This window comes from Silurus aristotelis, assembly GCF_946808225.1.
Source record: "Silurus aristotelis genome assembly, chromosome: 7".
In the NCBI taxonomy this organism is placed as follows: Eukaryota; Metazoa; Chordata; class Actinopteri; order Siluriformes; family Siluridae; genus Silurus; species Silurus aristotelis.
This window is the reverse complement of record NC_139580.1, coordinates 18,761,703-18,905,881: the sequence shown is the minus strand read 5'-3', so window position 1 is coordinate 18,905,881 and position 144,179 is coordinate 18,761,703.

Genomic DNA, 144,179 nt, shown 5'->3' with positions numbered 1-144,179 from the left:
GGGCTTGAACCCACAACCTTGTGGGGACCTGCTGACCAGTAAACCTATGCTTAACCCACTGAGCTATTAGATCTGTCTTGTGCAAGCAGTCAATAAGCCTAATGAACCAGCATGGCTTGTTTTCCATACTTCAACACTATGTAACTCATATTAAAAGTGGGCCAAACAAGTAAAAAAAAAAAAAAAGACAAATAAATGAAGCAATCTTTTAAACAGGTCTCTCTAATTAACAAATCGATTTACAGTTTAATATCACAAAGTAGACAAACTATTATATAAATAAAATAAAAAAAAATTAAATAAATAAAACTACCAAGCAACAGCTGGGGCTTGAACCCACAACCTTGTGGGGACCTGCTGACCAGTAAACCTATGCTTTACCCACTAAGCTATTAGATCTGTCGTGTGCAAGCAGTCAATAAGACTAATGAACCAGCATGGCTTGTTTTCCATACTTCAACACTATGTAACTTATATTAAAAGTAGGCCAAACAAGTTTTAAAAAAGACAAATAAATGAAGCAATCTTTTAAACAGGTCTCTCTAATTAACAAATCGATTTACAGTTTAATATCACAAAGTAGACAAACTATTATATAAAAAAAAAATAAATAAATAAAAAGAAAATACTACCAAGCAAAAGTTGGGGCTTGAACCCACAACCTTGTGGGGACCTGCTGACCAGTAAACCTATGCTTAACCAACTGAGCTATTAGATCTGTCTTGTGCAAGCAGTCAATAAGCCTAATGAACCAGCATGGCTGTTTTCCATACTTCAACACTATGTAACTCATATTAAAAGTGGGCCAAACAAGTTTAAAAAAAGACAAATAAATGAAGCAATCTTTTAAACAGGTCTCTCTTATTAACAAATTGATTTACAGTTTAATATCACAAAGTAGACAAACTATTATATTTATAAAAAAAAAAATCCTACCATGCCAAAGCTGGGGCTTGAACCCACAACCTTGTGGGGACCTGCCGACCAGTAAACCTATGCTTTACCCACTGAGCTATTAGATCTGTCTTGTGCAAGCAGTCAAGAAGCCTAATGAACCAGCATGGCTTCTTTTCCAACTTCAACACTATGTAACTTATATTAAAAGTAGGCCAAACAAGTTTAAATAAAGAACAAAAAAATGAAGCAATCTTTTAAACAGGTCTCTCTAAAAAACAAATCGATTTACAGTTTAATAGCACAAAGTAGACAAACTATTAAATAAAAAAAAAATAAGAAGAAGAATACCATGCCAAAGCTGGGGCTTGAACCCATAACCTTGTGGGGACCTGCTGACCAGTAAACCTATGCTTTACCCACTGAGCTATTAGATCTGTCTTGTGCAAGCAGTCAATAAGCCTAATGAACCAGCATGGCTTGTTTTCCATACTTCAACACTATGTAACTCATATTAAAAGTGGGCCAAACAATTTTAAAAAAGGACAAATAAATGAAGCAATCTTTTAAACAGGTCTCTCTAATTAACAAATTGATTTACAGTTTAATATCACAAAGTAGACAAACTATTATATTAAAAAAAAAAAAAAAGAAAAAGAAAATACTACCAAGCAAAAGTTGGGGCTTGAACCCACAACCTTGTGGGGCCTGCTGACCAGTAAAGCTATGCTTAACCCACTGAGCTACTAGATCTGTCATATGCAAGCAATCAATAAGCCTAATGAACCAGCATTGCTTGTTTTCCATACTTTAACACTATGTAACTCATATTAAAAGTGGGCCAAAAAAGTTTAAAAAAAAAAGACAAATAAATTAAGCAATCTTTTAAACAGGTCTCTCTAATTAACAAATCGGTTTACAGTTTAATAGCACAAAGTAGACAAACTATTATATTAAAAAAATAAAAAATAAAAATACTACCAAGCAAAAGTTGGGGCTTGAACCCACAACCTTGTGGGGACCTGCTGACCAGTAAACCTATGCTTAACCCACTGAGCTATTAGATCTGTCTTGTGCAAGCAGTCAATAAGCCTAATGAACCAGCATGGCTTGTTTTCCATACTTCAACACTATGTAACTCATATTAAAAGTGGGCCAAACAAGTAAAAAAAAAAAAAAAGACAAATAAATGAAGCAATCTTTTAAACAGGTCTCTCTAATTAACAAATCGATTTACAGTTTAATATCACAAAGTAGACAAACTATTATATTAAAAAAAAATAAAAAAAAGAAAAAGAAAATACTACCAAGCAAAAGTTGGGGCTTGAACCCACAACCTTGTGGGGACCTGCTGACAAGTAAACCTATGCTTAACCAACTGAGCTATTAGATCTGTCTTGGGCAATAAGTCAAAAAAAAAAATGATAAATGATAACCAGCATGGCTGTTTTCCATACTTCAACACTATGTAACTCATATTAAAAGTGGGCCAAACAAGTTTAAAAAAAGACAAATAAATGAAGCAATCTTTTAAACAGGTCTCTCTAATTAACAAATCGATTTACAGTTTAATAGCACAAAGTAGACAAACTATTATATAAAAAAAAATAATAATAATAATACCATGTCAAAGCTGGGGCTTAAACCCATAACCTTGTGGGGACCTGCTGACCAGTAAACCTATGCTTTACCCACGGAGCTATTAGATCTGTCTTGTGCAAGCAGTCAATAAGCCTAATGAACCAGCATAGCTTCTTTTCCATACTTCAACACTATGTAACTCATATTAAAAGTGGGCCAAACAAGTAAAAAAAAAAAAAAAAGACAAATAAATGCAGCAATCTTTTAAACAGGTCTCTCTAATTAACAAATCGATTTACAGTTTAATAGCACAAAGTAGACAAACTATTATATTAAAAAAAAAAAAAAAAAATAAATACTACCAAGCAAAAGCTGGGGCTTGAACCCGCAACCTTGTGGGGACCTGCTGCCCAGTAAACCTATGCTTAACCCACTGGGCTATTAGATCTGTCTTGTGCAAGCAGTCAATAAGCCTAATGAACCAGCATGGCTTCTTTTCCATACTTCAACACTATGTAACTCATATTAAAAGTGGGCCAAACAAGTTTAAAAAAAAGACAAATAAATGAAGCAATCTTTTAAACAGGTCTCTCTTATTAACAAATTGATTTACAGTTTAATATCACAAAGTAGACAAACTATTATATTTATAAAAAAAAAAATCCTACCATGCCAAAGCTGGGGCTTGAACCCACAACCTTGTGGGGACCTGCCGACCAGTAAACCTATGCTTTACCCACTGAGCTATTAGATCTGTCTTGTGCAAGCAGTCAAGAAGCCTAATGAACCAGCATGGCTTCTTTTCCAACTTCAACACTATGTAACTTATATTAAAAGTAGGCCAAACAAGTTTAAATAAAGAACAAAAAAATGAAGCAATCTTTTAAACAGGTCTCTCTAAAAAACAAATCGATTTACAGTTTAATTGCACAAAGTAGACAAACTATTAAATAAAAAAAAAATGATAATAAGAATACCATGCCAAAGCTGGGGCTTGAACCCATAACCTTGTGGGGACCTGCTGACCAGTAAACCTATGCTTTACCCACTGAGCTATTAGATCTGTCTTGTGCAAGCAGTCAATAAGCCTAATGAACCAGCATGGCTTGTTTTCCATACTTCAACACTATGTAACTCATATTAAAAGTGGGCCAAACAATTTTAAAAAAGGACAAATAAATGAAGCAATCTTTTAAACAGGTCTCTCTAATTAACAAATTGATTTACAGTTTAATATCACAAAGTAGACAAACTATTATATTAAAAAAAAAAAAAAAAGAAAAAGAAAATACTACCAAGCAAAAGTTGGGGCTTGAACCCACAACCTTGTGGGGTCCTGCTGACCAGTAAAGCTATGCTTAACCCACTGAGCTACTAGATCTGTCATATGCAAGCAATCAATAAGCCTAATGAACCAGCATTGCTTGTTTTCCATACTTTAACACTATGTAACTCATATTAAAAGTGGGCCAAAAAAGTTTAAAAAAAAAAGACAAATAAATTAAGCAATCTTTTAAACAGGTCTCTCTAATTAACAAATCGGTTTACAGTTTAATAGCACAAAGTAGACAAACTATTATATTAAAAAAATAAAAAATAAAAATACTACCAAGCAAAAGTTGGGGCTTGAACCCACAACCTTGTGGGGACCTGCTGACCAGTAAACCTATGCTTAACCCACTGAGCTATTAGATCTGTCTTGTGCAAGCAGTCAATAAGCCTAATGAACCAGCATGGCTTGTTTTCCATACTTCAACACTATGTAACTCATATTAAAAGTGGGCCAAACAAGTAAAAAAAAAAAAAAAGACAAATAAATGAAGCAATCTTTTAAACAGGTCTCTCTAATTAACAAATCGATTTACAGTTTAATATCACAAAGTAGACAAACTATTATATTAAAAAAAAATAAAAAAAAGAAAAAGAAAATACTACCAAGCAAAAGTTGGGGCTTGAACCCACAACCTTGTGGGGACCTGCTGACAAGTAAACCTATGCTTAACCAACTGAGCTATTAGATCTGTCTTGTGCAATAAGTCAATAAGCCTAATGAACCAGCATGGCTTCTTTTCCATACTTCAACACTATGTAACTCATATTAAAAGTGGGCCAAACAAGTAAAAAAAAAAAAAAAAGACAAATAAATGCAGCAATCTTTTAAACAGGTCTCTCTAATTAACAAATCGATTTACAGTTTAATAGCACAAAGTAGACAAACTATTATATTAAAAAATAAAAAATAAATAAATACTACCAAGCAAAAGCTGGTGCTTGAACCCACAACCTTGTGGGGACCTGCTGACCAGTAAACCTATGCTTAACCCACTGAGCTATTAGATCTGTCTTGTGCAAGCAGTCAATAAGCCTAATGAACCAGCATGGCTGTTTTCCATACTTCAACACTATGTAACTCATATTAAAAGTGGGCCAAACAAGTTTAAAAAAAGACAAATAAATGAAGCAATCTTTTAAACAGGTCTCTCTTATTAACAAATTGATTTACAGTTTAATATCACAAAGTAGACAAACTATTATATTTATAAAAAAAAAAATCCTACCATGCCAAAGCTGGGGCTTGAACCCACAACCTTGTGGGGACCTGCCGACCAGTAAACCTATGCTTTACCCACTGAGCTATTAGATCTGTCTTGTGCAAGCAGTCAAGAAGCCTAATGAACCAGCATGGCTTCTTTTCCAACTTCAACACTATGTAACTTATATTAAAAGTAGGCCAAACAAGTTTAAATAAAGAACAAAAAAATGAAGCAATCTTTTAAACAGGTCTCTCTAAAAAACAAATCGATTTACAGTTTAATAGCACAAAGTAGACAAACTATTAAATAAAAAAAAAATAAGAAGAAGAATACCATGCCAAAGCTGGTGCTTGAACCCATAACCTTGTGGGGACCTGCTGACCAGTAAACCTATGCTTTACCCACTGAGCTATTAGATCTGTCTTGTGCAAGCAGTCAATAAGCCTAATGAACCAGCATGGCTTGTTTTCCATACTTCAACACTATGTAACTCATATTAAAAGTGGGCCAAACAATTTTAAAAAAGGACAAATAAATGAAGCAATCTTTTAAACAGGTCTCTCTAATTAACAAATTGATTTACAGTTTAATATCACAAAGTAGACAAACTATTATATTAAAAAAAAAAAAAAAAGAAAAAGAAAATACTACCAAGCAAAAGTTGGGGCTTGAACCCACAACCTTGTGGGGTCCTGCTGACCAGTAAAGCTATGCTTAACCCACTGAGCTACTAGATCTGTCATATGCAAGCAATCAATAAGCCTAATGAACCAGCATTGCTTGTTTTCCATACTTTAACACTATGTAACTCATATTAAAAGTGGGCCAAACAATTTTAAAAAAGGACAAATAAATGAAGCAATCTTTTAAACAGGTCTCTCTAATTAACAAATCGATTTACAGTTTAATAGCACAAAGTAGACAAACTATTATATAAAAAAAAATAATAATAATAATACCATGTCAAAGCTGGGGCTTAAACCCATAACCTTGTGGGGACCTGCTGACCAGTAAACCTATGCTTTACCCACGGAGCTATTAGATCTGTCTTGTGCAAGCAGTCAATAAGCCTAATGAACCAGCATAGCTTCTTTTCCATACTTCAACACTATGTAACTCATATTAAAAGTGGGCCAAACAAGTAAAAAAAAAAAAAAAAGACAAATAAATGCAGCAATCTTTTAAACAGGTCTCTCTAATTAACAAATCGATTTACAGTTTAATAGCACAAAGTAGACAAACTATTATATTAAAAAATAAAAAATAAATAAATACTACCAAGCAAAAGCTGGGGCTTGAACCCGCAACCTTGTGGGGACCTGCTGACCAGTAAACCTATGCTTAACCCACTGAGCTATTAGATCTGTCTTGTGCAAGCAGTCAATAAGCCTAATAAACCAGCATGGCTTCTTTTCCATACTTCAACACTATGTAACATATTAAAAGTAGGCCAAACAAGTTTTAAAAAAAGACAAATAAATGAAGCAATCTTTTAAACAGGTCTCTCTAATTAACAAATCGATTTACAGTTTAATTGCACAAAGTAGACAAACTATTATATTAAAAAAAAAATAAATAAATAAATACTACCAAGCAAAAGCTGGGGCTTGAACTCACAACCTTGTGGGGACCTGCTGACAAGTAAACCTATGCTTAACCAACTGAGCTATTAGATCTGTCTTGTGCAAGAAGTCAATAAGCCTAATGAACCAGCATGGCTTCTTTTCCATACTTCAACACTATGTAACTCATATTAAAAGTGGGCCAAACAAGTAAAAAAAAAAAAAAAAGACAAATCAATGCAGCAATCTTTTAAACAGGTCTCTCTAATTAACAAATCGATTTACAGTTTAATAGCACAAAGTAGACAAACTATTATATTAAAAAATAAAAAATAAATAAATACTACCAAGCAAAAGCTGGGGCTTGAACCCACAACCTTGTGGGGACCTGCTGACCAGTAAACGTATGCTTAACCCACTGGGCTATTAGATCTGTCTTGTGCAAGCAGTCAATAAGCCTAATGAACCAGCATGGCTGTTTTCCATACTTCAACACTATGTAACTCATATTAAAAGTGGGCCAAACAAGTTTAAAAAAAGACAAATAAATGAAGCAATCTTTTAAACAGGTCTCTCTTATTAACAAATTGATTTACAGTTTAATATCACAAAGTAGACAAACTATTATATTTATAAAAAAAAAAATCCTACCATGCCAAAGCTGGGGCTTGAACCCACAACCTTGTGGGGACCTGCCGACCAGTAAACCTATGCTTTACCCACTGAGCTATTAGATCTGTCTTGTGCAAGCAGTCAAGAAGCCTAATGAACCAGCATGGCTTCTTTTCCAACTTCAACACTATGTAACTTATATTAAAAGTAGGCCAAACAAGTTTAAATAAAGAACAAAAAAATGAAGCAATCTTTTAAACAGGTCTCTCTAAAAAACAAATCGATTTACAGTTTAATTGCACAAAGTAGACAAACTATTAAATAAAAAAAAAATGATAATAAGAATACCATGCCAAAGCTGGGGCTTGAACCCATAACCTTGTGGGGACCTGCTGACCAGTAAACCTATGCTTTACCCACTGAGCTATTAGATCTGTCTTGTGCAAGCAGTCAATAAGCCTAATGAACCAGCATAGCTTCTTTTCCATACTTCAACACTATGTAACATATTAAAAGTAGGCCAAACAAGTTTAAAAAAAAAGACAAATAAATTAAGCAATCTTTTAAACAGGTCTCTCTAATTAACAAATCGGTTTACAGTTTAATAGCACAAAGTAGACAAACTATTATATTAAAAAAATAAAAAATAAAAATACTACCAAGCAAAAGTTGGGGCTTGAACCCACAACCTTGTGGGGACCTGCTGACCAGTAAACCTATGCTTAACCCACTGAGCTATTAGATCTGTCTTGTGCAAGCAGTCAATAAGCCTAATGAACCAGCATGGCTTGTTTTCCATACTTCAACACTATGTAACTCATATTAAAAGTGGGCCAAACAAGTAAAAAAAAAAAAAAAGACAAATAAATGAAGCAATCTTTTAAACAGGTCTCTCTAATTAACAAATCGATTTACAGTTTAATATCACAAAGTAGACAAACTATTATATTAAAAAAAAATAAAAAAAAGAAAAAGAAAATACTACCAAGCAAAAGTTGGGGCTTGAACCCACAACCTTGTGGGGACCTGCTGACAAGTAAACCTATGCTTAACCAACTGAGCTATTAGATCTGTCTTGTGCAATAAGTCAATAAGCCTAATGAACCAGCATGGCTTCTTTTCCATACTTCAACACTATGTAACTCATATTAAAAGTGGGCCAAACAAGTAAAAAAAAAAAAAAAAGACAAATAAATGCAGCAATCTTTTAAACAGGTCTCTCTAATTAACAAATCGATTTACAGTTTAATAGCACAAAGTAGACAAACTATTATATTAAAAAATAAAAAATAAATAAATACTACCAAGCAAAAGCTGGATCTTGAACCCACAACCTTGTGGGGACCTGCTGACCAGTAAACCTATGCTTAACCCACTGAGCTATTAGATCTGTCTTGTGCAAGCAGTCAATAAGCCTAATGAACCAGCATGGCTGTTTTCCATACTTCAACACTATGTAACTCATATTAAAAGTGGGCCAAACAAGTTTAAAAAAAGACAAATAAATGAAGCAATCTTTTAAACAGGTCTCTCTAATTAACAAATTGATTTACAGTTTAAAATCACAAAGTAGACAAACTATTATAAAAAAAAAAAAAAAAAAAATCCTACCATGCCAAAGCTGGGGCTTGAACCCACAACCTTGAGGGGACCTGCTGACCAGTAAAACTATGCTTTACCCACTGAGCTATTAGATCTGTCTTGTGCACGCAGTCAATAAGCCTAATGAACCAGCATGGCTTGTTTTCCATACTTCAACACTATGTAACTTATATTAAAAGTAGGCCAAACAAGTTTTAAAAAAAAGACAAATAAATGAAGCAATCTTTTAAACAGGTCTCTCTTATTAACAAATTGATTTACAGTTTAATATCACAAAGTAGACAAACTATTATATTTATAAAAAAAAAAATCCTACCATGCCAAAGCTGGGGCTTGAACCCACAACCTTGTGGGGACCTGCCGACCAGTAAACCTATGCTTTACCCACTGAGCTATTAGATCTGTCTTGTGCAAGCAGTCAAGAAGCCTAATGAACCAGCATGGCTTCTTTTCCAAGTTCAACACTATGTAACTTATATTAAAAGTAGGCCAAACAAGTTTAAATAAAGAACAAAAAAATGAAGCAATCTTTTAAACAGGTCTCTCTAAATAACAAATCGATTTACAGTTTAATAGCACAAAGTAGACAAACTATTATATAAAAAAAATAATAATAATAAGAATACCATGCCAAAGCTGGGGCTTGAACCCATAACCTTGTGGGGACCTGCTGACCAGTAAACCTATGCTTTACCCACTGAGCTATTAGATCTGTCTTGTGCAAGCAGTCAATAAGCCTAATGAACCAGCATAGCTTCTTTTACATACTTCAACACTATGTAACATATTAAAAGTAGGCCAAACAAGTTTAAAAAAAAAGACAAATAAATTAAGCAATCTTTTAAACAGGTCTCTCTAATTAACAAATCGGTTTACAGTTTAATAGCACAAAGTAGACAAACTATTATATTAAAAAAAAAAAATTAAAAAAAAAAATACTACCAAGCAAAAGTTGGGGCTTGAACCCACAACCTTGTGGGGACCTGCTGACCAGTAAACCTATGCTTAACCCACTGAGCTATTAGATCTGTCTTGTGCAAGCAGTCAATAAGCCTAATGAACCAGCATGGCTTGTTTTCCATACTTCAACACTATGTAACTCATATTAAAAGTGGGCCAAACAAGTAAAAAAAAAAAAAAAGACAAATAAATGAAGCAATCTTTTAAACAGGTCTCTCTAATTAACAAATCGATTTACAGTTTAATATCACAAAGTAGACAAACTATTATATAAATAAAATAAAAAAAAATTAAATAAATAAAACTACCAAGCAACAGCTGGGGCTTGAACCCACAACCTTGTGGGGACCTGCTGACCAGTAAACCTATGCTTTACCCACTAAGCTATTAGATCTGTCGTGTGCAAGCAGTCAATAAGACTAATGAACCAGCATGGCTTGTTTTCCATACTTCAACACTATGTAACTTATATTAAAAGTAGGCCAAACAAGTTTTAAAAAAGACAAATAAATGAAGCAATCTTTTAAACAGGTCTCTCTAATTAACAAATCGATTTACAGTTTAATATCACAAAGTAGACAAACTATTATATAAAAAAAAAATAAATAAATAAAAAGAAAATACTACCAAGCAAAAGTTGGGGCTTGAACCCACAACCTTGTGGGGACCTGCTGACCAGTAAACCTATGCTTAACCAACTGAGCTATTAGATCTGTCTTGTGCAAGCAGTCAATAAGCCTAATGAACCAGCATGGCTTGTTTTCCATACTTCAACACTATGTAACATATTAAAAGTAGGACAAACAAGTTTAAAAAAAGGACAAATAAATGAAGCAATCTTTTAAACAGGTCTCTCTAATTAACAAATCGATTTACAGTTTAATATCACAAAGTAGACAAACTATTATATAAAAAAATAAAAAATAAAAAGAAAATACTACCAAGCAAACGTTGGGGCTTGAACCCACAACCTTGTGGGGTCCTACTGACCAGTAAACCTATGCTTAACCCACTGAGCTACTAGATCTGTCATGTGCAAGCAGTCAATAAGCCTAATGAACCAGCATTGCTTGTTTTCAATACTTTAACACTATGTAACTCATATTAAAAGTAGGCCAAAAAAGTAAAAAAAAAAAAAAAAGACAAATAAATGAAGCAATCTTTTAAACAGGTCTCTCTAATTAACAAATCGATTTACAGATTAATAGCACAAAGTAGACAAACTATTATATAAAAAAAAATAATAATAATAATACCATGTCAAAGCTGAGGCTTGAACCCATAACCTTGTGGGGACCTGCTGACCAGTAAACCTATGCTTTACCCACTGAGCTATTAGATCTGTCTTGTGCAAGCAGTCAATAAGCCTAATAAACCAGCATAGCTTCTTTTCCATACTTCAACACTATGTAACATATTAAAAGTAGGCCAAACAAGTTTTAAAAAAAGACAAATAAATGAAGCAATCTTTTAAACAGGTCTCTCTAATTAACAAATCGATTTACAGTTTAATAGCACAAAGTAGACAAACTATTATATTAAAAAAAAAAAATAAAATAAAAAAATACTACCAAGCAAAAGTTGGGGCTTGAACCCACAACTTTGTGGGGACCTGCTGACCAGTAAACCTATGCTTAACCCACTGAGCTATTAGATCTGTCTTGTGCAAGCAGTCAATAAGCCTAATGAACCAGCATGGCTTGTTTTCCATACTTCAACACTATGTAACTCATATTAAAAGTGGGCCAAACAAGTAAAAAAAAAAAAAAAAGACAAATAAATGAAGCAATCTTTTAAACAGGTCTCTCTAATTAACAAATCGATTTACAGTTTAATATCACAAAGTAGACAAACTATTATATAAATAAAATAAAAAAAAATTAAATAAAAAGAAAATACTACCAAGCAAAAGTTGGGGCTTGAACCCACAACCTTGTGGGGACCTGCTGACCAGTAAACCTATGCTTTACCCACTAAGCTATTAGATCTGTCGTGTGCAAGCAGTCAATAAGACTAATGAACCAGCATGGCTTGTTTTCCATACTTCAACACTATGTAACTTATATTAAAAGTAGGCCAAACAAGTTTTAAAAAAGACAAATAAATGAAGCAATCTTTTAAACAGGTCTCTCTAATTAACAAATCGATTTACAGTTTAATATCACAAAGTAGACAAACTATTATATAAAAAAAAAATAAATAAATAAAAAGAAAATACTACCAAGCAAAAGTTGGGGCTTGAACCCACAACCTTGTGGGGACCTGCTGACCAGTAAACCTATGCTTAACCAACTGAGCTATTAGATCTGTCTTGTGCAAGCAGTCAATAAGCCTAATGAACCAGCATGGCTTGTTTTCCATACTTCAACACTATGTAACATATTAAAAGTAGGACAAACAAGTTTAAAAAAAGGACAAATAAATGAAGCAATCTTTTAAACAGGTCTCTCTAATTAACAAATCGATTTACAGTTTAATATCACAAAGTAGACAAACTATTATATAAAAAAAAAATAAATAAATAAAAAGAAAATACTACCAAGCAAAAGTTGGGGCTTGAACCCACAACCTTGCGGGGTCCTACTGACCAGTAAACCTATGCTTAACCCACTGAGCTACTAGATCTGTCATGTGCAAGCAGTCAATAAGCCTAATGAACCAGCATTGCTTGTTTTCAATACAAAAAAGTAAAAAAAAAAAAAAAAGACAAATAAATGAAGCAATCTTTTAAACAGGTCTCTCTAATTAACAAATCGATTTACAGTTTAATATCACAAAGTAGACAAACTATTGTTTTCAATACAAAAAAGTAAAAAAAAAAAAAAAAGTATAAAAAAAAAAAATAATAATAATAATACCATGTCAAAGCTGAGGCTTGAACCCATAACCTTGTGGGGACCTGCTGACCAGTAAACCTATGCTTTACCCACTGAGCTATTAGATCTGTCTTGTGCAAGCAGTCAATAAGCCTAATAAACCAGCATAGCTTCTTTTCCATACTTCAACACTATGTAACATATTAAAAGTAGGCCAAACAAGTTTTAAAAAAAGACAAATAAATGAAGCAATCTTTTAAACAGGTCTCTCTAATTAACAAATCGATTTACAGTTTAATAGCACAAAGTAGACAAACTATTATATTAAAAATAAAAAAATAAATAAATACTACCAAGCAAAAGCTGGGGCTTGAACCCACAACCTTGTGGGGACCTGCTGACCAGTAAACCTATGCTTAACCCACTGGGCTATTAGATCTGTCTTGTGCAAGCAGTCAATAAGCCTAATGAACCAGCATGGCTGTTTTCCATACTTCAACACTATGTAACTCATATTAAAAGTGGGCCAAACAAGTTTAAAAAAAGACAAATAAATGAAGCAATCTTTTAAACAGGTCTCTCTAATTAACAAATTGATTTACAGTTTAATATCACAAAGTAGACAAACTATTATATATAAAAAAAAAAAAAATCCTACCATGCCAAAGCTGGGGCTTGAACCCACAACCTTGTGGGGACCTGCTGACCAGTAAACCTATGCTTTACCCACTGAGCTATTAGATCTGTCTAGTGCAAGCAGTCAATAAGCCTAATGAACCAGCATGGCTTGTTTTCCATACTTCAACACTATGTAACTTATATTAAAAGTAGGCCAAACAAGTTTAAAAAAAAAGACAAATAAATGAAGCAATCTTTTAAACAGGTCTCTCTTATTAACAAATTGATTTACAGTTTAATATCACAAAGTAGACAAAATATTATATTTATAAAAAAAAAAATCCTACCATGCCAAAGCTGGGGCTTGAACCCACAACCTTGTGGGGACCTGCCGACCAGTAAACCTATGCTTTACCCACTGAGCTATTAGATCTGTCTTGTGCAAGCAGTCAAGAAGCCTAATGAACCAGCATGGCTTCTTTTCCAACTTCAACACTATGTAACTTATATTAAAAGTAGGCCAAACAAGTTTAAATAAAGAACAAAAAAATGAAGCAATCTTTTAAACAGGTCTCTCTAAATAACAAATCGATTTACAGTTTAATAGCACAAAGTAGACAAACTATTATATAAAAAAAATAATAATAATGCCATGCCAAAGCTGGGGCTTGAACCCATAACCTTGTGGGGACCTGCTGACCAGTAAACCTATGCTTTACCCACTGAGCTATTAGATCTGTCTTGTGCAAGCAGTCAATAAGCCTAATGAACCAGCATAGCTTCTTTTCCATACTTCAACACTATGTAACATCTTAAAAGTAGGCCAAACAAGTTTTAAAAAAAAGACAAATAAATTAAGCAATCTTTTAAACAGGTCTCTCTAATTAACAAATCGGTTTACAGTTTAATAGCACAAAGTAGACAAACTATTATATTAAAAAAAAAAAATTAAAAAAAAAAATACTACCAAGCAAAAGTTGGGGCTTGAACCCACAACCTTGTGGGGACCTGCTGACCAGTAAACCTATGCTTAACCCACTGAGCTATTAGATCTGTCTTGTGCAAGCAGTCAATAAGCCTAATGAACCAGCATGGCTTGTTTTCCATACTTCAACACTATGTAACTCATATTAAAAGTGGGCCAAACAAGTAAAAAAAAAAAAAAAAGACAAATAAATGAAGCAATCTTTTAAACAGGTCTCTCTAATTAACAAATCGATTTACAGTTTAATATCACAAAGTAGACAAACTATTATATAAATAAAATAAAAAAAAATTAAATAAATAAAACTACCAAGCAACAGCTGGGGCTTGAACCCACAACCTTGTGGGGACCTGCTGACCAGTAAACCTATGCTTTACCCACTAAGCTATTAGATCTGTCGTGTGCAAGCAGTCAATAGGACTAATGAACCAGCATGGCTTGTTTTCCATACTTCAACACTATGTAACTTATATTAAAAGTAGGCCAAACAAGTTTTAAAAAAGACAAATAAATGAAGCAATCTTTTAAACAGGTCTCTCTAATTAACAAATCGATTTACAGTTTAATATCACAAAGTAGACAAACTATTATATAAAAAAAAAAAAAATAAATAAAAAGAAAATACTACCAAGCAAAAGTTGGGGCTTGAACCCACAACCTTGTGGGGACCTGCTGACCAGTAAACCTATGCTTAACCAACTGAGCTATTAGATCTGTCTTGTGCAAGCAGTCAATAAGCCTAATGAACCAGCATGGCTTGTTTTCCATACTTCAACACTATGTAACATATTAAAAGTAGGACAAACAAGTTTAAAAAAAGGACAAATAAATGAAGCAATCTTTTAAACAGGTCTCTCTAATTAACAAATCGATTTACAGTTTAATATCACAAAGTAGACAAACTATTATATAAAAAAAAAAATAATAAATAAAAAGAAAATACTACCAAGCAAAAGTTGGGGCTTGAACCCACAACCTTGTGGGGTCCTACTGACCAGTAAACCTATGCTTAACCCACTGAGCTATTAGATCTGTCTTGTGCAAGCAGTCAATAAGCCTAATGAACCAGCATGGCTTGTTTTCCATACTTCAACACTATGTAACTCATATTAAAAGTGGGCCAAACAAGTAAAAAAAAAAAAAAAAGACAAATAAATGAAGCAATCTTTTAAACAGGTCTCTCTAATTAACAAATCGATTTACAGTTTAATATCACAAAGTAGACAAACTATTATATAAATAAAATAAAAAAAAAATAAATAAATAAAACTACCAAGCAACAGCTGGGGCTTGAACCCACAACCTTGTGGGGACCTGCTGACCAGTAAACCTATGCTTTACCCACTAAGCTATTAGATCTGTCGTGTGCAAGCAGTCAATAAGACTAATGAACCAGCATGGCTTGTTTTCCATACTTCAACACTATGTAACTTATATTAAAAGTAGGCCAAACAAGTTTTAAAAAAGACAAATAAATGAAGCAATCTTTTAAACAGGTCTCTCTAATTAACAAATCGATTTACAGTTTAATATCACAAAGTAGACAAACTATTATATAAAAAAAAAATAAATAAATAAAAAGAAAATACTACCAAGCAAAAGTTGGGGCTTGAACCCACAACCTTGTGGGGACCTGCTGACCAGTAAACCTATGCTTAACCAACTGAGCTATTAGATCTGTCTTGTGCAAGCAGTCAATAAGCCTAATGAACCAGCATGGCTTGTTTTCCATACTTCAACACTATGTAACATATTAAAAGTAGGACAAACAAGTTTAAAAAAGGACAAATAAATGAAGCAATCTTTTAAACAGGTCTCTCTAATTAACAAATCGATTTACAGTTTAATATCACAAAGTAGACAAACTATTATATATAAAAAAAAAAAAATAAATAAAAAGAAAATACTACCAAGCAAAAGTTGGGGCTTGAACCCACAACCTTGTGGGGTCCTACTGACCAGTAAACCTATGCTTAACCCACTGAGCTACTAGATCTGTCATGTGCAAGCAGTCAATAAGCCTAATGAACCAGCATTGCTTGTTTTCAATACTTTAACACTATGTAACTCATATTAAAAGTAGGCCAAAAAAGTAAAAAAAAAAAAAAAAGACAAATAAATGAAGCAATCTTTTAAACAGGTCTCTCTAATTAACAAATCGATTTACAGATTAATAGCACAAAGTAGACAAACTATTATATAAAAAAAAAAAATAATAATAATACCATGTCAAAGCTGAGGCTTGAACCCATAACCTTGTGGGGACCTGCTGACCAGTAAACCTATGCTTTACCCACTGAGCTATTAGATCTGTCTTGTGCAAGCAGTCAATAAGCCTAATAAACCAGCATAGCTTCTTTTCCATACTTCAACACTATGTAACATATTAAAAGTAGGCCAAACAAGTTTTAAAAAAAGACAAATAAATGAAGCAATCTTTTAAACAGGTCTCTCTAATTAACAAATCGATTTACAGTTTAATAGCACAAAGTAGACAAACTATTATATTAAAAAATAAAAAATAAATAAATACTACCAAGCAAAAGCTGGGGCTTGAACCCACAACCTTGTGGGGACCTGCTGACAAGTAAACCTATGCTTAACCAACTGAGCTATTAGATCTGTCTTGTGCAAGAAGTCAATAAGCCTAATGAACCAGCATGGCTTCTTTTCCATACTTCAACACTATGTAACTCATATTAAAAGTGGGCCAAACAAGTAAAAAAAAAAAAAAAAGACAAATAAATGCAGCAATCTTTTAAACAGGTCTCTCTCTAATTAACAAATCGATTTACAGTTTAATAGCACAAAGTAGACAAACTATTATATTAAAAAATAAAAAATAAATAAATACTAACAAGCAAAAGCTGGGGCTTGAACCCACAACCTTGTGGGGACCTGCTGACCAGTAAACCTATGCTTAACCCACTGAGCTATTAGATCTGTCTTGTACAAGCAGTCAATAAGCCTAATGAACCAGCATGGCTTGTTTTCCATACTTCAACACTATGTAACATATTAAAAGTAGGCCAAACAAGTTTAAAAAAAAAAGACAAATAAATGAAGCAATCTTTTAAACAGGTCTCTCTAATTAACTAATCGATTTACAGTTTAATAGCACAAAGTAGACAAACTATTATATTAAAAAATAAAAAATAAATAAATACTAACAAGCAAAAGCTGGGGCTTGAACCCACAACCTTGTGGGGACCTGCTGACAAGTAAACCTATGCTTAACCAACTGAGCTATTAGATCTGTCTTGTGCAAGCAGTCAATAAGCCTAATGAACCAGCATGACTGTTTTCCATACTTCAACACTATGTAACTCATATTAAAAGTGGGCCAAACAAGTTTAAAAAAAGACAAATAAATGAAGCAATCTTTTAAACAGGTCTCTCTTATTAACAAATTGATTTACAGTTTAATATCACAAAGTAGACAAACTATTATATTTATATAAAAAAAAATCCTACCATGCCAAAGCTGGGGCTTGTACCCACAACCTTGTGGGGACCTGCCGACCAGTAAACCTATGCTTTACCCACTGAGCTATTAGATCTGTCTTGTGCAAGCAGTCAAGAAGCCTAATGAACCAGCATGGCTTCTTTTCCAACTTCAACACTATGTAACTTATATTAAAAGTAGGCCAAACAAGTTTAAATAAAGAACAAAAAAATGAAGCAATCTTTTAAACAGGTCTCTCTAAAAAACAAATCGATTTACAGTTTAATAGCACAAAGTAGACAAACTATTAAATAAAAAAAAAATAATAAGAAGAATACCATGCCAAAGCTGGGGCTTGAACCCATAACCTTGTGGGGACCTGCTGACCAGTAAACCTATGCTTTACCCACTGAGCTATTAGATCTGTCTTGTGCAAGCAGTCAATAAGCCTAATGAACCAGCATAGCTTCTTTTCCATACTTCAACACTATGTAACATATTAAAAGTAGGCCAAACAAGTTTAAAAAAAAAAGAGAAATAAATTAAGCAATCTTTTAAACAGGTCTCTCTAATTAACAAATCGATTTACAGTTTAATATCACAAAGTAGACAAACTATTATATATATAAAAAATAAATAAATAAAAAGAAAATACAACCAAGCAAAAGTTGGGGCTTGAACCCACAACCTTGTGGGGTCCTGCTGACCAGTAAACCTATGCTTAACCCACTGAGCTACTAGATATGTCATGTGCAAGCAGTCAATAAGCCTAATGAACCAGCATTGCTTGTTTTCCATACTTTAACACTATGTAACTCATATTAAAAGTGGGCCAAAAAAGTAAAAAAAAAAAAAAAAAAAGACAAATAAATGAAGCAATCTTTTAAACAGGTCTCTCTAATTAACAAATTGATTTACAGTTTAATATCACAAAGTAGACAAACTATTATATTTAAAAAAATAATAATCTTACCATGCCAATGCTTGAACCCACAACCTTGTGGGGACCTGCTGACCAGTAAACCTATGCTTTACCCACTAAGCTATTAGATCTGTCGTGTGCAAGCAGTCAATAAGCCTAATGAACCAGCATGGCTTGTTTTCCATACTTCAACACTATGTAACTTATATTAAAAGTAGGGCAAACAAGTTTTAAAAAAGACAAATAAATGAAGCAATCTTTTAAACAGGTCTCTCTAATTAACAAATCGATTTACAGTTTAATATCACAAAGTAGACAAACTATTATATATATAAAAAATAAATAAATAAAAAGAAAATACAACCAAGCAAAAGTTGGGGCTTGAACCCACAACCTTGTGGGGTCCTGCTGACCAGTAAACCTATGCTTAACCCACTGAGCTACTAGATATGTCATGTGCAAGCAGTCAATAAGCCTAATGAACCAGCATTGCTTGTTTTCCATACTTTAACACTATGTAACTCATATTAAAAGTGGGCCAAAAAAGTAAAAAAAAAAAAAAAAAAAGACAAATAAATGAAGCAATCTTTTAAACAGGTCTCTCTAATTAACAAATTGATTTACAGTTTAATATCACAAAGTAGACAAACTATTATATTTAAAAAAATAATAATCTTACCATGCCAATGCTTGAACCCACAACCTTGTGGGGACCTGCTGACCAGTAAACCTATGCTTTACCCACTAAGCTATTAGATCTGTCGTGTGCAAGCAGTCAATAAGCCTAATGAACCAGCATGGCTTGTTTTCCATACTTCAACACTATGAAGCTTATATTAAAAGTAGGGCAAACAAGTTTTAAAAAAGACAAATAAATGAAGCAATCTTTTAAACAGGTCTCTCTAATTAACAAATCAATTTACAGTTTAATATCACAAAGTAGACAAACTATTATATTAAAAAAAAAAATAATAATAAAAAGAAAATACTACCAAGCAAAAGTTGGGGCTTGAACCCACAACCTTGTGGGGTCCTGCTGACCAGTAAACCTATGCTTAACCCACTGAGCTATTAGATCTGTCTTGTGCAAGCAGTCAATAAGCCTAATGAACCAGCATGGCTTGTTTTCCATACTTCAACACTATGTAACTCATATTAAAAGTGGGCCAAACAATTTTAAAAAAGGACAAATAAATGAAGCAATCTTTTAAACAGGTCTCTCTAATTAACAAATTGATTTACAGTTTAATATCACAAAGTAGACAAACTATTATATTAAAAAAAAAAAAAAGAAAAAGAAAATACTACCAAGCAAAAGTTGGGGCTTGAACCCACAACCTTGTGGGGTCCTGCTGACCAGTAAAGCTATGCTTAACCAACTGAGCTATTAGATCTGTCTTGTGCAAGAAGTCAATAAGCCTAATGAACCAGCATGGCTTCTTTTCCATCCTTCAACACTATGTAACTCATATTAAAAGTGGGCCAAACAAGTAAAAAAAAAAAAAAAAGACAAATAAATGCAGCAATCTTTTAAACAGGTCTCTCTAATTAACAAAGCGATTTACAGTTTAATAGCACAAAGTAGACAAACTATTATATTAAAAAATAAATAAATACTAACAAGCAAAAGCTGGGGCTTGAAGCCACAACCTTGTGGGGACCTGCTGACCAGTAAACCTATGCTTAACCCACTGGGCTATTAGATCTGTCTTGTGCAAGCAGTCAATAAGCCTAATGAACCAGCATGGCTGTTTTCCATACTTCAACACTATGTAACTCATATTAAAAGTGGGCCAAACAAGTTTAAAAAAAGACAAATAAATGAAGCAATCTTTTAAACAGGTCTCTCTTATTAACAAATTGATTTACAGTTTAATATCACAAAGTAGACAAACTATTATATTTATAAAAAAAAAAATCCTACCATGCCAAAGCTGGGGCTTGAACCCACAACCTTGTGGGGACCTGCCGACCAGTAAACCTATGCTTTACCCACTGAGCTATTAGATCTGTCTTGTGCAAGCAGTCAAGAAGCCTAATGAACCAGCATGGCTTCTTTTCCAACTTCAACACTATGTAACTTATATTAAAAGTAGGCCAAACAAGTTTAAATAAAGAACAAAAAAATGAAGCAATCTTTTAAACAGGTCTCTCTAAAAAACAAATCGATTTACAGTTTAATTGCACAAAGTAGACAAACTATTAAATAAAAAAAAAATGATAATAAGAATACCATGCCAAAGCTGGGGCTTGAACCCATAACCTTGTGGGGACCTGCTGACCAGTAAACCTATGCTTTACCCACTGAGCTATTAGATCTGTCTTGTGCAAGCAGTCAATAAGCCTAATGAACCAGCATAGCTTCTTTTCCATACTTCAACACTATGTAACATATTAAAAGTAGGCCAAACAAGTTTAAAAAAAAAGACAAATAAATTAAGCAATCTTTTAAACAGGTCTCTCTAATTAACAAATCGGTTTACAGTTTAATAGCACAAAGTAGACAAACTATTATATTAAAAAAATAAAAAATAAAAATACTACCAAGCAAAAGTTGGGGCTTGAACCCACAACCTTGTGGGGACCTGCTGACCAGTAAACCTATGCTTAACCCACTGAGCTATTAGATCTGTCTTGTGCAAGCAGTCAATAAGCCTAATGAACCAGCATGGCTTGTTTTCCATACTTCAACACTATGTAACTCATATTAAAAGTGGGCCAAACAAGTAAAAAAAAAAAAAAAGACAAATAAATGAAGCAATCTTTTAAACAGGTCTCTCTAATTAACAAATCGATTTACAGTTTAATATCACAAAGTAGACAAACTATTATATTAAAAAAAAATAAAAAAAAGAAAAAGAAAATACTACCAAGCAAAAGTTGGGGCTTGAACCCACAACCTTGTGGGGACCTGCTGACAAGTAAACCTATGCTTAACCAACTGAGCTATTAGATCTGTCTTGTGCAATAAGTCAATAAGCCTAATGAACCAGCATGGCTTCTTTTCCATACTTCAACACTATGTAACTCATATTAAAAGTGGGCCAAACAAGTAAAAAAAAAAAAAAAAGACAAATAAATGCAGCAATCTTTTAAACAGGTCTCTCTAATTAACAAATCGATTTACAGTTTAATAGCACAAAGTAGACAAACTATTATATTAAAAAATAAAAAATAAATAAATACTACCAAGCAAAAGCTGGATCTTGAACCCACAACCTTGTGGGGACCTGCTGACCAGTAAACCTATGCTTAACCCACTGAGCTATTAGATCTGTCTTGTGCAAGCAGTCAATAAGCCTAATGAACCAGCATGGCTGTTTTCCATACTTCAACACTATGTAACTCATATTAAAAGTGGGCCAAACAAGTTTAAAAAAAGACAAATAAATGAAGCAATCTTTTAAACAGGTCTCTCTAATTAACAAATTGATTTACAGTTTAAAATCACAAAGTAGACAAACTATTATAAAAAAAAAAAAAAAAAAAATCCTACCATGCCAAAGCTGGGGCTTGAACCCACAACCTTGAGGGGACCTGCTGACCAGTAAAACTATGCTTTACCCACTGAGCTATTAGATCTGTCTTGTGCACGCAGTCAATAAGCCTAATGAACCAGCATGGCTTGTTTTCCATACTTCAACACTATGTAACTTATATTAAAAGTAGGCCAAACAAGTTTTAAAAAAAAGACAAATAAATGAAGCAATCTTTTAAACAGGTCTCTCTTATTAACAAATTGATTTACAGTTTAATATCACAAAGTAGACAAACTATTATATTTATAAAAAAAAAAATCCTACCATGCCAAAGCTGGGGCTTGAACCCACAACCTTGTGGGGACCTGCCGACCAGTAAACCTATGCTTTACCCACTGAGCTATTAGATCTGTCTTGTGCAAGCAGTCAAGAAGCCTAATGAACCAGCATGGCTTCTTTTCCAAGTTCAACACTATGTAACTTATATTAAAAGTAGGCCAAACAAGTTTAAATAAAGAACAAAAAAATGAAGCAATCTTTTAAACAGGTCTCTCTAAATAACAAATCGATTTACAGTTTAATAGCACAAAGTAGACAAACTATTATATAAAAAAAATAATAATAATAAGAATACCATGCCAAAGCTGGGGCTTGAACCCATAACCTTGTGGGGACCTGCTGACCAGTAAACCTATGCTTTACCCACTGAGCTATTAGATCTGTCTTGTGCAAGCAGTCAATAAGCCTAATGAACCAGCATAGCTTCTTTTACATACTTCAACACTATGTAACATATTAAAAGTAGGCCAAACAAGTTTAAAAAAAAAGACAAATAAATTAAGCAATCTTTTAAACAGGTCTCTCTAATTAACAAATCGGTTTACAGTTTAATAGCACAAAGTAGACAAACTATTATATTAAAAAAAAAAAATTAAAAAAAAAAATACTACCAAGCAAAAGTTGGGGCTTGAACCCACAACCTTGTGGGGACCTGCTGACCAGTAAACCTATGCTTAACCCACTGAGCTATTAGATCTGTCTTGTGCAAGCAGTCAATAAGCCTAATGAACCAGCATGGCTTGTTTTCCATACTTCAACACTATGTAACTCATATTAAAAGTGGGCCAAACAAGTAAAAAAAAAAAAAAAGACAAATAAATGAAGCAATCTTTTAAACAGGTCTCTCTAATTAACAAATCGATTTACAGTTTAATATCACAAAGTAGACAAACTATTATATAAATAAAATAAAAAAAAAATAAATAAATAAAACTACCAAGCAACAGCTGGGGCTTGAACCCACAACCTTGTGGGGACCTGCTGACCAGTAAACCTATGCTTTACCCACTAAGCTATTAGATCTGTCGTGTGCAAGCAGTCAATAAGACTAATGAACCAGCATGGCTTGTTTTCCATACTTCAACACTATGTAACTTATATTAAAAGTAGGCCAAACAAGTTTTAAAAAAGACAAATAAATGAAGCAATCTTTTAAACAGGTCTCTCTAATTAACAAATCGATTTACAGTTTAATATCACAAAGTAGACAAACTATTATATAAAAAAAAAATAAATAAATAAAAAGAAAATACTACCAAGCAAAAGTTGGGGCTTGAACCCACAACCTTGTGGGGACCTGCTGACCAGTAAACCTATGCTTAACCAACTGAGCTATTAGATCTGTCTTGTGCAAGCAGTCAATAAGCCTAATGAACCAGCATGGCTTGTTTTCCATACTTCAACACTATGTAACATATTAAAAGTAGGACAAACAAGTTTAAAAAAAGGACAAATAAATGAAGCAATCTTTTAAACAGGTCTCTCTAATTAACAAATCGATTTACAGTTTAATATCACAAAGTAGACAAACTATTATATAAAAAAATAAAAAATAAAAAGAAAATACTACCAAGCAAACGTTGGGGCTTGAACCCACAACCTTGTGGGGTCCTACTGACCAGTAAACCTATGCTTAACCCACTGAGCTACTAGATCTGTCATGTGCAAGCAGTCAATAAGCCTAATGAACCAGCATTGCTTGTTTTCAATACTTTAACACTATGTAACTCATATTAAAAGTAGGCCAAAAAAGTAAAAAAAAAAAAAAAAGACAAATAAATGAAGCAATCTTTTAAACAGGTCTCTCTAATTAACAAATCGATTTACAGATTAATAGCACAAAGTAGACAAACTATTATATAAAAAAAAATAATAATAATAATACCATGTCAAAGCTGAGGCTTGAACCCATAACCTTGTGGGGACCTGCTGACCAGTAAACCTATGCTTTACCCACTGAGCTATTAGATCTGTCTTGTGCAAGCAGTCAATAAGCCTAATAAACCAGCATAGCTTCTTTTCCATACTTCAACACTATGTAACATATTAAAAGTAGGCCAAACAAGTTTTAAAAAAAGACAAATAAATGAAGCAATCTTTTAAACAGGTCTCTCTAATTAACAAATCGATTTACAGTTTAATAGCACAAAGTAGACAAACTATTATATTAAAAAAAAAAAATAAAATAAAAAAATACTACCAAGCAAAAGTTGGGGCTTGAACCCACAACTTTGTGGGGACCTGCTGACCAGTAAACCTATGCTTAACCCACTGAGCTATTAGATCTGTCTTGTGCAAGCAGTCAATAAGCCTAATGAACCAGCATGGCTTGTTTTCCATACTTCAACACTATGTAACTCATATTAAAAGTGGGCCAAACAAGTAAAAAAAAAAAAAAAAGACAAATAAATGAAGCAATCTTTTAAACAGGTCTCTCTAATTAACAAATCGATTTACAGTTTAATATCACAAAGTAGACAAACTATTATATAAATAAAATAAAAAAAAATTAAATAAAAAGAAAATACTACCAAGCAAAAGTTGGGGCTTGAACCCACAACCTTGTGGGGACCTGCTGACCAGTAAACCTATGCTTTACCCACTAAGCTATTAGATCTGTCGTGTGCAAGCAGTCAATAAGACTAATGAACCAGCATGGCTTGTTTTCCATACTTCAACACTATGTAACTTATATTAAAAGTAGGCCAAACAAGTTTTAAAAAAGACAAATAAATGAAGCAATCTTTTAAACAGGTCTCTCTAATTAACAAATCGATTTACAGTTTAATATCACAAAGTAGACAAACTATTATATAAAAAAAAAATAAATAAATAAAAAGAAAATACTACCAAGCAAAAGTTGGGGCTTGAACCCACAACCTTGTGGGGACCTGCTGACCAGTAAACCTATGCTTAACCAACTGAGCTATTAGATCTGTCTTGTGCAAGCAGTCAATAAGCCTAATGAACCAGCATGGCTTGTTTTCCATACTTCAACACTATGTAACATATTAAAAGTAGGACAAACAAGTTTAAAAAAAGGACAAATAAATGAAGCAATCTTTTAAACAGGTCTCTCTAATTAACAAATCGATTTACAGTTTAATATCACAAAGTAGACAAACTATTATATAAAAAAAAAATAAATAAATAAAAAGAAAATACTACCAAGCAAAAGTTGGGGCTTGAACCCACAACCTTGCGGGGTCCTACTGACCAGTAAACCTATGCTTAACCCACTGAGCTACTAGATCTGTCATGTGCAAGCAGTCAATAAGCCTAATGAACCAGCATTGCTTGTTTTCAATACAAAAAAGTAAAAAAAAAAAAAAAAGACAAATAAATGAAGCAATCTTTTAAACAGGTCTCTCTAATTAACAAATCGATTTACAGTTTAATATCACAAAGTAGACAAACTATTGTTTTCAATACAAAAAAGTAAAAAAAAAAAAAAAAGTATAAAAAAAAAAAATAATAATAATAATACCATGTCAAAGCTGAGGCTTGAACCCATAACCTTGTGGGGACCTGCTGACCAGTAAACCTATGCTTTACCCACTGAGCTATTAGATCTGTCTTGTGCAAGCAGTCAATAAGCCTAATAAACCAGCATAGCTTCTTTTCCATACTTCAACACTATGTAACATATTAAAAGTAGGCCAAACAAGTTTTAAAAAAAGACAAATAAATGAAGCAATCTTTTAAACAGGTCTCTCTAATTAACAAATCGATTTACAGTTTAATAGCACAAAGTAGACAAACTATTATATTAAAAATAAAAAAATAAATAAATACTACCAAGCAAAAGCTGGGGCTTGAACCCACAACCTTGTGGGGACCTGCTGACCAGTAAACCTATGCTTAACCCACTGGGCTATTAGATCTGTCTTGTGCAAGCAGTCAATAAGCCTAATGAACCAGCATGGCTGTTTTCCATACTTCAACACTATGTAACTCATATTAAAAGTGGGCCAAACAAGTTTAAAAAAAGACAAATAAATGAAGCAATCTTTTAAACAGGTCTCTCTAATTAACAAATTGATTTACAGTTTAATATCACAAAGTAGACAAACTATTATATATAAAAAAAAAAAAAATCCTACCATGCCAAAGCTGGGGCTTGAACCCACAACCTTGTGGGGACCTGCTGACCAGTAAACCTATGCTTTACCCACTGAGCTATTAGATCTGTCTAGTGCAAGCAGTCAATAAGCCTAATGAACCAGCATGGCTTGTTTTCCATACTTCAACACTATGTAACTTATATTAAAAGTAGGCCAAACAAGTTTAAAAAAAAAGACAAATAAATGAAGCAATCTTTTAAACAGGTCTCTCTTATTAACAAATTGATTTACAGTTTAATATCACAAAGTAGACAAAATATTATATTTATAAAAAAAAAAATCCTACCATGCCAAAGCTGGGGCTTGAACCCACAACCTTGTGGGGACCTGCCGACCAGTAAACCTATGCTTTACCCACTGAGCTATTAGATCTGTCTTGTGCAAGCAGTCAAGAAGCCTAATGAACCAGCATGGCTTCTTTTCCAACTTCAACACTATGTAACTTATATTAAAAGTAGGCCAAACAAGTTTAAATAAAGAACAAAAAAATGAAGCAATCTTTTAAACAGGTCTCTCTAAATAACAAATCGATTTACAGTTTAATAGCACAAAGTAGACAAACTATTATATAAAAAAAATAATAATAATGCCATGCCAAAGCTGGGGCTTGAACCCATAACCTTGTGGGGACCTGCTGACCAGTAAACCTATGCTTTACCCACTGAGCTATTAGATCTGTCTTGTGCAAGCAGTCAATAAGCCTAATGAACCAGCATAGCTTCTTTTCCATACTTCAACACTATGTAACATCTTAAAAGTAGGCCAAACAAGTTTTAAAAAAAAGACAAATAAATTAAGCAATCTTTTAAACAGGTCTCTCTAATTAACAAATCGGTTTACAGTTTAATAGCACAAAGTAGACAAACTATTATATTAAAAAAAAAAAATTAAAAAAAAAAATACTACCAAGCAAAAGTTGGGGCTTGAACCCACAACCTTGTGGGGACCTGCTGACCAGTAAACCTATGCTTAACCCACTGAGCTATTAGATCTGTCTTGTGCAAGCAGTCAATAAGCCTAATGAACCAGCATGGCTTGTTTTCCATACTTCAACACTATGTAACTCATATTAAAAGTGGGCCAAACAAGTAAAAAAAAAAAAAAAAGACAAATAAATGAAGCAATCTTTTAAACAGGTCTCTCTAATTAACAAATCGATTTACAGTTTAATATCACAAAGTAGACAAACTATTATATAAATAAAATAAAAAAAAATTAAATAAATAAAACTACCAAGCAACAGCTGGGGCTTGAACCCACAACCTTGTGGGGACCTGCTGACCAGTAAACCTATGCTTTACCCACTAAGCTATTAGATCTGTCGTGTGCAAGCAGTCAATAGGACTAATGAACCAGCATGGCTTGTTTTCCATACTTCAACACTATGTAACTTATATTAAAAGTAGGCCAAACAAGTTTTAAAAAAGACAAATAAATGAAGCAATCTTTTAAACAGGTCTCTCTAATTAACAAATCGATTTACAGTTTAATATCACAAAGTAGACAAACTATTATATAAAAAAAAAAAAAATAAATAAAAAGAAAATACTACCAAGCAAAAGTTGGGGCTTGAACCCACAACCTTGTGGGGACCTGCTGACCAGTAAACCTATGCTTAACCAACTGAGCTATTAGATCTGTCTTGTGCAAGCAGTCAATAAGCCTAATGAACCAGCATGGCTTGTTTTCCATACTTCAACACTATGTAACATATTAAAAGTAGGACAAACAAGTTTAAAAAAAGGACAAATAAATGAAGCAATCTTTTAAACAGGTCTCTCTAATTAACAAATCGATTTACAGTTTAATATCACAAAGTAGACAAACTATTATATAAAAAAAAAAATAATAAATAAAAAGAAAATACTACCAAGCAAAAGTTGGGGCTTGAACCCACAACCTTGTGGGGTCCTACTGACCAGTAAACCTATGCTTAACCCACTGAGCTATTAGATCTGTCTTGTGCAAGCAGTCAATAAGCCTAATGAACCAGCATGGCTTGTTTTCCATACTTCAACACTATGTAACTCATATTAAAAGTGGGCCAAACAAGTAAAAAAAAAAAAAAAAGACAAATAAATGAAGCAATCTTTTAAACAGGTCTCTCTAATTAACAAATCGATTTACAGTTTAATATCACAAAGTAGACAAACTATTATATAAATAAAATAAAAAAAAAATAAATAAATAAAACTACCAAGCAACAGCTGGGGCTTGAACCCACAACCTTGTGGGGACCTGCTGACCAGTAAACCTATGCTTTACCCACTAAGCTATTAGATCTGTCGTGTGCAAGCAGTCAATAAGACTAATGAACCAGCATGGCTTGTTTTCCATACTTCAACACTATGTAACTTATATTAAAAGTAGGCCAAACAAGTTTTAAAAAAGACAAATAAATGAAGCAATCTTTTAAACAGGTCTCTCTAATTAACAAATCGATTTACAGTTTAATATCACAAAGTAGACAAACTATTATATAAAAAAAAAATAAATAAATAAAAAGAAAATACTACCAAGCAAAAGTTGGGGCTTGAACCCACAACCTTGTGGGGACCTGCTGACCAGTAAACCTATGCTTAACCAACTGAGCTATTAGATCTGTCTTGTGCAAGCAGTCAATAAGCCTAATGAACCAGCATGGCTTGTTTTCCATACTTCAACACTATGTAACATATTAAAAGTAGGACAAACAAGTTTAAAAAAGGACAAATAAATGAAGCAATCTTTTAAACAGGTCTCTCTAATTAACAAATCGATTTACAGTTTAATATCACAAAGTAGACAAACTATTATATATAAAAAAAAAAAAATAAATAAAAAGAAAATACTACCAAGCAAAAGTTGGGGCTTGAACCCACAACCTTGTGGGGTCCTACTGACCAGTAAACCTATGCTTAACCCACTGAGCTACTAGATCTGTCATGTGCAAGCAGTCAATAAGCCTAATGAACCAGCATTGCTTGTTTTCAATACTTTAACACTATGTAACTCATATTAAAAGTAGGCCAAAAAAGTAAAAAAAAAAAAAAAAGACAAATAAATGAAGCAATCTTTTAAACAGGTCTCTCTAATTAACAAATCGATTTACAGATTAATAGCACAAAGTAGACAAACTATTATATAAAAAAAAAAAATAATAATAATACCATGTCAAAGCTGAGGCTTGAACCCATAACCTTGTGGGGACCTGCTGACCAGTAAACCTATGCTTTACCCACTGAGCTATTAGATCTGTCTTGTGCAAGCAGTCAATAAGCCTAATAAACCAGCATAGCTTCTTTTCCATACTTCAACACTATGTAACATATTAAAAGTAGGCCAAACAAGTTTTAAAAAAAGACAAATAAATGAAGCAATCTTTTAAACAGGTCTCTCTAATTAACAAATCGATTTACAGTTTAATAGCACAAAGTAGACAAACTATTATATTAAAAAATAAAAAATAAATAAATACTACCAAGCAAAAGCTGGGGCTTGAACCCACAACCTTGTGGGGACCTGCTGACAAGTAAACCTATGCTTAACCAACTGAGCTATTAGATCTGTCTTGTGCAAGAAGTCAATAAGCCTAATGAACCAGCATGGCTTCTTTTCCATACTTCAACACTATGTAACTCATATTAAAAGTGGGCCAAACAAGTAAAAAAAAAAAAAAAAGACAAATAAATGCAGCAATCTTTTAAACAGGTCTCTCTCTAATTAACAAATCGATTTACAGTTTAATAGCACAAAGTAGACAAACTATTATATTAAAAAATAAAAAATAAATAAATACTAACAAGCAAAAGCTGGGGCTTGAACCCACAACCTTGTGGGGACCTGCTGACCAGTAAACCTATGCTTAACCCACTGAGCTATTAGATCTGTCTTGTACAAGCAGTCAATAAGCCTAATGAACCAGCATGGCTTGTTTTCCATACTTCAACACTATGTAACATATTAAAAGTAGGCCAAACAAGTTTAAAAAAAAAAGACAAATAAATGAAGCAATCTTTTAAACAGGTCTCTCTAATTAACTAATCGATTTACAGTTTAATAGCACAAAGTAGACAAACTATTATATTAAAAAATAAAAAATAAATAAATACTAACAAGCAAAAGCTGGGGCTTGAACCCACAACCTTGTGGGGACCTGCTGACAAGTAAACCTATGCTTAACCAACTGAGCTATTAGATCTGTCTTGTGCAAGCAGTCAATAAGCCTAATGAACCAGCATGACTGTTTTCCATACTTCAACACTATGTAACTCATATTAAAAGTGGGCCAAACAAGTTTAAAAAAAGACAAATAAATGAAGCAATCTTTTAAACAGGTCTCTCTTATTAACAAATTGATTTACAGTTTAATATCACAAAGTAGACAAACTATTATATTTATATAAAAAAAAAATCCTACCATGCCAAAGCTGGGGCTTGTACCCACAACCTTGTGGGGACCTGCCGACCAGTAAACCTATGCTTTACCCACTGAGCTATTAGATCTGTCTTGTGCAAGCAGTCAAGAAGCCTAATGAACCAGCATGGCTTCTTTTCCAACTTCAACACTATGTAACTTATATTAAAAGTAGGCCAAACAAGTTTAAATAAAGAACAAAAAAATGAAGCAATCTTTTAAACAGGTCTCTCTAAAAAACAAATCGATTTACAGTTTAATAGCACAAAGTAGACAAACTATTAAATAAAAAAAAAATAATAAGAAGAATACCATGCCAAAGCTGGGGCTTGAACCCATAACCTTGTGGGGACCTGCTGACCAGTAAACCTATGCTTTACCCACTGAGCTATTAGATCTGTCTTGTGCAAGCAGTCAATAAGCCTAATGAACCAGCATAGCTTCTTTTCCATACTTCAACACTATGTAACATATTAAAAGTAGGCCAAACAAGTTTAAAAAAAAAAGAGAAATAAATTAAGCAATCTTTTAAACAGGTCTCTCTAATTAACAAATCGATTTACAGTTTAATATCACAAAGTAGACAAACTATTATATATATAAAAAATAAATAAATAAAAAGAAAATACAACCAAGCAAAAGTTGGGGCTTGAACCCACAACCTTGTGGGGTCCTGCTGACCAGTAAACCTATGCTTAACCCACTGAGCTACTAGATATGTCATGTGCAAGCAGTCAATAAGCCTAATGAACCAGCATTGCTTGTTTTCCATACTTTAACACTATGTAACTCATATTAAAAGTGGGCCAAAAAAGTAAAAAAAAAAAAAAAAAAAGACAAATAAATGAAGCAATCTTTTAAACAGGTCTCTCTAATTAACAAATTGATTTACAGTTTAATATCACAAAGTAGACAAACTATTATATTTAAAAAAATAATAATCTTACCATGCCAATGCTTGAACCCACAACCTTGTGGGGACCTGCTGACCAGTAAACCTATGCTTTACCCACTAAGCTATTAGATCTGTCGTGTGCAAGCAGTCAATAAGCCTAATGAACCAGCATGGCTTGTTTTCCATACTTCAACACTATGTAACTTATATTAAAAGTAGGGCAAACAAGTTTTAAAAAAGACAAATAAATGAAGCAATCTTTTAAACAGGTCTCTCTAATTAACAAATCGATTTACAGTTTAATATCACAAAGTAGACAAACTATTATATATATAAAAAATAAATAAATAAAAAGAAAATACAACCAAGCAAAAGTTGGGGCTTGAACCCACAACCTTGTGGGGTCCTGCTGACCAGTAAACCTATGCTTAACCCACTGAGCTACTAGATATGTCATGTGCAAGCAGTCAATAAGCCTAATGAACCAGCATTGCTTGTTTTCCATACTTTAACACTATGTAACTCATATTAAAAGTGGGCCAAAAAAGTAAAAAAAAAAAAAAAAAAAGACAAATAAATGAAGCAATCTTTTAAACAGGTCTCTCTAATTAACAAATTGATTTACAGTTTAATATCACAAAGTAGACAAACTATTATATTTAAAAAAATAATAATCTTACCATGCCAATGCTTGAACCCACAACCTTGTGGGGACCTGCTGACCAGTAAACCTATGCTTTACCCACTAAGCTATTAGATCTGTCGTGTGCAAGCAGTCAATAAGCCTAATGAACCAGCATGGCTTGTTTTCCATACTTCAACACTATGAAGCTTATATTAAAAGTAGGGCAAACAAGTTTTAAAAAAGACAAATAAATGAAGCAATCTTTTAAACAGGTCTCTCTAATTAACAAATCAATTTACAGTTTAATATCACAAAGTAGACAAACTATTATATTAAAAAAAAAAATAATAATAAAAAGAAAATACTACCAAGCAAAAGTTGGGGCTTGAACCCACAACCTTGTGGGGTCCTGCTGACCAGTAAACCTATGCTTAACCCACTGAGCTATTAGATCTGTCTTGTGCAAGCAGTCAATAAGCCTAATGAACCAGCATGGCTTGTTTTCCATACTTCAACACTATGTAACTCATATTAAAAGTGGGCCAAACAATTTTAAAAAAGGACAAATAAATGAAGCAATCTTTTAAACAGGTCTCTCTAATTAACAAATTGATTTACAGTTTAATATCACAAAGTAGACAAACTATTATATTAAAAAAAAAAAAAAGAAAAAGAAAATACTACCAAGCAAAAGTTGGGGCTTGAACCCACAACCTTGTGGGGTCCTGCTGACCAGTAAAGCTATGCTTAACCAACTGAGCTATTAGATCTGTCTTGTGCAAGAAGTCAATAAGCCTAATGAACCAGCATGGCTTCTTTTCCATCCTTCAACACTATGTAACTCATATTAAAAGTGGGCCAAACAAGTAAAAAAAAAAAAAAAAGACAAATAAATGCAGCAATCTTTTAAACAGGTCTCTCTAATTAACAAAGCGATTTACAGTTTAATAGCACAAAGTAGACAAACTATTATATTAAAAAATAAATAAATACTAACAAGCAAAAGCTGGGGCTTGAAGCCACAACCTTGTGGGGACCTGCTGACCAGTAAACCTATGCTTAACCCACTGGGCTATTAGATCTGTCTTGTGGAAGCAGTCAATAAGCCTAATAAACCAGCATAGCTTCTTTTCCATACTTCAACACTATGTAACATAATAAAAGTAGGCCAAACAAGTTTTAAAAAAAGACAAATAAATGAAGCAATCTTTTAAACAGGTCTCTCTAATTAACAAATCGATTTACAGTTTAATTGCACAAAGTAGACAAACTATTATATTAAAAAAAAAAATAAATAAATAAATACTACCAAGCAAAAGCTGGGGCTTGAACCCACAACCTTGTGGGGACCTGCTGACCAGTAAACCTATGCTTTACCCACTGAGCTATTAGATCTGTCTTGTGCAAGCAGTCAAGAAGCCTAATGAACCAGCATGGCTTCTTTTCCAACTTCAACACTATGTAACTTATATTAAAAGTAGGCCAAACAAGTTTAAATAAAGATCAAAAAAATGAAGCAATCTTTTAAACAGGTCTCTCTAAATAACAAATCGATTTACAGTTTAATAGCACAAAGTAGACAAACTATTATATAAAAAAAATAATAATAATAAGAATACCATGCCAAAGCTGGGGCTTGAACCCATAACCTTGTGGGGACCTGCTGACCAGTAAACCTATGCTTTACCCACTGAGCTATTAGATCTGTCTTGTGCAAGCAGTCAATAAGCCTAATGAACCAGCATAGCTTCTTTTCCATACTTCAACACTATGTAACATATTAAAAGTAGGCCAAACAAGTTTAAAAAAAAAGACAAATAAATTAAGCAATCTTTTAAACAGGTCTCTCTAATTAACAAATCGGTTTACAGTTTAATAGCACAAAGTAGACAAACTATTATATAAAAAAAAAAAAATTAAAAAAAAAAATACTACCAAGCAAAAGTTGGGGCTTGAACCCACAACCTTGTGGGGACCTGCTGACCAGTAAACTTATGCTTAACCCACTGAGCTATTAGATCTGTCTTGTACAAGCAGTCAATAAGCCTAATGAACCAGCATGGCTTGTTTTCCATACTTCAACACTATGTAACTCATATTAAAAGTGGGCCAAACAAGTAAAAAAAAAAAAAAAAGACAAATAAATGAAGCAATCTTTTAAACAGGTCTCTCTAATTAACAAATCGATTTACAGTTTAATATCACAAAGTAGACAAACTATTATATAAATAAAATAAAAAAAAATTAAATAAATAAAACTACCAAGCAACAGCTGGGGCTTGAACCCACAACCTTGTGGGGACCTGCTGACCAGTAAACCTATGCTTTACCCACTAAGCTATTAGATCTGTCGTGTGCAAGCAGTCAATAAGACTAATGAACCAGCATGGCTTGTTTTCCATACTTCAACACTATGTAACTTATATTAAAAGTAGGCCAAACAAGTTTTAAAAAAGACAAATAAATGAAGCAATCTTTTAAACAGGTCTCTCTAATTAACAAATCGATTTACAGTTTAATATCACAAAGTAGACAAACTATTATATAAAAAAAAAAAAAATAAATAAAAAGAAAATACTACCAAGCAAAAGTTGGGGCTTGAACCCACAACCTTGTGGGGACCTGCTGACCAGTAAACCTATGCTTAACCAACTGAGCTATTAGATCTGTCTTGTGCAAGCAGTCAATAAGCCTAATGAACCAGCATGGCTTGTTTTCCATACTTCAACACTATGTAACTTATATTAAAAGTAGGCCAAACAAGTTTAAAAAAGACAAATAAATGAAGCAATCTTTTAAACAGGTCTCTCTAATTAACAAATCGATTTACAGATTAATAGCACAAAGTAGACAAACTATTATATAAAAAAAAAAAATAATAATAATACCATGTCAAAGCTGAGGCTTGAACCCATAACCTTGTGGGGACCTGCTGACCAGTAAACCTATGCTTTACCCACTGAGCTATTAGATCTGTCTTGTGCAAGCAGTCAATAAGCCTAATGAACCAGCATGGCTTGTTTTCCATACTTCAACACTATGTAACTCATATTAAAAGTGGGCCAAACAATTTTAAAAAAGGACAAATAAATGAAGCAATCTTTTAAACAGGTCTCTCTAATTAACAAATTGATTTACAGTTTAATATCACAAAGTAGACAAACTATTATATTAAAAAAAAAAAAAAAAAAAAAAAAAAGAAAATACTACCAAGCAAAAGTTGGGGCTTGAACCCACAGCCTTGTGGGGTCCTGCTTACCAGTAAACCTATGATTAACACACTGAGCTACTAGATCTGTCATGTGCAAGCAGTCAATAAGTCTAATGAACCAGCATTGCTTGTTTTCCATACTTTAACACTATGAAACTCATATTAAAAGTGGGCCAAAAAAGTAAAAAAAAAAAAAAAAAGACAAATAAATGAAGCAATCTTTTAAACAGGTCTCTCTAATTAACAAATCGATTTACAGTTTAATAGCACAAAGTAGACAAACTATTATATTAAAAAATAAAAAATAAATAAATACTAACAAGCAAAAGCTGGGGCTTGAACCCACAACCTTGTGGGGACCTGCTGACTAGTAAACCTATGCTTAACCCACTGAGCTATTAGATCTGTCTTGTGCAAGCAGTCAATAAGCCTAATGAACCAGCATGGCTTGTTTTCCATACTTCAACACTATGTAACATATTAAAAGTAGGCCAAACAAGTTTAAAAAAAAAAGACAAATAAATGAAGCAATCTTTTAAACAGGTCTCTCTAATTAACAAATCGATTTACAGTTTAATAGCACAAAGTAGACAAACTATTATATAAAAAAAAAAAATAAAATACTACCAAGCAAAAGCTGGGGCTTGAACCCACAACCTTGTGGGGACCTGCTGACAAGTAAACCTATGCTTAACCAACTGAGCTATTAGATCTGTGTTGTGCAAGCAGTCGATAAGCCTAATGAACCAGCATGGCTTCTTTTCCATACTTCAACACTATGTAACTCATATTAAAAGTGGGCCAAACAAGTAAAACAAACAAAAAAAAAAGACAAATAAATGCAGCAATCTTTTAAACAGGTCTCTCTAATTAACAAATCGATTTACAGTTTAATAGCACAAAGTAGACAAACTATTATATTAAAAAATAAAAAATAAATAAATACTACCAAGCAAAAGCTGGGGCTTGAACCCACAACCTTGTGGGGACCTGCTGACCAGTAAACCTATGCTTAACCCATTAAGTTATTAGATCTGTCTTGTGCAAGCAGTCAATAAGCCTAATAAACCAGCATGGCTTGTTTTCCATACTTCAACACTATGTAACTCATATTAAAAGTGGGCCAAACATGTAAAAAAAAAAAAAAAAAAGACAAATAAATGAAGCAATCTTTTAAACAGGTCTCTCTAATTAACAAATCGATTTACAGTTTAATAGCACAAAGTAGACAAACTATTATATAAAAAAAAAAAAAAAATACTACCAAGCAAAAGCTGGGGCTTGAACCCACAACCTTGTGGGGACCTGCTGACAAGTAAACCTATGCTTAACCAACTGAGCTATTAGATCTGTCTTGTGCAAGCAGTCGATAAGCCTAATGAACCAGCATGGCTTCTTTTCCATACTTCAACACTATGTAACTCATATTAAAAGTGGGCCAAACAAGTAAAACAAACAAAAAAAAAAGACAAATAAATGCAGCAATCTTTTAAACAGGTCTCTTTAATTAACAAATCGATTTACAGTTTAATAGCACAAAGTAGACAAACTATTATATTAAAAAATAAAAAATAAATAAATACTACCAAGCAAAAGCTGGGGCTTGAACCCACAACCTTGTGGGGACCTGCTGACCAGTAAACCTATGCTTAACCCATTAAGTTATTAGATCTGTCTTGTGCAAGCAGTCAATAAGCCTAATAAACCAGCATGGCTTCTTTTCCATACTTCAACACTATGTAACTCATATTAAAAGTGGGCCAAACATGTAAAAAAAAAAAAAAAAAAAGACACATAAATGAAGCAATCTTTTAAACAGGTCTCTCTAATTAACAAATCGATTTACAGTTTAATAGCACAAAGTAGACAAACTATTATATTTAAAAAAATAAATAAATAAATACGACCAAGCAAAAGCTGGGGCTTGAACCCACAACCTTGTGGGGACCTGCTGACCAGTAAACCTATGCTTTACCCACTGAGCTATAAGATCTGTCTTGTGCAAGCAGTCAATAAGCCTAATGAACCAGCATGGCTTCTTTTCCATACTTCAACACTATGAAACATATTAAAAGTAGGACAAACAAGTTTAAAAAAAGGACAAATAAATGAAGCAATCTTTTAAACAGGTCTCTCTAATTAACAAATCGATTTACAGTTTAATATCACAAAGTAGACAAACTATTATATTAAAAAAAATAAATAAATAAAAAGAAAATACTACCAAGCAAAAGTTGGGGCTTGAACCCACAACCTTGTGGGGTCCTACTGACCAGTAAACCTATGCTTAACCCACTAAGCTACTAGATCTGTCATGTGCAAGCAGTCAATAAGCCTAATGAACAAGCATTGCTTGTTTTCAATACTTTAACACTATGTAACTCATATTAAAAGTAGGCCAAAAAAGTAAAAAAAAAAAAAAAAAGACAAATAAATGAAGCAATCTTTTAAACAGGTCTCTCTAATTAACAAATTGATTTACAGTTTAATATCACAAAGTAGACAAACTATTATATTTAAAAAAAAAATAATCTTACCATGCCAATGCTTGAACCCACAACCTTGTGGGGACCTGCTGACCAGTAAACCTATGCTTTACCCACTAAGCTATTAGATCTGTCGTGTGCAAGCAGTCAATAAGCCTAATGAACCAGCATGGCTTGTTTTCCATACTTCAACACTATGTAACTTATATTAAAAGTAGGGCAAACAAGTTAAAAAAAAAAGACAAATAAATGAAGCAATCTTTTAAACAGGTCTCTCTAATTAACAAATCAATTTACAGTTTAATATCACAAAGTAGACAAACTATTATATTAAAAAAAAAAAAAAAAAATAAAAAGAAAATACTACCAAGCAAAAGTTGGGGCTTGAACCCACAACCTTGTGGGGTCCTGCTGACCAGTAAACCTATGCTTAACCCACTGAGCTATTAGATCTGTCTTGTGCAAGCAGTCAATAAGCCTAATGAACCAGCATGGCTTGTTTTCCATACTTCAACACTATGTAACATATTAAAAGTAGGCCAAACAAGTTTAAAAAAAAAAGACAAATAAATGAAGCAATCTTTTAAACAGGTCTCTCTAATTAACAAATCGATTTACAGTTTAATAGCACAAAGTAGACAAACTATTATATTAAAAAAAAAAAAAGAAAAAGAAAATACTTCCAAGCAAAAGTTGGGGCTTGAACCCACAACCTTGTGGGGTCCTGCTGACCAGTAAAGCTATGCTTAACCCACTGAGCTACTAGATCTGTCATGTGCAAGCAGTCAATAAGCCTAATGAACCAGCATTGCTTGTTTTCCATACTTTAACACTATGTAACTCATAATAAAAGTGGGCCAAACAAGTTTAAAAAAGGACAAAGAAATGCAGCAATCTTTTAAACAGGTCTCTCTAATTAACAAATTGATTTACAGTTTAATATCACAAAGTAGACAAACTATTATATTAAAAAATAAATAAATACTACCAAGCAAAAGCTGGGGCTTGAACCCACAACCTTGTGGGGACCTGCTGACCAGTAAATCTATGCTTAACCCACTGAGCTTTTAGATCTGTCTTGTGCAAGCAGTCAATAAGCCTAATGAACCAGCACGGCTTGTTTTCCATACTTCAACACTATGTAACTCATATTAAAAGTGGGCCAAACAAGTTTAAAAAAGAACAAATAAATGAAGCAATCTTTTAAACAGGTCTCTCTAATTAACAAATTGATTTACAGTTTAATATCACAAAGTAGACAAACTATTATATTAAAAAAAAAAAAAAAAAAAAAAAAAAAAGAAAATACTACCAAGCAAAAGTTGGGGCTTGAACCCACAACCTTGTGGGGTCCTGCTTACCAGTAAACCTATGATTAACACACTGAGCTACTACATCTGTCATGTGCAAGCAGTCAATAAGTCTAATGAACCAGCATTGCTTGTTTTCCATACTTTAACACTATGAAACTCATATTAAAAGTGGGCCAAAAAAGTAAAAAAAAAAAAAAAAAGACAAATAAATGAAGCAATCTTTTAAACAGGTCTCTCTAATTAACAAATCGATTTACAGTTTAATAGCACAAAGTAGACAAACTATTATATTAAAAAATAAAAAATAAATAAATACTAACAAGCAAAAGCTGGGGCTTGAACCCACAACCTTGTGGGGACCTGCTGACTAGTAAACCTATGCTTAACCCACTGAGCTATTAGATCTGTCTTGTGCAAGCAGTCAATAAGCCTAATGAACCAGCATGGCTTGTTTTCCATACTTCAACACTATGTAACATTAAAAGTAGGCCAAACAAGTTTAAAAAAAAAAGACAAATAAATGAAGCAATCTTTTAAACAGGTCTCTCTAATTAACAAATCGATTTACAGTTTAATAGCACAAAGTAGACAAACTATTATAAAAAAAAAAAAAAAAAAATACTACCAAGCAAAAGCTGGGGCTTGAACCCACAACCTTGTGGGGACCTGCTGACAAGTAAACCTATGCTTAACCAACTGAGCTATTAGATCTGTGTTGTGCAAGCAGTCGATAAGCCTAATGAACCAGCATGGCTTCTTTTCCATACTTTAACACTATGTAACTCATATTAAAAGTGGGCCAAACAAGTAAAACAAACAAAAAAAAAAGACAAATAAATGCAGCAATCTTTTAAACAGGTCTCTCTAATTAACAAATCGATTTACAGTTTAATAGCACAAAGTAGACAAACTATTATATTAAAAAATAAAAAATAAATAAATACTACCAAGCAAAAGCTGGGGCTTGAACCCACAACCTTGTGGGGACCTGCTGACCAGTAAACCTATGCTTAACCCATTAAGTTATTAGATCTGTCTTGTGCAAGCAGTCAATAAGCCTAATAAACCAGCATGGCTTGTTTTCCATACTTCAACACTATGTAACTCATATTAAAAGTGGGCCAAACATGTAAAAAAAAAAAAAAAAAGACAAATAAATGAAGCAATCTTTTAAACAGGTCTCTCTAATTAACAAATCGATTTACAGTTTAATAGCACAAAGTAGACAAACTATTATATAAAAATAAAAATAAAAAATACTACCAAGCAAAAGCTGGGGCTTGAACCCACAACCTTGTGGGGACCTGCTGACAAGTAAACCTATGCTTAACCAACTGAGCTATTAGATCTGTCTTGTGCAAGCAGTCGATAAGCCTAATGAACCAGCATGGCTTCTTTTCCATACTTCAACACTATGTAACTCATATTAAAAGTGGGCCAAACAAGTAAAACAAACAAAAAAAAAAGACAAATAAATGCAGCAATCTTTTAAACAGGTCTCTTTAATTAACAAATCGATTTACAGTTTAATAGCACAAAGTAGACAAACTATTATATTAAAAAATAAAAAATAAATAAATACTACCAAGCAAAAGCTGGGGCTTGAACCCACAACCTTGTGGGGACCTGCTGACCAGTAAACCTATGCTTAACCCATTAAGTTATTAGATCTGTCTTGTGCAAGCAGTCAATAAGCCTAATAAACCAGCATGGCTTCTTTTCCATACTTCAACACTATGTAACTCATATTAAAAGTGGGCCAAACATGTAAAAAAAAAAAAAAAAAAAGACAAATAAATGAAGCAATCTTTTAAACAGGTCTCTCTAATTAACAAATCGATTTACAGTTTAATAGCACAAAGTAGACAAACTATTATATTTAAAAAAATAAATAAATAAATACGACCAAGCAAAAGCTGGGGCTTGAACCCACAACCTTGTGGGGACCTGCTGACCAGTAAACCTATGCTTTACCCACTGAGCTATAAGATCTGTCTTGTGCAAGCAGTCAATAAGCCTAATGAACCAGCATGGCTTCTTTTCCATACTTCAACACTATGAAACATATTAAAAGTAGGACAAACAAGTTTAAAAAAAGGACAAATAAATGAAGCAATCTTTTAAACAGGTCTCTCTAATTAACAAATCGATTTACAGTTTAATATCACAAAGTAGACAAACTATTATATTAAAAAAAATAAATAAATAAAAAGAAAATACTACCAAGCAAAAGTTGGGGCTTGAACCCACAACCTTGTGGGGTCCTACTGACCAGTAAACCTATGCTTAACCCACTGAGCTACTAGATCTGTCATGTGCAAGCAGTCAATAAGCCTAATGAACAAGCATTGCTTGTTTTCAATACTTTAACACTATGTAACTCATATTAAAAGTAGGCCAAAAAAGTAAAAAAAAAAAAAAAAGACAAATAAATGAAGCAATCTTTTAAACAGGTCTCTCTAATTAACAAATCGATTTACAGATTAATAGCACAAAGTAGACAAACTATTATATAAAAAAAAAATAATAATAATAATACCATGTCAAAGCTGGGGCTTGAACCCATAACCTTGTGGGGACCTGCTGACCAGTAAACCTATGCTTTACCCACTGAGCTATTAGATCTGTCTTGTGCAAGCAGTCAATAAGCCTAATAAACCAGCATAGCTTCTTTTCCATACTTCAACACTATGTAACATATTAAAAGTAGGCCAAACAAGTTTTAAAAAAAGACAAATAAATGAAGCAATTTTTTAAACAGGTCTCTCTAATTAACAAATCGATTTACAGTTTAATTGCACAAAGTAGACAAACTATTATATAAAAAAATAAATAAATAAATAAATAAATACTACCAAGCAAAAGCTGGGGCTTGAACCCACAACCTTGTGGGGACCTGCTGACAAGTAAACCTATGCTTAACCAACTGAGCTATTAGATCTGTCTTGTGCAAGAAGTCAATAAGCCTAATGAACCAGCATGGCTTCTTTTCCATACTTCAACACTATGTAACTCATATTAAAAGTGGGCCAAACAAGTTTAAAAAAAGACAAATAAATGAAGCAATCTTTTAAACAGGTCTCTCTAATTAACAAATTGATTTACAGTTTAATATCACAAAGTAGACAAACTATTATATTTATAAAAAAAAAAATCCTACCATGCCAAAGCTGGGGCTTGAACCCACAACCTTGTGGGGACCTGCTGACAAGTAAACCTATGCTTAACCCACTGAGCTATTAGATCTGTCTTGTGCAAGCAGTCAATAAGCCTAATGAACCAGCATGGCTTGTTTTCCATACTTCAACACTATGTAACATATTAAAAGTAGGCCAAACAAGTTTTAAAAAAAAAGACAAATAAATGAAGCAATCTTTTAAACAGGTCTCTCTAATTAACAAATCAATTTACAGTTTAATAGCACAAAGTAGACAAACTATTATATAAAAAAAAAAAGAAAAAGAAAATACTACCAAGCAAAAGTTGGGGCTTGAACCCACAACCTTGTGGGGTCCTGCTGACAAGTAAAGCTATGCTTAACCCACTGAGCTACTAGATCTGTCATGTGCAAGCAGTCAATAAGCCTAATGAACCAGCATTGCTTGTTTTCCATACTTTAACACTATGTAACTCATATTAAAAGTGGGCCAAACAATTTTAAAAAAGGACAAATAAATGAAGCAATCTTTTAAACAGGTCTCTCTAATTAACAAATTGATTTACAGTTTAATATCACAAAGTAGACAAACTATTATATTAAAAAAAAAAAAAGAAAAAGAAAATACTACCAAGCAAAAGTTGGGGCTTGAACCCACAACCTTGTGGGGTCCTGCTGACCAGTAAAGCTATGCTTAACCCACTGAGCTACTAGATCTGTCATATGCAAGCAATCAATAAGCCTAATGAACCAGCATTGCTTGTTTTCCATACTTTAACTCTATGTAACTCATATTAAAATGGGCCAAAAAAGTAAAAAAAAAAAAAAAAAAAGACAAATAAATGAAGCAATCTTTTAAACAGGTCTCTCTAATTAACAAATTGATTTACAGTTTAATATCACAAAGTAGACAAACTATTATATTTAAAAAAAAATAATCTTACCATGCCAATGCTTGAACCCACAACCTTGTGGGGACCTGCTGACCAGTAAACCTATGCTTAACCCAGTGAGCTATTAGATCTGTCTTGTGCAAGCAGTCAATAAGCCTAATGAACCAGCATGGCTTGTTTTCCATACTTCAACACTATGTAACTCATATTAAAAGTGGGCCAAACAAGTTTAAAAAAGGACAAATAAATGAAGCAATCTTTTAAACAGGTCTCTCTAATTAACAAATTGATTTACAGTTTAATATCACAAAGTAGACAAACTATTATATTAAAAAAAAAAAAGAAAATACTACCAAGCAAAAGTTGGGGCTTGAACCCACAACCTTGTGGGGTCCTGCAGACCAGTAAAGCTATGCTTAACCCACTGAGCTACTAGATCTGTCATGTGCAAGCAGTCAATAAGCCTAATGAACCAGCATTGCTTGTTTTCCATACTTTAACACTATGTAACTCATATTAAAAGTGGGCCAAAAAAGTAAAAAAAAAAAAAAAGAGACTTATAAATGAAGCAATCTTTTAAACAGGTCTCTCTAATTAACAAATCGATTTACAGTTTAATAGCACAAAGTAGACAAACTATTATATTAAAAAATAAATAAATACTACCAAGCAAAAGCTGGGGCTTGAACCCACAACCTTGTGGGGACCTGCTGACAAGTAAACCTATGCTTAACCAACTGAGCTATTAGATCTGTCTTGTGCAAGAAGTCAATAAGCCTAATGAACCAGCAGGGCTTCTTTTCCATACTTCAACACTATGTAACTCATATTAAAAGTGGGCCAAACAAGTAAAAAAAAAAAAAAAAAGACAAATTAATGCAGCAATCTTTTAAACAGGTCTCTCTAATTAACAAATCGATTTACAGTTTAATAGCACAAAGTAGACAAACTATTATATTAAAAAATAAAAAATAAATAAATACTAACAAGCAAAAGCTGGGGCTTGAACCCACAACCTTGTGGGGACCTGCTGACCAGTAAACCTATGCTTAACCCACTGAGCTATTAGATCTGTCTTGTGCAAGCAGTCAATAAGCCTAATGAACCAGCATGGCTTGTTTTCCATACTTCAACACTATGTAACATATTAAAAGTAGGCCAAACAAGTTTAAAAAAAAAAGACAAATAAATGAAGCAATCTTTTAAACAGGTCTCTCTAATTAACAAATCGATTTACAGTTTAATAGCACAAAGTAGACAAACTATTATATAAAAAAAAAAAAAAAATACTACCAAGCAAAAGCTGGGGCTTGAACCCACAACCTTGTGGGGACCTGCTGACAAGTAAACCTATGCTTAACCCACTGAGCTATTAGATCTGTCTTGTGCAAGCAGTCAATAAGCCTAATGAACCAGCATGGCTTGTTTTCCATACTTCAACACTATGTAACATATTAAAAGTAGGCCAAACAAGTTTAAAAAAAAAAGACAAATAAATGAAGCAATCTTTTAAACAGGTCTCTCTAATTAACAAATCAATTTACAGTTTAATAGCACAAAGTAGACAAACTATTATATAAAAAAAAAAAGAAAAAGAAAATACTACCAAGCAAAAGTTGGGGCTTGAACCCACAACCTTGTGGGGTCCTGCTGACAAGTAAAGCTATGCTTAACCCACTGAGCTACTAGATCTGTCATGTGCAAGCAGTCAATAAGCCTAATGAACCAGCATTGCTTGTTTTCCATACTTTAACACTATGTAACTCATATTAAAAGTGGGCCAAACAAGTTTAAAAAAGGACAAATAAATGAAGCAATCTTTTAAACAGGTCTCTCTAATTAACAAATTGATTTACAGTTTAATATCACAAAGTAGACAAACTATTATATTAAAAAATAAATAAATACTACCAAGCAAAAGCTGGGGCTTGAACCCACAACCTTGTGGGGACCTGCTGACCAGTAAACCTATGCTCAACCCACTGAGCTATTAGATCTGTCTTGTGCAAGCAGTCAATAAGCCTAATGAACCAGCATGGCTTGTTTTCCATACTTCAACACTATGTAACTCATATTAAAAGTAGGCCAAACAAGTTTAAAAAAGGACAAATAAATGAAGCAATCTTTTAAACAGGTCTCTCGAATTAACAAATCGATTAACAGTTTAATATCACAAAGTAGACAAACTATTATATAAAATAAAAATATATAAATAAATAAATAATACTACCAAGCATCAGCTGGGGCTTGAACCCACAACCTTGTGGGGACCTGCTGACCAGTAAACCTACGCTTAACCCACTGAGCTATTAGATCTGTCTTGTGCAAGCAGTCAATAAGCCTGATGAACCAGCATGGCTTCTTTTCCATACTTCAACACTATGTAACTTATATTAAAAATAGGCCAAACAAGTTTAAATAAAAAGACAAATAAATGAAGCAATCTTTTAAACAGGTCTCTCTAATTAACAAATCGATTTACAGTTTAATAGCACAAAGTAGACAAACTATTATATAAAAAAAAATATATTAATAATAATACTACCAAGCAAAAGCTGGGGCTTGAACCCACAACCTTGTGGGGACCTGCTGACCAGTAAACCTATGCTTAACCAACTGAGCTATTAGATCTGTCTTGTGCAAGCAGTCAATAAGCCTAATGAACCAGCATGGATTCTTTTCCATACTTCAACACTATGTAACTCATATTAAAAGTGGGCCAAACAAGTAAAAAAAAAAAAAAAGACAAATAAATGCAGCAATCTTTTAAACAGGTCTCTCTAATTAACAAATCGATTTACAGTTTAATAGCACAAAGTAGACAAACTATTATATTAAAAAATAAAAAATAAAAAATACTACCAACCAAAAGCTGGGGCTTGAACCCACAACCTTGTGGGGACCTGCTGACCAGTAAACCTATGCTTAACCCACTGAGCTATTAGATCTGTCTTGTGCAAGCAGTCAATAAGCCTAATGAACCAGCATGGCTTGTTTTCCATACTTCAACACTATGTAACTCATATTAAAAGTAGGCCAAACAAGTTTAAAAAAGGACAAATAAATGAAGCAATCTTTTAAACAGGTCTCTCTTATTAACAAATCGATTTACAGTTTAATATCACAAAGTAGACAAACTATTATATTAAAAAAAATAAATAAATAAAAAGAAAATACTACCAAGCAAAAGTTGGGGCTTGAACCCACAACCTTGTGGGGTCCTACTGACCAGTAAAACTATGCTTAACCCACTGAGCTACTAGATCTGTCATGTGCAAGCAGTCAATAAGCCTAATGAACCAGCATGGCTTGTTTTCCATACTTTAACACTATGTAACTCATATTAAAAGTGGGCCAAAAAAGTAAAAAAAAAAAAAAAAGACAAATAAATGAAGCAATCTTTTAAACAGGTCTCTCTAATTAACAAATCGATTTACAGTTTAATAGCACAAAGTAGACAAACTATTATATTTAAAAAAATAAATAAATAAATACGACCAAGCAAAAGCTGGGGCTTGAACCCACAACCTTGTGGGGACCTGCTGACCAGTAAACCTACGCTTAACCCACTGAGCTATTAGATCTGTCTTGTGCAAGCAGTCAATAAGCCTGATGAACCAGCATGGCTTCTTTTCCATACTTCAACACTATGTAACTTATATTAAAAATAGGCCAAACAAGTTTAAAAAAAGACAAATAAATGAAGCAATCTTTTAAACAGGTCTCTCTAATTAACAAATCGATTTACAGTTTAATAGCACAAAGTAGACAAACTATTATATAAAAAAAAAAAATATTAATAATAATACTACCAAGCAAAATCTGGGGCTTGAACCCACAACCTTGTGGGGACCTGCTGACCAGTAAACCTATGCTTAACCAACTGAGCTATTAGATCTGTCTTGTGCAAGCAGTCAATAAGCCTGATGAACCAGCATGGATTCTTTTCCATACTTCAACACTATGTAACTCATATTAAAAGTGGGCCAAACAAGTAAAAAAAAAAAAAAAGACAAATAAATGCAGCAATCTTTTAAACAGGTCTCTCTAATTAACAAATCGATTTACAGTTTAATAGCACAAAGTAGACAAACTATTATATTAAAAAATAAAAAATACTACCAACCAAAAGCTGGGGCTTGAACCCACAACCTTGTGGGGACCTGCTGACCAGTAAACCTATGCTTAACCAACTGAGCTATTAGATCTGTCTTGTGCAAGCAGTCAATAAGCCTAATGAACCAGCATGGCTTGTTTTCCATACTTCAACACTATGTAACTCATATTAAAAGTAGGCCAAACAAGTTTAAAAAAGGACAAATAAATGAAGCAATCTTTTAAACAGGTCTCTCTAATTAACAAATCGATTTACAGTTTAATATCACAAAGTAGACAAACTATTATATTTAAAAAAAATAAATAAATAAAAAGAAAATACTACCAAGCAAAAGTTGGGGCTTGAACCCACAACCTTGTGGGGTCCTACTGACCAGTAAAACTATGCTTAACCCACTGAGCTACTAGATCTGCCATGTGCAAGCAGTCAATAAGCCTAATGAACCAGCATGGCTTGTTTTCCATACTTTAACACTATGTAACTCATATTAAAAGTGGGCCAAAAAAGTAAAAAAAAAAAAAAAAAAGACAAATAAATGAAGCAATCTTTGAAACAGGTCTCTCGAATTAACAAATCGATTAACAATTTAATATCACAAAGTAGACAAACTATTATATAAAATAAAAATATATAAATAAATAAATAATACTACCAAGCAACAGCTGGGGCTTGAACCCACAACCTTGTGGGGACCTGCTGACCAGAAAACCTATGCTTAACCCACTGAGCTATTAGATCTGTCTTGTGCAAGCAGTCAATAAGCCTGATGAACCAGCATGGCTTCTTTTCCATACTTCAACACTATGTAACATATTAAAAATAGGCCAAACAAGTTTAAAAAAAGACAAATAAATGAAGCAATCTTTTGAACAGGTCTCTCTAATTAACAAATCGATTTACAGTTTAATAGCACAAAGTAGACAAACTATTATATAAAAAAAAATAATAATAATAATACCATGCCAAAGCTGGGGGTTGAACCCATAACCTTGTGGGGACCTGCTGATCAGTAAACCTATGCTTTACCCACTGAGCTATTAGATCTGTCTTGTGCAAGCAGTCTATGAGCCTAATTAACCAGCATGGCTTGTTTTCCATACTTCAACACTATGTAACTCATATTAAAAGTGGGCCAAACAAGTAAAAAAAAAAAAAAAAAGACAAATAAATGCAGCAATCTTTTAAACAGGTCTCTCTAATTAACAAATCGATTTACAGTTTAATAGCACAAAGTAGACAAACTATTATATTAAAAAATAAAAAATAAAAAAATACTACCAAACAAAAGCTGGGGCTTGAACCCACAACCTTGTGGGGACCTGCTGACCAGTAAACCTATGCTTAACCCACTGAGCTATTAGATCTGTCTTGTGCAAGCAGTCAATAAGCCTAATGAACCAGCATGGCTTGTTTTCCATACTTCAACACTATGTAACTCATATTAAAAGTAGGCCAAACAAGTTTAAAAAAGGACAAATAAATGAAGCAATCTTTTAAACAGGTCTCTCGAATTAACAAATCGATTAACAGTTTAATATCACAAAGTAGACAAACTATTATATAAAATAAAAATATATAAATAAATAAATAATACTAACAAGCATCAGCTGGGGCTTGAACCCACAACCTTGTGGGGACCTGCTGACCAGTAAACCTATGCTTAACCCACTGAGCTACTAGATCTGTCATGTGCAAGCAGTCAATAAACCTAATGAACCAGCATTGCTTGTTTTCCATACTTTAACACTATGTAACTCATATTAAAAGTAGGCCAAAAAAGTAAAAAAAAAAAAAAAAAAGACAAATAAATGAAGCAATCTTTTAAACAGGTCTCTCTAATTAACAAATCGATTTACAGTTTAATAGCACAAAGTAGACAAACTATTATATTAAAAAATAAAAAATAAAAAAATACTACCAAACAAAAGCTGGGGCTTGAACCCACAACCTTGTGGGGACCTGCTGACCAGTAAACCTATGCTTAACCCACTGAGCTATTAGATCTGTCTTGTGCAAGCAGTCAATAAGCCTAATGAACCAGCATGGCTTGTTTTCCATACTTCAACACTATGTAACTCATTAAAAGTAGGCCAAACAAGTTTAAAAAAGGACAAATAAATGAAGCAATCTTTTAAACAGGTCTCTCGAATTAACAAATCGATTAACAGTTTAATATCACAAAGTAGACAAACTATTATATAAAATAAAAATATATAAATAAATAAATAATACTAACAAGCATCAGCTGGGGCTTGAACCCACAACCTTGTGGGGACCTGCTGACCAGTAAACCTATGCTTAACCCACTGAGCTATTAGATCTGTCTTGTGCAAGCAGTCAATAAGCCTGATGAACCAGCATGGCTTCTTTTCCATACTTCAACACTATGTAACTTATATTAAAAATAGGCCAAACAAGTTTAAAAAAAGACAAATAAATGAAGCAATCTTTTAAACAGGTCTCTCTAATTAACAAATCGATTTACAGTTTAATAGCACAAAGTAGACAAACTATTATATTAAAAAATAAAAAATAAAAAAATACTACCAAACAAAAGCTGGGGCTTGAACCCACAACCTTGTGGGGACCTGCTGACCAGTAAACCTATGCTTAACCCACTGAGCTATTAGATCTGTCTTGTGCAAGCAGTCAATAAGCCTAATGAACCAGCATGGCTTGTTTTCCATACTTCAACACTATGTAACTCATATTAAAAGTAGGCCAAACAAGTTTAAAAAAGGACAAATAAATGAAGCAATCTTTTAAACAGGTCTCTCGAATTAACAAATCGATTAACAGTTTAATATCACAAAGTAGACAAACTATTATATAAAATAAAAATATATAAATAAATAAATAATACTAACAAGCATCAGCTGGGGCTTGAACCCACAACCTTGTGGGGACCTGCTGACCAGTAAACCTATGCTTAACCAACTGAGCTATTAGATCTGTCTTGTGCAAGCAGTCAATAAGCCTAATGAACCAGCATGGATTCTTTTCCATACTTCAACACTATGTAACTCATATTAAAAGTGGGCCAAACAAGTAAAAAAAAAAAAAAAGACAAATAAATGCAGCAATCTTTTAAACAGGTCTCTCTAATTAACAAATCGATTTACAGTTTAATAGCACAAAGTAGACAAACTATTATATTAAAAAATAAAAAATAAAAAATACTACCAACCAAAAGCTGGGGCTTGAACCCACAACCTTGTGGGGACCTGCTGACCAGTAAACCTATGCTTAACCCACTGAGCTATTAGATCTGTCTTGTGCAAGCAGTCAATAAGCCTAATGAACCAGCATGGCTTGTTTTCAATACTTCAACACTATGTAACATATTAAAAGTAGGCCAAACAAGTTTAAAAAAGGACAAATAAATGAAGCAATCTTTTAAACAGGTCTCTCTTATTAACAAATCGATTTACAGTTTAATATCACAAAGTAGACAAACTATTATATTAAAAATAAATAAATAAATAAAAAGAAAATACTACCAAGCAAAAGTTGGGGCTTGAACCCACAACCTTGTGGGGTCCTACTGACCAGTAAAACTATGCTTAACCCACTGAGCTACTAGATCTGTCATGTGCAAGCAGTCAATAAGCCTAATGAACCAGCATGGCTTGTTTTCCATACTTTAACACTATGTAACTCATATTAAAAGTGGGCCAAAAAAGTAAAAAAAAAAAAAAAAAAGACAAATAAATGAAGCAATCTTTTAAACAGGTCTCTCTAATTAACAAATCGATTTACAGTTTAATAGCACAAAGTAGACAAACTATTATATTTAAAAAAATAAATAAATAAATACGACCAAGCAAAAGCTGGGGCTTGAACCCACAACCTTGTGGGGACCTGCTGACCAGTAAACCTATGCTTTACCCACTGAGCTATAAGATCTGTCTTGTGCAAGCAGTCAATAAGCCTAATGAACCAGTATGGCTTCTTTTCCATACTTCAACACTATGTAACATATTAAAAGTAGGACAAACAAGTTTAAAAAAAGGACAAATAAATGAAGCAATCTTTTAAACCCTGCTCTCTAATTAACAAATCGATTTACAGTTTAATATCACAAAGTAGACAAACTATTATATAAAAAAAAAAAAAAAAAAAAGAAAATACTACCAAGCAAAGGTTGGGGCTTGAACCTACAACCTTGTGGGGTCCTGCTGACCAGTAAACCTATGCTTAACCCACTGAGCTACTAGATCTGTCATGTGCAAGCAATCAATAAGCCTAATGAACCAGCATTGCTTGTTTTCCATACTTTAACACTATGTAACTCATATTAAAAGTGGGCCAAAAAAGTAAAAAAAAAAAAAAAAGACAAATAAATGAAGCAATCTTTTAAACAGGTCTCTCTAATTAACAAATTGATTAACAGTTTAATATCACAAAGTAGACAAACTATTATATTTAAAAAAAAAAATAATCTTACCATGCCAATGCTTGAACCCACAACCTTGTGGGGACCTGCTGACCAGTAAACCTATGCTTTACCCACTAAGCTATTAGATCTGTCGTGTGCATGCAGTCAATAAGCCTAATGAACCAGCATGGCTTGTTTTCCATACTTCAACACTATGTAACTTATATTAAAAGTAGGGCAAACAAGTTTTAAAAAAAGACAAATAAATGAAGCAATCTTTTAAACAGGTCTCTCTAATTAACAAATCGATTTACAGTTTAATATCACAAAGTAGACAAACTATTATATTAAAAAAAAATAATTATAATAATACCATGCCAAAGCTGGGGCTTGAACCCATAACCTTGTGGGGACCTGCTGACCAGTAAACCTATGCTTTACCAACTGAGCTATTAGATAAGTCTTGTGCAAGCAGTCAATAAGCCTAATGAACCAGCATGGCTTCTTTTCCATACTTCAACACTATGTAACTTATATTAAAAGTAGATCAAACAAGTTTTAAAAAAAGACAAATAAATGAAGCAATCTTTAAAACAGGTCTCTCTAATTAACAAATCGATTTACAGATTAATAGCACAAAGTAGACAAACTATTATATTAAAAAATAAAAAAAAAATAAATACTACCAATCAAAAGCTGGGGCTTGAACCCACAACCTTGTGGGGACCTGCTGACCAGTAAACCTATGCTTAACCCACTGAGCTATTAGATCTGTTTTGTGCAAGCAGTCAATAAGCCTAATGAACCAGCATGGCTTGTTTTCCATACTTCAACACTATGTAACTCATATTAAAAGTAGGCCAAACAAGTTTAAAAAAGGACAAATAAATGAAGCAATCTTTTAAACAGGTCTCTCTAATTAACAAATCGATTTACAGTTTAATATCACAAAGTAGACAAACTATTATATTTAAAAAAATAAATAAATAAAAAGAAAATACTACCAAGCAAAAGTTGGGGCTTGAACCCACAACCTTGTGGGGTCCTACTGACCAGTAAACCTATGCTTAACCCACTGAGCTACTAGATCTGTCATGTGCAAGCAGTCAATAAGCCTAATGAACCAGCATGGCTTGTTTTCCATACTTTAACACTATGTAACTCATATTAAAAGTGGGCCAAAAAAGTAAAAAAAAAAAAAAAAAAGACAAATAAATGAAGCAATCTTTTAAACAGGTCTCTCTAATTAACAAATCGATTTACAGTTTATTGGCACAAAGTAGACAAACTATTATATTTAAAAAAATAAATAAATAAATACGACCAAGCAAAAGCTGGGGCTTGAACCCACAACCTTGTGGGGACCTGCTGACCAGTAAACCTATGCTTTACCCACTGAGCTATTAGATCTGTCTTGTGCAAGCAGTCAATAAGCCTAATGAACCAGCATGGCTTGTTTTCCATACTTCAACACTATGTAACTCATATTAAAAGTGGGCCAAACAAGTTTAAAAAAGGACAAATAAATGAAGCAATCTTTTAAACAGGTCTCTCGAATTAACAAATCGATTTACAGTTTAATAGCACAAAGTAGACAAACTATTATATTTAAAAAAATAAATAAATAAATACGACCAAGCAAAAGCTGGGGCTTGAACCCACAACCTTGTGGGGACCTGCTGACCAGTAAACCTATGCTTTACCCACTGAGCTATAAGATCTGTCTTGTGCAAGCAGTCAATAAGCCTAATGAACCAGTATGGCTTCTTTTCCATACTTCAACACTATGTAACATATTAAAAGTAGGACAAACAAGTTTAAAAAAAGGACAAATAAATGAAGCACTCTTTTAAACCCTGCTCTCTAATTAACAAATCGATTTACAGTTTAATATCACAAAGTAGACAAACTATTATATAAAAAAAAAAAAAAAAAAAAAGAAAATACTACCAAGCAAAGGTTGGGGCTTGAACCTACAACCTTGTGGGGTCCTGCTGACCAGTAAACCTATGCTTAACCCACTGAGCTACTAGATCTGTCATGTGCAAGCAATCAATAAGCCTAATGAACCAGCATTGCTTGTTTTCCATACTTTAACACTATGTAACTCATATTAAAAGTGGGCCAAAAAAGTAAAAAAAAAAAAAAAAGACAAATAAATGAAGCAATCTTTTAAACAGGTCTCTCTAATTAACAAATTGATTAACAGTTTAATATCACAAAGTAGACAAACTATTATATTTAAAAAAAAAAATAATCTTACCATGCCAATGCTTGAACCCACAACCTTGTGGGGACCTGCTGACCAGTAAACCTATGCTTTACCCACTAAGCTATTAGATCTGTCGTGTGCATGCAGTCAATAAGCCTAATGAACCAGCATGGCTTGTTTTCCATACTTCAACACTATGTAACTTATATTAAAAGTAGGGCAAACAAGTTTTAAAAAAGACAAATAAATGAAGCAATCTTTTAAACAGGTCTCTCTAATTAACAAATCGATTTACAGTTTAATATCACAAAGTAGACAAACTATTATATTAAAAAAAAATAATTATAATAATACCATGCCAAAGCTGGGGCTTGAACCCATAACCTTGTGGGGACCTGCTGACCAGTAAACCTATGCTTTACCAACTGAGCTATTAGATAAGTCTTGTGCAAGCAGTCAATAAGCCTAATGAACCAGCATGGCTTCTTTTCCATACTTCAACACTATGTAACTTATATTAAAAGTAGATCAAACAAGTTTTAAAAAAAGACAAATAAATGAAGCAATCTTTTAAACAGGTCTCTCTAATTAACAAATCGATTTACAGATTAATAGCACAAAGTAGACAAACTATTATATTAAAAAATAAAAAATAAATAAATACTACCAAGCAAAAGCTGGGGCTTGAACCCACAACCTTGTGGGGACCTGCTGACCAGTAAACCTATGCTTAACCCACTGAGCTATTAGATCTGTTTTGTGCAAGCAGTCAATAAGCCTAATGAACCAGCATGGCTTGTTTTCCATACTTCAACACTATGTAACTCATATTAAAAGTAGGCCAAACAAGTTTAAAAAAGGACAAATAAATGAAGCAATCTTTTAAACAGGTCTCTCTAATTAACAAATCGATTTACAGTTTAATATCACAAAGTAGACAAACTATTATATTTAAAAAAATAAATAAATAAAAAGAAAATACTACCAAGCAAAAGTTGGGGCTTGAACCCACAACCTTGTGGGGTCCTACTGACCAGTAAACCTATGCTTAACCCACTGAGCTACTAGATCTGTCATGTGCAAGCAGTCAATAAGCCTAATGAACCAGCATGGCTTGTTTTCCATACTTTAACACTATGTAACTCATATTAAAAGTGGGCCAAAAAAGTAAAAAAAAAAAAAAAAAAGACAAATAAATGAAGCAATCTTTTAAACAGGTCTCTCTAATTAACAAATCGATTTACAGTTTATTGGCACAAAGTAGACAAACTATTATATTTAAAAAAATAAATAAATAAATACGACCAAGCAAAAGCTGGGGCTTGAACCCACAACCTTGTGGGGACCTGCTGACCAGTAAACCTATGCTTTACCCACTGAGCTATTAGATCTGTCTTGTGCAAGCAGTCAATAAGCCTAATGAACCAGCATGGCTTGTTTTCCATACTTCAACACTATGTAACTCATATTAAAAGTGGGCCAAACAAGTTTAAAAAAGGACAAATAAATGAAGCAATCTTTTAAACAGGTCTCTCGAATTAACAAATCGATTTACAGTTTAATAGCACAAAGTAGACAAACTATTATATTTAAAAAAATAAATAAATAAATACGACCAAGCAAAAGCTGGGGCTTGAACCCACAACCTTGTGGGAACCTGCTGACCAGTAAACCTATGCTTTACCCACTGAGCTATAAGATCTGTCTTGTGCAAGCAGTCAATAAGCCTAATGAACCAGTATGGCTTCTTTTCCATACTTCAACACTATGTAACATATTAAAAGTAGGACAAACAAGTTTAAAAAAAGGACAAATAAATGAAGCAATCTTTTAAACCCTGCTCTCTAATTAACAACTCGATTTACAGTTTAATATCACAAAGTAGACAAACTATTATATAAAAAAAAAAAAAAAAAAAAAGAAAATACTACCAAGCAAAGGTTGGGGCTTGAACCTACAACCTTGTGGGGTCCTGCTGACCAGTAAACCTATGCTTAACCCACTGAGCTACTAGATCTGTCATGTGCAAGCAATCAATAAGCCTAATGAACCAGCATTGCTTGTTTTCCATACTTTAACACTATGTAACTCATATTAAAAGTGGGCCAAAAAAGTAAAAAAAAAAAAAAAAGACAAATAAATGAAGCAATCTTTTAAACAGGTCTCTCTAATTAACAAATTGATTAACAGTTTAATATCACAAAGTAGACAAACTATTATATTTAAAAAAAAAAATAATCTTACCATGCCAATGCTTGAACCCACAACCTTGTGGGGACCTGCTGACCAGTAAACCTATGCTTTACCCACTAAGCTATTAGATCTGTCGTGTGCATGCAGTCAATAAGCCTAATGAACCAGCATGGCTTGTTTTCCATACTTCAACACTATGTAACTTATATTAAAAGTAGGGCAAACAAGTTTTAAAAAAGACAAATAAATGAAGCAATCTTTTAAACAGGTCTCTCTAATTAACAAATCGATTTACAGTTTAATATCACAAAGTAGACAAACTATTATATTAAAAAAAAATAATTATAATAATACCATGCCAAAGCTGGGGCTTGAACCCATAACCTTGTGGGGACCTGCTGACCAGTAAACCTATGCTTTACCAACTGAGCTATTAGATAAGTCTTGTGCAAGCAGTCAATAAGCCTAATGAACCAGCATGGCTTCTTTTCCATACTTCAACACTATGTAACTTATATTAAAAGTAGATCAAACAAGTTTTAAAAAAAGACAAATAAATGAAGCAATCTTTTAAACAGGTCTCTCTAATTAACAAATCGATTTACAGATTAATAGCACAAAGTAGACAAACTATTATATTAAAAAATAAAAAATAAATAAATACTACCAAGCAAAAGCTGGGGCTTGAACCCACAACCTTGTGGGGACCTGCTGACCAGTAAACCTATGCTTAACCCACTGAGCTATTAGATCTGTTTTGTGCAAGCAGTCAATAAGCCTAATGAACCAGCATGGCTTGTTTTCCATACTTCAACACTATGTAACTCATATTAAAAGTAGGCCAAACAAGTTTAAAAAAAGACAAATAAATGAAGCAATCTTTTAAACAGGTCTCTCTAATTAACAAATCGATTTACAGTTTAATATCACAAAGTAGACAAACTATTATATTTAAAAAAATAAATAAATAAAAAGAAAATACTACCAAGCAAAAGTTGGGGCTTGAACCCACAACCTTGTGGGGTCCTACTGACCAGTAAACCTATGCTTAACCCACTGAGCTACTAGATCTGTCATGTGCAAGCAGTCAATAAGCCTAATGAACCAGCATGGCTTGTTTTCCATACTTTAACACTATGTAACTCATATTAAAAGTGGGCCAAAAAAGTAAAAAAAAAAAAAAAAAAGACAAATAAATGAAGCAATCTTTTAAACAGGTCTCTCTAATTAACAAATCGATTTACAGTTTATTGGCACAAAGTAGACAAACTATTATATTTAAAAAAATAAATAAATAAATACGACCAAGCAAAAGCTGGGGCTTGAACCCACAACCTTGTGGGGACCTGCTGACCAGTAAACCTATGCTTTACCCACTGAGCTATTAGATCTGTCTTGTGCAAGCAGTCAATAAGCCTAATGAACCAGCATGGCTTGTTTTCCATACTTCAACACTATGTAACTCATATTAAAAGTGGGCCAAACAAGTTTAAAAAAGGACAAATAAATGAAGCAATCTTTTAAACAGGTCTCTCGAATTAACAAATCGATTAACAGTTTAATATCACAAAGTAGACAAACTATTATATTAAAAAATAAATAAATACTACCAAGCAAAAGCTGGGGCTTGAACCCACAACCTTGTGGGGACCTGCTGACCAGTAAACCTATGCTTAACCCACTGAGCTATTAGATCTGTTTTGTGCAAGCAGTCAATAAGCCTAATGAACCAGCATGGCTTCTTTTCCATACTTCAACACTATGTAACTCATATTAAAAGTAGGCCAAACAAGTTTAAAAAAAGACAAATAAATGAAGCAATCTTTTAAACAGGTCTCTCTAATTAACAAATCGATTTACAGTTTAATAGCACAAAGTAGACAAACTATTATATAAAAAAAAATAATAATAATAATACCATGCCAAAGCTGGGGCTTGAACCCATAACCTTGTGGGGACCTGCTGATCAGTAAACCTATGCTTTACCCACTGAGCTATTAGATCTGTCTTGTGCAAGCAGTCTATGAGCCTAATTAACCAGCATGGCTTGTTTTCCATACTTCAACACTATGTAACTCATATTAAAAGTGGGCCAAACAAGTAAAAAAAAAAAAAAAAAGACAAATAAATGCAGCAATCTTTTAAACAGGTCTCTCTAATTAACAAATCGATTTACAGTTTAATAGCACAAAGTAGACAAACTATTATATTAAAAAATAAAAAATAAAAAAATACTACCAAACAAAAGCTGGGGCTTGAACCCACAACCTTGTGGGGACCTGCTGACCAGTAAACCTATGCTTAACCCACTGAGCTATTAGATCTGTCTTGTGCAAGCAGTCAATAAGCCTAATGAACCAGCATGGCTTGTTTTCCATACTTCAACACTATGTAACTCATATTAAAAGTAGGCCAAACAAGTTTAAAAAAGGACAAATAAATGAAGCAATCTTTTAAACAGGTCTCTCGAATTAACAAATCGATTAACAGTTTAATATCACAAAGTAGACAAACTATTATATAAAATAAAAATATATAAATAAATAAATAATACTACCAAGCATCAGCTGGGGCTTGAACCCACAACCTTGTGGGGACCTGCTGACCAGTAAACCTATGCTTAACCCACTGAGCTATTAGATCTGTCTTGTGCAAGCAGTCAATAAGCCTGATGAACCAGCATGGCTTCTTTTCCATACTTCAACACTATGTAACTTATATTAAAAATAGGCCAAACAAGTTTAAAAAAAGACAAATAAATGAAGCAATCTTTTAAACAGGTCTCTCTAATTAACAAATCGATTTACAGTTTAATAGCACAAAGTAGACAAACTATTATATTAAAAAATAAAAAATACTACCAACCAAAAGCTGGGGCTTGAACCCACAACCTTGTGGGGACCTGCTGACCAGTAAACCTATGCTTAACCCACTGAGCTATTAGATCTGTCTTGTGCAAGCAGTCAATAAGCCTAATGAACCAGCATGGCTTGTTTTCCATACTTCAACACTATGTAACTCATATTAAAAGTAGGCCAAACAAGTTTAAAAAAGGACAAATAAATGAAGCAATCTTTTAAACAGGTCTCTCTAATTAACAAATCGATTTACAGTTTAATATCACAAAGTAGACAAACTATTATATTTAAAAAAATAAATAAATAAAAAGAAAATACTACCAAGCAAAAGTTGGGGCTTGAACCCACAACCTTGGGGGGTCCTACTGACCAGTAAACCTATGCTTAACCCACTGAGCTACTAGATCTGTCATGTGCAAGCAGTCAATAAGCCTAATGAACCAGCATGGCTTGTTTTCCATACTTTAAGACTATGTAACTCATATTAAAAGTGGGCCAAAAAAGTAAAAAAAAAAAAAAAAAGACAAATAAATGAAGCAATCTTTGAAACAGGTCTCTCGAATTAACAAATCGATTAACAATTTAATATCACAAAGTAGACAAACTATTATATAAAATAAAAATATATAAATAAATAAATAATACTACCAAGCAACAGCTGGGGCTTGAACCCACAACCTTGTGGGGACCTGCTGACCAGAAAACCTATGCTTAACCCACTGAGCTATTAGATCTGTCTTGTGCAAGCAGTCAATAAGCCTGATGAACCAGCATGGCTTCTTTTCCATACTTCAACACTATGTAACATATTAAAAATAGGCCAAACAAGTTTAAAAAAAGACAAATAAATGAAGCAATCTTTTGAACAGGTCTCTCTAATTAACAAATCGATTAACAATTTAATATCACAAAGTAGACAAACTATTATATAAAATAAAAATATATAAATAAATAAATAATACTACCAAGCAACAGCTGGGGCTTGAACCCACAACCTTGTGGGGACCTGCTGACCAGAAAACCTATGCTTAACCCACTGAGCTATTAGATCTGTCTTGTGCAAGCAGTCAATAAGCCTGATGAACCAGCATGGCTTCTTTTCCATACTTCAACACTATGTAACATATTAAAAATAGGCCAAACAAGTTTAAAAAAAGACAAATAAATGAAGCAATCTTTTGAACAGGTCTCTCTAATTAACAAATCGATTTACAGTTTAATAGCACAAAGTAGACAAACTATTATATAAAAAAAAATAATAATAATAATACCATGCCAAAGCTGGGGCTTGAACCCATAACCTTGTGGGGACCTGCTGATCAGTAAACCTATGCTTTACCCACTGAGCTATTAGATCTGTCTTGTGCAAGCAGTCTATGAGCCTAATTAACCAGCATGGCTTGTTTTCCATACTTCAACACTATGTAACTCATATTAAAAGTGGGCCAAACAAGTAAAAAAAAAAAAAAAAAGACAAATAAATGCAGCAATCTTTTAAACAGGTCTCTCTAATTAACAAATCGATTTACAGTTTAATAGCACAAAGTAGACAAACTATTATATTAAAAAATAAAAAATAAAAAAATACTACCAAACAAAAGCTGGGGCTTGAACCCACAACCTTGTGGGGACCTGCTGACCAGTAAACCTATGCTTAACCCACTGAGCTATTAGATCTGTCTTGTGCAAGCAGTCAATAAGCCTAATGAACCAGCATGGCTTGTTTTCCATACTTCAACACTATGTAACTCATATTAAAAGTAGGCCAAACAAGTTTAAAAAAGGACAAATAAATGAAGCAATCTTTTAAACAGGTCTCTCGAATTAACAAATCGATTAACAGTTTAATATCACAAAGTAGACAAACTATTATATAAAATAAAAATATATAAATAAATAAATAATACTAACAAGCATCAGCTGGGGCTTGAACCCACAACCTTGTGGGGACCTGCTGACCAGTAAACCTATGCTTAACCCACTGAGCTACTAGATCTGTCATGTGCAAGCAGTCAATAAACCTAATGAACCAGCATTGCTTGTTTTCCATACTTTAACACTATGTAACTCATATTAAAAGTAGGCCAAAAAAGTAAAAAAAAAAAAAAAAAAGACAAATAAATGAAGCAATCTTTTAAACAGGTCTCTCTAATTAACAAATCGATTTACAGTTTAATAGCACAAAGTAGACAAACTATTATATTAAAAAATAAAAAATAAAAAAATACTACCAAACAAAAGCTGGGGCTTGAACCCACAACCTTGTGGGGACCTGCTGACCAGTAAACCTATGCTTAACCCACTGAGCTATTAGATCTGTCTTGTGCAAGCAGTCAATAAGCCTAATGAACCAGCATGGCTTGTTTTCCATACTTCAACACTATGTAACTCATTAAAAGTAGGCCAAACAAGTTTAAAAAAGGACAAATAAATGAAGCAATCTTTTAAACAGGTCTCTCGAATTAACAAATCGATTAACAGTTTAATATCACAAAGTAGACAAACTATTATATAAAATAAAAATATATAAATAAATAAATAATACTAACAAGCATCAGCTGGGGCTTGAACCCACAACCTTGTGGGGACCTGCTGACCAGTAAACCTATGCTTAACCCACTGAGCTATTAGATCTGTCTTGTGCAAGCAGTCAATAAGCCTGATGAACCAGCATGGCTTCTTTTCCATACTTCAACACTATGTAACTTATATTAAAAATAGGCCAAACAAGTTTAAAAAAAGACAAATAAATGAAGCAATCTTTTAAACAGGTCTCTCTAATTAACAAATCGATTTACAGTTTAATAGCACAAAGTAGACAAACTATTATATTAAAAAATAAAAAATAAAAAAATACTACCAAACAAAAGCTGGGGCTTGAACCCACAACCTTGTGGGGACCTGCTGACCAGTAAACCTATGCTTAACCCACTGAGCTATTAGATCTGTCTTGTGCAAGCAGTCAATAAGCCTAATGAACCAGCATGGCTTGTTTTCCATACTTCAACACTATGTAACTCATATTAAAAGTAGGCCAAACAAGTTTAAAAAAGGACAAATAAATGAAGCAATCTTTTAAACAGGTCTCTCGAATTAACAAATCGATTAACAGTTTAATATCACAAAGTAGACAAACTATTATATAAAATAAAAATATATAAATAAATAAATAATACTAACAAGCATCAGCTGGGGCTTGAACCCACAACCTTGTGGGGACCTGCTGACCAGTAAACCTATGCTTAACCAACTGAGCTATTAGATCTGTCTTGTGCAAGCAGTCAATAAGCCTAATGAACCAGCATGGATTCTTTTCCATACTTCAACACTATGTAACTCATATTAAAAGTGGGCCAAACAAGTAAAAAAAAAAAAAAAGACAAATAAATGCAGCAATCTTTTAAACAGGTCTCTCTAATTAACAAATCGATTTACAGTTTAATAGCACAAAGTAGACAAACTATTATATTAAAAAATAAAAAATAAAAAATACTACCAACCAAAAGCTGGGGCTTGAACCCACAACCTTGTGGGGACCTGCTGACCAGTAAACCTATGCTTAACCCACTGAGCTATTAGATCTGTCTTGTGCAAGCAGTCAATAAGCCTAATGAACCAGCATGGCTTGTTTTCAATACTTCAACACTATGTAACTCATATTAAAAGTAGGCCAAACAAGTTTAAAAAAGGACAAATAAATGAAGCAATCTTTTAAACAGGTCTCTCTTATTAACAAATCGATTTACAGTTTAATATCACAAAGTAGACAAACTATTATATTAAAAATAAATAAATAAATAAAAAGAAAATACTACCAAGCAAAAGTTGGGGCTTGAACCCACAACCTTGTGGGGTCCTACTGACCAGTAAAACTATGCTTAACCCACTGAGCTACTAGATCTGTCATGTGCAAGCAGTCAATAAGCCTAATGAACCAGCATGGCTTGTTTTCCATACTTTAACACTATGTAACTCATATTAAAAGTGGGCCAAAAAAGTAAAAAAAAAAAAAAAAAAGACAAATAAATGAAGCAATCTTTTAAACAGGTCTCTCTAATTAACAAATCGATTTACAGTTTAATAGCACAAAGTAGACAAACTATTATATTTAAAAAAATAAATAAATAAATACGACCAAGCAAAAGCTGGGGCTTGAACCCACAACCTTGTGGGGACCTGCTGACCAGTAAACCTATGCTTTACCCACTGAGCTATAAGATCTGTCTTGTGCAAGCAGTCAATAAGCCTAATGAACCAGTATGGCTTCTTTTCCATACTTCAACACTATGTAACATATTAAAAGTAGGACAAACAAGTTTAAAAAAAGGACAAATAAATGAAGCAATCTTTTAAACCCTGCTCTCTAATTAACAAATCGATTTACAGTTTAATATCACAAAGTAGACAAACTATTATATAAAAAAAAAAAAAAAAAAAAAGAAAATACTACCAAGCAAAGGTTGGGGCTTGAACCTACAACCTTGTGGGGTCCTGCTGACCAGTAAACCTATGCTTAACCCACTGAGCTACTAGATCTGTCATGTGCAAGCAATCAATAAGCCTAATGAACCAGCATTGCTTGTTTTCCATACTTTAACACTATGTAACTCATATTAAAAGTGGGCCAAAAAAGTAAAAAAAAAAAAAAAAGACAAATAAATGAAGCAATCTTTTAAACAGGTCTCTCTAATTAACAAATTGATTAACAGTTTAATATCACAAAGTAGACAAACTATTATATTTAAAAAAAATAATAATCTTACCATGCCAATGCTTGAACCCACAACCTTGTGGGGACCTGCTGACCAGTAAACCTATGCTTTACCCACTAAGCTATTAGATCTGTCGTGTGCATGCAGTCAATAAGCCTAATGAACCAGCATGGCTTGTTTTCCATACTTCAACACTATGTAACTTATATTAAAAGTAGGGCAAACAAGTTTTAAAAAAGACAAATAAATGAAGCAATCTTTTAAACAGGTCTCTCTAATTAACAAATCGATTTACAGTTTAATAGCACAAAGTAGACAAACTATTATATTAAAAAAAAATAATTATAATAATACCATGCCAAAGCTGGGGCTTGAACCCATAACCTTGTGGGGACCTGCTGACCAGTAAACCTATGCTTTACCAACTGAGCTATTAGATAAGTCTTGTGCAAGCAGTCAATAAGCCTAATGAACCAGCATGGCTTCTTTTCCATACTTCAACACTATGTAACTTATATTAAAAGTAGATCAAACAAGTTTTAAAAAAAGACAAATAAATGAAGCAATCTTTTAAACAGGTCTCTCTAATTAACAAATCGATTTACAGATTAATAGCACAAAGTAGACAAACTATTATATTAAAAAATAAAAAATAAATAAATACTACCAAGCAAAAGCTGGGGCTTGAACCCACAACCTTGTGGGGACCTGCTGACCAGTAAACCTATGCTTAACCCACTGAGCTATTAGATCTGTTTTGTGCAAGCAGTCAATAAGCCTAATGAACCAGCATGGCTTGTTTTCCATACTTCAACACTATGTAACTCATATTAAAAGTAGGCCAAACAAGTTTAAAAAAAGACAAATAAATGAAGCAATCTTTTAAACAGGTCTCTCTAATTAACAAATCGATTTACAGTTTAATATCACAAAGTAGACAAACTATTATATTTAAAAAAATAAATAAATAAAAAGAAAATACTACCAAGCAAAAGTTGGGGCTTGAACCCACAACCTTGTGGGGTCCTACTGACCAGTAAACCTATGCTTAACCCACTGAGCTACTAGATCTGTCATGTGCAAGCAGTCAATAAGCCTAATGAACCAGCATGGCTTGTTTTCCATACTTTAACACTATGTAACTCATATTAAAAGTGGGCCAAAAAAGTAAAAAAAAAAAAAAAAAAGACAAATAAATGAAGCAATCTTTTAAACAGGTCTCTCTAATTAACAAATCGATTTACAGTTTATTGGCACAAAGTAGACAAACTATTATATTTAAAAAAAATAAATAAATAAATACGACCAAGCAAAAGCTGGGGCTTGAACCCACAACCTTGTGGGGACCTGCTGACCAGTAAACCTATGCTTTACCCACTGAGCTATTAGATCTGTCTTGTGCAAGCAGTCAATAAGCCTAATGAACCAGCATGGCTTGTTTTCCATACTTCAACACTATGTAACTCATATTAAAAGTGGGCCAAACAAGTTTAAAAAAGGACAAATAAATGAAGCAATCTTTTAAACAGGTCTCTCGAATTAACAAATCGATTAACAGTTTAATATCACAAAGTAGACAAACTATTATATTAAAAAATAAATAAATACTACCAAGCAAAAGCTGGGGCTTGAACCCACAACCTTGTGGGGACCTGCTGACCAGTAAACCTATGCTTAACCCACTGAGCTATTAGATCTGTTTTGTGCAAGCAGTCAATAAGCCTAATGAACCAGCATGGCTTGTTTTCCATACTTCAACACTATGTAACTCATATTAAAAGTAGGCCAAACAAGTTTAAAAAAAGACAAATAAATGAAGCAATCTTTTAAACAGGTCTCTCTAATTAACAAATCGATTTACAGTTTAATAGCACAAAGTAGACAAACTATTATATAAAAAAAAATAATAATAATAATACCATGCCAAAGCTGGGGCTTGAACCCATAACCTTGTGGGGACCTGCTGATCAGTAAACCTATGCTTTACCCACTGAGCTATTAGATCTGTCTTGTGCAAGCAGTCTATGAGCCTAATTAACCAGCATGGCTTGTTTTCCATACTTCAACACTATGTAACTCATATTAAAAGTGGGCCAAACAAGTAAAAAAAAAAAAAAAAAGACAAATAAATGCAGCAATCTTTTAAACAGGTCTCTCTAATTAACAAATCGATTTACAGTTTAATAGCACAAAGTAGACAAACTATTATATTAAAAAATAAAAAATAAAAAAATACTACCAAACAAAAGCTGGAGCTTGAACCCACAACCTTGTGGGGACCTGCTGACCAGTAAACCTATGCTTAACCCACTGAGCTATTAGATCTGTCTTGTGCAAGCAGTCAATAAGCCTAATGAACCAGCATGGCTTGTTTTCCATACTTCAACACTATGTAACTCATATTAAAAGTAGGCCAAACAAGTTTAAAAAAGGACAAATAAATGAAGCAATCTTTTAAACAGGTCTCTCGAATTAACAAATCGATTAACAGTTTAATATCACAAAGTAGACAAACTATTATATAAAATAAAAATATATAAATAAATAAATAATACTACCAAGCATCAGCTGGGGCTTGAACCCACAACCTTGTGGGGACCTGCTGACCAGTAAACCTATGCTTAACCCACTGAGCTATTAGATCTGTCTTGTGCAAGCAGTCAATAAGCCTGATGAACCAGCATGGCTTCTTTTCCATACTTCAACACTATGTAACTTATATTAAAAATAGGCCAAACAAGTTTAAAAAAAGACAAATAAATGAAGCAATCTTTTAAACAGGTCTCTCTAATTAACAAATCGATTTACAGTTTAATAGCACAAAGTAGACAAACTATTATATTAAAAAATAAAAAATACTACCAACCAAAAGCTGGGGCTTGAACCCACAACCTTGTGGGGACCTGCTGACCAGTAAACCTATGCTTAACCCACTGAGCTATTAGATCTGTCTTGTGCAAGCAGTCAATAAGCCTAATGAACCAGCATGGCTTGTTTTCCATACTTCAACACTATGTAACTCATATTAAAAGTAGGCCAAACAAGTTTAAAAAAGGACAAATAAATGAAGCAATCTTTTAAACAGGTCTCTCTAATTAACAAATCGATTTACAGTTTAATATCACAAAGTAGACAAACTATTATATTTAAAAAAATAAATAAATAAAAAGAAAATACTACCAAGCAAAAGTTGGGGCTTGAACCCACAACCTTGTGGGGTCCTACTGACCAGTAAACCTATGCTTAACCCACTGAGCTACTAGATCTGTCATGTGCAAGCAGTCAATAAGCCTAATGAACCAGCATGGCTTGTTTTCCATACTTTAACACTATGTAACTCATATTAAAAGTGGGCCAAAAAAGTAAAAAAAAAAAAAAAAAGACAAATAAATGAAGCAATCTTTGAAACAGGTCTCTCGAATTAACAAATCGATTAACAATTTAATATCACAAAGTAGACAAACTATTATATAAAATAAAAATATATAAATAAATAAATAATACTACCAAGCAACAGCTGGGGCTTGAACCCACAACCTTGTGGGGACCTGCTGACCAGAAAACCTATGCTTAACCCACTGAGCTATTAGATCTGTCTTGTGCAAGCAGTCAATAAGCCTGATGAACCAGCATGGCTTCTTTTCCATACTTCAACACTATGTAACATATTAAAAATAGGCCAAACAAGTTTAAAAAAAGACAAATAAATGAAGCAATCTTTTGAACAGGTCTCTCTAATTAACAAATCGATTAACAATTTAATATCACAAAGTAGACAAACTATTATATAAAATAAAAATATATAAATAAATAAATAATACTACCAAGCAACAGCTGGGGCTTGAACCCACAACCTTGTGGGGACCTGCTGACCAGAAAACCTATGCTTAACCCACTGAGCTATTAGATCTGTCTTGTGCAAGCAGTCAATAAGCCTGATGAACCAGCATGGCTTCTTTTCCATACTTCAACACTATGTAACATATTAAAAATAGGCCAAACAAGTTTAAAAAAAGACAAATAAATGAAGCAATCTTTTGAACAGGTCTCTCTAATTAACAAATCGATTTACAGTTTAATAGCACAAAGTAGACAAACTATTATATAAAAAAAAATAATAATAATAATACCATGCCAAAGCTGGGGCTTGAACCCATAACCTTGTGGGGACCTGCTGATCAGTAAACCTATGCTTTACCCACTGAGCTATTAGATCTGTCTTGTGCAAGCAGTCTATGAGCCTAATTAACCAGCATGGCTTGTTTTCCATACTTCAACACTATGTAACTCATATTAAAAGTGGGCCAAACAAGTAAAAAAAAAAAAAAAAAGACAAATAAATGCAGCAATCTTTTAAACAGGTCTCTCTAATTAACAAATCGATTTACAGTTTAATAGCACAAAGTAGACAAACTATTATATTAAAAAATAAAAAATAAAAAAATACTACCAAACAAAAGCTGGGGCTTGAACCCACAACCTTGTGGGGACCTGCTGACCAGTAAACCTATGCTTACCCCACTGAGCTATTAGATCTGTCTTGTGCAAGCAGTCAATAAGCCTAATGAACCAGCATGGCTTGTTTTCCATACTTCAACACTATGTAACTCATATTAAAAGTAGGCCAAACAAGTTTAAAAAAGGACAAATAAATGAAGCAATCTTTTAAACAGGTCTCTCGAATTAACAAATCGATTAACAGTTTAATATCACAAAGTAGACAAACTATTATATAAAATAAAAATATATAAATAAATAAATAATACTAACAAGCATCAGCTGGGGCTTGAACCCACAACCTTGTGGGGACCTGCTGACCAGTAAACCTATGCTTAACCCACTGAGCTACTAGATCTGTCATGTGCAAGCAGTCAATAAACCTAATGAACCAGCATTGCTTGTTTTCCATACTTTAACACTATGTAACTCATATTAAAAGTAGGCCAAAAAAGTAAAAAAAAAAAAAAAAAAGACAAATAAATGAAGCAATCTTTTAAACAGGTCTCTCTAATTAACAAATCGATTTACAGTTTAATAGCACAAAGTAGACAAACTATTATATTAAAAAATAAAAAATAAAAAAATACTACCAAACAAAAGCTGGGGCTTGAACCCACAACCTTGTGGGGACCTGCTGACCAGTAAACCTATGCTTAACCCACTGAGCTATTAGATCTGTCTTGTGCAAGCAGTCAATAAGCCTAATGAACCAGCATGGCTTGTTTTCCATACTTCAACACTATGTAACTCATTAAAAGTAGGCCAAACAAGTTTAAAAAAGGACAAATAAATGAAGCAATCTTTTAAACAGGTCTCTCGAATTAACAAATCGATTAACAGTTTAATATCACAAAGTAGACAAACTATTATATAAAATAAAAATATATAAATAAATAAATAATACTAACAAGCATCAGCTGGGGCTTGAACCCACAACCTTGTGGGGACCTGCTGACCAGTAAACCTATGCTTAACCCACTGAGCTATTAGATCTGTCTTGTGCAAGCAGTCAATAAGCCTGATGAACCAGCATGGCTTCTTTTCCATACTTCAACACTATGTAACTTATATTAAAAATAGGCCAAACAAGTTTAAAAAAAGACAAATAAATGAAGCAATCTTTTAAACAGGTCTCTCTAATTAACAAATCGATTTACAGTTTAATAGCACAAAGTAGACAAACTATTATATTAAAAAATAAAAAATAAAAAAATACTACCAAACAAAAGCTGGGGCTTGAACCCACAACCTTGTGGGGACCTGCTGACCAGTAAACCTATGCTTAACCCACTGAGCTATTAGATCTGTCTTGTGCAAGCAGTCAATAAGCCTAATGAACCAGCATGGCTTGTTTTCCATACTTCAACACTATGTAACTCATATTAAAAGTAGGCCAAACAAGTTTAAAAAAGGACAAATAAATGAAGCAATCTTTTAAACAGGTCTCTCGAATTAACAAATCGATTAACAGTTTAATATCACAAAGTAGACAAACTATTATATAAAATAAAAATATATAAATAAATAAATAATACTAACAAGCATCAGCTGGGGCTTGAACCCACAACCTTGTGGGGACCTGCTGACCAGTAAACCTATGCTTAACCAACTGAGCTATTAGATCTGTCTTGTGCAAGCAGTCAATAAGCCTAATGAACCAGCATGGATTCTTTTCCATACTTCAACACTATGTAACTCATATTAAAAGTGGGCCAAACAAGTAAAAAAAAAAAAAAAGACAAATAAATGCAGCAATCTTTTAAACAGGTCTCTCTAATTAACAAATCGATTTACAGTTTAATAGCACAAAGTAGACAAACTATTATATTAAAAAATAAAAAATAAAAAATACTACCAACCAAAAGCTGGGGCTTGAACCCACAACCTTGTGGGGACCTGCTGACCAGTAAACCTATGCTTAACCCACTGAGCTATTAGATCTGTCTTGTGCAAGCAGTCAATAAGCCTAATGAACCAGCATGGCTTGTTTTCAATACTTCAACACTATGTAACTCATATTAAAAGTAGGCCAAACAAGTTTAAAAAAGGACAAATAAATGAAGCAATCTTTTAAACAGGTCTCTCTTATTAACAAATCGATTTACAGTTTAATATCACAAAGTAGACAAACTATTATATTAAAAATAAATAAATAAATAAAAAGAAAATACTACCAAGCAAAAGTTGGGGCTTGAACCCACAACCTTGTGGGGTCCTACTGACCAGTAAAACTATGCTTAACCCACTGAGCTACTAGATCTGTCATGTGCAAGCAGTCAATAAGCCTAATGAACCAGCATGGCTTGTTTTCCATACTTTAACACTATGTAACTCATATTAAAAGTGGGCCAAAAAAGTAAAAAAAAAAAAAAAAAAGACAAATAAATGAAGCAATCTTTTAAACAGGTCTCTCTAATTAACAAATCGATTTACAGTTTAATAGCACAAAGTAGACAAACTATTATATTTAAAAAAATAAATAAATAAATACGACCAAGCAAAAGCTGGGGCTTGAACCCACAACCTTGTGGGGACCTGCTGACCAGTAAACCTATGCTTTACCCACTGAGCTATAAGATCTGTCTTGTGCAAGCAGTCAATAAGCCTAATGAACCAGTATGGCTTCTTTTCCATACTTCAACACTATGTAACATATTAAAAGTAGGACAAACAAGTTTAAAAAAAGGACAAATAAATGAAGCAATCTTTTAAACCCTGCTCTCTAATTAACAAATCGATTTACAGTTTAATATCACAAAGTAGACAAACTATTATATAAAAAAAAAAAAAAAAAAAAAGAAAATACTACCAAGCAAAGGTTGGGGCTTGAACCTACAACCTTGTGGGGTCCTGCTGACCAGTAAACCTATGCTTAACCCACTGAGCTACTAGATCTGTCATGTGCAAGCAATCAATAAGCCTAATGAACCAGCATTGCTTGTTTTCCATACTTTAACACTATGTAACTCATATTAAAAGTGGGCCAAAAAAGTAAAAAAAAAAAAAAAAGACAAATAAATGAAGCAATCTTTTAAACAGGTCTCTCTAATTAACAAATTGATTAACAGTTTAATATCACAAAGTAGACAAACTATTATATTTAAAAAAAAAAATAATCTTACCATGCCAATGCTTGAACCCACAACCTTGTGGGGACCTGCTGACCAGTAAACCTATGCTTTACCCACTAAGCTATTAGATCTGTCGTGTGCATGCAGTCAATAAGCCTAATGAACCAGCATGGCTTGTTTTCCATACTTCAACACTATGTAACTTATATTAAAAGTAGGGCAAACAAGTTTTAAAAAAGACAAATAAATGAAGCAATCTTTTAAACAGGTCTCTCTAATTAACAAATCGATTTACAGTTTAATATAACAAAGTAGACAAACTATTATATTAAAAAAAAATAATTATAATAATACCATGCCAAAGCTGGGGCTTGAACCCATAACCTTGTGGGGACCTGCTGACCAGTAAACCTATGCTTTACCAACTGAGCTATTAGATAAGTCTTGTGCAAGCAGTCAATAAGCCTAATGAACCAGCATGGCTTCTTTTCCATACTTCAACACTATGTAACTTATATTAAAAGTAGATCAAACAAGTTTTAAAAAAAGACAAATAAATGAAGCAATCTTTTAAACAGGTCTCTCTAATTAACAAATCGATTTACAGATTAATAGCACAAAGTAGACAAACTATTATATTAAAAAATAAAAAAAAAATAAATACTACCAATCAAAAGCTGGGGCTTGAACCCACAACCTTGTGGGGACCTGCTGACCAGTAAACCTATGCTTAACCCACTGAGCTATTAGATCTGTTTTGTGCAAGCAGTCAATAAGCCTAATGAACCAGCATGGCTTGTTTTCCATACTTCAACACTATGTAACTCATATTAAAAGTAGGCCAAACAAGTTTAAAAAAGGACAAATAAATGAAGCAATCTTTTAAACAGGTCTCTCTAATTAACAAATCGATTTACAGTTTAATATCACAAAGTAGACAAACTATTATATTTAAAAAAATAAATAAATAAAAAGAAAATACTACCAAGCAAAAGTTGGGGCTTGAACCCACAACCTTGTGGGGTCCTACTGACCAGTAAACCTATGCTTAACCCACTGAGCTACTAGATCTGTCATGTGCAAGCAGTCAATAAGCCTAATGAACCAGCATGGCTTGTTTTCCATACTTTAACACTATGTAACTCATATTAAAAGTGGGCCAAAAAAGTAAAAAAAAAAAAAAAAAAGACAAATAAATGAAGCAATCTTTTAAACAGGTCTCTCTAATTAACAAATCGATTTACAGTTTATTGGCACAAAGTAGACAAACTATTATATTTAAAAAAATAAATAAATAAATACGACCAAGCAAAAGCTGGGGCTTGAACCCACAACCTTGTGGGGACCTGCTGACCAGTAAACCTATGCTTTACCCACTGAGCTATTAGATCTGTCTTGTGCAAGCAGTCAATAAGCCTAATGAACCAGCATGGCTTGTTTTCCATACTTCAACACTATGTAACTCATATTAAAAGTGGGCCAAACAAGTTTAAAAAAGGACAAATAAATGAAGCAATCTTTTAAACAGGTCTCTCGAATTAACAAATCGATTTACAGTTTAATAGCACAAAGTAGACAAACTATTATATTTAAAAAAATAAATAAATAAATACGACCAAGCAAAAGCTGGGGCTTGAACCCACAACCTTGTGGGGACCTGCTGACCAGTAAACCTATGCTTTACCCACTGAGCTATAAGATCTGTCTTGTGCAAGCAGTCAATAAGCCTAATGAACCAGTATGGCTTCTTTTCCATACTTCAACACTATGTAACATATTAAAAGTAGGACAAACAAGTTTAAAAAAAGGACAAATAAATGAAGCAATCTTTTAAACCCTGCTCTCTAATTAACAAATCGATTTACAGTTTAATATCACAAAGTAGACAAACTATTATATAAAAAAAAAAAAAAAAAAAAAGAAAATACTACCAAGCAAAGGTTGGGGCTTGAACCTACAACCTTGTGGGGTCCTGCTGACCAGTAAACCTATGCTTAACCCACTGAGCTACTAGATCTGTCATGTGCAAGCAATCAATAAGCCTAATGAACCAGCATTGCTTGTTTTCCATACTTTAACACTATGTAACTCATATTAAAAGTGGGCCAAAAAAGTAAAAAAAAAAAAAAAAGACAAATAAATGAAGCAATCTTTTAAACAGGTCTCTCTAATTAACAAATTGATTAACAGTTTAATATCACAAAGTAGACAAACTATTATATTTAAAAAAAAAAATAATCTTACCATGCCAATGCTTGAACCCACAACCTTGTGGGGACCTGCTGACCAGTAAACCTATGCTTTACCCACTAAGCTATTAGATCTGTCGTGTGCATGCAGTCAATAAGCCTAATGAACCAGCATGGCTTGTTTTCCATACTTCAACACTATGTAACTTATATTAAAAGTAGGGCAAACAAGTTTTAAAAAAGACAAATAAATGAAGCAATCTTTTAAACAGGTCTCTCTAATTAACAAATCGATTTACAGTTTAATATCACAAAGTAGACAAACTATTATATTAAAAAAAAATAATTATAATAATACCATGCCAAAGCTGGGGCTTGAACCCATAACCTTGTGGGGACCTGCTGACCAGTAAACCTATGCTTTACCAACTGAGCTATTAGATAAGTCTTGTGCAAGCAGTCAATAAGCCTAATGAACCAGCATGGCTTCTTTTCCATACTTCAACACTATGTAACTTATATTAAAAGTAGATCAAACAAGTTTTAAAAAAAGACAAATAAATGAAGCAATCTTTTAAACAGGTCTCTCTAATTAACAAATCGATTTACAGATTAATAGCACAAAGTAGACAAACTATTATATTAAAAAATAAAAAATAAATAAATACTACCAAGCAAAAGCTGGGGCTTGAACCCACAACCTTGTGGGGACCTGCTGACCAGTAAACCTATGCTTAACCCACTGAGCTATTAGATCTGTTTTGTGCAAGCAGTCAATAAGCCTAATGAACCAGCATGGCTTGTTTTCCATACTTCAACACTATGTAACTCATATTAAAAGTAGGCCAAACAAGTTTAAAAAAGGACAAATAAATGAAGCAATCTTTTAAACAGGTCTCTCTAATTAACAAATCGATTTACAGTTTAATATCACAAAGTAGACAAACTATTATATTTAAAAAAATAAATAAATAAAAAGAAAATACTACCAAGCAAAAGTTGGGGCTTGAACCCACAACCTTGTGGGGTCCTACTGACCAGTAAACCTATGCTTAACCCACTGAGCTACTAGATCTGTCATGTGCAAGCAGTCAATAAGCCTAATGAACCAGCATGGCTTGTTTTCCATACTTTAACACTATGTAACTCATATTAAAAGTGGGCCAAAAAAGTAAAAAAAAAAAAAAAAAAGACAAATAAATGAAGCAATCTTTTAAACAGGTCTCTCTAATTAACAAATCGATTTACAGTTTATTGGCACAAAGTAGACAAACTATTATATTTAAAAAAATAAATAAATAAATACGACCAAGCAAAAGCTGGGGCTTGAACCCACAACCTTGTGGGGACCTGCTGACCAGTAAACCTATGCTTTACCCACTGAGCTATTAGATCTGTCTTGTGCAAGCAGTCAATAAGCCTAATGAACCAGCATGGCTTGTTTTCCATACTTCAACACTATGTAACTCATATTAAAAGTGGGCCAAACAAGTTTAAAAAAGGACAAATAAATGAAGCAATCTTTTAAACAGGTCTCTCGAATTAACAAATCGATTTACAGTTTAATAGCACAAAGTAGACAAACTATTATATTTAAAAAAATAAATAAATAAATACGACCAAGCAAAAGCTGGGGCTTGAACCCACAACCTTGTGGGGACCTGCTGACCAGTAAACCTATGCTTTACCCACTGAGCTATAAGATCTGTCTTGTGCAAGCAGTCAATAAGCCTAATGAACCAGTATGGCTTCTTTTCCATACTTCAACACTATGTAACATATTAAAAGTAGGACAAACAAGTTTAAAAAAAGGACAAATAAATGAAGCAATCTTTTAAACCCTGCTCTCTAATTAACAACTCGATTTACAGTTTAATATCACAAAGTAGACAAACTATTATATAAAAAAAAAAAAAAAAAAAAAGAAAATACTACCAAGCAAAGGTTGGGGCTTGAACCTACAACCTTGTGGGGTCCTGCTGACCAGTAAACCTATGCTTAACCCACTGAGCTACTAGATCTGTCATGTGCAAGCAATCAATAAGCCTAATGAACCAGCATTGCTTGTTTTCCATACTTTAACACTATGTAACTCATATTAAAAGTGGGCCAAAAAAGTAAAAAAAAAAAAAAAAGACAAATAAATGAAGCAATCTTTTAAACAGGTCTCTCTAATTAACAAATTGATTAACAGTTTAATATCACAAAGTAGACAAACTATTATATTTAAAAAAAAAAATAATCTTACCATGCCAATGCTTGAACCCACAACCTTGTGGGGACCTGCTGACCAGTAAACCTATGCTTTACCCACTAAGCTATTAGATCTGTCGTGTGCATGCAGTCAATAAGCCTAATGAACCAGCATGGCTTGTTTTCCATACTTCAACACTATGTAACTTATATTAAAAGTAGGGCAAACAAGTTTTAAAAAAGACAAATAAATGAAGCAATCTTGTAAACAGGTCTCTCTAATTAACAAATCGATTTACAGTTTAATATCACAAAGTAGACAAACTATTATATTAAAAAAAAATAATTATAATAATACCATGCCAAAGCTGGGGCTTGAACCCATAACCTTGTGGGGACCTGCTGACCAGTAAACCTATGCTTTACCAACTGAGCTATTAGATAAGTCTTGTGCAAGCAGTCAATAAGCCTAATGAACCAGCATGGCTTCTTTTCCATACTTCAACACTATGTAACTTATATTAAAAGTAGATCAAACAAGTTTTAAAAAAAGACAAATAAATGAAGCAATCTTTTAAACAGGTCTCTCTAATTAACAAATCGATTTACAGATTAATAGCACAAAGTAGACAAACTATTATATTAAAAAATAAAAAATAAATAAATACTACCAAGCAAAAGCTGGGGCTTGAACCCACAACCTTGTGGGGACCTGCTGACCAGTAAACCTATGCTTAACCCACTGAGCTATTAGATCTGTTTTGTGCAAGCAGTCAATAAGCCTAATGAACCAGCATGGCTTGTTTTCCATACTTCAACACTATGTAACTCATATTAAAAGTAGGCCAAACAAGTTTAAAAAAAGACAAATAAATGAAGCAATCTTTTAAACAGGTCTCTCTAATTAACAAATCGATTTACAGTTTAATATCACAAAGTAGACAAACTATTATATTTAAAAAAATAAATAAATAAAAAGAAAATACTACCAAGCAAAAGTTGGGGCTTGAACCCACAACCTTGTGGGGTCCTACTGACCAGTAAACCTATGCTTAACCCACTGAGCTACTAGATCTGTCATGTGCAAGCAGTCAATAAGCCTAATGAACCAGCATGGCTTGTTTTCCATACTTTAACACTATGTAACTCATATTAAAAGTGGGCCAAAAAAGTAAAAAAAAAAAAAAAAAAGACAAATAAATGAAGCAATCTTTTAAACAGGTCTCTCTAATTAACAAATCGATTTACAGTTTATTGGCACAAAGTAGACAAACTATTATATTTAAAAAAATAAATAAATAAATACGACCAAGCAAAAGCTGGGGCTTGAACCCACAACCTTGTGGGGACCTGCTGACCAGTAAACCTATGCTTTACCCACTGAGCTATTAGATCTGTCTTGTGCAAGCAGTCAATAAGCCTAATGAACCAGCATGGCTTGTTTTCCATACTTCAACACTATGTAACTCATATTAAAAGTGGGCCAAACAAGTTTAAAAAAGGACAAATAAATGAAGCAATCTTTTAAACAGGTCTCTCGAATTAACAAATCGATTAACAGTTTAATATCACAAAGTAGACAAACTATTATATTAAAAAATAAATAAATACTACCAAGCAAAAGCTGGGGCTTGAACCCACAACCTTGTGGGGACCTGCTGACCAGTAAACCTATGCTTAACCCACTGAGCTATTAGATCTGTTTTGTGCAAGCAGTCAATAAGCCTAATGAACCAGCATGGCTTGTTTTCCATACTTCAACACTATGTAACTCATATTAAAAGTAGGCCAAACAAGTTTAAAAAAAGACAAATAAATGAAGCAATCTTTTAAACAGGTCTCTCTAATTAACAAATCGATTTACAGTTTAATAGCACAAAGTAGACAAACTATTATATAAAAAAAAATAATAATAATAATACCATGCCAAAGCTGGGGCTTGAACCCATAACCTTGTGGGGACCTGCTGATCAGTAAACCTATGCTTTACCCACTGAGCTATTAGATCTGTCTTGTGCAAGCAGTCTATGAGCCTAATTAACCAGCATGGCTTGTTTTCCATACTTCAACACTATGTAACTCATATTAAAAGTGGGCCAAACAAGTAAAAAAAAAAAAAAAAAGACAAATAAATGCAGCAATCTTTTAAACAGGTCTCTCTAATTAACAAATCGATTTACAGTTTAATAGCACAAAGTAGACAAACTATTATATTAAAAAATAAAAAATAAAAAAATACTACCAAACAAAAGCTGGGGCTTGAACCCACAACCTTGTGGGGACCTGCTGACCAGTAAACCTATGCTTAACCCACTGAGCTATTAGATCTGTCTTGTGCAAGCAGTCAATAAGCCTAATGAACCAGCATGGCTTGTTTTCCATACTTCAACACTATGTAACTCATATTAAAAGTAGGCCAAACAAGTTTAAAAAAGGACAAATAAATGAAGCAATCTTTTAAACAGGTCTCTCGAATTAACAAATCGATTAACAGTTTAATATCACAAAGTAGACAAACTATTATATAAAATAAAAATATATAAATAAATAAATAATACTACCAAGCATCAGCTGGGGCTTGAACCCACAACCTTGTGGGGACCTGCTGACCAGTAAACCTATGCTTAACCCACTGAGCTATTAGATCTGTCTTGTGCAAGCAGTCAATAAGCCTGATGAACCAGCATGGCTTCTTTTCCATACTTCAACACTATGTAACTTATATTAAAAATAGGCCAAACAAGTTTAAAAAAAGACAAATAAATGAAGCAATCTTTTAAACAGGTCTCTCTAATTAACAAATCGATTTACAGTTTAATAGCACAAAGTAGACAAACTATTATATAAAAAAAAAAAATATTAATAATAATACTACCAAGCAAAAGCTGGGGCTTGAACCCACAACCTTGTGGGGACCTGCTGACCAGTAAACCTATGCTTAACCAACTGAGCTATTAGATCTGTCTTGTGCAAGCAGTCAATAAGCCTGATGAACCAGCATGGATTCTTTTCCATACTTCAACACTATGTAACTCATATTAAAAGTGGGCCAAACAAGTAAAAAAAAAAAAAAAGACAAATAAATGCAGCAATCTTTTAAACAGGTCTCTCTAATTAACAAATCGATTTACAGTTTAATAGCACAAAGTAGACAAACTATTATATTAAAAAATAAAAAATACTACCAACCAAAAGCTGGGGCTTGAACCCACAACCTTGTGGGGACCTGCTGACCAGTAAACCTATGCTTAACCCACTGAGCTATTAGATCTGTCTTGTGCAAGCAGTCAATAAGCCTAATGAACCAGCATGGCTTGTTTTCCATACTTCAACACTATGTAACTCATATTAAAAGTAGGCCAAACAAGTTTAAAAAAGGACAAATAAATGAAGCAATCTTTTAAACAGGTCTCTCTAATTAACAAATCGATTTACAGTTTAATATCACAAAGTAGACAAACTATTATATTTAAAAAAATAAATAAATAAAAAGAAAATACTACCAAGCAAAAGTTGGGGCTTGAACCCACAACCTTGTGGGGTCCTACTGACCAGTAAACCTATGCTTAACCCACTGAGCTACTAGATCTGTCATGTGCAAGCAGTCAATAAGCCTAATGAACCAGCATGGCTTGTTTTCCATACTTTAACACTATGTAACTCATATTAAAAGTGGGCCAAAAAAGTAAAAAAAAAAAAAAAAAAGACAAATAAATGAAGCAATCTTTGAAACAGGTCTCTCGAATTAACAAATCGATTAACAATTTAATATCACAAAGTAGACAAACTATTATATAAAATAAAAATATATAAATAAATAAATAATACTACCAAGCAACAGCTGGGGCTTGAACCCACAACCTTGTGGGGACCTGCTGACCAGAAAACCTATGCTTAACCCACTGAGCTATTAGATCTGTCTTGTGCAAGCAGTCAATAAGCCTGATGAACCAGCATGGCTTCTTTTCCATACTTCAACACTATGTAACATATTAAAAATAGGCCAAACAAGTTTAAAAAAAGACAAATAAATGAAGCAATCTTTTGAACAGGTCTCTCTAATTAACAAATCGATTTACAGTTTAATAGCACAAAGTAGACAAACTATTATATAAAAAAAAATAATAATAATAATACCATGCCAAAGCTGGGGCTTGAACCCATAACCTTGTGGGGACCTGCTGATCAGTAAACCTATGCTTTACCCACTGAGCTATTAGATCTGTCTTGTGCAAGCAGTCTATGAGCCTAATTAACCAGCATGGCTTGTTTTCCATACTTCAACACTATGTAACTCATATTAAAAGTGGGCCAAACAAGTAAAAAAAAAAAAAAAAAGACAAATAAATGCAGCAATCTTTTAAACAGGTCTCTCTAATTAACAAATCGATTTACAGTTTAATAGCACAAAGTAGACAAACTATTATATTAAAAAATAAAAAATAAAAAAATACTACCAAACAAAAGCTGGGGCTTGAACCCACAACCTTGTGGGGACCTGCTGACCAGTAAACCTATGCTTAACCCACTGAGCTATTAGATCTGTCTTGTGCAAGCAGTCAATAAGCCTAATGAACCAGCATGGCTTGTTTTCCATACTTCAACACTATGTAACTCATATTAAAAGTAGGCCAAACAAGTTTAAAAAAGGACAAATAAATGAAGCAATCTTTTAAACAGGTCTCTCGAATTAACAAATCGATTAACAGTTTAATATCACAAAGTAGACAAACTATTATATAAAATAAAAATATATAAATAAATAAATAATACTAACAAGCATCAGCTGGGGCTTGAACCCACAACCTTGTGGGGACCTGCTGACCAGTAAACCTATGCTTAACCCACTGAGCTACTAGATCTGTCATGTGCAAGCAGTCAATAAACCTAATGAACCAGCATTGCTTGTTTTCCATACTTTAACACTATGTAACTCATATTAAAAGTAGGCCAAAAAAGTAAAAAAAAAAAAAAAAAAGACAAATAAATGAAGCAATCTTTTAAACAGGTCTCTCTAATTAACAAATCGATTTACAGTTTAATAGCACAAAGTAGACAAACTATTATATTAAAAAATAAAAAATAAAAAAATACTACCAAACAAAAGCTGGGGCTTGAACCCACAACCTTGTGGGGACCTGCTGACCAGTAAACCTATGCTTAACCCACTGAGCTATTAGATCTGTCTTGTGCAAGCAGTCAATAAGCCTAATGAACCAGCATGGCTTGTTTTCCATACTTCAACACTATGTAACTCATTAAAAGTAGGCCAAACAAGTTTAAAAAAGGACAAATAAATGAAGCAATCTTTTAAACAGGTCTCTCGAATTAACAAATCGATTAACAGTTTAATATCACAAAGTAGACAAACTATTATATAAAATAAAAATATATAAATAAATAAATAATACTAACAAGCATCAGCTGGGGCTTGAACCCACAACCTTGTGGGGACCTGCTGACCAGTAAACCTATGCTTAACCCACTGAGCTATTAGATCTGTCTTGTGCAAGCAGTCAATAAGCCTGATGAACCAGCATGGCTTCTTTTCCATACTTCAACACTATGTAACTTATATTAAAAATAGGCCAAACAAGTTTAAAAAAAGACAAATAAATGAAGCAATCTTTTAAACAGGTCTCTCTAATTAACAAATCGATTTACAGTTTAATAGCACAAAGTAGACAAACTATTATATAAAAAAAAAAAATATTAATAATAATACTACCAAGCAAAAGCTGGGGCTTGAACCCACAACCTTGTGGGGACCTGCTGACCAGTAAACCTATGCTTAACCAACTGAGCTATTAGATCTGTCTTGTGCAAGCAGTCAATAAGCCTGATGAACCAGCATGGATTCTTTTCCATACTTCAACACTATGTAACTCATATTAAAAGTGGGCCAAACAAGTAAAAAAAAAAAAAAAGACAAATAAATGCAGCAATCTTTTAAACAGGTCTCTCTAATTAACAAATCGATTTACAGTTTAATAGCACAAAGTAGACAAACTATTATATTAAAAAATAAAAAATACTACCAACCAAAAGCTGGGGCTTGAACCCACAACCTTGTGGGGACCTGCTGACCAGTAAACCTATGCTTAACCCACTGAGCTATTAGATCTGTCTTGTGCAAGCAGTCAATAAGCCTAATGAACCAGCATGGCTTGTTTTCCATACTTCAACACTATGTAACTCATATTAAAAGTAGGCCAAACAAGTTTAAAAAAGGACAAATAAATGAAGCAATCTTTTAAACAGGTCTCTCTAATTAACAAATCGATTTACAGTTTAATATCACAAAGTAGACAAACTAATATATTTAAAAAAATAAATAAATAAAAAGAAAATACTACCAAGCAAAAGTTGGGGCTTGAACCCACAACCTTGTGGGGTCCTACTGACCAGTAAACCTATGCTTAACCCACTGAGCTACTAGATCTGTCATGTGCAAGCAGTCAATAAGCCTAATGAACCAGCATGGCTTGTTTTCCATACTTTAACACTATGTAACTCATATTAAAAGTGGGCCAAAAAAGTAAAAAAAAAAAAAAAAAAGACAAATAAATGAAGCAATCTTTGAAACAGGTCTCTCGAATTAACAAATCGATTAACAATTTAATATCACAAAGTAGACAAACTATTATATAAAATAAAAATATATAAATAAATAAATAATACTAACAAGCAACAGCTGGGGCTTGAACCCACAACCTTGTGGGGACCTGCTGACCAGAAAACCTATGCTTAACCCACTGAGCTATTAGATCTGTCTTGTGCAAGCAGTCAATAAGCCTGATGAACCAGCATGGCTTCTTTTCCATACTTCAACACTATGTAACATATTAAAAATAGGCCAAACAAGTTTAAAAAAAGACAAATAAATGCAGCAATCTTTTAAACAGGTCTCTCTAATTAACAAATCGATTTACAGTTTAATAGCACAAAGTAGACAAACTATTATATTAAAAAATAAAAAATAAAAAATACTACCAACCAAAAGCTGGGGCTTGAACCCACAACCTTGTGGGGACCTGCTGACCAGTAAACCTATGCTTAACCCACTGAGCTATTAGATCTGTCTTGTGCAAGCAGTCAATAAGCCTAATGAACCAGCATGGCTTGTTTTCCATACTTCAACACTATGTAACTCATATTAAAAGTAGGCCAAACAAGTTTAAAAAAGGACAAATAAATGAAGCAATCTTTTAAACAGGTCTCTCGAATTAACAAATCGATTAACAGTTTAATATCACAAAGTAGACAAACTATTATATTAAAAAAAAATAAATAAATAAAAAGAAAATACTACCAAGCAAAAGTTGGGGCTTGAACCCACAACCTTGTGGGGTCCTACTGACCAGTAAAACTATGCTTAACCCACTGAGCTACTAGATCTGTCATGTGCAAGCAGTCAATAAGCCTAATGAACCAGCATGGCTTGTTTTCCATACTTTAACACTATGTAACTCATATTAAAAGTGGGCCAAAAAAGTAAAAAAAAAAAAAAAAAGACAAATAAATGAAGCAATCTTTTAAACAGGTCTCTCTAATTAACAAATCGATTTACAGTTTAATAGCACAAAGTAGACAAACTATTATATTTAAAAAAATAAATAAATAAATATGACCAAGCAAAAGCTGGGGCTTGAACCCACAACCTTGTGGGGACCTGCTGACCAGTAAACCTATGCTTAACCCACTGAGCTACTAGATCTGTCATGTGCAAGCAATCAATAAGCCTAATGAACCAGCATTGCTTGTTTTCCATACTTTAACACTATGTAACTCATATTAAAAGTGGGCCAAAAAAGTAAAAAAAAAAAAAAAAGACAAATAAATGAAGCAATCTTTTAAACAGGTCTCTCTAATTAACAAATTGATTAACAGTTTAATATCACAAAGTAGACAAACTATTATATTTAAAAAAAAAATAATCTTACCATGCCAATGCTTGAACCCACAACCTTGTGGGGACCTGCTGACCAGTAAACCTATGCTTTACCCACTAAGCTATTAGATCTGTCGTGTGCATGCAGTCAATAAGCCTAATGAACCAGCATGGCTTGTTTTCCATACTTCAACACTATGTAACTTATATTAAAAGTAGGGCAAACAAGTTTTAAAAAAGACAAATAAATGAAGCAATCTTTTAAACAGGTCTCTCTAATTAACAAATCGATTTACAGTTTAATATCACAAAGTAGACAAACTATTATATTAAAAAAAAATAATTATAATAATACCATGCCAAAGCTGGGGCTTGAACCCATAACCTTGTGGGGACCTGCTGACCAGTAAACCTATGCTTTACCAACTGAGCTATTAGATAAGTCTTGTGCAAGCAGTCAATAAGCCTAATGAACCAGCATGGCTTCTTTTCCATACTTCAACACTATGTAACTTATATTAAAAGTAGATCAAACAAGTTTTAAAAAAAGACAAATAAATGAAGCAATCTTTTAAACAGGTCTCTCTAATTAACAAATCGATTTACAGATTAATAGCACAAAGTAGACAAACTATTATATTAAAAAATAAAAAATAAATAAATACTACCAAGCAAAAGCTGGGGCTTGAACCCACAACCTTGTGGGGACCTGCTGACCAGTAAACCTATGCTTAACCCACTGAGCTATTAGATCTGTTTTGTGCAAGCAGTCAATAAGCCTAATGAACCAGCATGGCTTGTTTTCCATACTTCAACACTATGTAACTCATATTAAAAGTAGGCCAAACAAGTTTAAAAAAGGACAAATAAATGAAGCAATCTTTTAAACAGGTCTCTCTAATTAACAAATCGATTTACAGTTTAATATCACAAAGTAGACAAACTATTATATTTAAAAAAATAAATAAATAAAAAGAAAATACTACCAAGCAAAAGTTGGGGCTTGAATCCACAACCTTGTGGGGTCCTACTGACCAGTAAACCTATGCTTAACCCACTGAGCTACTAGATCTGTCATGTGCAAGCAGTCAATAAGCCTAATGAACCAGCATGGCTTGTTTTCCATACTTTAACACTATGTAACTCATATTAAAAGTGGGCCAAAAAAGTAAAAAAAAAAAAAAAAAAGACAAATAAATGAAGCAATCTTTTAAACAGGTCTCTCTAATTAACAAATCGATTTACAGTTTATTGGCACAAAGTAGACAAACTATTATATTTAAAAAAATAAATAAATAAATACGACCAAGCAAAAGCTGGGGCTTGAACCCACAACCTTGTGGGGACCTGCTGACCAGTAAACCTATGCTTTACCCACTGAGCTATTAGATCTGTCTTGTGCAAGCAGTCAATAAGCCTAATGAACCAGCATGGCTTGTTTTCCATACTTCAACACTATGTAACTCATATTAAAAGTGGGCCAAACAAGTTTAAAAAAGGACAAATAAATGAAGCAATCTTTTAAACAGGTCTCTCGAATTAACAAATCGATTAACAGTTTAATATCACAAAGTAGACAAACTATTATATTAAAAAATAAATAAATACTACCAAGCAAAAGCTGGGGCTTGAACCCACAACCTTGTGGGGACCTGCTGACCAGTAAACCTATGCTTAACCCACTGAGCTATTAGATCTGTTTTGTGCAAGCAGTCAATAAGCCTAATGAACCAGCATGGCTTGTTTTCCATACTTCAACACTATGTAACTCATATTAAAAGTAGGCCAAACAAGTTTAAAAAAGGACAAATAAATGAAGCAATCTTTTAAACAGGTCTCTCTAATTAACAAATCGATTTACAGTTTAATATCACAAAGTAGACAAACTATTATATTTAAAAAAATAAATAAATAAAAAGAAAATACTACCAAGCAAAAGTTGGGGCTTGAACCCACAACCTTGTGGGGTCCTACTGACCAGTAAACCTATGCTTAACCCACTGAGCTACTAGATCTGTCATGTGCAAGCAGTCAATAAGCCTAATGAACCAGCATGGCTTGTTTTCCATACTTTAACACTATGTAACTCATATTAAAAGTGGGCCAAAAAAGTAAAAAAAAAAAAAAAAAAGACAAATAAATGAAGCAATCTTTGAAACAGGTCTCTCGAATTAACAAATCGATTAACAATTTAATATCACAAAGTAGACAAACTATTATATAAAATAAAAATATATAAATAAATAAATAATACTAACAAGCAACAGCTGGGGCTTGAACCCACAACCTTGTGGGGACCTGCTGACCAGAAAACCTATGCTTAACCCACTGAGCTATTAGATCTGTCTTGTGCAAGCAGTCAATAAGCCTGATGAACCAGCATGGCTTCTTTTCCATACTTCAACACTATGTAACATATTAAAAATAGGCCAAACAAGTTTAAAAAAAGACAAATAAATGCAGCAATCTTTTAAACAGGTCTCTCTAATTAACAAATCGATTTACAGTTTAATAGCACAAAGTAGACAAACTATTATATTAAAAAATAAAAAATAAAAAATACTACCAACCAAAAGCTGGGGCTTGAACCCACAACCTTGTGGGGACCTGCTGACCAGTAAACCTATGCTTAACCCACTGAGCTATTAGATCTGTCTTGTGCAAGCAGTCAATAAGCCTAATGAACCAGCATGGCTTGTTTTCCATACTTCAACACTATGTAACTCATATTAAAAGTAGGCCAAACAAGTTTAAAAAAGGACAAATAAATGAAGCAATCTTTTAAACAGGTCTCTCGAATTAACAAATCGATTAACAGTTTAATATCACAAAGTAGACAAACTATTATATTAAAAAAAAATAAATAAATAAAAAGAAAATACTACCAAGCAAAAGTTGGGGCTTGAACCCACAACCTTGTGGGGTCCTACTGACCAGTAAAACTATGCTTAACCCACTGAGCTACTAGATCTGTCATGTGCAAGCAGTCAATAAGCCTAATGAACCAGCATGGCTTGTTTTCCATACTTTAACACTATGTAACTCATATTAAAAGTGGGCCAAAAAAGTAAAAAAAAAAAAAAAAAGACAAATAAATGAAGCAATCTTTTAAACAGGTCTCTCTAATTAACAAATCGATTTACAGTTTAATAGCACAAAGTAGACAAACTATTATATTTAAAAAAATAAATAAATAAATATGACCAAGCAAAAGCTGGGGCTTGAACCCACAACCTTGTGGGGACCTGCTGACCAGTAAACCTATGCTTTACCCACTGAGCTATAAGATCTGTCTTGTGCAAGCAGTCAATAAGCCTAATGAACCAGTATGGCTTCTTTTCCATACTTCAACACTATGTAACATATTAAAAGTAGGACAAACAAGTTTAAAAAAAGGACAAATAAATGAAGCAATCTTTTAAACCCTGCTCTCTAATTAACAAATCGATTTACAGTTTAATATCACAAAGTAGACAAACTATTATATAAAAAAAAAAAAAAAAAAAAAGAAAATACTACCAAGCAAAGGTTGGGGCTTGAACCTACAACCTTGTGGGGTCCTGCTGACCAGTAAACCTATGCTTAACCCACTGAGCTACTAGATCTGTCATGTGCAAGCAATCAATAAGCCTAATGAACCAGCATTGCTTGTTTTCCATACTTTAACACTATGTAACTCATATTAAAAGTGGGCCAAAAAAGTAAAAAAAAAAAAAAAAGACAAATAAATGAAGCAATCTTTTAAACAGGTCTCTCTAATTAACAAATTGATTAACAGTTTAATATCACAAAGTAGACAAACTATTATATTTAAAAAAAAAATAATCTTACCATGCCAATGCTTGAACCCACAACCTTGTGGGGACCTGCTGACCAGTAAACCTATGCTTTACCCACTAAGCTATTAGATCTGTCGTGTGCATGCAGTCAATAAGCCTAATGAACCAGCATGGCTTGTTTTCCATACTTCAACACTATGTAACTTATATTAAAAGTAGGGCAAACAAGTTTTAAAAAAGACAAATAAATGAAGCAATCTTTTAAACAGGTCTCTCTAATTAACAAATCGATTTACAGTTTAATATCACAAAGTAGACAAACTATTATATTAAAAAAAAATAATTATAATAATACCATGCCAAAGCTGGGGCTTGAACCCATAACCTTGTGGGGACCTGCTGACCAGTAAACCTATGCTTTACCAACTGAGCTATTAGATAAGTCTTGTGCAAGCAGTCAATAAGCCTAATGAACCAGCATGGCTTCTTTTCCATACTTCAACACTATGTAACTTATATTAAAAGTAGATCAAACAAGTTTTAAAAAAAGACAAATAAATGAAGCAATCTTTTAAACAGGTCTCTCTAATTAACAAATCGATTTACAGATTAATAGCACAAAGTAGACAAACTATTATATTAAAAAATAAAAAATAAATAAATACTACCAAGCAAAAGCTGGGGCTTGAACCCACAACCTTGTGGGGACCTGCTGACCAGTAAACCTATGCTTAACCCACTGAGCTATTAGATCTGTTTTGTGCAAGCAGTCAATAAGCCTAATGAACCAGCATGGCTTGTTTTCCATACTTCAACACTATGTAACTCATATTAAAAGTAGGCCAAACAAGTTTAAAAAAGGACAAATAAATGAAGCAATCTTTTAAACAGGTCTCTCTAATTAACAAATCGATTTACAGTTTAATATCACAAAGTAGACAAACTATTATATTTAAAAAAATAAATAAATAAAAAGAAAATACTACCAAGCAAAAGTTGGGGCTTGAATCCACAACCTTGTGGGGTCCTACTGACCAGTAAACCTATGCTTAACCCACTGAGCTACTAGATCTGTCATGTGCAAGCAGTCAATAAGCCTAATGAACCAGCATGGCTTGTTTTCCATACTTTAACACTATGTAACTCATATTAAAAGTGGGCCAAAAAAGTAAAAAAAAAAAAAAAAAAGACAAATAAATGAAGCAATCTTTTAAACAGGTCTCTCTAATTAACAAATCGATTTACAGTTTATTGGCACAAAGTAGACAAACTATTATATTAAAAAATAAATAAATACTACCAAGCAAAAGCTGGGGCTTGAACCCACAACCTTGTGGGGACCTGCTGACCAGTAAACCTATGCTTAACCCACTGAGCTATTAGATCTGTTTTGTGCAAGCAGTCAATAAGCCTAATGAACCAGCATGGCTTGTTTTCCATACTTCAACACTATGTAACTCATATTAAAAGTAGGCCAAACAAGTTTAAAAAAGGACAAATAAATGAAGCAATCTTTTAAACAGGTCTCTCTAATTAACAAATCGATTTACAGTTTAATATCACAAAGTAGACAAACTATTATATTTAAAAAAATAAATAAATAAAAAGAAAATACTACCAAGCAAAAGTTGGGGCTTGAACCCACAACCTTGTGGGGTCCTACTGACCAGTAAACCTATGCTTAACCCACTGAGCTACTAGATCTGTCATGTGCAAGCAGTCAATAAGCCTAATGAACCAGCATGGCTTGTTTTCCATACTTTAACACTATGTAACTCATATTAAAAGTGGGCCAAAAAAGTAAAAAAAAAAAAAAAAAAAGACAAATAAATGAAGCAATCTTTGAAACAGGTCTCTCGAATTAACAAATCGATTAACAATTTAATATCACAAAGTAGACAAACTATTATATAAAATAAAAATATATAAATAAATAAATAATACTACCAAGCAACAGCTGGGGCTTGAACCCACAACCTTGTGGGGACCTGCTGACCAGTAAACCTATGCTTAACCCACTGAGCTATTAGATCTGTCTTGTGCAAGCAGTCAATAAGCCTGATGAACCAGCATGGCTTCTTTTCCATACTTCAACACTATGTAACATATTAAAAATAGGCCAAACAAGTTTAAAAAAAGACAAATAAATGAAGCAATCTTTTGAACAGGTCTCTCTAATTAACAAATCGATTTACAGTTTAATAGCACAAAGTAGACAAACTATTATATAAAAAAAAATAATAATAATAATACCATGCCAAAGCTGGGGCTTGAACCCATAACCTTGTGGGGACCTGCTGATCAGTAAACCTATGCTTTACCCACTGAGCTATTAGATCTGTCTTGTGCAAGCAGTCTATGAGCCTAATTAACCAGCATGGCTTGTTTTCCATACTTCAACACTATGTAACTCATATTAAAAGTGGGCCAAACAAGTAAAAAAAAAAAAAAAAAGACAAATAAATGCAGCAATCTTTTAAACAGGTCTCTCTAATTAACAAATCGATTTACAGTTTAATAGCACAAAGTAGACAAACTATTATATTAAAAAAAAAAAAAAAAAAAAATAATACCAAACAAAAGCTGGGGCTTGAACCCACAACCTTGTGGGGACCTGCTGACCAGTAAACCTATGCTTAACCCACTGAGCTATTAGATCTGTCTTGTGCAAGCAGTCAATAAGCCTGATGAACCAGCATGGCTTCTTTTCCATACTTCAACACTATGTAACTTATATTAAAAATAGGCCAAACAAGTTTAAAAAAAGACAAATAAATGAAGCAATCTTTTAAACAGGTCTCTCTAATTAACAAATCGATTTACAGTTTAATAGCACAAAGTAGACAAACTATTATATAAAAAAAAAAAATATTAATAATAATACTACCAAGCAAAAGCTGGGGCTTGAACCCACAACCTTGTGGGGACCTGCTGACCAGTAAACCTATGCTTAACCAACTGAGCTATTAGATCTGTCTTGTGCAAGCAGTCAATAAGCCTGATGAACCAGCATGGATTCTTTTCCATACTTCAACACTATGTAACTCATATTAAAAGTGGGCCAAACAAGTAAAAAAAAAAAAAAAGACAAATAAATGCAGCAATCTTTTAAACAGGTCTCTCTAATTAACAAATCGATTTACAGTTTAATAGCACAAAGTAGACAAACTATTATATTAAAAAATAAAAAATACTACCAACCAAAAGCTGGGGCTTGAACCCACAACCTTGTGGGGACCTGCTGACCAGTAAACCTATGCTTAACCCACTGAGCTATTAGATCTGTCTTGTGCAAGCAGTCAATAAGCCTAATGAACCAGCATGGCTTGTTTTCCATACTTCAACACTATGTAACTCATATTAAAAGTAGGCCAAACAAGTTTAAAAAAGGACAAATAAATGAAGCAATCTTTTAAACAGGTCTCTCTAATTAACAAATCGATTTACAGTTTAATATCACAAAGTAGACAAACTATTATATTTAAAAAAATAAATAAATAAAAAGAAAATACTACCAAGCAAAAGTTGGGGCTTGAACCCACAACCTTGTGGGATCCTACTGACCAGTAAACCTATGCTTAACCCACTGAGCTACTAGATCTGTCATGTGCAAGCAGTCAATAAGCCTAATGAACCAGCATGGCTTGTTTTCCATACTTTAACACTATGTAACTCATATTAAAAGTGGGCCAAAAAAGTAAAAAAAAAAAAAAAAAAGACAAATAAATGAAGCAATCTTTGAAACAGGTCTCTCGAATTAACAAATCGATTAACAATTTAATATCACAAAGTAGACAAACTATTATATAAAATAAAAATATATAAATAAATAAATAATACTAACAAGCAACAGCTGGGGCTTGAACCCACAACCTTGTGGGGACCTGCTGACCAGAAAACCTATGCTTAACCCACTGAGCTATTAGATCTGTCTTGTGCAAGCAGTCAATAAGCCTGATGAACCAGCATGGCTTCTTTTCCATACTTCAACACTATGTAACATATTAAAAATAGGCCAAACAAGTTTAAAAAAAGACAAATAAATGCAGCAATCTTTTAAACAGGTCTCTCTAATTAACAAATCGATTTACAGTTTAATAGCACAAAGTAGACAAACTATTATATTAAAAAATAAAAAATAAAAAATACTACCAACCAAAAGCTGGGGCTTGAACCCACAACCTTGTGGGGACCTGCTGACCAGTAAACCTATGCTTAACCCACTGAGCTATTAGATCTGTCTTGTGCAAGCAGTCAATAAGCCTAATGAACCAGCATGGCTTGTTTTCCATACTTCAACACTATGTAACTCATATTAAAAGTAGGCCAAACAAGTTTAAAAAAGGACAAATAAATGAAGCAATCTTTTAAACAGGTCTCTCGAATTAACAAATCGATTAACAGTTTAATATCACAAAGTAGACAAACTATTATATTAAAAAAAAATAAATAAATAAAAAGAAAATACTACCAAGCAAAAGTTGGGGCTTGAACCCACAACCTTGTGGGGTCCTACTGACCAGTAAAACTATGCTTAACCCACTGAGCTACTAGATCTGTCATGTGCAAGCAGTCAATAAGCCTAATGAACCAGCATGGCTTGTTTTCCATACTTTAACACTATGTAACTCATATTAAAAGTGGGCCAAAAAAGTAAAAAAAAAAAAAAAAAGACAAATAAATGAAGCAATCTTTTAAACAGGTCTCTCTAATTAACAAATCGATTTACAGTTTAATAGCACAAAGTAGACAAACTATTATATTTAAAAAAATAAATAAATAAATATGACCAAGCAAAAGCTGGGGCTTGAACCCACAACCTTGTGGGGACCTGCTGACCAGTAAACCTATGCTTAACCCACTGAGCTACTAGATCTGTCATGTGCAAGCAATCAATAAGCCTAATGAACCAGCATTGCTTGTTTTCCATACTTTAACACTATGTAACTCATATTAAAAGTGGGCCAAAAAAGTAAAAAAAAAAAAAAAAGACAAATAAATGAAGCAATCTTTTAAACAGGTCTCTCTAATTAACAAATTGATTAACAGTTTAATATCACAAAGTAGACAAACTATTATATTTAAAAAAAAAATAATCTTACCATGCCAATGCTTGAACCCACAACCTTGTGGGGACCTGCTGACCAGTAAACCTATGCTTAACCCACTGAGCTACTAGATCTGTCATGTGCAAGCAATCAATAAGCCTAATGAACCAGCATTGCTTGTTTTCCATACTTTAACACTATGTAACTCATATTAAAAGTGGGCCAAAAAAGTAAAAAAAAAAAAAAAAGACAAATAAATGAAGCAATCTTTTAAACAGGTCTCTCTAATTAACAAATTGATTAACAGTTTAATATCACAAAGTAGACAAACTATTATATTTAAAAAAAAAATAATCTTACCATGCCAATGCTTGAACCCACAACCTTGTGGGGACCTGCTGACCAGTAAACCTATGCTTTACCCACTAAGCTATTAGATCTGTCGTGTGCATGCAGTCAATAAGCCTAATGAACCAGCATGGCTTGTTTTCCATACTTCAACACTATGTAACTTATATTAAAAGTAGGGCAAACAAGTTTTAAAAAAGACAAATAAATGAAGCAATCTTTTAAACAGGTCTCTCTAATTAACAAATCGATTTACAGTTTAATATCACAAAGTAGACAAACTATTATATTAAAAAAAAATAATTATAATAATACCATGCCAAAGCTGGGGCTTGAACCCATAACCTTGTGGGGACCTGCTGACCAGTAAACCTATGCTTTACCAACTGAGCTATTAGATAAGTCTTGTGCAAGCAGTCAATAAGCCTAATGAACCAGCATGGCTTCTTTTCCATACTTCAACACTATGTAACTTATATTAAAAGTAGATCAAACAAGTTTTAAAAAAAGACAAATAAATGAAGCAATCTTTTAAACAGGTCTCTCTAATTAACAAATCGATTTACAGATTAATAGCACAAAGTAGACAAACTATTATATTAAAAAATAAAAAATAAATAAATACTACCAAGCAAAAGCTGGGGCTTGAACCCACAACCTTGTGGGGACCTGCTGACCAGTAAACCTATGCTTAACCCACTGAGCTATTAGATCTGTTTTGTGCAAGCAGTCAATAAGCCTAATGAACCAGCATGGCTTGTTTTCCATACTTCAACACTATGTAACTCATATTAAAAGTAGGCCAAACAAGTTTAAAAAAGGACAAATAAATGAAGCAATCTTTTAAACAGGTCTCTCTAATTAACAAATCGATTTACAGTTTAATATCACAAAGTAGACAAACTATTATATTTAAAAAAATAAATAAATAAAAAGAAAATACTACCAAGCAAAAGTTGGGGCTTGAATCCACAACCTTGTGGGGTCCTACTGACCAGTAAACCTATGCTTAACCCACTGAGCTACTAGATCTGTCATGTGCAAGCAGTCAATAAGCCTAATGAACCAGCATGGCTTGTTTTCCATACTTTAACACTATGTAACTCATATTAAAAGTGGGCCAAAAAAGTAAAAAAAAAAAAAAAAAAGACAAATAAATGAAGCAATCTTTTAAACAGGTCTCTCTAATTAACAAATCGATTTACAGTTTATTGGCACAAAGTAGACAAACTATTATATTTAAAAAAATAAATAAATAAATACGACCAAGCAAAAGCTGGGGCTTGAACCCACAACCTTGTGGGGACCTGCTGACCAGTAAACCTATGCTTTACCCACTGAGCTATTAGATCTGTCTTGTGCAAGCAGTCAATAAGCCTAATGAACCAGCATGGCTTGTTTTCCATACTTCAACACTATGTAACTCATATTAAAAGTGGGCCAAACAAGTTTAAAAAAGGACAAATAAATGAAGCAATCTTTTAAACAGGTCTCTCGAATTAACAAATCGATTAACAGTTTAATATCACAAAGTAGACAAACTATTATATTAAAAAATAAATAAATACTACCAAGCAAAAGCTGGGGCTTGAACCCACAACCTTGTGGGGACCTGCTGACCAGTAAACCTATGCTTAACCCACTGAGCTATTAGATCTGTTTTGTGCAAGCAGTCAATAAGCCTAATGAACCAGCATGGCTTGTTTTCCATACTTCAACACTATGTAACTCATATTAAAAGTAGGCCAAACAAGTTTAAAAAAGGACAAATAAATGAAGCAATCTTTTAAACAGGTCTCTCTAATTAACAAATCGATTTACAGTTTAATATCACAAAGTAGACAAACTATTATATTTAAAAAAATAAATAAATAAAAAGAAAATACTACCAAGCAAAAGTTGGGGCTTGAACCCACAACCTTGTGGGGTCCTACTGACCAGTAAACCTATGCTTAACCCACTGAGCTACTAGATCTGTCATGTGCAAGCAGTCAATAAGCCTAATGAACCAGCATGGCTTGTTTTCCATACTTTAACACTATGTAACTCATATTAAAAGTGGGCCAAAAAAGTAAAAAAAAAAAAAAAAAAGACAAATAAATGAAGCAATCTTTGAAACAGGTCTCTCGAATTAACAAATCGATTAACAATTTAATATCACAAAGTAGACAAACTACTATATAAAATAAAAATATATAAATAAATAAATAATACTAACAAGCAACAGCTGGGGCTTGAACCCACAACCTTGTGGGGACCTGCTGACCAGAAAACCTATGCTTAACCCACTGAGCTATTAGATCTGTCTTGTGCAAGCAGTCAATAAGCCTGATGAACCAGCATGGCTTCTTTTCCATACTTCAACACTATGTAACATATTAAAAATAGGCCAAACAAGTTTAAAAAAAGACAAATAAATGCAGCAATCTTTTAAACAGGTCTCTCTAATTAACAAATCGATTTACAGTTTAATAGCACAAAGTAGACAAACTATTATATTAAAAAATAAAAAATAAAAAATACTACCAACCAAAAGCTGGGGCTTGAACCCACAACCTTGTGGGGACCTGCTGACCAGTAAACCTATGCTTAACCCACTGAGCTATTAGATCTGTCTTGTGCAAGCAGTCAATAAGCCTAATGAACCAGCATGGCTTGTTTTCCATACTTCAACACTATGTAACTCATATTAAAAGTAGGCCAAACAAGTTTAAAAAAGGACAAATAAATGAAGCAATCTTTTAAACAGGTCTCTCGAATTAACAAATCGATTAACAGTTTAATATCACAAAGTAGACAAACTATTATATTAAAAAAAAAAAAATAAATAAAAAGAAAATACTACCAAGCAAAAGTTGGGGCTTGAACCCACAACCTTGTGGGGTCCTACTGACCAGTAAAACTATGCTTAACCCACTGAGCTACTAGATCTGTCATGTGCAAGCAGTCAATAAGCCTAATGAACCAGCATGGCTTGTTTTCCATACTTTAACACTATGTAACTCATATTAAAAGTGGGCCAAAAAAGTAAAAAAAAAAAAAAAAAGACAAATAAATGAAGCAATCTTTTAAACAGGTCTCTCTAATTAACAAATCGATTTACAGTTTAATAGCACAAAGTAGACAAACTATTATATTTAAAAAAATAAATAAATAAATATGACCAAGCAAAAGCTGGGGCTTGAACCCACAACCTTGTGGGGACCTGCTGACCAGTAAACCTATGCTTTACCCACTGAGCTATAAGATCTGTCTTGTGCAAGCAGTCAATAAGCCTAATGAACCAGTATGGCTTCTTTTCCATACTTCAACACTATGTAACATATTAAAAGTAGGACAAACAAGTTTAAAAAAAGGACAAATAAATGAAGCAATCTTTTAAACCCTGCTCTCTAATTAACAAATCGATTTACAGTTTAATATCACAAAGTAGACAAACTATTATATAAAAAAAAAAAAAAAAAAAAAGAAAATACTACCAAGCAAAGGTTGGGGCTTGAACCTACAACCTTGTGGGGTCCTGCTGACCAGTAAACCTATGCTTAACCCACTGAGCTACTAGATCTGTCATGTGCAAGCAATCAATAAGCCTAATGAACCAGCATTGCTTGTTTTCCATACTTTAACACTATGTAACTCATATTAAAAGTGGGCCAAAAAAGTAAAAAAAAAAAAAAAAGACAAATAAATGAAGCAATCTTTTAAACAGGTCTCTCTAATTAACAAATTGATTAACAGTTTAATATCACAAAGTAGACAAACTATTATATTTAAAAAAAAAATAATCTTACCATGCCAATGCTTGAACCCACAACCTTGTGGGGACCTGCTGACCAGTAAACCTATGCTTTACCCACTAAGCTATTAGATCTGTCGTGTGCATGCAGTCAATAAGCCTAATGAACCAGCATGGCTTGTTTTCCATACTTCAACACTATGTAACTTATATTAAAAGTAGGGCAAACAAGTTTTAAAAAAGACAAATAAATGAAGCAATCTTTTAAACAGGTCTCTCTAATTAACAAATCGATTTACAGTTTAATATCACAAAGTAGACAAACTATTATATTAAAAAAAAATAATTATAATAATACCATGCCAAAGCTGGGGCTTGAACCCATAACCTTGTGGGGACCTGCTGACCAGTAAACCTATGCTTTACCAACTGAGCTATTAGATAAGTCTTGTGCAAGCAGTCAATAAGCCTAATGAACCAGCATGGCTTCTTTTCCATACTTCAACACTATGTAACTTATATTAAAAGTAGATCAAACAAGTTTTAAAAAAAGACAAATAAATGAAGCAATCTTTTAAACAGGTCTCTCTAATTAACAAATCGATTTACAGATTAATAGCACAAAGTAGACAAACTATTATATTAAAAAATAAAAAATAAATAAATACTACCAAGCAAAAGCTGGGGCTTGAACCCACAACCTTGTGGGGACCTGCTGACCAGTAAACCTATGCTTAACCCACTGAGCTATTAGATCTGTTTTGTGCAAGCAGTCAATAAGCCTAATGAACCAGCATGGCTTGTTTTCCATACTTCAACACTATGTAACTCATATTAAAAGTAGGCCAAACAAGTTTAAAAAAGGACAAATAAATGAAGCAATCTTTTAAACAGGTCTCTCTAATTAACAAATCGATTTACAGTTTAATATCACAAAGTAGACAAACTATTATATTTAAAAAAATAAATAAATAAAAAGAAAATACTACCAAGCAAAAGTTGGGGCTTGAATCCACAACCTTGTGGGGTCCTACTGACCAGTAAACCTATGCTTAACCCACTGAGCTACTAGATCTGTCATGTGCAAGCAGTCAATAAGCCTAATGAACCAGCATGGCTTGTTTTCCATACTTTAACACTATGTAACTCATATTAAAAGTGGGCCAAAAAAGTAAAAAAAAAAAAAAAAAAGACAAATAAATGAAGCAATCTTTTAAACAGGTCTCTCTAATTAACAAATCGATTTACAGTTTATTGGCACAAAGTAGACAAACTATTATATTAAAAAATAAATAAATACTACCAAGCAAAAGCTGGGGCTTGAACCCACAACCTTGTGGGGACCTGCTGACCAGTAAACCTATGCTTAACCCACTGAGCTATTAGATCTGTTTTGTGCAAGCAGTCAATAAGCCTAATGAACCAGCATGGCTTGTTTTCCATACTTCAACACTATGTAACTCATATTAAAAGTAGGCCAAACAAGTTTAAAAAAGGACAAATAAATGAAGCAATCTTTTAAACAGGTCTCTCTAATTAACAAATCGATTTACAGTTTAATATCACAAAGTAGACAAACTATTATATTTAAAAAAATAAATAAATAAAAAGAAAATACTACCAAGCAAAAGTTGGGGCTTGAACCCACAACCTTGTGGGGTCCTACTGACCAGTAAACCTATGCTTAACCCACTGAGCTACTAGATCTGTCATGTGCAAGCAGTCAATAAGCCTAATGAACCAGCATGGCTTGTTTTCCATACTTTAACACTATGTAACTCATATTAAAAGTGGGCCAAAAAAGTAAAAAAAAAAAAAAAAAAAGACAAATAAATGAAGCAATCTTTGAAACAGGTCTCTCGAATTAACAAATCGATTAACAATTTAATATCACAAAGTAGACAAACTATTATATAAAATAAAAATATATAAATAAATAAATAATACTACCAAGCAACAGCTGGGGCTTGAACCCACAACCTTGTGGGGACCTGCTGACCAGTAAACCTATGCTTAACCCACTGAGCTATTAGATCTGTCTTGTGCAAGCAGTCAATAAGCCTGATGAACCAGCATGGCTTCTTTTCCATACTTCAACACTATGTAACATATTAAAAATAGGCCAAACAAGTTTAAAAAAAGACAAATAAATGAAGCAATCTTTTGAACAGGTCTCTCTAATTAACAAATCGATTTACAGTTTAATAGCACAAAGTAGACAAACTATTATATAAAAAAAAATAATAATAATAATACCATGCCAAAGCTGGGGCTTGAACCCATAACCTTGTGGGGACCTGCTGATCAGTAAACCTATGCTTTACCCACTGAGCTATTAGATCTGTCTTGTGCAAGCAGTCTATGAGCCTAATTAACCAGCATGGCTTGTTTTCCATACTTCAACACTATGTAACTCATATTAAAAGTGGGCCAAACAAGTAAAAAAAAAAAAAAAAAGACAAATAAATGCAGCAATCTTTTAAACAGGTCTCTCTAATTAACAAATCGATTTACAGTTTAATAGCACAAAGTAGACAAACTATTATATTAAAAAATAAAAAAAAAAAAAATAATACCAAACAAAAGCTGGGGCTTGAACCCACAACCTTGTGGGGACCTGCTGACCAGTAAACCTATGCTTAACCCACTGAGCTATTAGATCTGTCTTGTGCAAGCAGTCAATAAGCCTGATGAACCAGCATGGCTTCTTTTCCATACTTCAACACTATGTAACTTATATTAAAAATAGGCCAAACAAGTTTAAAAAAAGACAAATAAATGAAGCAATCTTTTAAACAGGTCTCTCTAATTAACAAATCGATTTACAGTTTAATAGCACAAAGTAGACAAACTATTATATTAAAAAATAAAAAATAAAAAATACTACCAACCAAAAGCTGGGGCTTGAACCCACAACCTTGTGGGGACCTGCTGACCAGTAAACCTATGCTTAACCCACTGAGCTATTAGATCTGTCTTGTGCAAGCAGTCAATAAGCCTAATGAACCAGCATGGCTTGTTTTCCATACTTCAACACTATGTAACTCATATTAAAAGTAGGCCAAACAAGTTTAAAAAAGGACAAATAAATGAAGCAATCTTTTAAACAGGTCTCTCGAATTAACAAATCGATTAACAGTTTAATATCACAAAGTAGACAAACTATTATATTAAAAAAAAATAAATAAATAAAAAGAAAATACTACCAAGCAAAAGTTGGGGCTTGAACCCACAACCTTGTGGGGTCCTACTGACCAGTAAAACTATGCTTAACCCACTGAGCTACTAGATCTGTCATGTGCAAGCAGTCAATAAGCCTAATGAACCAGCATGGCTTGTTTTCCATACTTTAACACTATGTAACTCATATTAAAAGTGGGCCAAAAAAGTAAAAAAAAAAAAAAAAAGACAAATAAATGAAGCAATCTTTTAAACAGGTCTCTCTAATTAACAAATCGATTTACAGTTTAATAGCACAAAGTAGACAAACTATTATATTTAAAAAAATAAATAAATAAATATGACCAAGCAAAAGCTGGGGCTTGAACCCACAACCTTGTGGGGACCTGCTGACCAGTAAACCTATGCTTAACCCACTGAGCTACTAGATCTGTCATGTGCAAGCAATCAATAAGCCTAATGAACCAGCATTGCTTGTTTTCCATACTTTAACACTATGTAACTCATATTAAAAGTGGGCCAAAAAAGTAAAAAAAAAAAAAAAAGACAAATAAATGAAGCAATCTTTTAAACAGGTCTCTCTAATTAACAAATTGATTAACAGTTTAATATCACAAAGTAGACAAACTATTATATTTAAAAAAAAAATAATCTTACCATGCCAATGCTTGAACCCACAACCTTGTGGGGACCTGCTGACCAGTAAACCTATGCTTAACCCACTGAGCTACTAGATCTGTCATGTGCAAGCAATCAATAAGCCTAATGAACCAGCATTGCTTGTTTTCCATACTTTAACACTATGTAACTCATATTAAAAGTGGGCCAAAAAAGTAAAAAAAAAAAAAAAAGACAAATAAATGAAGCAATCTTTTAAACAGGTCTCTCTAATTAACAAATTGATTAACAGTTTAATATCACAAAGTAGACAAACTATTATATTTAAAAAAAAAATAATCTTACCATGCCAATGCTTGAACCCACAACCTTGTGGGGACCTGCTGACCAGTAAACCTATGCTTTACCCACTAAGCTATTAGATCTGTCGTGTGCATGCAGTCAATAAGCCTAATGAACCAGCATGGCTTGTTTTCCATACTTCAACACTATGTAACTTATATTAAAAGTAGGGCAAACAAGTTTTAAAAAAGACAAATAAATGAAGCAATCTTTTAAACAGGTCTCTCTAATTAACAAATCGATTTACAGTTTAATATCACAAAGTAGACAAACTATTATATTAAAAAAAAATAATTATAATAATACCATGCCAAAGCTGGGGCTTGAACCCATAACCTTGTGGGGACCTGCTGACCAGTAAACCTATGCTTTACCAACTGAGCTATTAGATAAGTCTTGTGCAAGCAGTCAATAAGCCTAATGAACCAGCATGGCTTCTTTTCCATACTTCAACACTATGTAACTTATATTAAAAGTAGATCAAACAAGTTTTAAAAAAAGACAAATAAATGAAGCAATCTTTTAAACAGGTCTCTCTAATTAACAAATCGATTTACAGATTAATAGCACAAAGTAGACAAACTATTATATTAAAAAATAAAAAATAAATAAATACTACCAAGCAAAAGCTGGGGCTTGAACCCACAACCTTGTGGGGACCTGCTGACCAGTAAACCTATGCTTAACCCACTGAGCTATTAGATCTGTTTTGTGCAAGCAGTCAATAAGCCTAATGAACCAGCATGGCTTGTTTTCCATACTTCAACACTATGTAACTCATATTAAAAGTAGGCCAAACAAGTTTAAAAAAGGACAAATAAATGAAGCAATCTTTTAAACAGGTCTCTCTAATTAACAAATCGATTTACAGTTTAATATCACAAAGTAGACAAACTATTATATTTAAAAAAATAAATAAATAAAAAGAAAATACTACCAAGCAAAAGTTGGGGCTTGAATCCACAACCTTGTGGGGTCCTACTGACCAGTAAACCTATGCTTAACCCACTGAGCTACTAGATCTGTCATGTGCAAGCAGTCAATAAGCCTAATGAACCAGCATGGCTTGTTTTCCATACTTTAACACTATGTAACTCATATTAAAAGTGGGCCAAAAAAGTAAAAAAAAAAAAAAAAAAGACAAATAAATGAAGCAATCTTTTAAACAGGTCTCTCTAATTAACAAATCGATTTACAGTTTATTGGCACAAAGTAGACAAACTATTATATTTAAAAAAATAAATAAATAAATACGACCAAGCAAAAGCTGGGGCTTGAACCCACAACCTTGTGGGGACCTGCTGACCAGTAAACCTATGCTTTACCCACTGAGCTATTAGATCTGTCTTGTGCAAGCAGTCAATAAGCCTAATGAACCAGCATGGCTTGTTTTCCATACTTCAACACTATGTAACTCATATTAAAAGTGGGCCAAACAAGTTTAAAAAAGGACAAATAAATGAAGCAATCTTTTAAACAGGTCTCTCGAATTAACAAATCGATTAACAGTTTAATATCACAAAGTAGACAAACTATTATATTAAAAAATAAATAAATACTACCAAGCAAAAGCTGGGGCTTGAACCCACAACCTTGTGGGGACCTGCTGACCAGTAAACCTATGCTTAACCCACTGAGCTATTAGATCTGTTTTGTGCAAGCAGTCAATAAGCCTAATGAACCAGCATGGCTTGTTTTCCATACTTCAACACTATGTAACTCATATTAAAAGTAGGCCAAACAAGTTTAAAAAAGGACAAATAAATGAAGCAATCTTTTAAACAGGTCTCTCTAATTAACAAATCGATTTACAGTTTAATATCACAAAGTAGACAAACTATTATATTTAAAAAAATAAATAAATAAAAAGAAAATACTACCAAGCAAAAGTTGGGGCTTGAACCCACAACCTTGTGGGGTCCTACTGACCAGTAAACCTATGCTTAACCCACTGAGCTACTAGATCTGTCATGTGCAAGCAGTCAATAAGCCTAATGAACCAGCATGGCTTGTTTTCCATACTTTAACACTATGTAACTCATATTAAAAGTGGGCCAAAAAAGTAAAAAAAAAAAAAAAAAAGACAAATAAATGAAGCAATCTTTGAAACAGGTCTCTCGAATTAACAAATCGATTAACAATTTAATATCACAAAGTAGACAAACTACTATATAAAATAAAAATATATAAATAAATAAATAATACTAACAAGCAACAGCTGGGGCTTGAACCCACAACCTTGTGGGGACCTGCTGACCAGAAAACCTATGCTTAACCCACTGAGCTATTAGATCTGTCTTGTGCAAGCAGTCAATAAGCCTGATGAACCAGCATGGCTTCTTTTCCATACTTCAACACTATGTAACATATTAAAAATAGGCCAAACAAGTTTAAAAAAAGACAAATAAATGCAGCAATCTTTTAAACAGGTCTCTCTAATTAACAAATCGATTTACAGTTTAATAGCACAAAGTAGACAAACTATTATATTAAAAAATAAAAAATAAAAAATACTACCAACCAAAAGCTGGGGCTTGAACCCACAACCTTGTGGGGACCTGCTGACCAGTAAACCTATGCTTAACCCACTGAGCTATTAGATCTGTCTTGTGCAAGCAGTCAATAAGCCTAATGAACCAGCATGGCTTGTTTTCCATACTTCAACACTATGTAACTCATATTAAAAGTAGGCCAAACAAGTTTAAAAAAGGACAAATAAATGAAGCAATCTTTTAAACAGGTCTCTCGAATTAACAAATCGATTAACAGTTTAATATCACAAAGTAGACAAACTATTATATTAAAAAAAAATAAATAAATAAAAAGAAAATACTACCAAGCAAAAGTTGGGGCTTGAACCCACAACCTTGTGGGGTCCTACTGACCAGTAAAACTATGCTTAACCCACTGAGCTACTAGATCTGTCATGTGCAAGCAGTCAATAAGCCTAATGAACCAGCATGGCTTGTTTTCCATACTTTAACACTATGTAACTCATATTAAAAGTGGGCCAAAAAAGTAAAAAAAAAAAAAAAAAGACAAATAAATGAAGCAATCTTTTAAACAGGTCTCTCTAATTAACAAATCGATTTACAGTTTAATAGCACAAAGTAGACAAACTATTATATTTAAAAAAATAAATAAATAAATATGACCAAGCAAAAGCTGGGGCTTGAACCCACAACCTTGTGGGGACCTGCTGACCAGTAAACCTATGCTTTACCCACTGAGCTATAAGATCTGTCTTGTGCAAGCAGTCAATAAGCCTAATGAACCAGTATGGCTTCTTTTCCATACTTCAACACTATGTAACATATTAAAAGTAGGACAAACAAGTTTAAAAAAAGGACAAATAAATGAAGCAATCTTTTAAACCCTGCTCTCTAATTAACAAATCGATTTACAGTTTAATATCACAAAGTAGACAAACTATTATATAAAAAAAAAAAAAAAAAAAAAGAAAATACTACCAAGCAAAGGTTGGGGCTTGAACCTACAACCTTGTGGGGTCCTGCTGACCAGTAAACCTATGCTTAACCCACTGAGCTACTAGATCTGTCATGTGCAAGCAATCAATAAGCCTAATGAACCAGCATTGCTTGTTTTCCATACTTTAACACTATGTAACTCATATTAAAAGTGGGCCAAAAAAGTAAAAAAAAAAAAAAAAGACAAATAAATGAAGCAATCTTTTAAACAGGTCTCTCTAATTAACAAATTGATTAACAGTTTAATATCACAAAGTAGACAAACTATTATATTTAAAAAAAAAATAATCTTACCATGCCAATGCTTGAACCCACAACCTTGTGGGGACCTGCTGACCAGTAAACCTATGCTTTACCCACTAAGCTATTAGATCTGTCGTGTGCATGCAGTCAATAAGCCTAATGAACCAGCATGGCTTGTTTTCCATACTTCAACACTATGTAACTTATATTAAAAGTAGGGCAAACAAGTTTTAAAAAAGACAAATAAATGAAGCAATCTTTTAAACAGGTCTCTCTAATTAACAAATCGATTTACAGTTTAATATCACAAAGTAGACAAACTATTATATTAAAAAAAAATAATTATAATAATACCATGCCAAAGCTGGGGCTTGAACCCATAACCTTGTGGGGACCTGCTGACCAGTAAACCTATGCTTTACCAACTGAGCTATTAGATAAGTCTTGTGCAAGCAGTCAATAAGCCTAATGAACCAGCATGGCTTCTTTTCCATACTTCAACACTATGTAACTTATATTAAAAGTAGATCAAACAAGTTTTAAAAAAAGACAAATAAATGAAGCAATCTTTTAAACAGGTCTCTCTAATTAACAAATCGATTTACAGATTAATAGCACAAAGTAGACAAACTATTATATTAAAAAATAAAAAATAAATAAATACTACCAAGCAAAAGCTGGGGCTTGAACCCACAACCTTGTGGGGACCTGCTGACCAGTAAACCTATGCTTAACCCACTGAGCTATTAGATCTGTTTTGTGCAAGCAGTCAATAAGCCTAATGAACCAGCATGGCTTGTTTTCCATACTTCAACACTATGTAACTCATATTAAAAGTAGGCCAAACAAGTTTAAAAAAGGACAAATAAATGAAGCAATCTTTTAAACAGGTCTCTCTAATTAACAAATCGATTTACAGTTTAATATCACAAAGTAGACAAACTATTATATTTAAAAAAATAAATAAATAAAAAGAAAATACTACCAAGCAAAAGTTGGGGCTTGAATCCACAACCTTGTGGGGTCCTACTGACCAGTAAACCTATGCTTAACCCACTGAGCTACTAGATCTGTCATGTGCAAGCAGTCAATAAGCCTAATGAACCAGCATGGCTTGTTTTCCATACTTTAACACTATGTAACTCATATTAAAAGTGGGCCAAAAAAGTAAAAAAAAAAAAAAAAAAGACAAATAAATGAAGCAATCTTTTAAACAGGTCTCTCTAATTAACAAATCGATTTACAGTTTATTGGCACAAAGTAGACAAACTATTATATTAAAAAATAAATAAATACTACCAAGCAAAAGCTGGGGCTTGAACCCACAACCTTGTGGGGACCTGCTGACCAGTAAACCTATGCTTAACCCACTGAGCTATTAGATCTGTTTTGTGCAAGCAGTCAATAAGCCTAATGAACCAGCATGGCTTGTTTTCCATACTTCAACACTATGTAACTCATATTAAAAGTAGGCCAAACAAGTTTAAAAAAGGACAAATAAATGAAGCAATCTTTTAAACAGGTCTCTCTAATTAACAAATCGATTTACAGTTTAATATCACAAAGTAGACAAACTATTATATTTAAAAAAATAAATAAATAAAAAGAAAATACTACCAAGCAAAAGTTGGGGCTTGAACCCACAACCTTGTGGGGTCCTACTGACCAGTAAACCTATGCTTAACCCACTGAGCTACTAGATCTGTCATGTGCAAGCAGTCAATAAGCCTAATGAACCAGCATGGCTTGTTTTCCATACTTTAACACTATGTAACTCATATTAAAAGTGGGCCAAAAAAGTAAAAAAAAAAAAAAAAAAAGACAAATAAATGAAGCAATCTTTGAAACAGGTCTCTCGAATTAACAAATCGATTAACAATTTAATATCACAAAGTAGACAAACTATTATATAAAATAAAAATATATAAATAAATAAATAATACTACCAAGCAACAGCTGGGGCTTGAACCCACAACCTTGTGGGGACCTGCTGACCAGTAAACCTATGCTTAACCCACTGAGCTATTAGATCTGTCTTGTGCAAGCAGTCAATAAGCCTGATGAACCAGCATGGCTTCTTTTCCATACTTCAACACTATGTAACATATTAAAAATAGGCCAAACAAGTTTAAAAAAAGACAAATAAATGAAGCAATCTTTTGAACAGGTCTCTCTAATTAACAAATCGATTTACAGTTTAATAGCACAAAGTAGACAAACTATTATATAAAAAAAAATAATAATAATAATACCATGCCAAAGCTGGGGCTTGAACCCATAACCTTGTGGGGACCTGCTGATCAGTAAACCTATGCTTTACCCACTGAGCTATTAGATCTGTCTTGTGCAAGCAGTCTATGAGCCTAATTAACCAGCATGGCTTGTTTTCCATACTTCAACACTATGTAACTCATATTAAAAGTGGGCCAAACAAGTAAAAAAAAAAAAAAAAAGACAAATAAATGCAGCAATCTTTTAAACAGGTCTCTCTAATTAACAAATCGATTTACAGTTTAATAGCACAAAGTAGACAAACTATTATATTAAAAAATAAAAAAAAAAAAAATAATACCAAACAAAAGCTGGGGCTTGAACCCACAACCTTGTGGGGACCTGCTGACCAGTAAACCTATGCTTAACCCACTGAGCTATTAGATCTGTCTTGTGCAAGCAGTCAATAAGCCTGATGAACCAGCATGGCTTCTTTTCCATACTTCAACACTATGTAACTTATATTAAAAATAGGCCAAACAAGTTTAAAAAAAGACAAATAAATGAAGCAATCTTTTAAACAGGTCTCTCTAATTAACAAATCGATTTACAGTTTAATAGCACAAAGTAGACAAACTATTATATAAAAAAAAAAAATAATAATAATACTACCAAGCAAAAGCTGGGGCTTGAACCCACAACCTTGTGGGGACCTGCTGACCAGTAAACCTATGCTTAACCAACTGAGCTATTAGATCTGTCTTGTGCAAGCAGTCAATAAGCCTGATGAACCAGCATGGATTCTTTTCCATACTTCAACACTATGTAACTCATATTAAAAGTGGGCCAAACAAGTAAAAAAAAAAAAAAAGACAAATAAATGCAGCAATCTTTTAAACAGGTCTCTCTAATTAACAAATCGATTTACAGTTTAATAGCACAAAGTAGACAAACTATTATATTAAAAAATAAAAAATACTACCAACCAAAAGCTGGGGCTTGAACCCACAACCTTGTGGGGACCTGCTGACCAGTAAACCTATGCTTAACCCACTGAGCTATTAGATCTGTCTTGTGCAAGCAGTCAATAAGCCTAATGAACCAGCATGGCTTGTTTTCCATACTTCAACACTATGTAACTCATATTAAAAGTAGGCCAAACAAGTTTAAAAAAGGACAAATAAATGAAGCAATCTTTTAAACAGGTCTCTCTAATTAACAAATCGATTTACAGTTTAATATCACAAAGTAGACAAACTATTATATTTAAAAAAATAAATAAATAAAAAGAAAATACTACCAAGCAAAAGTTGGGGCTTGAACCCACAACCTTGTGGGGTCCTACTGACCAGTAAACCTATGCTTAACCCACTGAGCTACTAGATCTGTCATGTGCAAGCAGTCAATAAGCCTAATGAACCAGCATGGCTTGTTTTCCATACTTTAACACTATGTAACTCATATTAAAAGTGGGCCAAAAAAGTAAAAAAAAAAAAAAAAAAGACAAATAAATGAAGCAATCTTTGAAACAGGTCTCTCGAATTAACAAATCGATTAACAATTTAATATCACAAAGTAGACAAACTATTATATAAAATAAAAATATATAAATAAATAAATAATACTAACAAGCAACAGCTGGGGCTTGAACCCACAACCTTGTGGGGACCTGCTGACCAGAAAACCTATGCTTAACCCACTGAGCTATTAGATCTGTCTTGTGCAAGCAGTCAATAAGCCTGATGAACCAGCATGGCTTCTTTTCCATACTTCAACACTATGTAACATATTAAAAATAGGCCAAACAAGTTTAAAAAAAGACAAATAAATGCAGCAATCTTTTAAACAGGTCTCTCTAATTAACAAATCGATTTACAGTTTAATAGCACAAAGTAGACAAACTATTATATTAAAAAATAAAAAATAAAAAATACTACCAACCAAAAGCTGGGGCTTGAACCCACAACCTTGTGGGGACCTGCTGACCAGTAAACCTATGCTTAACCCACTGAGCTATTAGATCTGTCTTGTGCAAGCAGTCAATAAGCCTAATGAACCAGCATGGCTTGTTTTCCATACTTCAACACTATGTAACTCATATTAAAAGTAGGCCAAACAAGTTTAAAAAAGGACAAATAAATGAAGCAATCTTTTAAACAGGTCTCTCGAATTAACAAATCGATTAACAGTTTAATATCACAAAGTAGACAAACTATTATATTAAAAAAAAATAAATAAATAAAAAGAAAATACTACCAAGCAAAAGTTGGGGCTTGAACCCACAACCTTGTGGGGTCCTACTGACCAGTAAAACTATGCTTAACCCACTGAGCTACTAGATCTGTCATGTGCAAGCAGTCAATAAGCCTAATGAACCAGCATGGCTTGTTTTCCATACTTTAACACTATGTAACTCATATTAAAAGTGGGCCAAAAAAGTAAAAAAAAAAAAAAAAAAGACAAATAAATGAAGCAATCTTTTAAACAGGTCTCTCTAATTAACAAATCGATTTACAGTTTAATAGCACAAAGTAGACAAACTATTATATTTAAAAAAATAAATAAATAAATATGACCAAGCAAAAGCTGGGGCTTGAACCCACAACCTTGTGGGGACCTGCTGACCAGTAAACCTATGCTTTACCCACTGAGCTATAAGATCTGTCTTGTGCAAGCAGTCAATAAGCCTAATGAACCAGTATGGCTTCTTTTCCATACTTCAACACTATGTAACATATTAAAAGTAGGACAAACAAGTTTAAAAAAAGGACAAATAAATGAAGCAATCTTTTAAACCCTGCTCTCTAATTAACAAATCGATTTACAGTTTAATATCACAAAGTAGACAAACTATTATATAAAAAAAAAAAAAAAAAAAAAGAAAATACTACCAAGCAAAGGTTGGGGCTTGAACCTACAACCTTGTGGGGTCCTGCTGACCAGTAAACCTATGCTTAACCCACTGAGCTACTAGATCTGTCATGTGCAAGCAATCAATAAGCCTAATGAACCAGCATTGCTTGTTTTCCATACTTTAACACTATGTAACTCATATTAAAAGTGGGCCAAAAAAGTAAAAAAAAAAAAAAAAGACAAATAAATGAAGCAATCTTTTAAACAGGTCTCTCTAATTAACAAATTGATTAACAGTTTAATATCACAAAGTAGACAAACTATTATATTTAAAAAAAAAATAATCTTACCATGCCAATGCTTGAACCCACAACCTTGTGGGGACCTGCAGACCAGTAAACCTATGCTTTACCCACTAAGCTATTAGATCTGTCGTGTGCATGCAGTCAATAAGCCTAATGAACCAGCATGGCTTGTTTTCCATACTTCAACACTATGTAACTTATATTAAAAGTAGGGCAAACAAGTTTTAAAAAAGACAAATAAATGAAGCAATCTTTTAAACAGGTCTCTCTAATTAACAAATCGATTTACAGTTTAATATCACAAAGTAGACAAACTATTATATTAAAAAAAAATAATTATAATAATACCATGCCAAAGCTGGGGCTTGAACCCATAACCTTGTGGGGACCTGCTGACCAGTAAACCTATGCTTTACCAACTGAGCTATTAGATAAGTCTTGTGCAAGCAGTCAATAAGCCTAATGAACCAGCATGGCTTCTTTTCCATACTTCAACACTATGTAACTTATATAAAAGTAGATCAAACAAGTTTTAAAAAAAGACAAATAAATGAAGCAATCTTTTAAACAGGTCTCTCTAATTAACAAATCGATTTACAGATTAATAGCACAAAGTAGACAAACTATTATATTAAAAAATAAAAAATAAATAAATACTACCAAGCAAAAGCTGGGGCTTGAACCCACAACCTTGTGGGGACCTGCTGACCAGTAAACCTATGCTTAACCCACTGAGCTATTAGATCTGTTTTGTGCAAGCAGTCAATAAGCCTAATGAACCAGCATGGCTTGTTTTCCATACTTCAACACTATGTAACTCATATTAAAAGTAGGCCAAACAAGTTTAAAAAAGGACAAATAAATGAAGCAATCTTTTAAACAGGTCTCTCTAATTAACAAATCGATTTACAGTTTAATATCACAAAGTAGACAAACTATTATATTTAAAAAAATAAATAAATAAAAAGAAAATACTACCAAGCAAAAGTTGGGGCTTGAATCCACAACCTTGTGGGGTCCTACTGACCAGTAAACCTATGCTTAACCCACTGAGCTACTAGATCTGTCATGTGCAAGCAGTCAATAAGCCTAATGAACCAGCATGGCTTGTTTTCCATACTTTAACACTATGTAACTCATATTAAAAGTGGGCCAAAAAAGTAAAAAAAAAAAAAAAAAAAGACAAATAAATGAAGCAATCTTTTAAACAGGTCTCTCTAATTAACAAATCGATTTACAGTTTATTGGCACAAAGTAGACAAACTATTATATTTAAAAAAATAAATAAATAAATACGACCAAGCAAAAGCTGGGGCTTGAACCCACAACCTTGTGGGGACCTGCTGACCAGTAAACCTATGCTTAACCAACTGAGCTATTAGATCTGTCTTGTGCAAGCAGTCAATAAGCCTAATGAACCAGCATGGCTTGTTTTCCATACTTCAACACTATGTAACTCATATTAAAAGTGGGCCAAACAAGTTTAAAAAAGGACAAATAAATGAAGCAATCTTTTAAACAGGTCTCTCGAATTAACAAATCGATTAACAGTTTAATATCACAAAGTAGACAAACTATTATATTAAAAAATAAATAAATACTACCAAGCAAAAGCTGGGGCTTAAACCCACAACCTTGTGGGGACCTGCTGACCAGTAAACCTATGCTTAACCAACTGAGCTATTAGATCTGTCTTGTGCAAGCAGTCAATAAGCCTGATGAACCAGCATGGATTCTTTTCCATACTTCAACACTATGTAACTCATATTAAAAGTGGGCCAAACAAGTAAAAAAAAAAAAAAAGACAAATAAATGCAGCAATCTTTTAAACAGGTCTCTCTAATTAACAAATCGATTTACAGTTTAATAGCACAAAGTAGACAAACTATTATATTAAAAAATAAAAAATACTACCAACCAAAAGCTGGGGCTTGAACCCACAACCTTTTGGGGACCTGCTGACCAGTAAACCTATGCTTAACCCACTGAGCTATTAGATCTGTCTTGTGCAAGCAGTCAATAAGCCTAATGAACCAGCATGGCTTGTTTTCCATACTTCAACACTATGTAACTCATATTAAAAGTAGGCCAAACAAGTTTAAAAAAGGACAAATAAATGAAGCAATCTTTTAAACAGGTCTCTCTAATTAACAAATCGATTTACAGTTTAATATCACAAAGTAGACAAACTATTATATTTAAAAAAATAAATAAATAAAAAGAAAATACACAAAGTAGACAAACTATTATATAAAAAAAAAAAATATTAATAATAATACTACCAAGCAAAAGCTGGGGCTTGAACCCACAACCTTGTGGGGACCTGCTGACCAGTAAACCTATGCTTAACCAACTGAGCTATTAGATCTGTCTTGTGCAAGCAGTCAATAAGCCTGATGAACCAGCATGGATTCTTTTCCATACTTCAACACTATGTAACTCATATTAAAAGTGGGCCAAACAAGTAAAAAAAAAAAAAAAGACAAATAAATGCAGCAATCTTTTAAACAGGTCTCTCTAATTAACAAATCGATTTACAGTTTAATAGCACAAAGTAGACAAACTATTATATTAAAAAATAAAAAATACTACCAACCAAAAGCTGGGGCTTGAACCCACAACCTTGTGGGGACCTGCTGACCAGTAAACCTATGCTTAACCCACTGAGCTATTAGATCTGTCTTGTGCAAGCAGTCAATAAGCCTAATGAACCAGCATGGCTTGTTTTCCATACTTCAACACTATGTAACTCATATTAAAAGTAGGCCAAACAAGTTTAAAAAAGGACAAATAAATGAAGCAATCTTTTAAACAGGTCTCTCTAATTAACAAATCGATTTACAGTTTAATATCACAAAGTAGACAAACTATTATATTTAAAAAAATAAATAAATAAAAAGAAAATACTACCAAGCAAAAGTTGGGGCTTGAACCCACAACCTTGTGGGGTCCTACTGACCAGTAAACCTATGCTTAACCCACTGAGCTACTAGATCTGTCATGTGCAAGCAGTCAATAAGCCTAATGAACCAGCATGGCTTGTTTTCCATACTTTAACACTATGTAACTCATATTAAAAGTGGGCCAAAAAAGTAAAAAAAAAAAAAAAAAAAGACAAATAAATGAAGCAATCTTTGAAACAGGTCTCTCGAATTAACAAATCGATTAACAATTTAATATCACAAAGTAGACAAACTATTATATAAAATAAAAATATATAAATAAATAAATAATACTACCAAGCAACAGCTGGGGCTTGAACCCACAACCTTGTGGGGACCTGCTGACCAGAAAACCTATGCTTAACCCACTGAGCTATTAGATCTGTCTTGTGCAAGCAGTCAATAAGCCTGATGAACCAGCATGGCTTCTTTTCCATACTTCAACACTATGTAACATATTAAAAATAGGCCAAACAAGTTTAAAAAAAGACAAATAAATGAAGCATTCTTTTGAACAGGTCTCTCTAATTAACAAATCGATTTACAGTTTAATAGCACAAAGTAGACAAACTATTATATAAAAAAAAAAAATAATAATAATACCATGCCAAAGCTGGGGCTTGAACCCATAACCTTGTGGGGACCTGCTGATCAGTAAACCTATGATTTACCCACTGAGCTATTAGATCTGTCTTGTGCAAGCAGTCTATGAGCCTAATTAACCAGCATGGCTTGTTTTCCATACTTCAACACTATGTAACTCATATTAAAAGTGGGCCAAACAAGTAAAAAAAAAAAAAAAAAGACAAATAAATGCAGCAATCTTTTAAACAGGTCTCTCTAATTAACAAATCGATTTACAGTTTAATAGCACAAAGTAGACAAACTATTATATTAAAAAATAAAAAATAAAAAAATACTACCAAACAAAAGCTGGGGCTTGAACCCACAACCTTGTGGGGACCTGCTGACCAGTAAACCTATGCTTAACCCACTGAGCTATTAGATCTGTCTTGTGCAAGCAGTCAATAAGCCTAATGAACCAGCATGGCTTGTTTTCCATACTTTAACACTATGTAACTCATATTAAAAGTAGGCCAAACAAGTTTAAAAAAGGACAAATAAATGAAGCAATCTTTTAAACAGGTCTCTCGAATTAACAAATCGATTAACAGTTTAATATCACAAAGTAGACAAACTATTATATAAAATAAAAATATATAAATAAATAAATAATACTAACAAGCATCAGCTGGGGCTTGAACCCACAACCTTGTGGGGACCTGCTGACCAGTAAACCTATGCTTAACCAACTGAGCTATTAGATCTGTCTTGTGCAAGCAGTCAATAAGCCTAATGAACCAGCATGGATTCTTTTCCATACTTCAACACTATGTAACTCATATTAAAAGTGGGCCAAACAAGTAAAAAAAAAAAAAAAGACAAATAAATGCAGCAATCTTTTAAACAGGTCTCTCTAATTAACAAATCGATTTACAGTTTAATAGCACAAAGTAGACAAACTATTATATTAAAAAATAAAAAATAAAAAATAGTACCAACCAAAAGCTGGGGCTTGAACCCACAACCTTGTGGGGACCTGCTGACCAGTAAACCTATGCTTAACCCACTGAGCTATTAGATCTGTCTTGTGCAAGCAGTCAATAAGCCTAATGAACCAGCATGGCTTGTTTTCCATACTTCAACACTATGTAACTCATATTAAAAGTAGGCCAAACAAGTTTAAAAAAGGACAAATAAATGAAGCAATCTTTTAAACAGGTCTCTCTTATTAACAAATCGATTTACAGTTTAATATCACAAAGTAGACAAACTATTATATTTAAAAAAAATAAATAAATAAAAAGAAAATACTACCAAGCAAAAGTTGGGGCTTGAACCCACAACCTTGTGGGGTCCTACTGACCAGTAAAACTATGCTTAACCCACTGAGCTACTAGATCTGTCATGTGCAAGCAGTCAATAAGCCTAATGAACCAGCATGGCTTGTTTTCCATACTTTAACACTATGTAACTCATATTAAAAGTGGGCCAAAAAAGTAAAAAAAAAAAAAAAAAGACAAATAAATGAAGCAATCTTTTAAACAGGTCTCTCTAATTAACAAATCGATTTACAGTTTAATAGCACAAAGTAGACAAACTATTATATTTAAAAAAATAAATAAATAAATACGACCAAGCAAAAGCTGGGGCTTGAACCCACAACCTTGTGGGGACCTGCTGACCAGTAAACCTATGCTTTACCCACTGAGCTATAAGATCTGTCTTGTGCAAGCAGTCAATAAGCCTAATGAACCAGTATGGCTTCTTTTCCATACTTCAACACTATGTAACATATTAAAAGTAGGACAAACAAGTTTAAAAAAAGGACAAATAAATGAAGCAATCTTTTAAACCCTGCTCTCTAATTAACAAATCGATTTACAGTTTAATATCACAAAGTAGACAAACTATTATATAAAAAAAAAAAAAAAAAAAAGAAAATACTACCAAGCAAAGGTTGGGGCTTGAACCTACAACCTTGTGGGGTCCTGCTGACCAGTAAACCTATGCTTAACCCACTGAGCTACTAGATCTGTCATGTGCAAGCAATCAATAAGCCTAATGAACCAGCATTGCTTGTTTTCCATACTTTAACACTATGTAACTCATATTAAAAGTGGGCCAAAAAAGTAAAAAAAAAAAAAAAAGACAAATAAATGAAGCAATCTTTTAAACAGGTCTCTCTAATTAACAAATTGATTAACAGTTTAATATCACAAAGTAGACAAACTATTATATTTAAAAAAAAAATAATCTTACCATGCCAATGCTTGAACCCACAACCTTGTGGGGACCTGCTGACCAATAAACCTATGCTTTACCCACTAAGCTATTAGATCTGTCGTGTGCATGCAGTCAATAAGCCTAATGAACCAGCATGGCTTGTTTTCCATACTTCAACACTGTGTAACTTATATTAAAAGTAGGGCAAACAAGTTTTAAAAAAGACAAATAAATGAAGCAATCTTTTAAACAGGTCTCTCTAATTAACAAATTGATTAACAGTTTAATATCACAAAGTAGACAAACTATTATATTTAAAAAAAAAATAATCTTACCATGCCAATGCTTGAACCCACAACCTTGTGGGGACCTGCTGACCAATAAACCTATGCTTTACCCACTAAGCTATTAGATCTGTCGTGTGCATGCAGTCAATAAGCCTAATGAACCAGCATGGCTTGTTTTCCATACTTCAACACTGTGTAACTTATATTAAAAGTAGGGCAAACAAGTTTTAAAAAAGACAAATAAATGAAGCAATCTTTTAAACAGGTCTCTCTAATTAACAAATCGATTTACAGTTTAATATCACAAAGTAGACAAACTATTATATTAAAAAAAAATAATTATAATAATACCATGCCAAAGCTGGGGCTTGAACCCATAACCTTGTGGGGACCTGCTGACCAGTAAACCTATGCTTTACCAACTGAGCTATTAGATAAGTCTTGTGCAAGCAGTCAATAAGCCTAATGAACCAGCATGGCTTCTTTTCCATACTTCAACACTATGTAACTTATATTAAAAGTAGATCAAACAAGTTTTAAAAAAAGACAAATAAATGAAGCAATCTTTTAAACAGGTCTCTCTAATTAACAAATCGATTTACAGATTAATAGCACAAAGTAGACAAACTATTATATTAAAAAATAAAAAATAAATAAATACTACCAAGCAAAAGTTGGGGCTTGAACCCACAACCTTGTGGGGACCTGCTGACCAGTAAACCTATGCTTAACCCACTGAGCTATTAGATCTGTTTTGTGCAAGCAGTCAATAAGCCTAATGAACCAGCATGGCTTGTTTTCCATACTTCAACACTATGTAACTCATATTAAAAGTAGGCCAAACAAGTTTAAAAAAGGACAAATAAATGAAGCAATCTTTTAAACAGGTCTCTCTAATTAACAAATCGATTTACAGTTTAATATCACAAAGTAGACAAACTATTATATTTAAAAAAATAAATAAATAAAAAGAAAATACTACCAAGCAAAAGTTGGGGCTTGAACCCACAACCTTGTGGGGTCCTACTGACCAGTAAACCTATGCTTAACCCACTGAGCTACTAGATCTGTCATGTGCAAGCAGTCAATAAGCCTAATGAACCAGCATGGCTTGTTTTCCATACTTTAACACTATGTAACTCATATTAAAAGTGGGCCAAAAAAGTAAAAAAAAAAAAAAAAAAGACAAATAAATGAAGCAATCTTTTAAACAGGTCTCTCTAATTAACAAATCGATTTACAGTTTATTGGCACAAAGTAGACAAACTATTATATTTAAAAAAATAAATAAATAAATACGACCAAGCAAAAGCTGGGGCTTGAACCCACAACCTTGTGGGGACCTGCTGACCAGTAAACCTATGCTTTACCCACTGAGCTATTAGATCTGTCTTGTGCAAGCAGTCAATAAGCCTAATGAACCAGCATGGCTTGTTTTCCATACTTCAACACTATGTAACTCATATTAAAAGTGGGCCAAACAAGTTTAAAAAAGGACAAATAAATGAAGCAATCTTTTAAACAGGTCTCTCGAATTAACAAATCGATTAACAGTTTAATATCACAAAGTAGACAAACTATTATATTAAAAAATAAATAAATACTACCAAGCAAAAGCTGGGGCTTGAACCCACAACCTTGTGGGGACCTGCTGACCAGTAAACCTATGCTTAACCCACTGAGCTATTAGATCTGTTTTGTGCAAGCAGTCAATAAGCCTAATGAACCAGCATGGCTTGTTTTCCATACTTCAACACTATGTAACTCATATTAAAAGTAGGCCAAACAAGTTTAAAAAAAGACAAATAAATGAAGCAATCTTTTAAACAGGTCTCTCTAATTAACAAATCGATTTACAGTTTAATAGCACAAAGTAGACAAACTATTATATAAAAAAAAATAATAATAATAATACCATGCCAAAGCTGGGGCTTGAACCCATAACCTTGTGGGGACCTGCTGATCAGTAAACCTATGCTTTACCCACTGAGCTATTAGATCTGTCTTGTGCAAGCAGTCTATGAGCCTAATTAACCAGCATGGCTTGTTTTCCATACTTCAACACTATGTAACTCATATTAAAAGTGGGCCAAACAAGTAAAAAAAAAAAAAAAAAGACAAATAAATGCAGCAATCTTTTAAACAGGTCTCTCTAATTAACAAATCGATTTACAGTTTAATAGCACAAAGTAGACAAACTATTATATTAAAAAATAAAAAATAAAAAAATACTACCAAACAAAAGCTGGGGCTTGAACCCACAACCTTGTGGGGACCTGCTGACCAGTAAACCTATGCTTAACCCACTGAGCTATTAGATCTGTCTTGTGCAAGCAGTCAATAAGCCTAATGAACCAGCATGGCTTGTTTTCCATACTTCAACACTATGTAACTCATATTAAAAGTAGGCCAAACAAGTTTAAAAAAGGACAAATAAATGAAGCAATCTTTTAAACAGGTCTCTCGAATTAACAAATCGATTAACAGTTTAATATCACAAAGTAGACAAACTATTATATAAAATAAAAATATATAAATAAATAAATAATACTACCAAGCATCAGCTGGGGCTTGAACCCACAACCTTGTGGGGACCTGCTGACCAGTAAACCTATGCTTAACCCACTGAGCTATTAGATCTGTCTTGTGCAAGCAGTCAATAAGCCTGATGAACCAGCATGGCTTCTTTTCCATACTTCAACACTATGTAACTTATATTAAAAATAGGCCAAACAAGTTTAAAAAAAGACAAATAAATGAAGCAATCTTTTAAACAGGTCTCTCTAATTAACAAATCGATTTACAGTTTAATAGCACAAAGTAGACAAACTATTATATAAAAAAAAAAATATTAATAATAATACTACCAAGCAAAAGCTGGGGCTTGAACCCACAACCTTGTGGGGACCTGCTGACCAGTAAACCTATGCTTAACCAACTGAGCTATTAGATCTGTCTTGTGCAAGCAGTCAATAAGCCTGATGAACCAGCATGGATTCTTTTCCATACTTCAACACTATGTAACTCATATTAAAAGTGGGCCAAACAAGTAAAAAAAAAAAAAAAGACAAATAAATGCAGCAATCTTTTAAACAGGTCTCTCTAATTAACAAATCGATTTACAGTTTAATAGCACAAAGTAGACAAACTATTATATTAAAAAATAAAAAATACTACCAACCAAAAGCTGGGGCTTGAACCCACAACCTTGTGGGGACCTGCTGACCAGTAAACCTATGCTTAACCCACTGAGCTATTAGATCTGTCTTGTGCAAGCAGTCAATAAGCCTAATGAACCAGCATGGCTTGTTTTCCATACTTCAACACTATGTAACTCATATTAAAAGTAGGCCAAACAAGTTTAAAAAAGGACAAATAAATGAAGCAATCTTTTAAACAGGTCTCTCTAATTAACAAATCGATTTACAGTTTAATATCACAAAGTAGACAAACTATTATATTTAAAAAAATAAATAAATAAAAAGAAAATACTACCAAGCAAAAGTTAGGGCTTGAACCCACAACCTTGTGGGGTCCTACTGACCAGTAAACCTATGCTTAACCCACTGAGCTACTAGATCTGTCATGTGCAAGCAGTCAATAAGCCTAATGAACCAGCATGGCTTGTTTTCCATACTTTAACACTATGTAACTCATATTAAAAGTGGGCCAAAAAAGTAAAAAAAAAAAAAAAAAAGACAAATAAATGAAGCAATCTTTGAAACAGGTCTCTCGAATTAACAAATCGATTAACAATTTAATATCACAAAGTAGACAAACTATTATATAAAATAAAAATATATAAATAAATAAATAATACTAACAAGCAACAGCTGGGGCTTGAACCCACAACCTTGTGGGGACCTGCTGACCAGAAAACCTATGCTTAACCCACTGAGCTATTAGATCTGTCTTGTGCAAGCAGTCAATAAGCCTGATGAACCAGCATGGCTTCTTTTCCATACTTCAACACTATGTAACATATTAAAAATAGGCCAAACAAGTTTAAAAAAAGACAAATAAATGAAGCAATCTTTTGAACAGGTCTCTCTAATTAACAAATCGATTTACAGTTTAATAGCACAAAGTAGACAAACTATTATATAAAAAAAAAATATAATAATAATACCATGCCAAAGCTGGGGCTTGAACCCATAACCTTGTGGGGACCTGCTGATCAGTAAACCTATGCTTTACCCACTGAGCTATTAGATCTGTCTTGTGCAAGCAGTCTATGAGCCTAATTAACCAGCATGGCTTGTTTTCCATACTTCAACACTATGTAACTCATATTAAAAGTGGGCCAAACAAGTAAAAAAAAAAAAAAAAAGACAAATAAATGCAGCAATCTTTTAAACAGGTCTCTCTAATTAACAAATCGATTTACAGTTTAATAGCACAAAGTAGACAAACTATTATATTAAAAAATAAAAAATAAAAAAATACTACCAAACAAAAGCTGGGGCTTGAACCCACAACCTTGTGGGGACCTGCTGACCAGTAAACCTATGCTTAACCCACTGAGCTATTAGATCTGTCTTGTGCAAGCAGTCAATAAGCCTAATGAACCAGCATGGCTTGTTTTCCATACTTCAACACTATGTAACTCATATTAAAAGTAGGCCAAACAAGTTTAAAAAAGGACAAATAAATGAAGCAATCTTTTAAACAGGTCTCTCGAATTAACAAATCGATTAACAGTTTAATATCACAAAGTAGACAAACTATTATATAAAATAAAAATATATAAATAAATAAATAATACTACCAAGCATCAGCTGGGGCTTGAACCCACAACCTTGTGGGGACCTGCTGACCAGTAAACCTATGCTTAACCCACTGAGCTATTAGATCTGTCTTGTGCAAGCAGTCAATAAGCCTGATGAACCAGCATGGCTTCTTTTCCATACTTCAACACTATGTAACTTATATTAAAAATAGGCCAAACAAGTTTAAAAAAAGACAAATAAATGAAGCAATCTTTTAAACAGGTCTCTCTAATTAACAAATCGATTTACAGTTTAATAGCACAAAGTAGACAAACTATTATATAAAAAAAAAAATATTAATAATAATACTACCAAGCAAAAGCTGGGGCTTGAACCCACAACCTTGTGGGGACCTGCTGACCAGTAAACCTATGCTTAACCAACTGAGCTATTAGATCTGTCTTGTGCAAGCAGTCAATAAGCCTGATGAACCAGCATGGATTCTTTTCCATACTTCAACACTATGTAACTCATATTAAAAGTGGGCCAAACAAGTAAAAAAAAAAAAAAAGACAAATAAATGCAGCAATCTTTTAAACAGGTCTCTCTAATTAACAAATCGATTTACAGTTTAATAGCACAAAGTAGACAAACTATTATATTAAAAAATAAAAAATACTACCAACCAAAAGCTGGGGCTTGAACCCACAACCTTGTGGGGACCTGCTGACCAGTAAACCTATGCTTAACCCACTGAGCTATTAGATCTGTCTTGTGCAAGCAGTCAATAAGCCTAATGAACCAGCATGGCTTGTTTTCCATACTTCAACACTATGTAACTCATATTAAAAGTAGGCCAAACAAGTTTAAAAAAGGACAAATAAATGAAGCAATCTTTTAAACAGGTCTCTCTAATTAACAAATCGATTTACAGTTTAATATCACAAAGTAGACAAACTATTATATTTAAAAAAATAAATAAATAAAAAGAAAATACTACCAAGCAAAAGTTAGGGCTTGAACCCACAACCTTGTGGGGTCCTACTGACCAGTAAACCTATGCTTAACCCACTGAGCTACTAGATCTGTCATGTGCAAGCAGTCAATAAGCCTAATGAACCAGCATGGCTTGTTTTCCATACTTTAACACTATGTAACTCATATTAAAAGTGGGCCAAAAAAGTAAAAAAAAAAAAAAAAAAGACAAATAAATGAAGCAATCTTTGAAACAGGTCTCTCGAATTAACAAATCGATTAACAATTTAATATCACAAAGTAGACAAACTATTATATAAAATAAAAATATATAAATAAATAAATAATACTAACAAGCAACAGCTGGGGCTTGAACCCACAACCTTGTGGGGACCTGCTGACCAGAAAACCTATGCTTAACCCACTGAGCTATTAGATCTGTCTTGTGCAAGCAGTCAATAAGCCTGATGAACCAGCATGGCTTCTTTTCCATACTTCAACACTATGTAACATATTAAAAATAGGCCAAACAAGTTTAAAAAAAGACAAATAAATGAAGCAATCTTTTGAACAGGTCTCTCTAATTAACAAATCGATTTACAGTTTAATAGCACAAAGTAGACAAACTATTATATAAAAAAAAAATATAATAATAATACCATGCCAAAGCTGGGGCTTGAACCCATAACCTTGTGGGGACCTGCTGATCAGTAAACCTATGCTTTACCCACTGAGCTATTAGATCTGTCTTGTGCAAGCAGTCTATGAGCCTAATTAACCAGCATGGCTTGTTTTCCATACTTCAACACTATGTAACTCATATTAAAAGTGGGCCAAACAAGTAAAAAAAAAAAAAAAAAGACAAATAAATGCAGCAATCTTTTAAACAGGTCTCTCTAATTAACAAATCGATTTACAGTTTAATAGCACAAAGTAGACAAACTATTATATTAAAAAATAAAAAATAAAAAAATACTACCAAACAAAAGCTGGGGCTTGAACCCACAACCTTGTGGGGACCTGCTGACCAGTAAACCTATGCTTAACCCACTGAGCTATTAGATCTGTCTTGTGCAAGCAGTCAATAAGCCTAATGAACCAGCATGGCTTGTTTTCCATACTTCAACACTATGTAACATATTAAAAGTAGGCCAAACAAGTTTAAAAAAGGACAAATAAATGAAGCAATCTTTTAAACAGGTCTCTCGAATTAACAAATCGATTAACAGTTTAATATCACAAAGTAGACAAACTATTATATAAAATAAAAATATATAAATAAATAAATAATACTAACAAGCATCAGCTGGGGCTTGAACCCACAACCTTGTGGGGACCTGCTGACCAGTAAACCTATGCTTAACCAACTGAGCTATTAGATCTGTCTTGTGCAAGCAGTCAATAAGCCTAATGAACCAGCATGGATTCTTTTCCATACTTCAACACTATGTAACTCATATTAAAAGTGGGCCAAACAAGTAAAAAAAAAAAAAAAGACAAATAAATGCAGCAATCTTTTAAACAGGTCTCTCTAATTAACAAATCGATTTACAGTTTAATAGCACAAAGTAGACAAACTATTATATTAAAAAATAAAAAATAAAAAATACTACCAACCAAAAGCTGGGGCTTGAACCCACAACCTTGTGGGGACCTGCTGACCAGTAAACCTATGCTTAACCCACTGAGCTATTAGATCTGTCTTGTGCAAGCAGTCAATAAGCCTAATGAACCAGCATGGCTTGTTTTCCATACTTCAACACTATGTAACTCATATTAAAAGTAGGCCAAACAAGTTTAAAAAAGGACAAATAAATGAAGCAATCTTTTAAACAGGTCTCTCTTATTAACAAATCGATTTACAGTTTAATATCACAAAGTAGACAAACTATTATATTTAAAAAAAATAAATAAATAAAAAGAAAATACTACCAAGCAAAAGTTGGGGCTTGAACCCACAACCTTGTGGGGTCCTACTGACCAGTAAAACTATGCTTAACCCACTGAGCTACTAGATCTGTCATGTGCAAGCAGTCAATAAGCCTAATGAACCAGCATGGCTTGTTTTCCATACTTTAACACTATGTAACTCATATTAAAAGTGGGCCAAAAAAGTAAAAAAAAAAAAAAAAAAGACAAATAAATGAAGCAATCTTTTAAACAGGTCTCTCTAATTAACAAATCGATTTACAGTTTATTGGCACAAAGTAGACAAACTATTATATTTAAAAAAATAAATAAATAAATACGACCAAGCAAAAGCTGGGGCTTGAACCCACAACCTTGTGGGGACCTGCTGACCAGTAAACCTATGCTTTACCCACTGAGCTATTAGATCTGTCTTGTGCAAGCAGTCAATAAGCCTAATGAACCAGCATGGCTTGTTTTCCATACTTCAACACTATGTAACTCATATTAAAAGTGGGCCAAACAAGTTTAAAAAAGGACAAATAAATGAAGCAATCTTTTAAACAGGTCTCTCGAATTAACAAATCGATTAACAGTTTAATATCACAAAGTAGACAAACTATTATATTAAAAAATAAATAAATACTACCAAGCAAAAGCTGGGGCTTGAACCCACAACCTTGTGGGGACCTGCTGACCAGTAAACCTATGCTTAACCCACTGAGCTATTAGATCTGTTTTGTGCAAGCAGTCAATAAGCCTAATGAACCAGCATGGCTTGTTTTCCATACTTCAACACTATGTAACTCATATTAAAAGTAGGCCAAACAAGTTTAAAAAAAGACAAATAAATGAAGCAATCTTTTAAACAGGTCTCTCTAATTAACAAATCGATTTACAGTTTAATAGCACAAAGTAGACAAACTATTATATAAAAAAAAATAATAATAATAATACCATGCCAAAGCTGGGGCTTGAACCCATAACCTTGTGGGGACCTGCTGATCAGTAAACCTATGCTTTACCCACTGAGCTATTAGATCTGTCTTGTGCAAGCAGTCTATGAGCCTAATTAACCAGCATGGCTTGTTTTCCATACTTCAACACTATGTAACTCATATTAAAAGTGGGCCAAACAAGTAAAAAAAAAAAAAAAAAGACAAATAAATGCAGCAATCTTTTAAACAGGTCTCTCTAATTAACAAATCGATTTACAGTTTAATAGCACAAAGTAGACAAACTATTATATTAAAAAATAAAAAATAAAAAAATACTACCAAACAAAAGCTGGGGCTTGAACCCACAACCTTGTGGGGACCTGCTGACCAGTAAACCTATGCTTAACCCACTGAGCTATTAGATCTGTCTTGTGCAAGCAGTCAATAAGCCTAATGAACCAGCATGGCTTGTTTTCCATACTTCAACACTATGTAACATTAAAAGTAGGCCAAACAAGTTTAAAAAAGGACAAATAAATGAAGCAATCTTTTAAACAGGTCTCTCGAATTAACAAATCGATTAACAGTTTAATATCACAAAGTAGACAAACTATTATATAAAATAAAAATATATAAATAAATAAATAATACTAACAAGCATCAGCTGGGGCTTGAACCCACAACCTTGTGGGGACCTGCTGACCAGTAAACCTATGCTTAACCAACTGAGCTATTAGATCTGTCTTGTGCAAGCAGTCAATAAGCCTAATGAACCAGCATGGATTCTTTTCCATACTTCAACACTATGTAACTCATATTAAAAGTGGGCCAAACAAGTAAAAAAAAAAAAAAAGACAAATAAATGCAGCAATCTTTTAAACAGGTCTCTCTAATTAACAAATCGATTTACAGTTTAATAGCACAAAGTAGACAAACTATTATATTAAAAAATAAAAAATAAAAAATACTACCAACCAAAAGCTGGGGCTTGAACCCACAACCTTGTGGGGACCTGCTGACCAGTAAACCTATGCTTAACCCACTGAGCTATTAGATCTGTCTTGTGCAAGCAGTCAATAAGCCTAATGAACCAGCATGGCTTGTTTTCCATACTTCAACACTATGTAACTCATATTAAAAGTAGGCCAAACAAGTTTAAAAAAGGACAAATAAATGAAGCAATCTTTTAAACAGGTCTCTCTTATTAACAAATCGATTTACAGTTTAATATCACAAAGTAGACAAACTATTATATTTAAAAAAAATAAATAAATAAAAAGAAAATACTACCAAGCAAAAGTTGGGGCTTGAACCCACAACCTTGTGGGGTCCTACTGACCAGTAAAACTATGCTTAACCCACTGAGCTACTAGATCTGTCATGTGCAAGCAGTCAATAAGCCTAATGAACCAGCATGGCTTGTTTTCCATACTTTAACACTATGTAACTCATATTAAAAGTGGGCCAAAAAAGTAAAAAAAAAAAAAAAAAGACAAATAAATGAAGCAATCTTTTAAACAGGTCTCTCTAATTAACAAATCGATTTACAGTTTAATAGCACAAAGTAGACAAACTATTATATTTAAAAAAATAAATAAATAAATACGACCAAGCAAAAGCTGGGGCTTGAACCCACAACCTTGTGGGGACCTGCTGACCAGTAAACCTATGCTTTACCCACTGAGCTATAAGATCTGTCTTGTGCAAGCAGTCAATAAGCCTAATGAACCAGTATGGCTTCTTTTCCATACTTCAACACTATGTAACATATTAAAAGTAGGACAAACAAGTTTAAAAAAAGGACAAATAAATGAAGCAATCTTTTAAACCCTGCTCTCTAATTAACAAATCGATTTACAGTTTAATATCACAAAGTAGACAAACTATTATATAAAAAAAAAAAAAAAAAAAAAGAAAATACTACCAAGCAAAGGTTGGGGCTTGAACCTACAACCTTGTGGGGTCCTGCTGACCAGTAAACCTATGCTTAACCCACTGAGCTACTAGATCTGTCATGTGCAAGCAATCAATAAGCCTAATGAACCAGCATTGCTTGTTTTCTATACTTTAACACTATGTAACTCATATTAAAAGTGGGCCAAAAAAGTAAAAAAAAAAAAAAAAGACAAATAAATGAAGCAATCTTTTAAACAGGTCTCTCTAATTAACAAATTGATTAACAGTTTAATATCACAAAGTAGACAAACTATTATATTTAAAAAAAAAATAATCTTACCATGCCAATGCTTGAACCCACAACCTTGTGGGGACCTGCTGACCAGTAAACCTATGCTTTACCCACTAAGCTATTAGATCTGTCGTGTGCATGCAGTCAATAAGCCTAATGAACCAGCATGGCTTGTTTTCCATACTTCAACACTGTGTAACTTATATTAAAAGTAGGGCAAACAAGTTTTAAAAAAGACAAATAAATGAAGCAATCTTTTAAACAGGTCTCTCTAATTAACAAATCGATTTACAGTTTAATATCACAAAGTAGACAAACTATTATATTAAAAAAAAATAATTATAATAATACCATGCCAAAGCTGGGGCTTGAACCCATAACCTTGTGGGGACCTGCTGACCAGTAAACCTATGCTTTACCAACTGAGCTATTAGATAAGTCTTGTGCAAGCAGTCAATAAGCCTAATGAACCAGCATGGCTTCTTTTCCATACTTCAACACTATGTAACTTATATTAAAAGTAGATCAAACAAGTTTTAAAAAAAGACAAATAAATGAAGCAATCTTTTAAACAGGTCTCTCTAATTAACAAATCGATTTACAGATTAATAGCACAAAGTAGACAAACTATTATATTAAAAAATAAAAAATAAATAAATACTACCAAGCAAAAGCTGGGGCTTGAACCCACAACCTTGTGGGGACCTGCTGACCAGTAAACCCATGCTTAACCCACTGAGCTATTAGATCTGTCTTGTGCAAGCAGTCAATAAGCCTAATGAACCAGCATGGCTTGTTTTCCATACTTCAACACTATGTAACTCATATTAAAAGTAGGCCAAACAAGTTTAAAAAAGGACAAATAAATGAAGCAATCTTTTAAACAGGTCTCTCTTATTAACAAATCGATTTACAGTTTAATATCACAAAGTAGACAAACTATTATATTTAAAAAAAATAAATAAATAAAAAGAAAATACTACCAAGCAAAAGTTGGGGCTTGAACCCACAACCTTGTGGGGTCCTACTGACCAGTAAAACTATGCTTAACCCACTGAGCTACTAGATCTGTCATGTGCAAGCAGTCAATAAGCCTAATGAACCAGCATGGCTTGTTTTCCATACTTTAACACTATGTAACTCATATTAAAAGTGGGCCAAAAAAGTAAAAAAAAAAAAAAAAAAAGACAAATAAATGAAGCAATCTTTTAAACAGGTCTCTCTAATTAACAAATCGATTTACAGTTTATTGGCACAAAGTAGACAAACTATTATATTTAAAAAAATAAATAAATAAATACGACCAAGCAAAAGCTGGGGCTTGAACCCACAACCTTGTGGGGACCTGCTGACCAGTAAACCTATGCTTTACCCACTGAGCTATTAGATCTGTCTTGTGCAAGCAGTCAATAAGCCTAATGAACCAGCATGGCTTGTTTTCCATACTTCAACACTATGTAACTCATATTAAAAGTGGGCCAAACAAGTTTAAAAAAGGACAAATAAATGAAGCAATCTTTTAAACAGGTCTCTCGAATTAACAAATCGATTAACAGTTTAATATCACAAAGTAGACAAACTATTATATTAAAAAATAAATAAATACTACCAAGCAAAAGCTGGGGCTTGAACCCACAACCTTGTGGGGACCTGCTGACCAGTAAACCTATGCTTAACCCACTGAGCTATTAGATCTGTTTTGTGCAAGCAGTCAATAAGCCTAATGAACCAGCATGGCTTGTTTTCCATACTTCAACACTATGTAACTCATATTAAAAGTAGGCCAAACAAGTTTAAAAAAAGACAAATAAATGAAGCAATCTTTTAAACAGGTCTCTCTAATTAACAAATCGATTTACAGTTTAATAGCACAAAGTAGACAAACTATTATATAAAAAAAAATAATAATAATAATACCATGCCAAAGCTGGGGCTTGAACCCATAACCTTGTGGGGACCTGCTGATCAGTAAACCTATGCTTTACCCACTGAGCTATTAGATCTGTCTTGTGCAAGCAGTCTATGAGCCTAATTAACCAGCATGGCTTGTTTTCCATACTTCAACACTATGTAACTCATATTAAAAGTGGGCCAAACAAGTAAAAAAAAAAAAAAAAAGACAAATAAATGCAGCAATCTTTTAAACAGGTCTCTCTAATTAACAAATCGATTTACAGTTTAATAGCACAAAGTAGACAAACTATTATATTAAAAAATAAAAAATAAAAAAATACTACCAAACAAAAGCTGGGGCTTGAACCCACAACCTTGTGGGGACCTGCTGACCAGTAAACCTATGCTTAACCCACTGAGCTATTAGATCTGTCTTGTGCAAGCAGTCAATAAGCCTAATGAACCAGCATGGCTTGTTTTCCATACTTCAACACTATGTAACATTAAAAGTAGGCCAAACAAGTTTAAAAAAGGACAAATAAATGAAGCAATCTTTTAAACAGGTCTCTCGAATTAACAAATCGATTAACAGATTAATATCACAAAGTAGACAAACTATTATATAAAATAAAAATATATAAATAAATAAATAATACTAACAAGCATCAGCTGGGGCTTGAACCCACAACCTTGTGGGGACCTGCTGACCAGTAAACCTATGCTTAACCAACTGAGCTATTAGATCTGTCTTGTGCAAGCAGTCAATAAGCCTAATGAACCAGCATGGATTCTTTTCCATACTTCAACACTATGTAACTCATATTAAAAGTGGGCCAAACAAGTAAAAAAAAAAAAAAAGACAAATAAATGCAGCAATCTTTTAAACAGGTCTCTCTAATTAACAAATCGATTTACAGTTTAATAGCACAAAGTAGACAAACTATTATATTAAAAAATAAAAAATAAAAAATACTACCAACCAAAAGCTGGGGCTTGAACCCACAACCTTGTGGGGACCTGCTGACCAGTAAACCTATGCTTAACCCACTGAGCTATTAGATCTGTCTTGTGCAAGCAGTCAATAAGCCTAATGAACCAGCATGGCTTGTTTTCCATACTTCAACACTATGTAACTCATATTAAAAGTAGGCCAAACAAGTTTAAAAAAGGACAAATAAATGAAGCAATCTTTTAAACAGGTCTCTCTTATTAACAAATCGATTTACAGTTTAATATCACAAAGTAGACAAACTATTATATTTAAAAAAAATAAATAAATAAAAAGAAAATACTACCAAGCAAAAGTTGGGGCTTGAACCCACAACCTTGTGGGGTCCTACTGACCAGTAAAACTATGCTTAACCCACTGAGCTACTAGATCTGTCATGTGCAAGCAGTCAATAAGCCTAATGAACCAGCATGGCTTGTTTTCCATACTTTAACACTATGTAACTCATATTAAAAGTGGGCCAAAAAAGTAAAAAAAAAAAAAAAAAGACAAATAAATGAAGCAATCTTTTAAACAGGTCTCTCTAATTAACAAATCGATTTACAGTTTAATAGCACAAAGTAGACAAACTATTATATTTAAAAAAATAAATAAATAAATACGACCAAGCAAAAGCTGGGGCTTGAACCCACAACCTTGTGGGGACCTGCTGACCAGTAAACCTATGCTTTACCCACTGAGCTATAAGATCTGTCTTGTGCAAGCAGTCAATAAGCCTAATGAACCAGTATGGCTTCTTTTCCATACTTCAACACTATGTAACATATTAAAAGTAGGACAAACAAGTTTAAAAAAAGGACAAATAAATGAAGCAATCTTTTAAACCCTGCTCTCTAATTAACAAATCGATTTACAGTTTAATATCACAAAGTAGACAAACTATTATATAAAAAAAAAAAAAAAAAAAAAGAAAATACTACCAAGCAAAGGTTGGGGCTTGAACCTACAACCTTGTGGGGTCCTGCTGACCAGTAAACCTATGCTTAACCCACTGAGCTACTAGATCTGTCATGTGCAAGCAATCAATAAGCCTAATGAACCAGCATTGCTTGTTTTCTATACTTTAACACTATGTAACTCATATTAAAAGTGGGCCAAAAAAGTAAAAAAAAAAAAAAAAAAAGACAAATAAATGAAGCAATCTTTTAAACAGGTCTCTCTAATTAACAAATTGATTAACAGTTTAATATCACAAAGTAGACAAACTATTATATTTAAAAAAAAAATAATCTTACCATGCCAATGCTTGAACCCACAACCTTGTGGGGACCTGCTGACCAGTAAACCTATGCTTTACCCACTAAGCTATTAGATCTGTCGTGTGCATGCAGTCAATAAGCCTAATGAACCAGCATGGCTTGTTTTCCATACTTCAACACTGTGTAACTTATATTAAAAGTAGGGCAAACAAGTTTTAAAAAAGACAAATAAATGAAGCAATCTTTTAAACAGGTCTCTCTAATTAACAAATCGATTTACAGTTTAATATCACAAAGTAGACAAACTATTATATTAAAAAAAAATAATTATAATAATACCATGCCAAAGCTGGGGCTTGAACCCATAACCTTGTGGGGACCTGCTGACCAGTAAACCTATGCTTTACCAACTGAGCTATTAGATAAGTCTTGTGCAAGCAGTCAATAAGCCTAATGAACCAGCATGGCTTCTTTTCCATACTTCAACACTATGTAACTTATATTAAAAGTAGATCAAACAAGTTTTAAAAAAAGACAAATAAATGAAGCAATCTTTTAAACAGGTCTCTCTAATTAACAAATCGATTTACAGATTAATAGCACAAAGTAGACAAACTATTATATTAAAAAATAAAAAATAAATAAATACTACCAAGCAAAAGCTGGGGCTTGAACCCACAACCTTGTGGGGACCTGCTGACCAGTAAACCTATGCTTAACCCACTGAGCTATTAGATCTGTTTTGTGCAAGCAGTCAATAAGCCTAATGAACCAGCATGGCTTGTTTTCCATACTTCAACACTATGTAACTCATATTAAAAGTAGGCCAAACAAGTTTAAAAAAGGACAAATAAATGAAGCAATCTTTTAAACAGGTCTCTCTAATTAACAAATCGATTTACAGTTTAATATCACAAAGTAGACAAACTATTATATTTAAAAAAATAAATAAATAAAAAGAAAATACTACCAAGCAAAAGTTGGGGCTTGAACCCACAACCTTGTGGGGTCCTACTGACCAGTAAACCTATGCTTAACCCACTGAGCTACTAGATCTGTCATGTGCAAGCACTCAATAAGCCTAATGAACCAGCATGGCTTGTTTTCCATACTTTAACACTATGTAACTCATATTAAAAGTGGGCCAAAAAAGTAAAAAAAAAAAAAAAAAAGACAAATAAATGAAGCAATCTTTTAAACAGGTCTCTCTAATTAACAAATCGATTTACAGTTTATTGGCACAAAGTAGACAAACTATTATATTTAAAAAAATAAATAAATAAATACTACCAAGCAAAAGCTGGGGCTTGAACCCACAACCTTGTGGGGACCTGCTGACCAGTAAACCTATGCTTTACCCACTGAGCTATTAGATCTGTCTTGTGCAAGCAGTCAATAAGCCTAATGAACCAGCATGGCTTGTTTTCCATACTTCAACACTATGTAACTCATATTAAAAGTGGGCCAAACAAGTTTAAAAAAGGACAAATAAATGAAGCAATCTTTTAAACAGGTCTCTCGAATTAACAAATCGATTAACAGTTTAATATCACAAAGTAGACAAACTATTATATTAAAAAATAAATAAATACTACCAAGCAAAAGCTGGGGCTTGAACCCACAACCTTGTGGGGACCTGCTGACCAGTAAACCTATGCTTAACCCACTGAGCTATTAGATCTGTTTTGTGCAAGCAGTCAATAAGCCTAATGAACCAGCATGGCTTGTTTTCCATACTTCAACACTATGTAACTCATATTAAAAGTAGGCCAAACAAGTTTAAAAAAAGACAAATAAATGAAGCAATCTTTTAAACAGGTCTCTCTAATTAACAAATCGATTTACAGTTTAATAGCACAAAGTAGACAAACTATTATATAAAAAAAAATAATAATAATAATACCATGCCAAAGCTGGGGCTTGAACCCATAACCTTGTGTGGACCTGCTGATCAGTAAACCTATGCTTTACCCACTGAGCTATTAGATCTGTCTTGTGCAAGCAGTCTATGAGCCTAATTAACCAGCATGGCTTGTTTTCCATACTTCAACACTATGTAACTCATATTAAAAGTGGGCCAAACAAGTAAAAAAAAAAAAAAAAAGACAAATAAATGCAGCAATCTTTTAAACAGGTCTCTCTAATTAACAAATCGATTTACAGTTTAATAGCACAAAGTAGACAAACTATTATATTAAAAAATAAAAAATAAAAAAATACTACCAAACAAAAGCTGGGGCTTGAACCCACAACCTTGTGGGGACCTGCTGACCAGTAAACCTATGCTTAACCCACTGAGCTATTAGATCTGTCTTGTGCAAGCAGTCAATAAGCCTAATGAACCAGCATGGCTTGTTTTCCATACTTCAACACTATGTAACTCATATTAAAAGTAGGCCAAACAAGTTTAAAAAAGGACAAATAAATGAAGCAATCTTTTAAACAGGTCTCTCGAATTAACAAATCGATTAACAGTTTAATATCACAAAGTAGACAAACTATTATATAAAATAAAAATATATAAATAAATAAATAATACTACCAAGCATCAGCTGGGGCTTGAACCCACAACCTTGTGGGGACCTGCTGACCAGTAAACCTATGCTTAACCCACTGAGCTATTAGATCTGTCTTGTGCAAGCAGTCAATAAGCCTGATGAACCAGCATGGCTTCTTTTCCATACTTCAACACTATGTAACTTATATTAAAAATAGGCCAAACAAGTTTAAAAAAAGACAAATAAATGAAGCAATCTTTTAAACAGGTCTCTCTAATTAACAAATCGATTTACAGTTTAATAGCACAAAGTAGACAAACTATTATATAAAAAAAAAAAATATTAATAATAATACTACCAAGCAAAAGCTGGGGCTTGAACCCACAACCTTGTGGGGACCTGCTGACCAGTAAACCTATGCTTAACCAACTGAGCTATTAGATCTGTCTTGTGCAAGCAGTCAATAAGCCTGATGAACCAGCATGGATTCTTTTCCATACTTCAACACTATGTAACTCATATTAAAAGTGGGCCAAACAAGTAAAAAAAAAAAAAAAGACAAATAAATGCAGCAATCTTTTAAACAGGTCTCTCTAATTAACAAATCGATTTACAGTTTAATAGCACAAAGTAGACAAACTATTATATTAAAAAATAAAAAATACTACCAACCAAAAGCTGGGGCTTGAACCCACAACCTTGTGGGGACCTGCTGACCAGTAAACCTATGCTTAACCCACTGAGCTATTAGATCTGTCTTGTGCAAGCAGTCAATAAGCCTAATGAACCAGCATGGCTTGTTTTCCATACTTCAACACTATGTAACTCATATTAAAAGTAGGCCAAACAAGTTTAAAAAAGGACAAATAAATGAAGCAATCTTTTAAACAGGTCTCTCTAATTAACAAATCGATTTACAGTTTAATATCACAAAGTAGACAAACTATTATATTTAAAAAAATAAATAAATAAAAAGAAAATACTACCAAGCAAAAGTTGGGGCTTGAACCCACAACCTTGTGGGGTCCTACTGACCAGTAAACCTATGCTTAACCCACTGAGCTACTAGATCTGTCATGTGCAAGCAGTCAATAAGCCTAATGAACCAGCATGGCTTGTTTTCCATACTTTAACACTATGTAACTCATATTAAAAGTGGGCCAAAAAAGTAAAAAAAAAAAAAAAAAAGACAAATAAATGAAGCAATCTTTGAAACAGGTCTCTCGAATTAACAAATCGATTAACAATTTAATATCACAAAGTAGACAAACTATTATATAAAATAAAAATATATAAATAAATAAATAATACTACCAAGCAACAGCTGGGGCTTGAACCCACAACCTTGTGGGGACCTGCTGACCAGAAAACCTATGCTTAACCCACTGAGCTATTAGATCTGTCTTGTGCAAGCAGTCAATAAGCCTGATGAACCAGCATGGCTTCTTTTCCATACTTCAACACTATGTAACATATTAAAAATAGGCCAAACAAGTTTAAAAAAAGACAAATAAATGAAGCAATCTTTTGAACAGGTCTCTCTAATTAACAAATCGATTTACAGTTTAATAGCACAAAGTAGACAAACTATTATATAAAAAAAAATAATAATAATAATACCATGCCAAAGCTGGGGCTTGAACCCATAACCTTGTGGGGACCTGCTGATCAGTAAACCTATGCTTTACCCACTGAGCTATTAGATCTGTCTTGTGCAAGCAGTCTATGAGCCTAATTAACCAGCATGGCTTGTTTTCCATACTTCAACACTATGTAACTCATATTAAAAGTGGGCCAAACAAGTAAAAAAAAAAAAAAAAAGACAAATAAATGCAGCAATCTTTTAAACAGGTCTCTCTAATTAACAAATCGATTTACAGTTTAATAGCACAAAGTAGACAAACTATTATATTAAAAAATAAAAAATAAAAAAATACTACCAAACAAAAGCTGGGGCTTGAACCCACAACCTTGTGGGGACCTGCTGACCAGTAAACCTATGCTTAACACACTGAGCTATTAGATCTGTCTTGTGCAAGCAGTCAATAAGCCTAATGAACCAGCATGGCTTGTTTTCCATACTTCAACACTATGTAACTCATATTAAAAGTAGGCCAAACAAGTTTAAAAAAGGACAAATAAATGAAGCAATCTTTTAAACAGGTCTCTCGAATTAACAAATCGATTAACAGTTTAATATCACAAAGTAGACAAACTATTATATAAAATAAAAATATATAAATAAATAAATAATACTAACAAGCATCAGCTGGGGCTTGAACCCACAACCTTGTGGGGACCTGCTGACCAGTAAACCTATGCTTAACCCACTGAGCTACTAGATCTGTCATGTGCAAGCAGTCAATAAACCTAATGAACCAGCATTGCTTGTTTTCCATACTTTAACACTATGTAACTCATATTAAAAGTAGGCCAAAAAAGTAAAAAAAAAAAAAAAAAAGACAAATAAATGAAGCAATCTTTTAAACAGGTCTCTCTAATTAACAAATCGATTTACAGTTTAATAGCACAAAGTAGACAAACTATTATATTAAAAAATAAAAAATAAAAAAATACTACCAAACAAAAGCTGGGGCTTGAACCCACAACCTTGTGGGGACCTGCTGACCAGTAAACCTATGCTTAACCCACTGAGCTATTAGATCTGTCTTGTGCAAGCAGTCAATAAGCCTAATGAACCAGCATGGCTTGTTTTCCATACTTCAACACTATGTAACTCATTAAAAGTAGGCCAAACAAGTTTAAAAAAGGACAAATAAATGAAGCAATCTTTTAAACAGGTCTCTCGAATTAACAAATCGATTAACAGTTTAATATCACAAAGTAGACAAACTATTATATAAAATAAAAATATATAAATAAATAAATAATACTAACAAGCATCAGCTGGGGCTTGAACCCACAACCTTGTGGGGACCTGCTGACCAGTAAACCTATGCTTAACCCACTGAGCTATTAGATCTGTCTTGTGCAAGCAGTCAATAAGCCTGATGAACCAGCATGGCTTCTTTTCCATACTTCAACACTATGTAACTTATATTAAAAATAGGCCAAACAAGTTTAAAAAAAGACAAATAAATGAAGCAATCTTTTAAACAGGTCTCTCTAATTAACAAATCGATTTACAGTTTAATAGCACAAAGTAGACAAACTATTATATAAAAAAAAAAAATATTAATAATAATACTACCAAGCAAAAGCTGGGGCTTGAACCCACAACCTTGTGGGGACCTGCTGACCAGTAAACCTATGCTTAACCAACTGAGCTATTAGATCTGTCTTGTGCAAGCAGTCAATAAGCCTGATGAACCAGCATGGATTCTTTTCCATACTTCAACACTATGTAACTCATATTAAAAGTGGGCCAAACAAGTAAAAAAAAAAAAAAAGACAAATAAATGCAGCAATCTTTTAAACAGGTCTCTCTAATTAACAAATCGATTTACAGTTTAATAGCACAAAGTAGACAAACTATTATATTAAAAAATAAAAAATACTACCAACCAAAAGCTGGGGCTTGAACCCACAACCTTGTGGGGACCTGCTGACCAGTAAACCTATGCTTAACCCACTGAGCTATTAGATCTGTCTTGTGCAAGCAGTCAATAAGCCTAATGAACCAGCATGGCTTGTTTTCCATACTTCAACACTATGTAACTCATATTAAAAGTAGGCCAAACAAGTTTAAAAAAGGACAAATAAATGAAGCAATCTTTTAAACAGGTCTCTCTAATTAACAAATCGATTTACAGTTTAATATCACAAAGTAGACAAACTATTATATTTAAAAAAATAAATAAATAAAAAGAAAATACTACCAAGCAAAAGTTGGGGCTTGAACCCACAACCTTGTGGGGTCCTACTGACCAGTAAACCTATGCTTAACCCACTGAGCTACTAGATCTGTCATGTGCAAGCAGTCAATAAGCCTAATGAACCAGCATGGCTTGTTTTCCATACTTTAACACTATGTAACTCATATTAAAAGTGGGCCAAAAAAGTAAAAAAAAAAAAAAAAAAGACAAATAAATGAAGCAATCTTTGAAACAGGTCTCTCGAATTAACAAATCGATTAACAATTTAATATCACAAAGTAGACAAACTATTATATAAAATAAAAATATATAAATAAATAAATAATACTACCAAGCAACAGCTGGGGCTTGAACCCACAACCTTGTGGGGACCTGCTGACCAGAAAACCTATGCTTAACCCACTGAGCTATTAGATCTGTCTTGTGCAAGCAGTCAATAAGCCTGATGAACCAGCATGGCTTCTTTTCCATACTTCAACACTATGTAACATATTAAAAATAGGCCAAACAAGTTTAAAAAAAGACAAATAAATGAAGCAATCTTTTGAACAGGTCTCTCTAATTAACAAATCGATTTACAGTTTAATAGCACAAAGTAGACAAACTATTATATAAAAAAAAATAATAATAATAATACCATGCCAAAGCTGGGGCTTGAACCCATAACCTTGTGGGGACCTGCTGATCAGTAAACCTATGCTTTACCCACTGAGCTATTAGATCTGTCTTGTGCAAGCAGTCTATGAGCCTAATTAACCAGCATGGCTTGTTTTCCATACTTCAACACTATGTAACTCATATTAAAAGTGGGCCAAACAAGTAAAAAAAAAAAAAAAAAGACAAATAAATGCAGCAATCTTTTAAACAGGTCTCTCTAATTAACAAATCGATTTACAGTTTAATAGCACAAAGTAGACAAACTATTATATTAAAAAATAAAAAATAAAAAAATACTACCAAACAAAAGCTGGGGCTTGAACCCACAACCTTGTGGGGACCTGCTGACCAGTAAACCTATGCTTAACACACTGAGCTATTAGATCTGTCTTGTGCAAGCAGTCAATAAGCCTAATGAACCAGCATGGCTTGTTTTCCATACTTCAACACTATGTAACTCATATTAAAAGTAGGCCAAACAAGTTTAAAAAAGGACAAATAAATGAAGCAATCTTTTAAACAGGTCTCTCGAATTAACAAATCGATTAACAGTTTAATATCACAAAGTAGACAAACTATTATATAAAATAAAAATATATAAATAAATAAATAATACTAACAAGCATCAGCTGGGGCTTGAACCCACAACCTTGTGGGGACCTGCTGACCAGTAAACCTATGCTTAACCCACTGAGCTACTAGATCTGTCATGTGCAAGCAGTCAATAAACCTAATGAACCAGCATTGCTTGTTTTCCATACTTTAACACTATGTAACTCATATTAAAAGTAGGCCAAAAAAGTAAAAAAAAAAAAAAAAAAGACAAATAAATGAAGCAATCTTTTAAACAGGTCTCTCTAATTAACAAATCGATTTACAGTTTAATAGCACAAAGTAGACAAACTATTATATTAAAAAATAAAAAATAAAAAAATACTACCAAACAAAAGCTGGGGCTTGAACCCACAACCTTGTGGGGACCTGCTGACCAGTAAACCTATGCTTAACCCACTGAGCTATTAGATCTGTCTTGTGCAAGCAGTCAATAAGCCTAATGAACCAGCATGGCTTGTTTTCCATACTTCAACACTATGTAACTCATTAAAAGTAGGCCAAACAAGTTTAAAAAAGGACAAATAAATGAAGCAATCTTTTAAACAGGTCTCTCGAATTAACAAATCGATTAACAGTTTAATATCACAAAGTAGACAAACTATTATATAAAATAAAAATATATAAATAAATAAATAATACTAACAAGCATCAGCTGGGGCTTGAACCCACAACCTTGTGGGGACCTGCTGACCAGTAAACCTATGCTTAACCCACTGAGCTATTAGATCTGTCTTGTGCAAGCAGTCAATAAGCCTGATGAACCAGCATGGCTTCTTTTCCATACTTCAACACTATGTAACTTATATTAAAAATAGGCCAAACAAGTTTAAAAAAAGACAAATAAATGAAGCAATCTTTTAAACAGGTCTCTCTAATTAACAAATCGATTTACAGTTTAATAGCACAAAGTAGACAAACTATTATATAAAAAAAAAAAATATTAATAATAATACTACCAAGCAAAAGCTGGGGCTTGAACCCACAACCTTGTGGGGACCTGCTGACCAGTAAACCTATGCTTAACCAACTGAGCTATTAGATCTGTCTTGTGCAAGCAGTCAATAAGCCTGATGAACCAGCATGGATTCTTTTCCATACTTCAACACTATGTAACTCATATTAAAAGTGGGCCAAACAAGTAAAAAAAAAAAAAAAGACAAATAAATGCAGCAATCTTTTAAACAGGTCTCTCTAATTAACAAATCGATTTACAGTTTAATAGCACAAAGTAGACAAACTATTATATTAAAAAATAAAAAATACTACCAACCAAAAGCTGGGGCTTGAACCCACAACCTTGTGGGGACCTGCTGACCAGTAAACCTATGCTTAACCCACTGAGCTATTAGATCTGTCTTGTGCAAGCAGTCAATAAGCCTAATGAACCAGCATGGCTTGTTTTCCATACTTCAACACTATGTAACTCATATTAAAAGTAGGCCAAACAAGTTTAAAAAAGGACAAATAAATGAAGCAATCTTTTAAACAGGTCTCTCGAATTAACAAATCGATTAACAGTTTAATATCACAAAGTAGACAAACTATTATATAAAATAAAAATATATAAATAAATAAATAATACTAACAAGCATCAGCTGGGGCTTGAACCCACAACCTTGTGGGGACCTGCTGACCAGTAAACCTATGCTTAACCCACTGAGCTACTAGATCTGTCATGTGCAAGCAGTCAATAAACCTAATGAACCAGCATTGCTTGTTTTCCATACTTTAACACTATGTAACTCATATTAAAAGTAGGCCAAAAAAGTAAAAAAAAAAAAAAAAAAGACAAATAAATGAAGCAATCTTTTAAACAGGTCTCTCTAATTAACAAATCGATTTACAGTTTAATAGCACAAAGTAGACAAACTATTATATTAAAAAATAAAAAATAAAAAAATACTACCAAACAAAAGCTGGGGCTTGAACCCACAACCTTGTGGGGACCTGCTGACCAGTAAACCTATGCTTAACCCACTGAGCTATTAGATCTGTCTTGTGCAAGCAGTCAATAAGCCTAATGAACCAGCATGGCTTGTTTTCCATACTTCAACACTATGTAACTCATTAAAAGTAGGCCAAACAAGTTTAAAAAAGGACAAATAAATGAAGCAATCTTTTAAACAGGTCTCTCGAATTAACAAATCGATTAACAGTTTAATATCACAAAGTAGACAAACTATTATATAAAATAAAAATATATAAATAAATAAATAATACTAACAAGCATCAGCTGGGGCTTGAACCCACAACCTTGTGGGGACCTGCTGACCAGTAAACCTATGCTTAACCCACTGAGCTATTAGATCTGTCTTGTGCAACCAGTCAATAAGCCTGATGAACCAGCATGGCTTCTTTTCCATACTTCAACACTATGTAACTTATATTAAAAATAGGCCAAACAAGTTTAAAAAAAGACAAATAAATGAAGCAATCTTTTAAACAGGTCTCTCTAATTAACAAATCGATTTACAGTTTAATAGCACAAAGTAGACAAACTATTATATAAAAAAAAAAAATATTAATAATAATACTACCAAGCAAAAGCTGGGGCTTGAACCCACAACCTTGTGGGGACCTGCTGACCAGTAAACCTATGCTTAACCAACTGAGCTATTAGATCTGTCTTGTGCAAGCAGTCAATAAGCCTGATGAACCAGCATGGATTCTTTTCCATACTTCAACACTATGTAACTCATATTAAAAGTGGGCCAAACAAGTAAAAAAAAAAAAAAAGACAAATAAATGCAGCAATCTTTTAAACAGGTCTCTCTAATTAACAAATCGATTTACAGTTTAATAGCACAAAGTAGACAAACTATTATATTAAAAAATAAAAAATACTACCAACCAAAAGCTGGGGCTTGAACCCACAACCTTGTGGGGACCTGCTGACCAGTAAACCTATGCTTAACCCACTGAGCTATTAGATCTGTCTTGTGCAAGCAGTCAATAAGCCTAATGAACCAGCATGGCTTGTTTTCCATACTTCAACACTATGTAACTCATATTAAAAGTAGGCCAAACAAGTTTAAAAAAGGACAAATAAATGAAGCAATCTTTTAAACAGGTCTCTCTAATTAACAAATCGATTTACAGTTTAATATCACAAAGTAGACAAACTATTATATTTAAAAAAATAAATAAATAAAAAGAAAATACTACCAAGCAAAAGTTGGGGCTTGAACCCACAACCTTGTGGGGTCCTACTGACCAGTAAACCTATGCTTAACCCACTGAGCTACTAGATCTGTCATGTGCAAGCAGTCAATAAGCCTAATGAACCAGCATGGCTTGTTTTCCATACTTTAACACTATGTAACTCATATTAAAAGTGGGCCAAAAAAGTAAAAAAAAAAAAAAAAAAGACAAATAAATGAAGCAATCTTTGAAACAGGTCTCTCGAATTAACAAATCGATTAACAATTTAATATCACAAAGTAGACAAACTATTATATAAAATAAAAATATATAAATAAATAAATAATACTACCAAGCAACAGCTGGGGCTTGAACCCACAACCTTGTGGGGACCTGCTGACCAGAAAACCTATGCTTAACCCACTGAGCTATTAGATCTGTCTTGTGCAAGCAGTCAATAAGCCTGATGAACCAGCATGGCTTCTTTTCCATACTTCAACACTATGTAACATATTAAAAATAGGCCAAACAAGTTTAAAAAAAGACAAATAAATGAAGCAATCTTTTGAACAGGTCTCTCTAATTAACAAATCGATTTACAGTTTAATAGCACAAAGTAGACAAACTATTATATAAAAAAAAATAATAATAATAATACCATGCCAAAGCTGGGGCTTGAACCCATAACCTTGTGGGGACCTGCTGATCAGTAAACCTATGCTTTACCCACTGAGCTATTAGATCTGTCTTGTGCAAGCAGTCTATGAGCCTAATTAACCAGCATGGCTTGTTTTCCATACTTCAACACTATGTAACTCATATTAAAAGTGGGCCAAACAAGTAAAAAAAAAAAAAAAAAGACAAATAAATGCAGCAATCTTTTAAACAGGTCTCTCTAATTAACAAATCGATTTACAGTTTAATAGCACAAAGTAGACAAACTATTATATTAAAAAATAAAAAATAAAAAAATACTACCAAACAAAAGCTGGGGCTTGAACCCACAACCTTGTGGGGACCTGCTGACCAGTAAACCTATGCTTAACACACTGAGCTATTAGATCTGTCTTGTGCAAGCAGTCAATAAGCCTAATGAACCAGCATGGCTTGTTTTCCATACTTCAACACTATGTAACTCATATTAAAAGTAGGCCAAACAAGTTTAAAAAAGGACAAATAAATGAAGCAATCTTTTAAACAGGTCTCTCGAATTAACAAATCGATTAACAGTTTAATATCACAAAGTAGACAAACTATTATATAAAATAAAAATATATAAATAAATAAATAATACTAACAAGCATCAGCTGGGGCTTGAACCCACAACCTTGTGGGGACCTGCTGACCAGTAAACCTATGCTTAACCCACTGAGCTACTAGATCTGTCATGTGCAAGCAGTCAATAAACCTAATGAACCAGCATTGCTTGTTTTCCATACTTTAACACTATGTAACTCATATTAAAAGTAGGCCAAAAAAGTAAAAAAAAAAAAAAAAAAGACAAATAAATGAAGCAATCTTTTAAACAGGTCTCTCTAATTAACAAATCGATTTACAGTTTAATAGCACAAAGTAGACAAACTATTATATTAAAAAATAAAAAATAAAAAAATACTACCAAACAAAAGCTGGGGCTTGAACCCACAACCTTGTGGGGACCTGCTGACCAGTAAACCTATGCTTAACCCACTGAGCTATTAGATCTGTCTTGTGCAAGCAGTCAATAAGCCTAATGAACCAGCATGGCTTGTTTTCCATACTTCAACACTATGTAACTCATTAAAAGTAGGCCAAACAAGTTTAAAAAAGGACAAATAAATGAAGCAATCTTTTAAACAGGTCTCTCGAATTAACAAATCGATTAACAGTTTAATATCACAAAGTAGACAAACTATTATATAAAATAAAAATATATAAATAAATAAATAATACTAACAAGCATCAGCTGGGGCTTGAACCCACAACCTTGTGGGGACCTGCTGACCAGTAAACCTATGCTTAACCCACTGAGCTATTAGATCTGTCTTGTGCAAGCAGTCAATAAGCCTGATGAACCAGCATGGCTTCTTTTCCATACTTCAACACTATGTAACTTATATTAAAAATAGGCCAAACAAGTTTAAAAAAAGACAAATAAATGAAGCAATCTTTTAAACAGGTCTCTCTAATTAACAAATCGATTTACAGTTTAATAGCACAAAGTAGACAAACTATTATATAAAAAAAAAAAATATTAATAATAATACTACCAAGCAAAAGCTGGGGCTTGAACCCACAACCTTGTGGGGACCTGCTGACCAGTAAACCTATGCTTAACCAACTGAGCTATTAGATCTGTCTTGTGCAAGCAGTCAATAAGCCTGATGAACCAGCATGGATTCTTTTCCATACTTCAACACTATGTAACTCATATTAAAAGTGGGCCAAACAAGTAAAAAAAAAAAAAAAGACAAATAAATGCAGCAATCTTTTAAACAGGTCTCTCTAATTAACAAATCGATTTACAGTTTAATAGCACAAAGTAGACAAACTATTATATTAAAAAATAAAAAATACTACCAACCAAAAGCTGGGGCTTGAACCCACAACCTTGTGGGGACCTGCTGACCAGTAAACCTATGCTTAACCCACTGAGCTATTAGATCTGTCTTGTGCAAGCAGTCAATAAGCCTAATGAACCAGC